At 41.2% G+C, this 143669-nt stretch overlaps 8 protein-coding genes and 4 non-coding genes across 14 annotated transcripts in view; 4 read left to right on the top strand and 8 right to left on the bottom strand.

The window, feature by feature from the left end:
• Positions 1 to 19301, bottom strand: part of b4galt6 (UDP-Gal:betaGlcNAc beta 1,4- galactosyltransferase, polypeptide 6) — a 21472-nt gene extending 2171 nt beyond the window's left edge. The window contains exons 1-9 of the mRNA XM_030049033.1: positions 18448 to 19301; positions 14799 to 14915; positions 11825 to 11938; positions 10461 to 10585; positions 10079 to 10195; positions 9003 to 9190; positions 6084 to 6206; positions 4987 to 5088; positions 1 to 2943 (exon numbers count right to left, since the gene is read on the bottom strand). The exon at positions 1 to 2943 is cut by the window's left edge and continues 2171 nt beyond it. Coding sequence (XP_029904893.1) covers positions 2796 to 2943; positions 4987 to 5088; positions 6084 to 6206; positions 9003 to 9190; positions 10079 to 10195; positions 10461 to 10585; positions 11825 to 11938; positions 14799 to 14915; positions 18448 to 18562 — 1149 coding nt within the window. The 5' untranslated portion in view covers positions 18563 to 19301 and the 3' untranslated portion in view covers positions 1 to 2795. The remainder of the gene's footprint in view (positions 2944 to 4986; positions 5089 to 6083; positions 6207 to 9002; positions 9191 to 10078; positions 10196 to 10460; positions 10586 to 11824; positions 11939 to 14798; positions 14916 to 18447) is intronic.
• Positions 19302 to 24996: 5695 nt separating this feature from the next.
• Positions 24997 to 59115, bottom strand: wwtr1 (WW domain containing transcription regulator 1). 3 transcript variants are annotated; one of them, XM_030050081.1, is made up of 9 exons: positions 58347 to 58383; positions 57439 to 58261; positions 41142 to 41320; positions 38038 to 38139; positions 32381 to 32578; positions 30934 to 31028; positions 30609 to 30736; positions 29394 to 29509; positions 24997 to 29250 (listed from the first exon to the last, which is right to left on the bottom strand). In XM_030050081.1, the coding sequence occupies exons 2-9, from the start codon at positions 57840 to 57842 to the stop codon at positions 29063 to 29065; spliced, it is 1410 nt and encodes a 469-aa protein (XP_029905941.1). In that variant the 5' UTR covers positions 57843 to 58261; positions 58347 to 58383; the 3' UTR covers positions 24997 to 29062. The 3 variants fall into 3 exon arrangements, with proteins under 3 accessions (XP_029905941.1, XP_029905942.1, XP_029905943.1); XM_030050082.1 differs by having other exon boundaries at positions 29394 to 29506; positions 57439 to 59115; XM_030050083.1 differs by lacking the exon at positions 38038 to 38139 and having other exon boundaries at positions 57439 to 59105.
• Positions 59116 to 63534: 4419 nt separating this feature from the next.
• Positions 63535 to 67720, bottom strand: commd2 (COMM domain containing 2). Its single transcript, XM_030050381.1, has 6 exons — positions 67581 to 67720; positions 67340 to 67417; positions 66704 to 66786; positions 66458 to 66532; positions 65911 to 66009; positions 63535 to 65413 (listed from the first exon to the last, which is right to left on the bottom strand). The coding sequence occupies exons 1-6, from the start codon at positions 67645 to 67647 to the stop codon at positions 65204 to 65206; spliced, it is 612 nt and encodes a 203-aa protein (XP_029906241.1). The 5' UTR covers positions 67648 to 67720; the 3' UTR covers positions 63535 to 65203.
• Positions 67721 to 69189: 1469 nt separating this feature from the next.
• lmnb2 (lamin B2) lies at positions 69190 to 85577 on the bottom strand. The gene is made up of 13 exons (XM_030049192.1): positions 84934 to 85577; positions 80965 to 81101; positions 77080 to 77236; positions 76106 to 76231; positions 75721 to 75819; positions 75226 to 75297; positions 75013 to 75138; positions 74649 to 74869; positions 73370 to 73604; positions 73129 to 73236; positions 72785 to 72904; positions 72429 to 72509; positions 69190 to 72326 (listed from the first exon to the last, which is right to left on the bottom strand). Exons 1-13 carry the CDS (start codon positions 85144 to 85146, stop codon positions 72288 to 72290), a joined length of 1734 nt encoding a protein of 577 aa, XP_029905052.1. The 5' UTR covers positions 85147 to 85577; the 3' UTR covers positions 69190 to 72287.
• A 1019-nt stretch (positions 85578 to 86596) lies between these two features.
• Positions 86597 to 90146, top strand: rpl36 (ribosomal protein L36). The gene is made up of 4 exons (XM_030049193.1): positions 86597 to 86745; positions 87994 to 88088; positions 89451 to 89585; positions 90019 to 90146. The coding sequence occupies exons 2-4, from the start codon at positions 87996 to 87998 to the stop codon at positions 90106 to 90108; spliced, it is 318 nt and encodes a 105-aa protein (XP_029905053.1). The 5' UTR covers positions 86597 to 86745; positions 87994 to 87995; the 3' UTR covers positions 90109 to 90146.
• Positions 90147 to 91858: 1712 nt separating this feature from the next.
• On the bottom strand, positions 91859 to 108408 carry lonp1 (lon peptidase 1, mitochondrial). The gene is made up of 22 exons (XM_030050204.1): positions 107823 to 108408; positions 105266 to 105354; positions 104418 to 104537; positions 103165 to 103330; positions 102423 to 102536; positions 102262 to 102323; positions 101149 to 101278; positions 100447 to 100530; positions 100287 to 100355; positions 99470 to 99621; positions 98268 to 98406; positions 97706 to 97884; positions 97324 to 97411; positions 96781 to 96903; positions 96503 to 96619; positions 96158 to 96298; positions 95692 to 95857; positions 94842 to 94931; positions 94379 to 94506; positions 93566 to 93730; positions 92447 to 92643; positions 91859 to 92297 (listed from the first exon to the last, which is right to left on the bottom strand). The coding sequence occupies exons 1-21, from the start codon at positions 108384 to 108386 to the stop codon at positions 92488 to 92490; spliced, it is 3042 nt and encodes a 1013-aa protein (XP_029906064.1). The 5' UTR covers positions 108387 to 108408; the 3' UTR covers positions 91859 to 92297; positions 92447 to 92487.
• Positions 108409 to 108773: 365 nt separating this feature from the next.
• trnal-cag (transfer RNA leucine (anticodon CAG)) lies at positions 108774 to 108856 on the bottom strand. Its single transcript has one exon. It is a non-coding gene; the product is annotated as a tRNA-Leu (tRNA).
• Positions 108857 to 109614: 758 nt separating this feature from the next.
• trnag-gcc (transfer RNA glycine (anticodon GCC)) lies at positions 109615 to 109685 on the top strand. Its single transcript has one exon. It is a non-coding gene; the product is annotated as a tRNA-Gly (tRNA).
• A 5349-nt stretch (positions 109686 to 115034) lies between these two features.
• Positions 115035 to 115117, bottom strand: trnal-cag (transfer RNA leucine (anticodon CAG)). Its single transcript has one exon. It is a non-coding gene; the product is annotated as a tRNA-Leu (tRNA).
• Positions 115118 to 116034: 917 nt separating this feature from the next.
• On the top strand, positions 116035 to 116105 carry trnag-gcc (transfer RNA glycine (anticodon GCC)). The gene has a single exon. It is a non-coding gene; the product is annotated as a tRNA-Gly (tRNA).
• A 10066-nt stretch (positions 116106 to 126171) lies between these two features.
• On the bottom strand, positions 126172 to 130944 carry vmac (vimentin type intermediate filament associated coiled-coil protein). The gene is made up of 3 exons (XM_030050148.1): positions 130648 to 130944; positions 129537 to 129763; positions 126172 to 128088 (listed from the first exon to the last, which is right to left on the bottom strand). The coding sequence occupies exons 2-3, from the start codon at positions 129725 to 129727 to the stop codon at positions 127647 to 127649; spliced, it is 633 nt and encodes a 210-aa protein (XP_029906008.1). The 5' UTR covers positions 129728 to 129763; positions 130648 to 130944; the 3' UTR covers positions 126172 to 127646.
• A 689-nt stretch (positions 130945 to 131633) lies between these two features.
• Positions 131634 to 135082, top strand: ndufa11 (NADH:ubiquinone oxidoreductase subunit A11). The gene is made up of 4 exons (XM_030050149.1): positions 131634 to 131774; positions 132978 to 133070; positions 133940 to 134062; positions 134895 to 135082. The coding sequence occupies exons 1-4, from the start codon at positions 131696 to 131698 to the stop codon at positions 135005 to 135007; spliced, it is 408 nt and encodes a 135-aa protein (XP_029906009.1). The 5' UTR covers positions 131634 to 131695; the 3' UTR covers positions 135008 to 135082.
• Positions 135083 to 143669: the final 8587 nt, after the last annotated feature.

The following is a 143669-nucleotide window of genomic DNA, read 5'->3' as shown; positions in this document are numbered from 1 at the left end:
CACGGAGCTAGAAGGGACACGATAATAAAACACACGAGGCTGGAAAGACCCTGACTGAAAGAAGTGGACTTTGGCACAGTTCACCTCCAACAGGATTTCTGACAAATTCATAATTTCAATTTAATCTGATTGGTCAGATCCAAATGCTCAGACGCGGGGTGTTTTTTTTTTTTTGTTTTGTTTTGTTTTGTTTTGTTTTTTGGGGTAGCAGGGTGGAGCTTTGTGGCCGAACCAAAGCCAGACTTTAGCCACATCTGCTTTCGAGGAAAGAACTCTGTAAACATGTACAGGCCGCTCTGAAGCTCAGCGCTGCAAAGGCTTTGGGGAGAAAGAGGACAGGTGAGGCCTGGATTGATCCATTGTGGCTTTAAGGACTGCCTCTCCAAGAAGCCCTTGAAGTGCTCGCTCGGAGGAACCTTGGCTGTTTTGAGTGATACGCTCTGTTTGAGACAAGTAGTACATGTAGAAAATCAAGCTTAACTTAACCAATTTTTGACCCTATACCCTGCTTTCCCTTTGACCATGACGCTCATCGATTCTGACCCAAATCTCCTTCTCTGACCCCAAAGTCTGTCTGAACAACACCGACTCTGTAATGAGACATGAAAGAAAAAAATCTTAATTCATGCCTGTCTCATACAGCTTTGATTCCTCTTTTGCCAGTGATTTTAGCACTTCCTTATCTAGTCTTTGCCAACTGCTTGTGTACATGTGCCACTAAGTAAACCAAAGCAAAGTGCCAAGTGCCAAAGTGGATTTGGGAGTGCCAAGCAAGACCTAGGTAGCTCTGCGGTGAAGCCGTGGTCTAGATTTTTGGTCAGAATCAATCAGTGTGATGGAAAATGATGGGAAAACAAGAGTCCAGGTCAAAGATGGTTGGCGTTATGCTTTAACATCACTATTGGACATACAATCAAAGAAACTTTCAGAACACAAAATTCATGGTAAAATCCATAACCTATGTACAGGAGAAATGTACGGCAAACAACAGGTAAAAAAAAATGAACTGCCAACAGCTGTCTTGCTAGCTCGGTAGTGCTCAAAGCTTTAACAAATTAAAGTTTTCATGGCCCAAATTTCAGACTGTGCCATTCAAGAACAGCGCGACCGCCGGCGACTGTTCTCTCATTCTGGCCCCTCTTAACTGCTTCGCAAGCTTATTAAAGTTGGAAACACCACAGTCCAGACACACACACAGCATCCAGCCAAAATCCCCATGCTTCAGCGCATGGTACAGTACAATGAAGAGCTTTGTCACATGGTCCAGCACCAAACACACGACCGACACACACCATCTGAGACAAAAAGAGGAGGAAAAAAAAGAAAGAAAGAAAGAAAGGAAAAAAAAACAAACAAAACAAAACAAAAAAAACGGTTACGCCCACATACGCACACACATCTGAGACCATTAACCTGCACTAAAAGCGCGCTGTCTGGACACACTCCTGCTGTAATGGCCGACTCCCCTCCCAGTACGCACTAACGGAAGAGAGACATTGTGAAGCAGCTCGGCATTCAGCAGTCACGCCTCCCTACGTCTACTGAGGAGCAGCTTACTCTTTTCACACAGTGCACCTCAAAGAGAAAATACACAACAAAAGGCAAACTTAAAAATATACACATCTTGAAATGATAAAATAATTTATGTTTGAAAAAAAAAAAATCTGGTAAACAAAATAAATTAAGGCATGCAAATGATAATGTCAAATCTTGAGATTTGGATATTTCTGTGTTTTTTTTTTTTTTGTTGGTTTTTTTTTCATAAGCCAAACATCCTATACGCATATTTGTTAGAACATCTTCCTCTTAGGAAGAAACCACTCACACTTGTTAAATCCTCTGAAAGAAGGTAGCTGCCAAAATAAAATTCAAACCCACTGGAATATCACTGTAATACGCTCGAGCATTAAAAGGCCAATATTTACATATTTGTGTTCTGTGCTCGAGCTTTCAAGAGGCCAATATTTACATACATGTTCATGCGGATTCAGCAGCAGTGCAGAGAAACAAACAGCAAACGCTTGAGTGACACAGACAGGAGTGCTTCTTAAAACATCCAGAATCGGAGAAAATAAATACCATGTATCAAAACAACAAAAAAAAAAAAAAAAAAAAGAAAGAAAGAAGAAAGAAAAAAAAATTGAAATGTACATCACAAACATTTAAGTCACCTTCGCTTCAATCCCTCTTTTGAAAGGAATAGTCTGACCTAACAAAATATGTATAAAAAATAAAAAGTGAGACAAAAGCTTGTCTGTTGGCCTCTAAGGTGACGATGAAAAAACGTGAGAAGTGAAGCAGTGCTGAGCCGAGCTGAGCCGAGCCGAGCCGAGCCGGGCCGGGCCGAGGGAGTCGTGGTTGTGCCACATTAAGGCTTTGCAGTAAACATCAGAGCTGAGATGCTGCCGCTCCCTCTAACCTAACCCAAAGTGATGTGAAGTTTAGTAGCTAAAGCCAGCACAGACATATAGACATGCAGCAACTCACTCATCACACACAGACACAATCTCCACACACACACACACACACACACACGCACACACTCACACACACGCGCGCGCACACAGAAATGAATTGTTCGATGTAAGAGACTTGCCACTGCCTCTTCGTTTTTTCCTCATTTTTTCTCGGTTTGGATATTTTTCCTCAGTAAGGTTTCTTGGCAGCATTACATGGTGTGCCTCCCCCGCTGGCCCGACCCCCCCTCTCCTTCGCGGGGATAGCTGAGGGGGGGATGCTAGGAGGCCAGGACAGGGGGGAGCCGGGGTGTCGGGGCGGGAGTCGGGGGGGACAGTTCAGTAGTCTGCAATGGGGGCAAGCTCAGGGTGCAGGTCCACCGTGATGTTCTTGTAGAGGCTGCTGAGGGAGATCTGGGGGCTGTAGTGGAGGTTGTTGAGGCCGTCCAGGTGTTGCCGCTCTTTGGAATACCTCAACAGCTTGTACCTACAGGAAGGCACAGTCAGTACGTCTCAATTAGAGTGTGGATACCCAACCCAGGTGTGCCGGGACCCGACGGGTCGGGCTGGGTTTGGACAAATATCTAGAAATTCCGCTCAGGCCGGGTTCGGTCATGTCGGTGTTATTTTAGTGAAAAATGATGGACCTACTGTCTGGGCTACTTCCTGTATAGTACAGGAGTTCATGTGAGGACGCTGAAGGCAGCACACAGGCTATTTCAGGCAGTAAATGCAGCGATGGAGGACAAGCAAAATCTCAGACACAATAAAAAGAAGGCCTGTCGAGTTTGGGTCGGCTTTGGTTACTATGCTCTCAGGCTCGGGTCGGGTTCAGACAAAAACATCCGATCCTCATTCTAGTCTTAGTCCAGGTTTGCACTTCAGTCCGATTACTCTGGCTTCAGGGAGGATTCACTTCTATCAAAGAGGGGAAATGGATTGTCTTATACTTCGAGAAACAGTTGTCCCTCGCTATAACGCGGTTCACCTTTTGCGGCCTCGCAGTTTCACGGATTTTTTTTGTGTAATTTTGCATGCTTTTTTTTTTTTTTTTCAGCGCATTGTGTTCTGCGTCCTGATTGGCTAAGGGACTGTAGACCATTGTCAATCAATCTCCTCCGTGCCGTGTCTCCTGTACAGCACAGAATGCGTTCATTCTATAATACTGGACTTATTTTTCTACGAAGGTTTGAACTTTGAGAGTGTTTAAACAAGAAGAAGTGTTTAAACAAGAGAGAAAAGGGAGAAAATGTTAATGCCTGTCTGAGAAAATGCATAAAGTGTGTAGTGAGGGGTTTTACAGCCTTAAAACATCTATAATAACTGTAAAAAAATAAAGCTGACTACTTCGCGGATTTCGCCTATTGCGGGTTATTTTTAGAACGTAACTCCCGCGATAAACGAGGGACCACTGTATAGAGAAAAAAACACAATTTTGAGCGGCGTAATAAATCTAAAAATAGTTAAGCCATTTTGGGAACCAATGGTATTGATAGTGAAACAGAAAAATCTTTTGTGGTGCCTCTGTTAAAATAATTTTTCAGCTTTACGTCGCCGCTCAATATTGTACTGTTTTCCAGTCTGAATCTACGTCATTTCTTTTGGAGCAGCATACTCCCAGTGAAGCTTTCATTCTCAACACAGGGAAGGATTTCATGGTCCAAACTTGGCGGATGTATCACACCTGGGTTTCTACAGCCCAAGGTAAATTTGATTTAAAACCTTTTAAAACTTGTTTTAATGCCACTCAGAATAAAATTTAAGACCAAATGAGTCTTTGAACTGAAGACAGTTTTGGTTATTGCAGAGCAAGAGCTAGAGCAGGAAATACCTGCTGGCGGGTTGACTTGGCAGTTTTGTGTGTCACACTCTGCATGTGGGATTCCACTGCCTTTATTCCCATAGTGCCTTGTTTGTATAAAATACACTGTGCCGCGTACACATTGCCTAGTACTGGTTTCGGCCATGCTGCAAAATCTTCATTGAATTGCCAGTTTTTTATTGAATCTGCACTTCCCCATGTGATCCAGGGTGCAGTGACAGCGAGCTGGCGCCAGTGGATCCACTGCTCTGAGCATCCCAGTGGCAAACAAAATACCAGTGTTGTGGCTTCTGCTATTCTGATCTGCATTTAAATTGCAATGCCAGGAAAAAAAAAAAAAATCTAAAATTCTACTTCCCTTGCCCTGGCATTTTTAAGACTCTTGAGAGACTGATTTAGGACATTTTAATACCGACTAAGGCCTTATTTTTAGATGAATAAATTCTTTAAACTTTGAAGACTTTTTAAGGATCCACAGAAACGCAGTTACACTCACAGGAGCAGCAAATGCTACTTTGTGGGTAAGAATCCAGACTATCACTTTAAATACTGTGCAAATATGAAGTGTGGATATATGACACTATACACTTTACGAACAGGATTTTATTCTAAATTTGAATTCTGTCCCACCAATTCACAACAGGTGTTCCATTTCTTTTTTACTTTGATGTGCATATCAGACAAAGAAAAAAAAAAAAAAACTCTTACCTCCCGAGGAACTGCACCTCTCCTCTGTGGTGGTGAGGAATTGACTTGTACTTTCCGATCTCGCCCTCGGGGCGTGTGACGTTCAGACCAGCGAAGTGAACCCTAAAGAAAAGCATGCCGCATTACTATACAACATAAGGGTTGGACTGAAATGGGCTCTTGAAGGCTGACACCAATATTCTTTAACAGAAGCTGTCAATATTTCTAACTTAACATTTCATTCACTTGTCATCTCAGCCACATAAATCTACATTTATCTATCTCTCTATTATTTATATCTTGATTCAAATATACATAAACATAAATTGTACACAGTAAGACAAAATTTAGTTGCACCAGGGCCATAGGTTCCTAGTGCAATAGAGAAATACAAAGACACACATATTTATCCATGGAAAAATCATGACATACTGATTCAGCCATCTGAATTTGTTTTAGGGTTAGCAGTTGTTTCATATATAATGACACACCCATCCAATCCAATTCTGGGATACGTTACCGCCTAGGGCTGTGTATCAACTGTAATTTTTTTCCCTTATTTTTCTTGGCACCAAAGCCTTTAATGCAGTATCTCCTTGTACTGCGTATTTTATATTCTATTTGTGTGCTTATGCTCTAATCCCGTTGCTGAATCCTATTACTTCTAACTTTGCCCACAGGGATCATTAAAGTTTCACATAATCTAATTTAAAAAGGGATGTGCTCTGCCCTCCCTCTGGCCCTGGTCTTGTAATCCAGTGTGTGCAAGTTGGTAACTGTGTGAACACACCAGACATGATTCCTGACAGAATTAAAATCCCCCCTGGAAGTCAAAGTTGACTCAAAACACGCTATATAATTTCAGACAGGATTTTTACCAATGCACTCTTTGAAAGTGACAATGTATGTATTGGAGAGGATGTAATTCCAGGGGTCCTGAGGCAGACAAACAAGCAAACCTGAAGGACTTTAATGAAGACTGCTTGTGAGGTGCAGCTCACAGGTGTGAATCTTGTCAGTATGAAGCAGGGAGTTGCTGAGAAAAACACCCAGCATGTTCTCACCCTACATGGGGTAATATAAATGTTACAAAAATACATAAATCACCGTTGACTAACCTGTTCCACAAGTCGTCATCCTCTCCTCCCCAGCCCCAGAATGCATTGGGAAAGCCGTTAATCTTGCGGAATTGCTCGACAGTGAGTCCACTGACACCGCCAAAGAACTCGCTGTAGGGAAGACTGGAAACGAGAAACAAGAAAAAACTGGTTTCAAAGTGGATTCATGAAACCCAGAAACCCCGACACACACACACACACACACACACACACACACACACACACACACACACACACACACACACACACACACACACACACACACACACACACACACACACACACACACACACACACACACACACACACACACACACACACAAAACAGGGAACAAGAGCAGCAGCAACAAGCGCTAAGTTCTGTACACAGACCCCAGTAGCTTTACACTTGTGCTGGGCATTACAGGCAAAATCAGTACTATAGTAAGAGATTTTTTTCAATACATATATGATATGGCATATGCATGCAAAATCATATTAAATAATGAAACTGATGTTGATCACACTGTACATCTTGGTAATGCAGACAAAAGAATGAATGAATGAATTCTTAACATAATCTTCCACAAAATGTTTCATACTTTGTGTCACCTAAGAGTAGCACCACTGCAGTGAATTTGCATGTTTAGCCTAATATCTACAAAATCTCTAAACTTCATGTTTCTGCTGGTCTTTTCCCAAAGCAAGCAGTCGTATTTCAGTTTTCCTCCCTTTTCTCCAGCTGTTGGTTTACATTCATTCCACTACGATATGAAAATGGACTTTCAGAGACTTCAAACTTTCTTCACAGCAGTATTCCATCACCGTAATAAAGTCGTCCACATTCGTTTTCCTAAAAGCAGCAGCACTGCTGAGTTCTGATGACTTGAAATTTGGAAAATACAAGAAAATAGTCCCTTTACACAGCCAATCATCAGTTCTGTGGCTTACAAATGTTGACGACTTTGTTAGCCACAGAAGCAGAACATTATAATGTTGGTGTTTCAACCAAAAATTGAAATTTGACAGTGGAGGGATTTTGGTTATATGTTATGAATCTTTAGAACCCCCACATGATTTGCAAAATGTTTGCAAGAGATGTAAAATTTAGGGAAATTCTAAGTAAATGGACAAAACATTCAAAAATCACTGGAATGGAAATTTGTGGAAGACTCATTTACCAGCAGAGCAGTGACACTAAACATTTACTGAAGCTCTGCCAGGCCTATTTATGGCTTTCTGTCCACAGACACCAGACCTCGACCCTGCCCAACATCTTGGGGACATTTGAAAAGATAAGGCACACTGTAACATCAGAAGATACTCTCTGAAAGTGCCAAACTAAGGTAGACTCTCAAATTATGCAAAACAAACCTTGTAGAATCAATGCCAGACAGATTGCAAGCTATGATTGGGGTAAACTGTGGGCGTATCGAATACTGAGATCGATTTTTACTTCCGGTAAATAACTCTTTTTTTTTTTTTTTTTCCTTACATGAGTGAAAGCCAAACAAGAGTTTTTTAGTAGAGGCTCAGACTGAATTAAAACTCAGATTCCTCAGCAGTCCTCATAAAAACATTATTCTGATGGTTGTACTACATGTACACACACACACACACACACACACACACACCTACATGTACATATAAGTAGGTGTAAGAGAAACCCAAATGTATTTATTGATACTTTTCAGTTTCCCAGTGTCCCAACACCCTGTCTTCTAAAAGCTGATATTTTCACTTAAGTGCTATTTGGCCAAATTACCTGCTGATGTGGCAGAGGTCTTCCTCACAAGGAATGGCCCTCCATACAAGAGCCATACTGTGTCGCAATTTGTTTCCATAGAGGTTTATCAAGTTTTTGAGTCTTCGCCTCTTCTTAAAATGAAAACATGACATTTGTTTCTAACGGTTCTGCCACACTACCAATCCAGGGGTATTGTGGTTAAGCAGAAAACGAGAAGTGTAAGCCCTCCAGTTCCATCCCAACTCTTCACCACAGCTCAGCGGTCACCACAAGCCAAATTCAGTTTGAACAACAAGAAGTGAGCCATGTCACTTCTCTATAGCTGGACTCGGTTCTGTTCTGTTCATTACCAATACTCTATTATTGTAAAAACTTACACAACTTTTTTTTTTTTTTAAATCTACCATGACTCTTTTGGAACACATGATGGGAAAAGGTTCTTCTGGGTTTAGTTTATATAGACTGCTCACAGTGATATGCTGCACACAGAGGTTATTTATCATGGCAGAACAACACATTATCCGATGCTCTATGACAAGATCAAGTGGAGGGTAGGATTCTGAGACCTCCAATGTATTTTGTTCGTCACCTTAGCGTAAGTTAACTCTGACCAAGCCCACATCTGGGAAGGAAGACCTGTTCTGACCTGGTTTGTGTTCTGTGTAGAGGAAAGCTGGACAACAGCAGGAGTAAATTTGTTGGTGCCATGAAATTTATTGCCATACAGGGGGACAGGTGGATAAAGAACACCTGTGTAAACTGAGTGTGATTAATATCCCGCCCTGCCATGGCATTTTCAGGCAGGTCAGCTGTGTAAGCTTCACAAAATAGCCCATGAGTCAATTTCCAATGCAGCATAGTAACTCATGTAAGCTGGGAGTTCCTGATACAGGCTATTACAATTTCTTACATTACTTTCTTATTCATTTATATTCTATTTGTTGAGTCTGAGTAGGACATGATTCGTGTGACAGTGGCTGCAGTCACTAAACATGTAGTTTGATCTGTGTGTGTGTGTGCGCACGTTTATGTAGAACTAATATTATATGAGCTGTTAGTATTCATTATTGCTGGACCTTTGCTGTGCTTTGGCCTCGAAAAGATTAAAAACACTGCATAATCACAAAAGCTAGAGCCTCAACTCCTCAATGAACTGGTTTTCCTTAAACACTGGCAGCAGGTGACACACTCACATGTACATGTATTTGTCCAGCTTGGCGGCAAAGTGGCGCGGCATCTGGCCACAGCCGTAGTAGTTGCGGTCGTTCTCGGGGATGTGGTCAACATCGTGAAAGATCAAGCAGTCCCAGTCCAAGTCCTTCATGGCCTCCAGGAAACCCACGTTAAACAGCATGGCCCTGTTGAAGGGCTGGCTACCAGTCTGGACACACACACACACACACACACACACACACACACACACACACGGAGAAAACGCAGTACATGAGCCTGTTGCTGCATGCTACAAATTGACTTGATGCTGCAGACAATGACAGCAGATTAGAGGTGCGCAATATCATATAGATTATGTTAATTCCAGTTTTAAAATTTCCCAAATCATGACATTATCAATATTGTGACACGCTTACATACCAAAGGACGCTTTTAATGCTGCAAAACAGCAGCAACAAGCACTGCTGAAAGCTGCCAACACTTCAGACACTTCTTGGTACTGTTTGTTTCCCTCCCTGCAGGACAGTAGGGCTGGGAGTCGCTGTGCAGCCAAACTGGGCTTTGATAGAGCTTTTTAATTTGGACTGGACTAACACTGCTTTTGACCAGTGGCTGTTTGGGTCAGCTCTGCCTTCAACATGCCCACTTAGCAAACTAGGTCCAAAACAACAACAGCACAAGATACTGAAGTTTCCAAGAAGTAAAATAAGTAAGAAGCTCATATTTATACTTACAACAATATGCTGTGATCACAATATGAGAGGGATATAACAGTAAAAGCTTGCAACAGAACAATCACCACCTAAATTAGTAACATCTGTGTGAGTATGAGGAATACAAATAGTTATACAAATACGTTTTTGTTTAGATATAGTTCTATTATTTACCTCTACCTGCTTGGTCATGAAATCCATATTACTAATTACTGGGTGTTCCCCAGATCCAACTGGCTGTCATACTCATATTTGTGAACAGCGGTGCTCAAGTACATAGTATCCACTTTATTCAGAGTCCGCCATGTTGTGTCGTTGTGTAGTGCGTCCATACTAAACCATCAACACCACCAGCACCGGTGGAGTGATTGCTGATGCTGTACCTGTTCAATGACGTAGAAGGCGAACTGCAGTCGCTGGCTCTGCAGCATGGGGATGAGGTGTTGGAAGAGGATAGGTAGGTGCTCATGGCGGTTTCTAAACGGGATCAGGATCGCCACCTACACCAGGAGCACAAAGCTACAGTAAGAAGCCATCCATCCCGTCACTCATGAGACTGAAAAGAGATCACTTGTTGGATAATCAGTTCACATTTGCACTACAAGAACGGGTCTATTTTTCCACAAGAAGACAACAAAAAGAAAATAGAAATCAATGTCCAACGTTTAAATTAACAAGGAACTAAATAGCTGATTGCTCAACGCACTATTGATTCCAAAACAGTGTGTAAAACCCGTCAATCAAAGCAGAGTGACAAAGACACACCTTCCAGCGAGGTTTGCAGTCCTTTGGTTTCCAATGGCCCCCAAACTGAATGTCAAAAAACTTTGAGAACTTCAGTTCTATCTCCTCCATGGGGATCTCTGTCATGTTAACTTCCATAGGGCCCTCTGTGGAGAGATGTCAGAGAGGGGACACCAAGCTGTCAGCCTCCCTGCACAGCTAGGACTGGGCATCACAACACAACACCTATGAGCATCACAATTTATTGAGCGATTTAAAAAATGACAATTTGAGAGAAAAAAAAAAAAAAAACAATTTAAAATAACGAATATTTAGCAGTGAGCCACCAATATCTTTAAGATTAGTCTAAGAGAAGTCAACATTCCTCCAAGACGAGTCATTAGCTGGCTGCCGTCTACCCTTATCTCTATCCAGCAGTTTATTTCTTCAAAACCTTATTTCCTTGTCTTACAATGCAATTTCTGTAATTTAATCAATATAAAAGCAAACAGTACACCATGCCCTGCTGCCAGAACCTCAGGTACACTACATCTATCAAAAAGGCCTACACTTACTAGAGATTTTGAGAATCCATTTTCCAGTGTAGTCCTATTAAAGAATCCAGACTAATTTCATATTGGTGGCGTCAGCAGCAATACAGTGTGTCGGTGAGTGACTCTTAGGTTCTCTTTTACAGCCTTTATGCATTTATATTTCAATCTGAGAATTCAGCTTGGATTAAAATGACATGGGCAATGCCTGGAACTTTTCTGGTTTACATTAATACAAAGTGGACAAGAATCTGAATTACCTTGAAAAAAGGTATTTATGATTAAATGATCATATACACTATTCCTGCACCTACATGTAGCCTGATTTTACTGATGATTATTCAGTCATACCAGCGACAAAACAGCACAGTTCTTTGGGTTTTTCAATACAGTTGTTTTGAGAATTAAGACGATGAAGTCTCTTAAAAAATTAAATAAATCAAAACTGAAGGATTAGTATCTATCTAATCTACTTGAGTGGATTAGTAGAGTGATGTGACTAGAGCCTGAACAATATTGGATTTTTGGGGATTTTTTTTGTGCAATAATCCCTCAAATGTGTAGAAATATACATATGTATGTATGTATGTATCATATAGATGATACATATTTATATATGTATAATCTACGTATAAATTAAGCTTTAATTCAGAAAAAGGATCAAATATTAATTTCTAAATTACCCAAGGCATCTTTCTCTGCATCATTTGCTGTTCAGATCAGCGGATATCAGCCACAACAGACGCCAGTACTGTTATACACAGATATATCTGTGATGGGCCCATATGGAGCGCTTTATCAGTCGGGCACTAGATGTGACCGACAGTCTCTGGGATCTGCACAGAGTCTACTCACTCATAGAAGGTAATCGCTCTGGGCAGGGGAGATTCAGGGCGTAGGTGAAGTTCTCAGGGAGGTAAGTGGTTGGCTGGACCAGGTATTCACTCGAGTTACTGCCGTCAGGGTAGTCTGGAACAAAACAGAGGAATAATCAACATCAGGCATCTGTCAAAATTATTTTTTTTGGGCTGTGAGCTGCAAGTTTGACAGATCCATTGGAGTGCACCCCTTGTATCTGTAGTCTCAGGACCAAAGCTGATCCAGCTCTCAGGTGAAATCAGTAAAATCAGCAAATGAAGCTGATTGAACCACTTGAATCATTTAGCTGACTCCCCACATGCTTACTCCCCCTTCTACAGAGAGAAGTCAAGTCAATCTCAGAAGGCAGAACTACAGTGAAGCCAACTGAGCAGTGGAACTGGATCAAGCTTGGGGGCAGTGTGGCTCAGGAGGTGAAGTGTTCGCCTGCTAATCGAAGGGTTCCCAGCTCGATCCCCAGCTCCTCCAGAGGGCATGTCAAAGTGTCCTTGGGCAAAACATTGAACTAACTGCTCCTGATGGGCAGCTTGGCACCTTGCATGGCAGCCTCTGCCATCAGTGTGTGAATGTGAGGCAAACACTGTAAAGTGCTTTGGGGCAGTCTGGAGACTAGAAAAGCACCACAGAAATGCAGTCCATTTGCCTGGTTGCAGGCAAGCTACTCTTCCCGCTGCAGAGACTGTGTTCATTAGGATCTTTTCCTGTTTTGACAGGTTTTTACCCATGGCAAGACACAATGAACAGAATGACAGAATGCAGAAAGCAACACAAAATGTAGGTGACCTGCCAGGAAAACACTGCAGAGTCACTTTAAAGTAAAAAAGAAGTTTCTGTTCTGTTTCTACTTCTGTTTCTATTCTAACTTTTAGCATCATTTTCATTTACTGTTACACAGGACAGTCATTTAGAAGCACTTTTTCCTGTAATGACTTTATAGTTGACCAATACTGGGCAGCATGCACAAAGGAATAAACTGAGCAGTGCTTAGCTTGGAACTTTCATCAACTGAACACTTAGTGAAAAACTCAGTGATTGTACCAGTTCTGGCCACAGGAACACTCACCTGGCGAGCAACAACAGGCCTACGTGTATTTGCTTGAATAGTGCCTTCCAATAAACACACTACTTCACTGTTGTCAATATGCCTAATCAGCATATAAAACACCAGATGGTTTTGCTACTGAATAGACTGGCAGAGGGATTTGTAAACCCTGCCCACAAATTACCAATCCCTGCCCACGGATTTGTAAACAGCATCCTTGGATTTCGAGGGCAAATCCATGGGCATGGATTCGTAATCCGAGGGCACGGTTTATAAACCTGTGTACATGGATTTGTAATTTGTGGGCATGGATTCATAATCTGGCAGCACTGATTATGAATCTGACAGCCCAGTGTGTAAACTGTGCACACTGATTTTTAATTCAGTACAGATTTCCTTCATTTTTACTCAAATGATCCCTGAAGGGCTCTGTAAATGCCAGTATGATAGCTAGCCAAACCACAGCCCTGCCAAGACAAGAGTTAAAACGCTACTTGAGTAATGTACTGCCTAAATCAACCTCCATTTGGTTCTCTGTTGAACACTGCTCACTAAAGGAGCACTTTCTGTTCTGAGTTTCATTCCAAAACAAAAACCAAGAATTTCTTGTCCTTCAACTCCAGAACAACAGCGTTCTTAACCCATTCACATCGCCATGATAGAAAACACATTACAGAGTGTACCTGTGCAACCCCAGCTTTCATCTTGGCCATTGTGTAAACACAGTCAAAGTCAAGTACACCGCCATGTTGACTCAAGATCAGGTTTCAACATTCTGACACAAGATCAAGTGTCACTTGGTTCAAAGCTGATCTTGAGTCAGCCGGGCTAAGCTACCTCTAGCTGCTAATGACACTTTTTTATCTGAGATTTTTAGAGCAAATTGAACTTTGGTGGAGTGTTGCAGGGTTGTATAGTTGCCTAGACATGAGCCCACATGGTAGTGAAATAGTCCATTCATTGATCTGCACTCCCCTGTGCTACGAATCCACAATACTCTATTTCCCTCTCTCTCCATTCACTTCCATGGTGTGGCAAAACCAGTCCCAAAATAGGGCTGGGCGATATAGCCAAAAGTGTTATCACAATAATTATCACATCAGTCTATATCAACAGTTATCTCAATTTACACAACAGTTAGTTCCGGAGGAGCTTTTTTCATTAGACAAGAGGCATTCCACGAGTGCTGATATACAGTATAGCAGCACTCGGACATTTTACTACTATGTGTCACTCTGCTTTACTGGTGTTAAGTAAACTGCATTAATGGCCGTGATCTAGATTGGAGGGGCTTACAGGCCACTTTCTGAGCAACAACAGTTCCATGAGTAGATACTGTGGTGGAAACCTCCAAGATAGGTAAACAGTTTCAGGAGGAAGTGTTTACCTGTCTTTACCTGCTGTTTACCCTCAATTCAGTTGCTTGGATTCCAATGGAACTATTTATGTTGATAGAATTGAGAAACTGATTAAATAAATAACTCATTTTCTGTCATTGCTTATTACCTACTGAATAAAAGAAGTATCACACTCCAAGTTGTGCTGTTATTGTCTTCAGCCGAATCACAGTCATGCTGATATACAGTATGACAGCATTCTCTCTCATGTGATATTGCTTAAACAGATTAAGTATTATTATTTTGTCACTTTTAAAGGCTATTGTTTTTTGTTTTTTTTTCCGAATATCATTTCAGGAAACTAGAATCTTCTGAGTAATTAATCTCTCAATAATCTCTTAGAGATTACCAAACAGCACAGCCTGCACTTCCTATGCAGAGTTTGTTTCCTCACTTATAACTGAGCATGCAACTGTAAATGTCTTTATTCCTGACACATAATAGGCTAGGTAGAAATGAATGAGAGCCAATGGAGCAGACAAGCAGAGTAGTAACTGTGTGTGTCACTCACCTGTGCCATTAAGAGTACTGTTCTTATTGGTGTAGAGTCGGATCATCTGGCCAATGGTCCTCACATTGTCCCTCAACATGATGCCCTGAGCCTGAACCATGAAGAAGTATGTGTTGGCTGAAAGAGAGAAAGAAAGAAAGAAAGGCAGAAAGACAGAGAGAGTTGTCTGGTTGAGTCCTTGCAGCATATGTAAACATCCTTCCCATCTTCAGTCCCAAACAAAGCAACCTTTGCACTACTGAGGACAATATATTCTCATTTTCCCTTTTAATCTTTATTGTATTAGTGCATCAAAGATCAACAATTATTTAACCAGCGATAAATTAACCTGCAAAGAGAAAAGCTTTGGCTAGAATAAAGGGCTTACAGGGGAAGCACACCTTTTGGCATCGAAATCAACATGTTTAATGCATGTCATGTCACTTCCTGATGGCCCGTTTTACAGCATATAGGGAAAATCACACCCATAATACAAAATACAGGTACAAACATGAAGCAATGAAACAGCGCTAGAGGGCTTTTACTGTGAAGCAACTGCAGGCATGTGACACAAATGGAAGCGTCATGTGGGCTCTCTCACTGCTAGTGCTGAACAATGTGTTAAAAAGATCATATAGTGATGAATTTTACAGATACTGCGATTGCTATATGATTCACAATTTTAGTAGGAATGATTATTTTTGTATATATTATTACTTTTAACTGCAAAAACTGACAAAATAATGATGTGATTTTTACTGAGCTCTGCACCAAACAAGCGTCCTCTTTCATTTGGAGAATATGATTTGTAGGCACCACAACACTTCAATTATAATGAATTTCTGTCACACTTTTCATCTTTATCAAAAAATTGCAGCTCCTGCTATTTGGATATGCACTTGGCAATATCGCAGTTTCGATAAGAATTCAATTAATTGTTCAGCCCTGCTCGGTGCTCAACAAAAGTTGGTCTAAAACACAATTTGTGACTTTTTCTTATGGCTTTTTGCTGAAGGACCAGATTGCAATTAGAGGAAGGGGCTTTGATTGCAGCTCCAACAATGGACAGCAAATGAGTAAAGCTATGCCAAGGGGGTGCAGTCCCATTAACTACGGATTGTACCTTTAAGGCATCACAACACAGCAGAAAGAGCCTCTTATCAGGCAGAGTGTCACTGTTCCCAGCAACCCTGGCCAGGAAACATTTACCATTACTACAGCCACAAAACCAGGATGTATATTTTAGACACACACACACACACACACACACACACACACACACACACACACACACACGGCACGTGTGGAGGGCTTTGATTCACCTCAGAAGCATTCACTCCTTTAACTTTGGATCATTTGGCCGGGTAAGAGCAATGTCATTTGAACTCAGGAGGCACCAAATAGCTGCAGCGAGCCCTCTAAAAATGACTGTGGAGCGGTTCCACATTCTTAGATCAAGTTTTAGGAGTGTAATCTGACTCGTTTTGATTCCCAGCATGACAGGTTACTGTAACTGTGTCCAGTAAATGAGTCAGCCTACTGTGCGAGTTCATGTGACGTGTGCTGTCAGGCCCTGGTTTACCTCCAACTGAAGAGTGTGAGCCTGAATCAATCAAATACAAAAATGCAATAAAGTAAATTTTCCACTGTGGGTCAGACCAAAGGAAAGCAGAACAATGCAGTACTTTCATTTTCCTCAGCCTGGCACTTGATTTGCAGCATCGTACATCTCGCTGCTGTCAGCTGTTTGATCGTTCTCTCAATGGGAGACAAACACAACGCCAGGACGGGTGGCAGATGGATGCCTGAAAACAGCTGACATATTTCCCTGTCTTTCCGTCCCTTGCCCAGTGAGCTACACCAAATTAAATTTGTCAGTGCGTGTGATGTAGTAAAAGGGAGAGTGCTTGGGGCTGATAAGAGTCTTATCATAGAGCAGCCAGGCGGTCTTGAATGCTTAGGCTGGGGAGGGAGGAGGCTGAGTGCAGAGGCAGGTCAAACCAGGCTGGACACCAAAGATTACAGTAAAACAAAACCATGCAATGGGTTTGACTGGGCTAAATAATGTTTGCTTCAATCCTTGCAAGCAAAGATGGATTGAGTCCACGTTCAGGGTCAAAGCATTTGAACAACCTGGCGAGTGGCGTTTCAAACTTACATATGCAACCTCTAAATCTGCCGCCACGCACTGCAAACACACAAATATGAACCTGTGCACTCCAACACACACTGCAAGGCTGCTGATTACTGTCCATGTCTGCCTGTGTCAGACAGGGACCGCACAATCCTGCTTCCAATCTTGTCCAGCATACACATACAATTTTTTTCCACTGAAAAATCAAAGCAACAAACAAATAACATGTAAACCGAATTTATAAAAAGCATGATTATGGTTTCTTCTCAGTCGACTCAATCTCCGACCGCCTGACCTCTATACATCCATAATCCACTGTCATGCTGCTCGACCACAGGCCAAAATCGAGCCTGGACCGGATTCCCCTGGAAAAGCCTGCACCATCAGCATAAAGCCCAGTGCTTACCACCACATAACCACTTCCTACCAAACACAGCTGGCAATAACCATAGGAATTGTCAACTAAAACTTCAATAAATCCTCTTCTTGCCAGTCAGTCAAAGCAATACAGAAAACAACGAGCACACTGAAGGAGGGAAAAGTCACTTTTAGCAAAACTGATCTGTATCCAGTCGGGGGTCAGCACCTCAGTAATGGCTTACTGTCATCACAAAGCATTATTCTTATGTGAAGGCAAAGGTACCAGAGGACATTTAAATGATAGTGATAGCTGGAGTGGGGGTTAGACAGATGTTGATCTGCCTTTACATTGGATTGTTTCTCTCTTTTTTAATCAAAAGCGGGATCTGGGTCAGTAATGATCACTATTATCCCGGTTTACATGTGAAGTTTTATTGTCCAGTGATGGTCTTAACGCTTTTTCAGAGGCTTTTCCCCCCTGACAAGCACACCACTATGACTGAAATACTCAACACTGGGAATTATTCATCTGGACAACTTTAAAGATACTGGAAAAACAGTGCAAAATAGATGCGATTGCAGCACACATGCAAATATTGGTGCTGGCCTTCAAAAACTCTCATCAAACAAAACGTGGATGGAGCCATGGAGCAGAGCACATCTTATCCAAAGTTTGAATCTTAACACAGTTTCATGCCATAACAGCTTGTTCTATTTACAGCCAGGTTGTGCTGCTGCTGTCTTGATCTGACTCGCATGCCTATGGCCTTGGGAAATGCATTTAGCAGAAATGCCAGTGCCCATTCATTCAGGTTTGATGGGTCAACGCTGCACGGCAGGTTAGTAACATCACTCTAATTCGCAGATTATTCACAAACGGTGACAACGAATCTAGCGGCGGGGTACTATTTCCATATTAAGTCAATCAATATGTAAGCTTTACGGTACAGACCAGCTAATATACCCCAGGCTAGCTGGTCAACATGGCCTGGAGAGGACCGGTTAGCAGGCTAGGAGGAGCTGGTTAGCCTATTAGCTCCCTAACTGGTCAGGCGTCTGGGTTTGGCAGCGGCAGTAGCATCTTTTCCTGCTAGAGATAATCCAGCCATAATCACGTTAACCTACACCCTTGAAAGGCGTGTGTGTCAAGTGCTTATCGTAAACCCATTAACTAACCTATTCCCGGAGCCACATAAATGAAGTAGAGACAAGTGGTGGACATGGAGAAGAAAAAAATGAAGGCCAAAAACGAGCGGTTGGACATTCGCAGCAGCCGCCTCCAGTTCACCATTTTGGCTCAGGCCCGCTTCTCTCTCGCCGATGTGAATCCCATAAAAAATACCGATTAGATTTGAAAAGTCCTTAACTGGATACACGAACACATGAATGATATTGTCATTGAGGAGAGTCAAATGCGCCGACGGAGCCCGGGGATGCAGCGCGGAGATGCTAAAGCTAGCGTGATTAGCTGCTCTGCTTTCCCTGTCAAGAAATTTCCAGATAGAAAAAAGCAGGCCTGTGATATCAGGCACTGACGAGCCTCACGGAGCACCGTCGGTCGTACATAGTGAACCCGCTGCAATCCTGGCAAACAGCTCGGTAGTGAAACTATTCAGGGATATTCATGGTACTCTTCCATGGTTAGGTGCGCTGTGGCTAGCGAGGCTTTTTATCGCCAGCAGTGAAGCTTGGTCATGGAGGGGGCAGGACCGCTCTGCCTGCTCCCACACAAGTGTCCTCTTGGCCCGGGCGATGTTTCCAACACGCTCGGCTCTCTACTTGATCAAACCGCGCTCACAGGAATCCAGCAACACCGCCGGGGGTCTCCGCACTGCTTCCGGGCGCCTGTGGCACAAAATAGACATTTGTGCGGGGTGATATGTGGGGGGAAATCCAATAAAACGAAGATCAGGTTTGGCTCCTTCTCATTTTTGCTGGCACTGCAGACACCGTTTCCGGTGGGTGTAACCCTCCCCCTTGTCATGTGTCACCATGGAAACCACTGTGGGGTTGCAGCAGGGGGGTATTTTCACGCGGCGCTGTTTCTCACCCGGTTGCCTGCTCATGTAGACTGGGCTAATGACCGGGCCAACTAGGGCCGGGCGGTGAATCGTTGTCATATCGTTATCTACATATAAACATGCGCGATATTAATGTCTCAAAAGGCAACGGAGTGCACGATATCAAATTTAGGGCCAATGTTTGTTACGACGGCATATTAGGGCTATTGTAGAAGGGAAAATAATTACAGAACTGTTGCAGGGGGGTAATATTTGAGGGAAAAAAAAAAAAAAAAAAACACTCCTAGGTTGAAGTAATACATTTATGAGAAAAAAAAAAAACTTGAAATTTGCTAAATCTTCACTGAAATATTTACTTTACATGTTGTATGCAATATCAACTCATATTTATCTGAGTTTGTAGCATGGAAGTTTTTGGATTCAAAAATGTTTTCCCAAAGTTTGAATGCTTTACATAAGGAGACTGGGGTAAGAGCCGTATCCCTACTCACCCCACACCCTCCTCCCCACCTCCATCCCACCCCTCCCTCACCTTCTCCCTCCCTAAATAACAGTCACTTCTTCACATTCATGTGTATTTTTATGTATTAAACACAGTTCAACAGGTACAATAAACAGCTGTTTTAATATGCCTTAAAGTGCGCTTGGGAAGAGAACATTAACAGCTGTGTTTTTGGAAAGAAAACACTAGAACACTAGCTTCTTGGTGTCCTTGCTGACAGTAAGGTCAGTTATGAACATATGAATGTAACACATTTGGTGGCCATGGACACTATTGGCCACCACAAAACTGAGATGCATTGGATCTTCATAATATTCCACCTGTCGAGGTTGCAGGGGAATACAAATTGCTCAGACCTCCTTGCTGTACCACCAACACTGTGAGGTTTGGGGAGTTTTAGAGATTTAATATTTAACCCTCGTAAATGCTTAAGGGGTCAAAACGGCCCGAGCTGGTGGCTCAACTTACCCCTGGCCAAATGGCTCAACTTACCCCAGAGCTACCATTTTGACTTTTTTAGTCCCCACAGCTAAAATGGTGCACTTTTATGCTAGGTTTATGACCTCATGTTGTAGCTCATAGATACCACAATTGATGTATAAAACAAATTTAAAATGATCTATTTTGGTTTTAACACAATTCTCATGAAACTTATGATAGACTAAATTCACTTTCAAGAGTAAAAAATGTTTTTTTGGAAATAAATGTCTAACAGCTTTACCCATGTGGTTCTTACCTTCACAGACTCCATGAAATGATGCCTTCCTCCTAAATATTTGGTCACATGATCAATATTTTTTACCGTTTCCTAGCAACAGGGGGTGGCTCAACTTACCGTTTGGCTCAACTTACCCCAGTCTCCCCTAGCTTCTGCCGTCCACAACAAGTTATCAAATGAAGGACGATTGAGCCATGGTGAAACAGTGTGATCACAGTGTGTCTTTTAAAATCAGTAATAATAATAATAATAATAATAATAATAATAATAATAATATTGTGACTATGGGCTAAAATCTCCAGGATTTACTTTTTACTAAATCCCATGTCAAAGTAGAATTTGATGAGGGCATCAGCTGCAGGCCTCATGATGGCAGCGTCTGCAGTCTGAGGCTGATCCAATGTCGCAAAGTCAAGCCATGTGCTTCCTTGACCCCCCAAAAACACTTTAGAATCTCAGATTTTTCAAGTTTTTTTCTTATAAATTAGTGATTTTTTTTTTCTTGTACAGAATATTATATGTAATATAATATTAGAATACCCCCCCCCCCCCCCCCCCCCCGGCTCTGCAATTCTTTTTCTGCCTACAATGGCCCAGTACACTGTCATAGATTGTTCTGTTCTGATCAAAAACTATTTTGTGAGTAAACTGCATTTTACATCCAGTTGGTATTATTATGCTGCTTTCTGAAGAATGCTCCGTTTTTACTGTTTTTACACTCAAAATATTGTTGAAGTATTGTGCCAAAGCAGAAGCAGCTGTTTGATTTTATTTTATTTATTTTATTTTTTTTTTATTTATTTTAATGTAGCCTGAGACAGTGATTGGTCTGTTCTGATCAATAAAATACTTTGTGTAGTAACTGCATTTTCTACATCTGTTTGGTTTTATTATGCTGTTTTTGTTTGTTTGTTTGTTTGTTTTTGTTTTTTTTGAACAATGCTTCATTTTCACTGTTGCAACACTTGAAACCCAATTGTTGCAACCCATAATCATATTATATATCATATTCCTATCAAGATATTTGGCATAAATATCATGGTATGAAATTTTGTCTATATCGTGCAGCCCTAGAGCGAACTTTATGGGATCCACTGGTAACTATATCCAATATCTGTCAGGAAGACTGGCATTATAATTGTATTTTCGGGAGATACTCCTGTCCCATGCATATACTTATGCTTAGGCTGTTGCTAAAATAAGCCAAATCTCTACTAATATACAATGCTGGAAATAGGCATATTTTAATGCTGGGACCCTCCTATGAGATCAAAGGGATTATCACTCATAGAAAACAATTTTATCTGCCTGCAAAATGAGTGATACCAGTGGTGTACCTACTAGATGAATCAGTGGGCCTATACTTTTAGGGCTGTAAGTTTAAGTGAATCTTCATTATCTTGGAGGGCCTATTTGTTTTGCAGTCACTAAATAACAGTCAACAAAAAAAGCCAGGGATGATGACAGAGATTACATAGACTTGTTCATAAAACCAATTACCACAGGTACAAAAAAAATTCTGAACATATTAATCCAACAGCTAGGAAGTTCATATCGATGACCAGGTAGGAGACAGCAAAACTCACCAAATAGAAGGTGGCTAGCATCAGAGAGGACTGACTTGGCCTTCTGACTGGCCCTGCATACTTTACCAATTCTCCTCAACCTGTTCTTATTTTCTTATTGTGCAGGTTGAGGTGCTCATGCCAGTAAATCCGACAGCTTTAGGAGGAGTTATGAAATCGCCCTATCACTTTTTAATGTCAAGGAAAGATTGGGAAGAATAGGGCCTCCAAAATGTCAGTGTAATAAAGAAAAACACGGGCAGGGCTTCCTAGGTTGCAGAAAAATCAATTCAGTAGAAGCAAATGGGCAACAGCATACTCTCAAAGGGCATTCAGGGAGTCTTCTTTACGCATGAAAAAATACACAAAAACACAAAGCTGGGTCTGTTCTGGCTTTTAAAAAAAATGTGTAAAGATACCATGTCAGTTAAAAGTCAGATCAAGTTATTAATGCTCTGATCCACCTCTTCAACCATTGCAGACACAGCCAGGGCTGTGCCTGCAATGTCTAGTAGTCAGCACTAGGAGGCTTCAGTGGGTCTAGGACTGAGCAGCACAGAGCAGGGAGGCAACTCTGAGGCCATCGTCTTTGGTGAGGTTTTTGGTGAGGTCTTTGGTGAGATCTGTACTCTCCTCCACCCCCAGAGTGGCAGGTTGATGGAGAGTTTCAAGTTTGCCACTCGGTTTGCCATTGTGACTGACCCTTGGCAGCTGGACTGGGGCCTCATCTTGGCCCAGTCCTCTGGGTGTACTGAACAGCAGTGCTGGACTCCACCCAATGCACGCCAGCTGCCCTTATGTTTGGACACAAACTTACTACTACTCTGGTAGACTCAGTGTTGGGGTGCTGCCCAAGTCTTGATGTGGTTTACAGGGTGCAGCTGGTGAAGCAAAGTAGAGTGGTGGGAATTCACCAAGACTGGCTGGCATCCTGGAAGCCTCTGGTCTAGTTTGAGGCAGAATTCCCCGAAACATCTCCCCCCCGTCCCACACACTCAACCAGCTCGTGGAGACAGCAGAGCCACATCCACCAGCACTCAGGCCCAGACAGTACTCAGCACAAAGCCCTGGAGGCTGGGGCAGTGTAATGTCCCAGAATGAGCTTGTCTCATATCCCAGCATGATAAGGGTGGACTTGAGGTTGAAAACCAGCTTGTCACACTATTCAGTAGAGAAGTGGTGCTGGTCTCCATGGATTGAGGTGAGAGAGGAAATAATGAGTCAGAATTAGAAACTATGGAACTGCTAAATGTTAGAGGGAAGCAGGGACCAAACGCACAAATGGACAAAATTTTTCATGATTCAAATATTTACCAAACTATCACCAAACCTCTGAGAGCCAGGACTGACAAAGAGACAGGTGTAGGCTGGCTTGAGTTGCAAACTTATTATTGGGGTGATATAATTTCATTTAGACAAATTGCATTTGCTTTTATAGCATTAACATAACCCATCCTCAACCATCTCTAACCTTAAGCTTAACATAATCCTTTGAGTAGTGCTACTAATCTAAACTAATTTAGTGGAGCTTGTTGGGGGTGGTACACCTCCTTGGACTGACCGCCAGAGACAGAACAGGCCTTAGAAATGAGAGGTAACTGTGAGCACTGACTTTTGCCCAAACATGGAATTCTGGATTGAACAAATTTTCACTGTGTAAAACACGTGAGGTTTTCACATTATCATCCCTGCCACAGTTTGATTTAAGCTGCCGTGTAAAATGTGGAAATTTTCTCTGCATGTCTTTCCCAAATGAGACTGAATCCACTAAATCCTGCTGCTGCTCTCCAATCAAATTAATTATTTTGTTAACAAATAAAGTCCCTGACTCGTGTCACAATCTTCCGACCTGACTATAACACAGCATTTTTTCTCTGATGTTCTGCCACAGTCTCCCATTACACAGTGAACACAAGTCCAGTCCAAAAGATTGTGATTTAATGGTAATTTCACATAGCGTCGGTAAGTTATATAGAAGTTGAGTTAAAGTTATAACAAGGTTAGGACTGCCTGCCTAAAATGCAGAGCATGTCCCGTATCATCACACCTACTTGGGTCACAAACGAGCAGGTGGCCTGTTTACACATGTGCTTATTGGAGCTACAGACAGCACTGACCACACAAACAAAAAAGCGGGAGTGGTTTTTGGGGACCTGCTGTACATTCAGGCAGCTGTTTGGCATGTTGGTTTTATTCTTTATCACCACAAGGGGGCGATAAAGAGAAGTGGGTCAAAGGCTGAGGACTACTGATGACGACTGTGCTTTACATACTTTGTTGAAATAGTTTTAAAATAGGCAGATATCAAAAATCAAATGGCATTCCATGATAAAATGACATTTTTTTTAATCATCCATTTATTTCATTTTAAAGAGCGCCCTGGACAGATGGACTTATATGCCAAGTATGATTTTGTGGTGTTGTGCTGTGATGCAATTGTAAATGCACTGTTTTGTAATTGCCTTAATAAAGAAAAAAATACAAATAGCTGTAAATTCATTCCATTTTCAAGAGAATCAAGTCACATTTTGCTGTCATGTTTTTTGTATGCCTATTTTTTGGCTGAGCTTTGAATGCAACCACAAGGGGGCAGCATGATTTTCCCAGCAGGTTACTACTGACAAGAGCACTCTGAAAAGTGATCTCCTGAAATGCCAGGTTTCAATCATAAACCTGAACTGAGAGTCCCTGGCAACAGCGCTCTATATGCATTTTTTCCAAGATGAAATGTGTACCATTAAGAATGTGAGCATAACTAAATGTGCTGGAATACTGCTAGATAATTCTGCCTGTCTCCTTTCCTTAGCTGTCTCACTCCCTGCTGTCATTCAGAGAGCAGAAGACAACAAACAGGACAAACAGGAAAAAGGACAAACAAGTGGACTGACTGGTAAAGAGACTGAACAGTACGATCATATCTGTGGTTTCATAACCGGTTTATTCATTTTTTTTTTATAACAAGGTTACAGAATCTTAATTCCATCTTTCTGTTCAAAGATTTCACAAATCATGACATGACCTGTAATAGAGTTATAAAGAGCAAGCTGGCTTAACACAAAGCAGTAGTACAGGAAGGCAGGGGTGCTTAAATTGTGGGTCATGGCCCAAAGATGATTGCCCAAGATGACTCAGTTTCTCTTTCACTCGCACTGCGTCTCACCTTAGGACCCAGAATCATCAAATATATTGGCACTTTTGTCATGTAGGGACCCAAAGTGAGAACATGTAGCTGCTCACTCTGGTACCAAGAGTGATTATAACATCCATAACTGATTATCATGTGAGAACCCCCCCCCCCAAAAAATAAAAATAAAAATAAAAAATAAAATAAGATAAAATAAGATAAAAAAAAAAAAAGTCACATGTTGTTTTGGGGAAATGTGGGCAGTAGACAGTAGAATGGCACTGTGTCAGCTTGGGACACCTGGATATGTCTGGAACATTGATTCTGCCTATCAATTGGCTTGAGTTGCTGAACTGCAAGACCACCAAAAGCCATTGTGATCAATTAAGAATGCACTGTTCCTCATTATTTCTCATTTCTTAGTTTGCCACAGCAACACTAGACACTCTACACTCACTACCACAAATCTACCTACCAATCCCTGCACCCATCGTCAGAGCTCCTTACTGTATGATTCCAAATGGATCAATGACAACACATATAAACCACACTCCTTCTGGCTCATCTCCCCTCTTCCTCTCTAACTAACCTGCCTGACACGAGTCAAGCCAACTCTTATCGCTCCTCATCTTCCATATCATGAAGTTTAAATCAAATCCAGTTACTGAAATACCTTTAAGTGAACTGAACACTGATGGTTAAAAAACACCTTTCACTTAAACATCATTCTACTACTAATCTGACTTATTGATTACAAATTGACAAATGACAAACTGTCTACCCACACCTCTCACATATGGGGAATGCATAATTATAACAATAACATGCAATAAATACCCACAAGACAAACTATATTCAGACTGCTAGCAACCACCATGCTACTGTCCATTAGTGTCTACAAGTGTCTCACATGCTTGCTTTGTGAAAATGTATGCTGTTTTTTGCTACATACAGTAGTGCCTCTGAGAATCCTGACTGGGTGAGTGGAATTTAGGTCGTTCACTTGTTGTCGAGGCCAAAACTCACTTTGTGATTAATCATCCTCCTGAATAACGACTGGTCACATCTTCAATTGGTAGTGCTCAGAAATGTACATCTTCAAATTTCCATTAAAAACTATCTGTAAAAGGTACTAACAGAAGGAAAATCTATGTCATGATAAATACTACAAATACAGCCTCTAGTAATGCAAATCCTACAGTGGTATATGCAATCTGTCTAGACTTATAGATTACAGTATAGGGAACTGGCCTTGTGGTCTCCAAAGTTTTCATATCATCAAGACTTTCTCTGCACCTTTGAAAGTGGGATGGGATGGTGGCATAGAGATACTGTTGAGTTTAAAACAGTGGCAAAAACAAAAGAAATATGCCTCACTGACAATAAATGGGGCAAGTTCTCTGTCCTTTTGATGCATAAGATGCATGTTACTGAAAACCACTGGTATAAAAACGCTGTTTCACTCAAAGACCACAGAAACAGTTGTTGTCCCACTGAAAACTCCAAATGGCAAAGACGAAAGTTACTGCTATGTTGCATTTGGAAACCTAGAGGGCCACAGAAAACTGTAACAAATCATCTGGCATAATTAAATTCATGAATCTTACAATTACATAATAATACAGAATACTGTAGCAATACGTATAAAAGAGTATAAAACACTTAAGTATAGTTTCAACAACAATAACATGGCTTGTTCACACGGTTACTGCACCCTAGTCAAAAAAGTGTTTATAATCAATAATAAAACAAGGTCAACAGTTTAAAGCTTCAGCAGATATATAGATCGTCTCAACAAAAGGAAACAGGAAATACATATTTGGTACAAAAACCTCGAAGAAATGCTTTGATCTGACTACTTAAAATATGTTTAGCTTTAAAGTAGGCCTGCTAAGGCCCACTAAGGATCTGCTGCAACAGCTGGAAAGCCCACAAAGCTAGCTCGCTACTAAACCCAGAGCCAAGTCTCTGAAGCCTGACCTCTAATGGTGAAAGCAGGATGCCTTGTCTTTGGTGGCAGGCGACGTCATCACCCAGTGCCCAAAGCATCCAGGTTTTTGTCCTCAAGATTTCACTTATGGTATTTTCTCCTTACCTAAGGACTGTGCTTAAGGGTGTTGCAAAAACCATCTTTAGTGATTTCCTGAGGAAAGGTAAAATACTTTGCATCTTTTGACAGTTCAACAGTCACAAAACACTGGTAAACACTGTCCAGACTTCCCTGCGGATAACTGTGGTGATAATTGTGAAAAAACAGCTGCAAAAATGTCACAATCTTTCTGTGTTTGGCAAGGCTACAAGGATTTAAATGTATATATATACACATATAAATATAGTGGTAGATTTAAAAAAATTCCTTTCCATTAAAAGTGAAAGGGGAGACCCCGTCACTGTGAGGAGGTGATTTGTCTACTTGAAGGACAACAAAACACTCATTCCGTGGGTTAGAGCTGATTTCACTTAGTCCATGTTTTCCAGACAGTTGTCATCCCAACAGCAGCATCTCACGCAATATATGGAAGGTAGAGCCCATAATTTAATTTCGACTCCAGCAGCTCCCGAAGTTGGCTAACCTTACACATGGGATCTGCACATTTTGATACACTTCCTTAGAGGAAAAAAAAACTTCTCTGCCATGGTTTAGCCTTTGTTTTGGCCAAAATAGCGCTTGAAGCTACCTTAATTATTTTTCCTTATTTCTATCGCTAAGGACATTTATGCAACAGATAATGAACTTTAAGGAATTCTTTAGTGCTCTGATGTGCACTTAAGGATAACACCTTATTTAACTAAGGATGTTTCCTTGGTACATTACTTTAGTTAAATTTGTGCAAAATACTTTTCCCTGGGAAATCTTAAGCAAACTGCCAAGGAAAGTATTTCACTTAATGCAAGTGGGCATTGGCTTCCTACCTTTCACCATTTTAGAGGTCAGGCTTCACACAGCTTTGGGTTTGGGGTTTAGATACTCTTTAAAACAAAGTAGGGCACTTCCCCTTTGGCTGAGTGATAAATGTATGCAAACACTATTTGTTCACTTTGAATAAGGAAATGCAAGAGGTTTTCCTCAGTTACACAATAAAATCCACTACTTTGTTTGGTTAATTACTAGAGGGGATACTGACAGTAAGGAGGCCATTTTAAAACAGTTTAATGCTTTCAGCTGGATCTTAGAATTATAATGGGTATTCCCCCTGTGGCTAAGGCAGCATAACAACAAACCAGCTCACCATGAAGGTCCCAACATATGCATAACCATGAAACCAGTGGTGTCTGGCTTTTGATTCATAACGGACAGAGTTTTGTTAGGTTATACTATGAACTCTCATTTGCTGGTCTTTCTCAAAAACTAAGAAGCATTAGCATGTAAATATGTAACAATGTTCTCCTTAACATCACTGTCACCATAACAACACACTCAAGAAATCAGCTGGCACAGAATCACCAGCAACAGCCATGGGGCTGAACTGTGGTACTATGGCTGCCACCGAAAATTCAATCGTTTAACTCTGTCTATCCAGTGTCATCCTAGTTATCATCGCAGTCCAGACTTCACCTGAGTCCACACCCTTCAGACATCCTCAGCAGAGCAAACTAACACGAGTGATGAGAGCAGAGAGGCAGCACAGCCAGTATGAGTCCTCCTTCCTCTGTGCTGCAGGTGTTGATGTGTGTATTCTTAGTTACAGCCTCCTGTGTATGCATGTGGATAGAATAATGCTAATATATCTGTGTAGAAACTACTGATGTGCTTATTTCTGACTTTATCTACTGTTTGTGTGTGTGTGTGTGTGTGAGTGTGTGTGTGTGTGTGTGTGTGTGTGTGTCAGAGAGAGAGAGAGAGAGTGAGTGTGTGTGCGTCTATAGCCAGGTGAGGAAAGGTTCGTTCTTGTTGAGAACAGACTCCACATCATTGAGGATGGGGATGAGGTCAGATCCCTCCAGAGTTCCCAGGTCAACATTGGTTCCTGGCAGTGAATCCAGGAAGTCAGGGAAGCGACTTGGCTGTCCAGTGGGCATGCTCAGACTGCCCTGCGCCTGGGAGTCACCTGATGAGACAGCAGAGGAGTGAAATACTCATTCTCTACCATTGGGAAAGAAAAAAAGAACAACAAAAAAACAAAAACAAACACACAAACAAAACAGAACAGTATAATTCACTGTGTGTCCGCTCAGATATTTTTGTGTATACCTGTATCCATTTCTTCCATGTTATTCAGGAAGTCCTCGGGTGTGGTGGGGATGCTGTAACAGCCTAAACCCAATCCACTGTCAGTGCTCTGTTCTCTGGAGTGGTGGAAATGACTGCTGTGGGTGAAAGAGAAAACAACAAAGAAAATAACCATTACTTATATAGAATTTTATAGAATATAATAGAATTTTGAATCATAGCTCAAACCCAATGGGTCCCAACAGACCCCGACAACTCCAGGTTGTTTTGGGCTTGAATCTCACTATTTTCAATGCAACTTCTCATATGCACTAGATCGGAACTCAAGCTGTGTCCACATGTGTGTGTTTCCAGACTTGACACTCCAATACGACCTGCCTGATCGGATAATAATCAGGTATTTTTCCACATGCATATATTCCACTATATATATTGATAAATTGTCTGGATTTGCCCACATGCTGTCCACACCCCACTGAGATCCGAACTCAGTGTGAACCAGGCCACCTCGGCATGTGGTCTGGCTGATTGAGCAAGATCCAATCTGGGAGCGTACAGGCTTGGCATGGTTTTTAGCATGACTGGATGACAAAAGTTGCATTGACAAGACAAGTGTAACCACAGCCATAGAATCTGTTTGTTAAGAAACCAGCATACTCAACCCAGGGTCAGGCTGGAGTCTGGAGGTTTGACTTTGTTCCTTTTGGACTCATGAGTAAACTGGTCCACACGAGATATAAAGTGCTGTTTCGTCATATTATATAGTCATCCATTTGACTTGCTTTTCATATGTCCTAGATAGTTACTTGATTTAGCAAAAACATCCATATTGTCATTGGGTTGGAAAAAAAAACATGTTATCCCAGCTGTTTGCAACAGTGTTTGGCTGAAGTAGTGATACTTTTGGTCAGTAGAAACCTAACATTAACCAGATCACTGAAGTTAGCTGGCAAGGTTCTACAAACAGATTTAGGTTGTCTGACATGCCCGTTTTGAGGCACACTGTTATAAACTGTTGTGATACAAAACAAAAACAACTATTATAAACCTATAAAGAGCTAAAGCTCTGCATTATCATTAGAACAGGCTACTACCTCACAACTGGACATGACTGCACAAAAAAACTAAACAATAGAGAGGGCAGATGAGTAGTCTTGCTCATAATAATAAAAAATAAATTTAAAAAATCTGATTAAAGGCGATTCTGTGACTTCCCAATATAGGATTTTTAGTCACCTGTTAAGGAAGGGGTCTGAACCAGCGCTGGCCATGTTGCTGTTGTTTTTCTGATTGGCCCCAGCAGGAGGCAGTGATGATGCTAAGCTGTCTGCTTCCATAGGTAGCTGTCCACATAGTGCCACTTCCTGAAAACAGGGGGAGAGAGACACACATAGAAAATATGCCAACCTGCATTCTTGTGTCTCTATCTTTATCATATCTCAAAATCTAAGTGGATTGCCATGAATTTTGTGTTCAAATAACACACTTTTTTTTTTTTTTTTTTTTACATCAGTGTATGTGTGTGTGTGTGTGTGTGTGTGTGTGTGAAAGAGACAGTCACCTGTCTCATGAGTTCCTCCTGTCGTCTTTGGATCCTCTCTCTCTCCAACTGGATCCTTTGGAGTCTCATCTTTTGCTGCTGGGTAACACCAACACCTGACAACAGAAACAAAACAGAGTGAGGGACACCTGAGCCTATTGGCTAAAACTCACTGCACCCCTTCACACTTGTTCTTAGAGCTGCCTATGTTAATGCCAACTTGGAAACCCAAACCATGAGAGGTCAATTAGCTTCACTCTTAGGCCCCATTCAAACTGGTTTTTACATCCATCTCAGGTAATCCGATCACAAGTGGACAGCACAGGTGTGAATGGGGTTCACTGCATCAACACTCTGTGAAGCATTCACTCAAACCACCTTTGGAGGTGGTAAGGGACACATGGGGCAGATAGTATTTGTAGTGTGAACACTAATGTATCCCAGTGTGTGCCTGACAACATCAGAAGACCACTTAGTGCCTTTGTGGACGGACGGAGTGCTTGATGGAGCAGACGGAGCAATGAAATTCAAATCTGAGTGAAGTGTTGCGCACAACTGCTTACTGAATGGGTCAGAGATAGGATGCAGAATAGGATGGATAGGGAATATTCAGAAGATAGCGATAACATGGAATATACTGTTGAAGTGAGGAGGATGGAGAGATGGGAAAAAGTTGGAGTAAGGTTTAACTTCAAACACAAACACAAAAGGCACAGACAACAGCTGATGGTCCACATGCAGCACATTCTGCACCAGCATGGGAGGAAACAATTCTCCATACCAGGAGGAGTTAGTGTATTGGCTAATGAACTCACATTGTCGTGAAGAGCTAATGAAATCACAAATAAAACTGTAGATGACGTATACATGGGCTGCCCATTAAAGTAAGTTAAGAATTCACGTGTACCAGAAAAACTTGTATTTGTAAGAGGTAAGAAGTTCATCTGCGTTCAACACTGATGCTTTTGCACTTCCCCGTTGCAAAAACACAAAACTGAGGTTGAACATAGTTGATCTTTTTACAAGATAAGACTGCTGTAAATGTAATGAAAAAAAAAAATATATATATCGATAATTTTGTCCAATATTGTCCAGATTAGACACCTGCTTGTTTAAGAAACCAGGATTAATGTTAGTCCATACAAAAAGCACTACAACTTGTAGTTTCTGTTATTAAGCCAGTGTTTTGCAGTTTGAGTAGCAAAAGCTGCACTGCTACATGTCTTCTGCATGAAAGCAATTTCAGACATCCTCTCCCATTCAGAGCTGCCCATTTACCCAAGATGAGCATGCTTCAGTGACAAGTACTGGCTGATATTGCTTACTAGCAAACTTTAATTTGGGAAAATAAAGTAAAAACAACAACAACAACAACAACAACAACAACAACAACAAACAACCACTGAAGCTCTTCAACACACAGTGCCACAGCGTGTGCACACAAAAGGCTTTGATTCAATTGACTTACCTTGAACACTGGTAACCCCACCAACTCCACTAGCCCCAGCCCCCAGGGGCCCTCCCACAACCATCATGCCACCAGCGGAGCTGTGCTGCTGGGCCAGGGTGCTGGGTGAGCCCATGGTCTGAACTGGCACCTGCTGGGCCTGTATCTGCTGCTGCTGGTGATGGTGTTGCTGTGGATGCTGTCGGTGCTGTTGCATCACTAGAATGAGAAGGGGAAAGAGGAATAGAGAAAAGACAAAATCTTTCACATGAAAAAGTCTTTTGGACACAGGATGTTGATAATAGCAAAGTACTTAAACAGCAATCAATCACTTGATCAATGCCTCACAGATTCAAAGTGCTTTTCTGCTGTTTGCTCCCTGTCTAATAACTGTTGGGCAAATTTTGGCTATGTCCTCTTGAACAGTTACACTAGAATTTATAAAAATATTCTTGGAAATTATTAGAGGCTTTGCAGTTGTGTCAAAAATCTCCCATCAACAACAGCGGTCATGGAGGTCCAACTGTGAAATTGTTACCCAGTACAAGCAATAAACTAGGCTAGCTAACTGGCTACATTATATAATAGAAAGTCCAGAGTCCAGCTAGCAGTCTTGTTCAACGGATAATAGCATACAGTGTCTAACAAAGGATCTGTGAGGCCTCGAAGTCCATCAGTTTTGAACTGAAAAATGCAAGTCACTTGTTTTTTTCTCGTCTTTAACAGTTATTTTTATAACCAGAACAATGAGGTATGTGCTCACTTGCCCATATACTGTATGCATTGTTTATTTGGTGTGAGATTTATCCACACTAGCTAGTATCTTTGCTCTGAAGGCCAGCATCCGGAAATGGGCGAGCCATGTAAGATCAAAAGGCTGCTCTATATGTGAAATAGTTGTGGTTTTACTGAGGAATGCGTAAAGAACAACAGGGGAATTTCCTGTTTTAGTATACAGTACTGCTGGTATTGTGTAAACCTATAACTACACTGTTTTGCCTGTTCTGCTAGTGGATGTGAATTTACTGATGAAATAATCAAAAACAACAGAGGACCTTTCTGATCCAGTATACAGTGTCTTTGTGTTATGCTGCCCCATCTCTTTTTTACATGTTCTGACACCACATTATAAATATTTTTAAAAAATACAAAAGTTAAAAAAAATAAAAATAAAAAGATACCTATATACATCTACACACACCACACACACCACACACACCACACACACACACACACACCTGAAAAGAAAATTACACAGAGGAAGTGTGGAGTGTCAGAAGAGAAGACAGCAAACCGAATCAGAGCTGAGAAAAAAGGTGAGAGGTCAAGTAGAAAGAGAGACAGACCCAGCAAATGCCTGTATTGGCTGAACATCCGACTGAGCCCCAGCCAAAGAAAAACGGTGAGCTAAATCTGACTTGGAACCTGAAGACTTAGCTGGCCAAAGCTGCTACACTCAAAACAAGGAATGTTGTGGAAGGTTAGACTATCTAAACTTAGTTCACCCATCAACCAATGTAAACCTTTCTGACATTAGTGTAACACTAAGTGGTGTCAGACTGAGGTAAGTTCTGTTAAAACAGTGTTTTAGGAAAATAAAAGAGGTACTGAGAGAAAGTTGTCGAAAAATCTTAAGAAACTTAAAACAAACAAATACTGTTCTGAAAAAGAACGAACAATTATTTGAGTTAGGGGGGCTTCATGCTGTCGCAGTGTTAACTCATCCTGCACCAAAATATCTCATTTGCGAGGCTTTTCTCTTTGAGAATTTGTGTGGAGACCAGTTTTAATCTGCTCCAATTTAATGTGGTCATGCCAATTTACTCAGCATCACTGAAACCTGCTACAGCTGTGTGTGTGTGTGTGTGTGTGTGTGTGTGTGTGTGTGTGTGCGTGTGTGTGTGTGTGCATGTGTGCTTCTATCGTGTGTGTCTGTTTGCTCACTGGGTTGTTAAAAATCAGTTCCAGGCATATTGCACAACAGTGTTGTGTTTTTTCTACACAGTTCTCTCATTCACTTTCATTCTCTCCCTCAATCTTTTTTGCCCACCTCTCCAAAGTCTATTTTTCCATTTTATTTCTAGACCAGCACCAGTCTATTCCTGGTATAGATTGTTTTTTTTTTTCCTGGTTCAAGATGGGTCTTCACTGCACTGTCTTTCACTAATTTATGTATTTGTTCCATAAACCTAACCATTTTAAAAATGTTTCAGTGTGAGATGTTTGGGGTATTTCTGGTAGAGTAGATGGTCTATAGTAAAGAAGGCCAGGAGGGAGCAAAGGGGGTGACAAGCGGCAATGGTGCAAGGCTGAATTCAAACCCACATCATTGTAGGGTACGCACTTTAGCCAACTGAGCCAACAGAAATGAATTGCTGTATCATCTGAACATCTGACTGAGCTCTTTCCAAAGAAAAACAGCAAGCTAAATCTGGCTTTGAGCCTGTAGACTGTTCTCTGCTAGGACAACAACACTCCTGCTTGGAAGTATGTCACGGAAAATGGACTGGACTTACACTCATATCCTTCCTGTTCCCTGAGTTTTGAGCACAGAGTTGTTAGCAAGTTCCACATACAAAAGAAAGAGGAAATGCTCCTAGAAAAACTGTATCTGATCAACTTTCCATGGATGGACAAGTCAGACACAGAATGCTTGGCAAACTACACCCCCATAAGGTGTCACCAAAGCAATGAACAGCGAGTAGGCCTAATTTCAGTGTACAAGAGACCCTTATCTTGAAATTAAGCTTTCATGCACACCAAAATTGTACTTCTCATGTATTTTTTTGTTTTCACATTATCATGAATACACTGCAGGGAGAGAGACAAAACCAACATTCTTTAAGTGTCATTTTTGCCAGGCCATACACTGTATGATAAAAATCCCAAACCACGGAACTTCAAATGCAATATCAAGACAAGAAAAATGTGTTGGCCTGCCTGTCCAGAGGGTATGACAAAAGTTTTATTGCAGTTAAATGCCATAGCAGGTCTTTCCAGGAGACTCTAATTACATGTAGCAATTCCCACATTTGATTAAATTAAATCCATTTAACAAGTAATGTCCAGCCAGCCACCCAGGGTCCTTTGTGTGTAGAGTTTGCATGTTCTCCCCATATCTGTGTGGGTTTCCGCCGGGTGCTCTGGTTTCCTCCCACAGTCCAAAGACATGCAGGTTAGGTGAATTGGAAATGCTAAACTGCCCCTGTGTGTGAATGTCACTGTTTGTCTGTCTGCCCTGTGATGGACTGGCGACCTGTCCTGGGTGTTTCCCCTGCCTTCCGCCCAATGAGTGCTGGGACAGGCTCCAGCAACCCCCGCGACCCTTGTGAGGATAAGCGGTTTGGAAAATGAATGAAAAATGAACAAGTAATGTGGGAAAGCATTTGAGGTACATAAGCTGCTCCTGCGCAGGAACTGAAGAATCTCAGAGGTTGAACTATGAGATATATTAGTAACTAAAGATGTGGTTTACCCAGAAAAGGGTTTGGTGCAGCTCTCACAAAGCTTTGTGCTGCTGTGACCATACTATTGCAGCTCCCAGAGGAAATATCCTGATTCACCTGAGCCATTGGAAAGAGCACAGAAGGGATAACTAGTGAATTTTCAAAAGCATACATTCTTGCAAAATACCAGGGGCGGCGTGGCTCAGGAGCACTGCTCCTGATGGACAGCTAGGCGCCTTGCATGGCAGCCTCTGCCATCAGTGTATGAACACTGTAAAGTGCTTTGAGTGGTCAGTAGACTAGAAAAGCACTACTGAAAAGCAGTCCATTTTGTATTAGTGTTTCCTAAAGTGTCCAATGCCAATCAGCAAACTGACATCTGACACTCAAGAATATGGTTAAGTGACTGAACGGGAGCGACCACTATCAATTAGCTTTACAACACAACTTCCAATGAAGCACGACAAGTTTGACCCCTATCCCATCATCTCCTCTGTATGTTACTGCTGCATGGCTCCGCAGGAAGGAGAAATTTGAAGGCATCACTCAGTTGGGAGTGAGCTGTGAAGTATCCCAATATGCAGACAACATTCTTGTATAGGTTTCTAGTTTCCTCACTCCACATGGTTTTAGATATTCTAGAACATATCCAAAATGATTTAGCATTTTAGTGTATGTGTTGAACTGCACAGACTGACTGTAATCTTCAACAGTACACACCTCAGTTCATCAGCCAAAATTCTCTGTAGCTTCTTTTTTCCTTTCATGTGGTTTAAGAGGTTCACATGTCCGAGAGTCTTGAGTGCTTGAAGCATTTACCAATGTGAATGTGAATCTTCCCAAAATCAATTCTAAACTCTGCCCTTTTCCTCGGATGGTAGAAATTTGTGCAAGTGCCTACATTTTTGTGTGTTCATTAACAACTCCAATAAATTAGACCACTACAAAATGTACGTATCTAATGGTTATTTTTTAATTCACCGCTTTCAATATGGGTCACCTTTGTGTAAGATTAATTATCTCACTTTGCTAATCACTCTGCTAAATTGCAGACATCTGAAACTGACTATTCTAGCTCTTGACACTGATCAGAGGAGCCTTAATTCAAATATGTGAGAGTCCATAAACCCAGACTTTGCTCTTAATCTGACAAATGCATGGGAGCCTTATTTACCACTGGACTTAAACAATGAGCACTGGGATCATATTCTTTCACTGGTCCATTCTTATATTTCTACAAGTTCACTTGACCAGTGCTAAACTTGCAAAAACATATCCTGAAATGAGTGATGTCTACAACAGGTGTTAAGTAATTGCCTGCCAATCTCATTCATGTGTTATGGTACTGCCCAATATATATGGGTATACAAATATTGATGTCATAAATCTAATCCTCTCAAAATAATTTTAGCACAAATACTGACTACAGTCACTTAATCAGTCCTATTTAAGTCCTATCTAGAGTTCATCTTATGATATGGCAGCTGCTATGTAAAGGTGTTTTGGCCCTTATGAGTTGAGCGGGTTCATTCTTTCTGCAAACCTCCTAGAGACAAGCAGGTTTAATATGATACATAATAAAATGTTTTAAACTTGAGGAAATTAGATTCTTTCTTAGGGGCTCCCCAAAAATGTTTGATAAGAGTTGGAATCCCCTCTTAAACCCTATAAACAATGAGACTATTTTACCTGAAAACCACAGAAACTTAAAGTAGTCTAAATTGAAATTGAATAAATTGAATAAACCTTTCTGTTCAGAAACGTGGGGAGAAAAAATCCTAAATCCAGACCGGCTAAGATGGCAGGGACTCTCAAATCCGTTGCTTCAATAAGCAGAGAAAAACCTATTTCAAATGATTACTTAGTGAAGGATGTGAACATTTGCACAACTAAGGTGTTGTAGTTTTTCATTTTAATATATTTTCAGAGATGAGTACTTTGTTAATTTGCTTTTACGGCTTCCTATATCCAAATGCAAATGCACTGTATATGCATTGTATATTTCACCGTAACTCTGCATCTGAAATGCAGGACATTCTGCACAAAATAAAGCTTGAAGCGAGACTGGTTGCCATGACACAGCTGAGTTGAATATGATAAGTCTGACTGATATCATCACTAAGTGAATGGTGAGTTCTGTCAGATAAGAATATGTGTAGGCTTAGGCTGAATGCTTTGCAATGGAAACAAAGGTTTTATTCAACTCATAATGCTCTGGGATTGGTTACTTACAGAGTTTTGGGTGGAGCCAGGAGGTGGAGTGTGTTTTGTGGTCAATGTAGTAGGTCTCTCCCTGAGGGCTGACTGCCTGTTCCCAACCAGCTGGTAAATCCCCTGGACAGGCAGTAAGATGACCAATCAACCCAAAATTCATAACTAAAGGACCTCCATTTTACTAAGAGCCGCGAGCGCTGTTAGTTGGGAAAAAGTCAAGTTGGACAACCACTGCCAGTTATGCTAACAAGGACTGATACTAGATAGATAGTTTACACGATTAAGATAGGACTATGAAGTCCTTTTATCATGTGTTATTGTTATTGTTGTAAGCAATGTTAGAAATTCCTGGGTAATGTAAGCAAAATTTGAGTTAACTGCACATTTAACAACAGGACAATGACTGGGAAGAAATATGCTTGAAGAGTAAAGAGTAACTAAACTCCAAACCCAGCTCTCTGTGAAGCCTGACCTCTAATGGTGAAAAGTAGGGTGCTTGGTCTTTGATGGCAGGTGATGTCACCACCTGTTACACTTAATGGATGATGACATCACCTGCCACCAAACATCAAGCACCCTACTTTTCACCCTGAGAGGTCAGGCTTAAGAGAGATTTGGTTGGTTAGTGGTTTAGTTATTCTTTAAGCTACTATAAATTAAAAATGGCTCCATGTGGAAATAATGTGCCTAGAAAGTGAAGGTTCGGTAGCTTAGAACTCCCTGGGTGTGTTGGGTCTTGAACTTTGTCCTGTACATGGTGTGGGCCTCACAAATCAAAAATTTAGAAATTTTGGGAAGACATTAAAATAGATTTAAAAAACAATCTAGATGTAAATCAGTTTTCAATGCAATTAAAAAACAGCAGGTTTGAGATAGCGGACTGGCTATATTAGTCAACACTGGGGTGTGCTTCAGTCAGGCTAATAAAAGCTAGGTGTGGGTGTGGATCACTCTAGACCTGACCCAGCATCACCAATAAATATTCACATAGTCCCTTGTGGAGTTTAAAATGCAATATCCACAGTATTGTATGAATACTAAATAAAACTGGTTAAAAGAGAAATGAATGGGTACTGTTATGAATTAGGTGACGATTAAAGGTATTGTAGCGGAGTCTAGATCTGAGTCAGTGTGTAGGGCGGTCAAACTGGTGGTGAAATTAGCTGCACAGTTGCAGCCATTCTTTTCCTCCAACATCCAAGCTTGGCTTGTACATAGGTATTTCCAAGTTGCACATGGGATACTCATATCAGAGCTGTTTAAAAAAAAGATGTCCCTTCCCATAAGTTAAGATGTTCAAGTTTTGAACTCTGGGATGATTTCACTGCAAGATGATGGTGGCTGGCACCCTATAGTAAGTCTCAAAACTTAGACACAAGGATGAGGGTTACAGTGGTGAAGCAAAAAGGCCACAAATGCGCAATCTCACACACACACACACACACACACACACACACACACACACACACACACACACACACACAAAATAAAACTGCCTGAGAGCAGAACAGAGGAGAGACTTTTTTGGATTCCCTGGCTAGTGCGGGGAGAAATCCTCTTGGCAAGGTTTAGGTTTTGGGAACAGTTAAGATTAGTGTAGGATTACAACTTTGGTTTAGGGTTAAAATTGGAATTAAGATTAGTTTTCAAAGACTATCTTAATGGAGTGAGGACACTGGCTATAGCATAGAGCTACACATGCCGTTTGCTAACATATTACAGCAACTGTATGGTGCTTGCAGACAAGTATACAGTGGAAATCATCATGTCACCACAGATACATATACTATATATTCAGTTATCAATCTGAGTGTGTAGATATGCAAGTGTTGTCAGGTATGGAACAACATTACTAATGTGAAAGTTGACTGGTGGGGGGGGTATAGGGGGTTCGGCAATCATACTCAGGCATGGTACAAAACAACTGTAACTAATGCGAACACCCCCTCAAAGACATACAAGATTAGATGTCAAATATGTAAATATTTGGACCAATAAGTAGGCCTGTCCAAAGACTGGCCAAACACAAATCACAACACTGGCTTAAAAATAATCTTAAACAAACAATAAATGTCTGATGTGTGTGAGTCTGTGAACAAAGCAACAAAGGCAGATTATATGGTTAGTCCTATTTAGTTATTTAGTTAGTTTTTACAAGGAAAACATTAAAAAGTAAATTTCATAACTTCCCACACATTATCGCTGCATGGTGGTGAACTACAGATAAGACAGGAGTGCATCCAATGACTAGCAAAGTGAAAATGTCAACCAACCAGGTAATGTAAGCAGGTGACAGAAGGACAGAAGATTCAATAGCACTGTGCATTTCATTCAGGTGTCCTCACATCATTTTCCACACAGTGCTAGCTTATCTATGTGTGTGTGTATCTGAGATAGTAAATGGAGTGTCTGTGGCTGATTTATCCAGTTTGTTTTATAACAGCTCTTTTTTGAAAAGACTGTACTGGCACTGTCAAGCAGGACAGGTGCAAACCCAAGAGTATGGTGCGTTTAATCATACACCCCCATATACACAGATATCATGACAGCATATTAATTGTAACCATTACAGCTTTCAGCCTTAACACAGATGAGGCTTGGGAGGTTGTTGCTTCAACTGTTGGAGCATGTGTATGTAGTTTATTTTCACTCTGGGACAGCTGCTGGACAACATGGTGAAACAAACCAGTTGAGACTCATGTATAAGTATAAAGAATCAAAGTTGACATTATCCTTTTGTGTCATTTTATATGTCACAGATTAGCAACATCTGCGGTGTGGTCCAAATCTCCATGGAAAATATGAAAGGGCTTCTTTAAAAATGTTAAAAAAATAAGATCTTTGTAAATTTTTGCTTACAAATACTTATAATTCAGGAAAGACCACCACAATATGCAACTTCTTACTTTTCTTATAAATGCTTGTGTTAACAAAGCTCAATCGCCTAACTGTTGTACATGAAGATTTTTATACCACGGTGCTGAATTATAGTTGTTATTGATCATATTACAACAAAGTGACAGAGATCTATGACTGGCTGACTTCTGTGTGTGTGTGTGTGTGTGTGTGTGTGTGTGTGTGTGTGTGTGTATGTGTCTGTGTGCGTGTCAAAGTGTACTCACCCAGGTTGGGCTGAGACGGGGCCATGCTGCACTGTGACTGGTTGTGTGACGGTGTGTGTGTGAGTGCTTGAGGGAGTGTGGTGGCATTATTCTGGGCATTGTGAAGCAGGGACATCCGTGTCATGTTGGGCGCCATGGACTTCCTGGGGTCGACCCATGTTGTTATCTTCTCTATATGACTGGATAGAGGGAGGGAGAGAGATTGGTTGTTATTTCAATACAGATTGCATTTCCATAACTCAAATCACCCAGAGGAGAAAACAGATAGAAATGTGCAGTAGAACACAAAAGCCATCCTTAATAATGCATTTCAAGCATTTATTTTCCATCTTACACCTACATAAACATGAACAAAATAAATAAATAAATACAAGCTTGACATTGGTTTGAAAGATTACTGTTCAAAAAGTAGAGTGAAATGGCTGCATAATACTATAGCACACTGGTTGTCAATATGGACCTTGAGGGGCTTCGAAGGGCTACTCAGAAAAATGAGTAATTATTTAATTTCACTATAATTTAAATTAACTAGAAACTGTTATGATTTTTTTTTTTTTTTTAAAAAGATGATTTTCAATATTGCTAATACATATTTTCAGTCCACTGTTTTAATCTCACCACAAGGAAAAGAGAAAGGACCACATTTGAATTCATTTGTCTCTGTTCAAGTATGGCATTTAAACAATATTTTTTCAAATCAGTTTTCCTCAGGCAACATCAGTTCAAATGGGGGGTCACCAGCTTAATGACAGTCAACTTAGGTGTGTGGAAGAAGAATGAATTTGAAAACCACTGCTGTAGCACATGCTGCCTGACCTGTTGTATACTTATTTCAGGGACAGCAGCTATCTCACTACAAAAACTGTTAAAAACTTACAGCCAACACACTTCTCTATTTTAACTACATACTGATTAATGTGTGATACCAGCAATGAGCCCCAAGAACAAGTCAGCATATGAGCATTTTCTGTGCTACAAATCAGCAATAAATGATCACACCAATGATAAACACAATCTTCAAATGTAATGACCACAACAGTTAATAAAATAAAAACAAAAAAGAAAAACTTAACCCTAACTCTAACTCCACAAAATCAACCTCATCAAAATGTTACGTTAGGATGTTTCTAGTCACCCCTTGATGTTGTGATTTAATCATGTGACCTGGATATTTACTGATAGCTGTGAGAATATAAGCCCAAGGGTGGGCTATACAATTACAGGTCAAGACACACTGCCATACAATACAAACCATTATTATCTCTCCAACACACACACACACACACACACACACACACACACACACACACACACACACACACACACACACACACACACACACACACCACACACACACACACACACACACACACACACACTCCTGATCATTTTGTAACTCGGGTTTACAGAAACAAAGATGATTTGTCTCACTCATCTCCTGGCCTTATCAGTCCACCTCTATGATTCAGGACTCAAGACCAATAGATCAACCTGAGCTTCAGCTGAATAGCACTTAGAAGTGTAGACTATGGCACTCACAACAATCAGATCCAGTTACAGAGGGAATTTCCAATATCGCCCATCTCCCTCCCCCTCTGTCTCTCTGGCAGCCTTCTGACTCTATTGGAGAGATTGTTGTGATCTATTTGAGTGCTCTAACACCTGCGTGGACTTCACAGCAGTACGCTGCAAATTATCAACAGCTGTCCAACTCCTTTTCTGCTTCACACATCGTCCAGGTGCTGGGATTCCACTACACTACTGTTTTTGGTCCTTGTATAAAATCAAAGATTTAGTGAAGTGCACATATAAGGCTATGTTTGGTGCTAGTCTGACAGTGGCATGGTGATGGCTAGTATGAACCAGAGGCAGTGAGAAATACACTGAGAAGGAAAATGTATTACAGTGTATAAATGTAGAATATGTTGTATCTGCTTGACTGACTGCCATAATCAGATGAAGAACGTACAGTGAGCCAAAATTGCAGTAGGAAGTTAGCCAATGCTGGCCTTGTTAGCTCATAATTAATTATAAATGTATTAACATTAACATTTAATTAATTAACATTTAATTAAAAAGAACACTACTGACAATCTAGGTAACCAAGAAGCCAAGACAGTTATCATTTGAACAGAGGGATAAAGGTATTCTTTGAGCACTTCAAAGTCAATACAACCACATAGCTGTGATGCCAAAATGTATAACTTTATGATAATCAAAACAAGAAGGATACTGCAGAGCAGGCACCGGGCCTAAATTATCATGGGAATCCTGGTGATTACTAATGAATGGGACACGGGGCTACACAAGGGCTGCTGGCCATGTCCATCATAGGTGAACAGCCTTCGAGCAGAGCAGAAGAACCTTAAAATGACCTGATCAAACACTCATCATGGACGCCAGCTCAACACAAACCACCACAGCTGCTGCAAGGCATTATGGGTGACTCCTCTAGTTACCAGCTACAACAACTGCAAGTGTGTGTGTGTGTGTCACAGGGCTATAGTTAGATATCCTGGCAACAGCTGCTGTGGCTTGTATTTCACACACACACACACACACACACACACACACACACACACACACACACACACACACACACACACACACACACACACACACACACACACACACACACAGGATAGAGAGGGGTGGGAGAGAAGCCTACCATCCCTACTTATCGCATTGGTAGTGCCCCCTAGTGGGAGCATTACCAATGCGATAAGTTTCTATCTCGTAATAAGTTGCATGGGTTTTTTATTCAATTTAGTAGCCATGCTCGAGGGATTTGTCCAAATTTTGGTCATGACTGATTGAAGTGGGAGTGGTTTATTACAAAATGACCAAATGTGTATAAATAGTACATTTACAACTTAAAGGAAAACGTTAAAAATCAGCCATATGGGGTCGCCCCAGTCGCTCACCTGGTAAGAGAGCGTACCAAATGTACAAGGCTGAGTACTGACCGCAGCACCCTGGGTTCAAATCTGAGCTCAGGCCAATTTCTGCATGTCATCCCCTCTCACACCCCTGTCTTTCCTGTTTCTCGCCACTGTGACTATCAAATAAAACAGAAATGCCAAAAAAAAAAAAAAAATCTTAAAAAAAAAAAAAAAAAAACATATGCTCTAGACAGCAGAAATGTTCATAAGGATTTACACACTACTCTTGCACTATCATCAAATCATAACATTAAACTTCACCTCATAACTGAGTAAGACAGTTATGTGAAAGGTTTATATTTGCCTTAGAAAGTGTTCAACCTCTGTTTTGTCATTTAATGTATACTAGCTTTGAAGGAAATGTGTAACTTGCCTTTATTTCCTTACAACTTGAGTTGTGAATAACACTATGGAAATATGGAAATCGAGAACAGCTACTGGTAAGCAGGGCAAAAAAGCTCTGTCTCTGTCTTACACACTATTAAGGCCAAGCTGGTCTGCACAACCTTCAAATATTACCAACCCTCCTGAGAATGTGCAGTGTGGTCCAGGAATGTGAGTGGCATAGCTCTGTAGTCAAGGTAATCTGGAAAACGGCGATAGGGCTCTTACGCAGTTATCTGGCGGCAGTGAGGTGGTTTTGCTGAAAATGTGACATTAATTTCTGAATTGAGGTGTGAAACTGCTGATATCAACATACATTTTCTGAGCCCTGTGATATTTACGTTGACTTTCAAATACCAAGATTTAATGTATGGTCAGATATTGTTGCATTCCTATTGCCACTGTTTACAGTAAGTAGGGATGGAAACTAGTATCAGCAAAACAAGGCATCTGATTCTAAAATGTACCACTTCTACTATTTTATGACATGAAAAAACGGAGACGACGACGCATTAACCACATCTTTACGAGGCAAAAATTAATTTCTTATCAAGTATTATTTGGAGTGGTGGTGTACGTAATGCTCAGTGTTTTGAGATGGTAAAAAAAATGTTGAGTGAAAACTCAAAAGTCAGGGTGGGCTCAGACCATCTAGGCACACGTACAACACAGCTCTGTGACTGGAGCCGTGTCTTATCACTCACTTTTACACATTCACATCTACAAAGGTTTTAACTTGAGGAATGCATTGTTCCTTTGCTGACACACACACACACACACACACACACACCACATTCCTCTCTGTGTGACCAAGACAAAGCAGTCAGTCAAACTGTCAAATGGCCAATAGGAGGACAGATCAAATGGCCAATAGGACTACAGAATAGATCATGCATCACACATGACAGGCTAGGGAACCACGACACACACACACGCCAATAGAGGACAATACACCCACATAACTGCTGCTCACATAAACATTCCACAGCCATGAATAGAGCGACAGAAGGAAAGGAAAGGATAGGAAAGGTATTTTGGAGGAGAAAATGTGACTTCTCATAGCACTATTTGCAAAAACTACACTGTGCTGGTATGTTTTAATGAGCCTGCTACCAAGAGGAGACACAATATTACCACTGCCAGTTTTCCTTTTCCTGAAATTTAAGATAATCCAGCCTTCCTTGGTCTATTTTTTGTCTGTGAAAATGTGACACTGATGATACAGCATTCAGTTCAGTTTCCTTGGAGTTCATAGCAGGGCAACATTTAAATACGAAAAAGATGAGATTTACACTTTCATAATGAAACAAACAAACATCCTGGTGACTCAGCAGGATTGGAACACATCATCCTATGTTCGAATCTGGCCTGGGACTGGGAGAGAGCAGGACTATATGTCAGCTCTTGCTCTTTCCCCGTCTTTCCTGTCTCTCTCCACTGTTTACTGTCAAATGAAGAGAAATATGTCCCCTCCCCCAAAAACGGAGCCTAAACAGAACGAGAGCTACATTTCCAGAGAGAGAGACACACTAGACAAGACAATATATCAGACAGAGGAGACACTCAAACACACAAACCAGACTAGACATCTACACTTCCAGAAAGACACAAACTACACTAAGAGCTTCAGCCACAAAGAAGATGATTACACTGTGAGGCTTCATTGCATCACATTACAATGTCACTGTAAAACACATGGTACTGTTGTGTGGTGTGTTATTGTGATCAACACAATAACATGGAATTGCATATTTACTTGGGTTGATCTAGTCACAAAAGCATTTTATATGAAGTTTACTTCTCTAAATGAAATTGCTTAAAAACTTATTCAGAGTGAGGGAAGTGGAGTTGGATCACAGTCGGATTTCAGTCTCAGTTAGTCTTGGATGACCTCACAGGCACTGACAGGATAATCTAACAATCGGGACCATCGGGGTGATCCAGTGGATCATACTGATGGTCAACATAATCACCAGGTGACTTAGCCTAAGAGACTGTAGCATTTTTGTTAGGGGGCTACAATTGGTGATTTAATTTTATGACATTGTTTGGCAAGACACTAGGCTTATAGACCTTTTTCACAGCAGCCATTTTGACATGAAAGAGTCTTTCCAATGACCCGGCATGCACAGTACCAGAGAGCCTGACCGTCTAAGACCTGAATGGAACAGAACCTGAATTGATGTTATTAGTAACACCTGTGTTTGCCTGCTATTTCCAGTCAAAATGGCTGCTGTGAAAAAAGTCTATCAAACACAGTAGTCAAATGCTGTACCCTGCCTTCTCAAAGCATTTACCACATAGCTATCAAGGTTATCCTAGCTACCAAGGTTATGAATAGCTAGAACTAAATTATGCATAAATCATTGGCTCAACCTGGTAACTCTCGCTTGAGAAAAACTTCACAGGGACTCGAGAGGACGACATCAAACCTGGTTTCCACAGAACTGATTCCTCACTCCTCCTGACACTCAGCATGCCACCGAAGCAAGGCTCACTCATTATAATGTGCATGTTCATCATTATTTGTTTGTGCAGTGCAATATTTGTTACTTTGTATTATTTTTGTGAGGTGGCGCTTTGTATTCTTTTCTTGTTTGTGTAACAGGAAAAAATGTGTAATTTTTATTACACAATACTTTTACTGACCTTTTTGATTCTCGCCCCACAGAAACATCCCATCTTAAAAAAGGCTAAAAATAACACTTAAACTAATAAAACCAAACTATAACTACGCATTTTTTGAATTAAATTAAATTAAATAAATTAAACTGAGATTGAAAACAAAAAGTCACAACAAAAACAAAAACTGATGTAAAAGTATAATAACCATGGTGGTCTGTGTCCCTACTTTGAAAACTACTGGTAGTGGATCAAGCCTATTTTTATGGATATCTACCCCGCCATGTTGAAGTTTGAAGAAAACACTGCATTCAATTTTTTTTTTCTATGTTTCTATTTCCAAGTGCATACAGACACATAGAAAAAGTCTCTGGGAAGTGGTCTACCATTATTGTCCCAGAGCCCTGAACCCTTCATTTCCAAACAGGAAACTGTGTGTGCAATTTCCTGTCCTGCTTGCTCTTTGTGTGCGTACATGCATGCGTATGTGTGTATGTCTGTGTGTTTTCAAGCTATGGAAAATACCAGGATTCAGTTCCAAACAGACAACTTTGTAATGTCAATTTTAACCTTGATTCTACTAGTCAACTCCAGATGGACTGCTTTAAATGTAGGGCACTTTGCTTTGTGTGCTGAAATAATCTGGCAGTATCATGCTCTTCACTTTATGCCAATCAACCTTATTTAATAGAGACAGAAACAGAGAATGTGTGACATTTGGCTCCTATAGTTTATCTAAACTTGACACACACACACACACACACACACACACACACACAACACACAACACATTTATTCAAGGATCAGACAATGTTACGATTGTGTGTCAGTATATGTTTATAGATGGCATGGCATAAGCCTGACTCTACTCACAGGTTACAGCTCCCCTCCAGTAAAAAAAAAAAAAAAAAAAAAAAAAAAAAAAACACACACACACACACACACACACACACACACACACACACACGAGCCATGCTGCCAGGGATTCAGTTAGATCCTTCAGTCAAACTGTCGGTCTGTGGGGTCCCCCAAAAATGATGATAATGATGATAATGATTTCTTTTCTGCCAGGGAGGTTTAACTAGATATTTTGGTACTGGGCCAGTGAGATATTTTGCCAAATTTTACCTTGCATTGATCTTTCAAGGTGCCCACCCCTATCTGAACAGGAACATGCAACTTATTAATCATCCCAGAGTGGGTGGAAATGGAAACTAAAAACTTCTCCCCATCCGGTAAAAACGGAAATCCAAGGAAGCAGGAGGGCTTCATCAAGGCTACACCTTATTAAATGTCATACTGTGGCATGGGAACATAGCACATCACCTCTATAATCATACCATTACTTCATCAAATTCAACAGCGGAGCGATGTAATACTATGTGTACAAATTGTGTGAATGTACAGGTTTCAGTGTTGTGTTTGTCAATTTATGAATCTTTACTTGTCACTTCTTTCAAATGTGATATTTGTACTTTCCATAGCATGCCACTACTGCTGATTTCATCTTCTCTTACCTTCAGTAAGAACAGATTCTACTCTGACAGGCAGCCGAAACCACTGCATCACTTTTGCAAAATGTGCAAGACAACCTCTAGTAATACTAATGCTGTCAAGATAGGGCTTTGAAATCCCAGTTTAGATTGAGATCTCAGCTCTCTGACGCCCTTGTTTATCAGCTGTCAATCTACGTGTGTATGTACGAGATGTCCTGCAGACCTCCTTTCATTTCCTTTAAACACACAAAATACATGTTAGCCTACACTTACACAGCACTGCCATGTAGACATAACATACTGACATGTTCATATATATATGTGTGGGTTGGGTATGGTCCAATTTTTGCAGCATTCCACTAGATGTTCAAATAGAAAAAAAAAAAAAAAAATCAATAAACAGTAAACAAAGTAGAATAAACAGAGGACATTCCAGTATAGACACAAGTCAAAATCATGTAAAATTGTTTATATTTAATAGCTATATGCAATAGCTATTACCAGCCTGCCTTACATAAAATTGAGAAGTAACACTGGGGAATAGGTGAAGCATTTACAGTCGTAGTTTCACTCGCTCCAATAATGCATATATAAACATCAAGATTCAGCCAGCTCTTCCTCCCCCAATGACAGGTGCATCATGTATATTGGAGCATCCAGTCATAAAACTTCACTATGCATCCCAAATTGCAAAAGCAATTTGGGATGCATAGTGCTTCTCACCAAAATTGCCAGGTTTCATCCTCTATCAAACATGATTGGTGTCACCAAATTTCATTGTGATCCACCAAATACATTTTGAGATATGCCGCTCTGGACCTAACCACTGACTAGCTGGAAAGGCGGTCCCAGCTGGGTAAAAGCAGGGGGAGATGCTATAGTGAAATAGTAGATAAATAGTGGTTAAATCATCATATTCCCATGATACTTTTAATTTTAGCACCAATTAATGTAATGTACTTCATGTGTTCTCTCTCCAAATCAATTGGCTTGTCTCTGCCAGTGTTGTCATCCCATTAGAAATTCACATGGCATGTCCCCTCACCCCTAGAAGAAAACAAACTTTTCCATGTGCTCCTCAGACCACTGCTTCTCAAGAATGTCACCCATCAGAGAGTAAATACTGCTTCAAACACCTATAAATCATGTGTGGACCCATTTTGAGTTTTATTATAGACTGTAGGTATGAATGTGTTGTATGTGTGTTTAGGTAGCACCAACCGAGGTGGTTAGATTGCTTTGCGTCACCTCTTGTCAGCTGCTAAAAGTTGTCCATGAACACACGGCAAAATAAAAACAAAGATACTTGTTTGCATTCACTGAATAATTACTTGGCCAGTTCATCATATGCATCATCATATGCAACTTCTTGACTTTCATTTTTTTTTATTCATTAATTCATTTCCTCATTTTTAGTTGGCTAGTTGGTTTTTGTTCAACTTCTTTAGAGTTAAAAAGAAAAAATTTAATTTATAAGTTAAACTACATTTGAACTGGTTACTTATGAAATCCAACATAAATTTACACACACACACACACTATATATATATATATATATATATATATATATATATATATATATATATATATATATATATATACACACACACATACACACACTGAGCACGTGGCCTCTCTCTCACATATTGTGGTAGGTAATATCACCTGTTTTAGGGGTTTTTATTTTGAAGAGTCAAGTCTCGTCTTTTGGGCTTGTCTCCATAGAGCTGGTTGCTTGTTTCTCTCGCGAGATCTGGCAACACTGACAGGCACCAATGCTACTAATAGAAGCAACAGGCTGCAGCTCTGTATGTGTGTGTGTGTGTCTGTGTGTTTCTGTGTGTGTGTATGTGTTGGGGGGGGTGCTTGAATGAGGCAAGGCATGCTATTATAGTTTTAGCTGACGGCTGAAAACAAAGAGACAACACCCAGACACACACACACACACACACATACACACACACACGTACACACACACCTCCCATCCCTATTGTTGTTGAGCCTAGATCAGGTTACACCAGAGGGCCGAAGGCAGTGCTCAGCAGATGCTGCAGCAAGCATCAGCCACTAGTTCACACTATCAACCTCCTACTGAAAGAGAGCACTTGCTAAATATTTTACTCAGTGTTAAACTAAGCATGTCAGAAACACTGTGTTTATTCTGTGGAAATAATCACAAACATGTTTTTAAATGTATAAAAATATAAATGGAAAAAAGAGAAATACAACTTTTAGCACCAATCTGTTTTCTAATTATTTAATCTGCTGATCCATGCTACACATGTGGGCTCCACAAGCTGAAAATGGTCAAAGTATGAACCTAGTGCTGCTCACTGTGGCAGAGAATCTTTGGAGACTGAGATGAGTGCTGAAATAGCCTAATTCATCACTTAATTGCTTATTTAACTGAAAACATAGAAGAAAATTACTAGATTAAAATATATCAAAGGTAATATATTAATCAATTTATCAAGTAAAAATGCAAAACATTTGCATATCATAACTTCACTAAGATGCTGAGATTTGCATATTTTTCTCCTTTCATTATAAAATTCATACTTTGGTGGTGTTTTTTGACTGCTGGTGAGACAAAGGAAGAAATCTGAAGTCATCACTTTGGAGTCATGACCTCTAATGAACCAAACTTCTGAATCCCATTAAAGCAGTGTGCATGCTTGAGGATATGTTGCTCAGCAACATTTGAACGAGTAGGTCCCAACTTCAAACAGTTGGGCCAACAGTTGGCGAGATGCTGAAGTCTCATAGGTCTTGGACTACACCCCGCAAGATGGAAAGCCGAGTGGGTCTTCAGTGTAGATGTTTGCATGTAAGTGACCAAATAAGACAACAGTTACACATCAAGTGGCTGGAAATTTCCTCAAGCAATCAGAACTACAAAGACAGTTGGACGTGAGACAGTTTCCATAATTACAAGTTTCAATCATGTCCATTGTATTTGTCCTGTAGTAATCACAGTGATGTCATACCCTGCTACAACCTAATTGGCCAGTGTGACAGATAGGCTCATTGTATCCTCCTACACTACAAGAGTAAAGATAAAAATTTCCAACATATTGGAAAATGATCTGGACGTCCCAGACTGCATTGGGAGTTCAGGATGTGATTGACGGACCTTTCACTAGGGATGGTCCGATCCAATCCACTGGATCGGTATCGGGTCCGATCCAGGCCAAAATGACTGGATCGGGTATCGGATTTTTTTTTTTATTAGAACCCGTCCAATCCGATCCATAAGCCCAAGCTATCTCATATATCCTCAACTTCACTTTGCGCGACATGCCGTAACACAGACGAGCTGTCGCCATGGTTGCCATGTGCCTGTGTTTTCGTCACGTGAGCAGAAGCCTGCAGAGCTGTAGTCATGTCAAAGCACAACGTCTGCAATATGAGTGTCTCAAGGGGTGGTGGCAAAACCGGACGTTTTAACACAACAGACTTAATAAAGCATCCGAAGAAGCATCATGGAAAGAAGTACAGAGACTTTTTACAGGCGAGTGCAAAGTTTGAGCGTTACCGTTCCACATCCACACTAAATGAAATAAATTAATAGGCCAGCAGTAATTCAAGCAGTTTTCCCCTGTAATATTATTGATTGCAACGGACTACATTTAAACCTACGCATTGACCCGAGCAGCAATGTTCTCAATCGCCCTCTCCCTCTGCTTTGCCACTGCAGCGGTGTTGCACTTTCTTTAAAAAAAAAAAAACATGTTCAAACTCGCTGTATGAATGCATTAAGATTTCCAATTCAATTGGGGTGTAAAATGCAGCCCGACGCTTCCCCGTTGCCATGGTGACTCATCTTATAGCTGTTGTGCACGCACTTAACTCCAGCTGAAACTACTCCGAGTTGATAAAACTAACTCAAATGCAATATTTGCACCAAGTTGCACTTTTATTTAGTGTTACACATGACTTCAGTTGTTGTCGCATATTTTCCTTCTTTCTTTAGAGGACCAGAATAGTTGTTGTACAGTGAATGTAGTGTTTTTAGATGTCAGTATCAAGCAAATTACATCCACGTATTATTAACAACTTTTAGAGTGACAAAAAGAATCGGATCGGTATCGGCCGATCCTCAAGGCTGCAGTATCGGTATCGGTATCGGATGTAAAAAAGTGGTATCGAGCCATCCCTACTTTTCACACCATGTGAGCAACAGCGGGCAATTTTTACTCAAATCTTAACAATTTTTCTGGGACTGTCTGGGACAACTAAATGTACTATGATATCATTTGGTGTAAGCCTGGCCTAAGCTGGCTGCTAGGTAGATATTCTGTTAAAATGCAAGACCCATACAGGTTCAGGTTCTTTGTCTATATGGCAGGACTGGCAGGACAATATATCAGTGATATAATTTCACTTTGCTTCTTGCCAACATTAGATCCCGCTAATGGTAACTGCTCTTGTGAGTGTATGGCTATTGGTTTGTGAGGTTTGTGAGGGTTCTGAAGACTTGATCTGCGGATGATCTAAATATTTACCATTGGTTTCACATCCAGTAATCATGCGCATATTTGTGGGTTTCTCTTTTCTCTTTCTCTTTTATAGGTCTACTGATTTACAGGTCTACTGATTTATTTACATGTGTTTGTGATTACTGACTGATTCCTTCCATATGCATCCTTTCATTCAATAGACACACAGAAAAAAACACACAGAAAGTAACACATACAAATCAATTTTCACCACAACTTTGCAACTAATTCGAATGATACCTTTTCATCCAGTTCTGCACACGTATGTATGAACATGTCCTATTATTTTAGGGTCCAAATATGGCACACTACGAGCATTTAGCTGGCATTTAGACATATTAAACATAAAAAAATTCAGCTCAACAGCCCAATCAATCTCAGTGTAAGAACCTCCACCAGACTGTCACAGTCAACTCAGAGTCAAAATCCAAACTGAACAGTGAAATATAGTAAAACCTTGATTATCCAACCCCACATTGTACAGGAATGACCAGTCAACCACAACAGCATTTTCTTTTCTTTTTTTCCTCCCTCCCACTACAAGCTGGTCGCTACTCTGATCTAAATCTGTTGTTGTTGAAGTTACAGTGTTGCTCTTCAGTAAATCTGTCGATTATTCATTGGTTAGTTAAGTGTGTGCGTGCTGCCACTGGGATATTGTCACAAAGTGCTTGCAAACTGCTGGTTTACTGACAGGTATGTAGGGCCTAAGGTTTGCACTTGGGCTGGGCAATATGGCCAAAAATATTACCACAATAAAATGAGATATTTCAGTCAATATCAGTAATTACTTCAATATACATCATTTAATAATTATGTCACACTTTAAGACTATGTTTTGCTTCTGAAAAACCCAGAATGCTAATTATTAGCATTATGCTAATCTCTTTTAGCCACTAAAACAACACCATGTGCAGTTCCTGTGTGTGGTGCATGCTTTCTCTATTCTCGCCACATTGTCTATGTTATAAATTGGTCAATATTTTACTGAACATTTTTATATTTATACTGAGGAAAAATATATTGTGATATTTATTGTTACTGTTTTATTGCCCCACCCTAGTTTGTGCCGGTTTAAAGGCTATTTCTTCTCCAGTAAATGGTCAGTTGTTCCTGCGTGCATGGTGTGTGAGTTGCAGCGTAATAACTCATTTCTTTGATGCTGCTTTTGTCCCAAAGTGTTTGTGGACAATGGTAATTTTACTGCCAGGCCTACATATGTGTTAAGTGGTTGAAAGGCTATTTGTACCACAAAAGTGCTTGGAAGCATATCAACATGTGTCATCAAATAAAATTTTTCACCAAAAGGTTTGGTGGGTTTTAGTGCATGTTTCAGGAATCTGAAATTTCAGCTGTCAAGCCTTCATTCCTGAGGGGTTTGGATAAGTGAGGTTCTACTGCAATGAGAAAACTGGAAGTCTCACCAAACTAGCCAGCCCTCTTTTAATTAGCCAGGAGCTGCAGCTGAATGGTAATACTATAATAGTAATGGTAAGGGAAACACTGAAATAGTAACACTGAAAGTATACTTTCACCACAAAATGATTTTGTAATGAAACTATTTTGACCGAGCTGGGATTCTTAACACTGACTTTCCAAAAAAATTATTTGTCCTGATGTGTTTCCATGCCTGATCACTCACTCACTCACTCACTCACTCACTCGCACACTCACTCACTCACACACTCACACACACACACCACTTTAAAAACACCTTCACCTGTTCTTCAACAACAACAACAACAACAAAAAAAAAAAAACTAATTTAGTTTTTATTATGATTTTTGTTCCAATCTTTTTGGGGGGGGCAGGGGGCTTGAAATAATTAATCTACCATGACTCACATTAACTCCTACTACTCACCACTGAGTGGCCAAATAATGGCACACATATTTTACATTACTAACAGGAATTAGAATTATAAGTATACCATGTTTTTTTTTTTTTTTTTTAATTTCTGAATATTTAATAAACCTACTTTAATATTCTCTGTGGCTCACACTAACATTTGATGGGTATAAAAGTCACGCATGTTTTACTTTGATTTGTTACACATATTTTCTTTAGGGTCTGTTTTCTAACAGAGGCACAAATTCTGCAGAATGGTGCATTCATTGGGTATGAATAAATAAAAAAAATAGTAGTAGTTGGTAGTTAGTCAAATAAACAAGCATAACTTTTATTTGAAGATTTTTTTTTGGCATTTCTGCTTTATTTGACAGTCACAGTGCAGATAGACAGGAAGGGCAGGGGAGAGAAGGGGGATGACATGCAGCAGAGGACCTGAGGTCGAATTCGAACCCCAGTCACTGCGGTCGGGACTAAGCCCTGGCAAATGGTACGCACTCTTAACCGGTGAGCCACTGGAGCGCCCCAAACAAGCAGAACTTTTTACAGCAAAAAACTCCCTACAACCTTATGTGGTCATCTTTTGTCTTGTTGGATTTTTCTCACCAAAACACACTTCTATGCAGTCTTGTTTGGCCAGTTGAGTTTGTCTTGGGAGTCAGGGCCTCCCACCAGCATGTGAACACACCAGAGGACCTTACACTTTTCAATTCATCAACAGAATTATAGTGCAATGACAAAGCAACTTTGACAAAATTAACCTGGGCAAGATGTTCACTATGATGTAATACTTATCCTGTAATTTTGTAAAAAGTCCAATAATACATTGAAATGAATGGAAAATATTGCATTCCCAGAAGTTAGGAGGAAAAAAAACAGTAAAAAAAACAGTATGGAAATGGTCAGTAGTAATGAGAAGTACACATGCAATGTAGTAAATGAGCTAAAACATGCAAAAGCACCAATATGACCCTTTAAAGCTAAATTTGTATTGTCATCATCCTGGGTTACAATTAGGGATTTGATATGACATCACATACCAGAATTGTTTCCAATCTGGACAAATACTGATTCATCATATTGGCTACAAGTTGTCCAATCAACTTTCCATCCTTTATTTTCCTTTTATGTTTTTTTATTGCTGGAAACTGGAGACCAGCTGTCAAACAACTAAATGTACTTGAAAGGGTGCTGCAGAAGAGTTATTTATTAGATAATAATTTAAAAAAAATATTTTAAACAGCCACTTGAAGAAAACATTCAAAGGAACAGAACAAGTTATCTGTGCCCAAACAACAAATAGAGAGGATGTGAAGCTCTTTAATTACTTAACAAATTAGAGTTTTTCAGTTAATAACAAAAATATCAGATGAGCACATGGAATCGGCAGATACTCAATATTTACTAACTCGGATCAGTATCGAGTAGGGCTGGGTGACATATCAATACATAACTAGATATCATCTGGGATTTGGATATCATAATTTGTCCTGATTTTAAAAAGCTGAATTACAGTAAAGGGATTCAGTTTTCTGCACTTAGAGCTCTAGACGTTCCATTGCCTGTCTCCAGGCTGTCATGATGTTATGACTGTATGACTGTTATGACTGTTTGTCAAAAAACTCATTGTGTAAATTTTGCATGAGGTTCAATGTCCCATAGTTTTGTTTCACAGGCTTTCCCACGCTGACAAGGACAAAGTTCCCAACTTTGAATTTTTTGTGGGGAGAAAAAATGTAAAGCTGAACAGCTCTGATTGATTCAAAATACTGGTGTGTGACTGGATATTTATTGCACTTCTACGTAAAGATTTTACACTACTTGTTGTGCAATGCTTATCATGTTGCATTTGTCCACCTATAAATATTTTGAGACCACCCTCCATCCCACTGGGTAACTCTGAACAGCAACTGTTCACTATCAATCTGCCTCAGTATCACTTAGTGATGATGGCAAAACTACAACAAGTAAAATCAATGCTCTCTCACACACAGACACAGCAGCCAACACAGGCTGTACTGTCTGCATCTTTATATTTGTGTCTATCTGTCTGTAATGGGGCTTGTTTTCTCACTTATTGGGGTTAAAGAGCCACCCTGATTAAACAGCTGTGATTAAACTGAGTACACAAATGTGATTAAACCACTGTGGCAGTGGCTCTCAAAGAGGGGCCTGGAGACCACCATGGGTCCTTGAGAGAGAGGCTCCAAAGGTCACAGAGGAGGTTCTAGGGTTCACTGGGGACTTTCCAGGAGTCCCCAAGCAAAATGAGCAACAGATTCACAATAATGTGGCCTAAATGACTAGAAATAACACCAGCTAGAGAAAGTAGAAGAATGAGCAGTTTGATGTTCACTGCTTTTATCTTAGCAAGCAGTACTAACAGCTTTACAGTATGTTCCTGTATGAGCCCCTGTGTCTAAATATGCAGTGGGGGTCTACACAACAACACAGTGCCCCCCTCCCCTCATCCCACCGCGTACACACACATACACACTCTCCTTACTTGAGAAAGTACTTCTGCCCGTTGCTAGTGTAGGCCATTTCCCAACCGGGTGGCAGAGGCAGCTCCTCGGCCACATCGAAGGACTGGTGCCGCTGGTGCTGATGGTTCTGCGGGCCCGGGCTGGGGCTGCTCACCGTGCCCAGCTGCAGGGAGGCCGGGGAGGAGTGGGAGCGGGTGTGGGAGACCTGGAGCCGGGGAGGATGGGAGGTGGAGTCGGTGCTGCTCTGACGGGAATGAGAGCCTGAGTCTGGTTCTTTGAAGAAAGACTCAGGCAGCAGTTTCTTCCTCCAAGAGGAAGGTTTTGGGTTCATGACCGAATTAAATAGCGCCTCCAGGTCCGTGTCAGAGTCTTGGGCAACAAGCACCACTTGTTGCCCCGGCATAGGCTGCTGATTTGAGTTCATCTTGTTTTGTGGGGTTTGATTTGTTCTGGAATAATGTCAAAAAGTTTCGTTAGGAAGTTTCAGGAAAAGTTGGCCGGATTTAGTTTCCAGCCGACGGGCGGGCATACAGTTTGCGGCCTCCTTACTGTCAGTACTGCCCTCCCAAATCACTCCGACGCTCCTGTTACCAAAAAAACAACTTTTGTTTTCACTCCTACCGTCCGCTTCAGCTTAAATACCTTCACACAAGTTGAACAAAACTGTAAAAACAGTCCACCACACGACAAAAAATATTAGCGACGTTTTCCCTGAGTCAAACAAACGAGTATACCTTACTTTTCCCCTGGCCTTGCTGACCGTCGGCTCAGTGCAGATTTAGTAAACTGGAAAGTTAGCTGGGACGGGACAGCCGGGCGGCGCTTCATACATATTCAACAGCGCTGGGAAGGGGAGGGAGCAACAAGTAACCTTTAGTTTGTGAAACTACTTGCATTAAAAGTTACACATTATGACACAACTACTCACAAGCGAAGTTGTACCGCAGTGTTAGAGAAATACACAGCAAGCGCACGGTGAAGATGGTTGGAAACGAAAAGGTCTGTTTGTTTAGGTGGTAAATCTCAGCTGTGGCACTCGGCCCGTTTGATAATAACTCCGCTGAACAACAAAATAGAGCCACAAAACACGGAGCTACTCACTGACTGTTGAGCTGCTGACGCCTGTTATCTAAACTTTACAGCACAATAATTCTCGGACACGTTTTCTCCGACGAAACAATTAAATAACATGTTGTATAACATGTTATTTTGGACTCCATGGGGTACGGGCCTACAACACCAGCACCGCATTCATTCAGAGGACATCGAGCTCAAATATGACAGTTCACTGCCTCGGCGAAAGTACGCACACACAGAGCACGACTTTAATGTTTTTTAAATAAATCATTAGGATGGTTAATTCGACACAATTCACCAAGCAGCACTTTATTTCAACGAAACAGAAACTTTTAATCAGTTCACAACAATGGCAACCGCTCCCGACGATGTTTTGGTGTAAGGATTTCAGGCGAATTTAGGGGGAATTTTAACACAGAACGGCACTTTGTGTACGCCGAAGAAAAGTTTTTAAGTCACGTTTTTCCGGCTGTGTACGTTTATCCACAAGCAATGTAGTTTTAAATTGCTGTTTTTTTGTTTTTTGTTTTTTTTTTTTGTATTTTTTTTTAAATGGGCGCTGGCATAATGTGCCTACAGTGGGTGTAAATAATCCAAAGAAACCCGAGAGTTGTGCCTGTCTCACCCTCCATTGTTCGGGACAGTGAAGGCATTTCCACAGCCTACTAATTAGTGGGCTAGCTCTTACGTAACAAAATACTCCATCAGTTTTTTTTTTTTTTTTGTTTGTTTGTTTTGTTTTTTTATTCCCCAGCTGTGTGAGTGTTTTTACTATAAGGGTTGTCTGTACGATTTTACAGTGTGTTCATTTGCTTGGAGAATGTTAATCTATCACATGTAGTCACACATTTTTCTATTTCTTATTTCTTTTCTATTTCTTATCATGTCACTTATGCTTATAATATATTCCTCGTAAGAATTTGAGCAGCTACAACTGACCCAATTTCCCCTCAGGGATCAACAAAGTATTTAGCCTATACTTCTATGACACAGGACTATGTTTAAAGTGGCCTTTAATTATACATTTCCATGCCATATCTAATAAAAGAGAGAGCAAGTTCATTGGAACTGTTTATTAATGTGAGCCAACCCATAAAACAGCCTGATGCAAGAGCTGCAATTTCCCAGAACAGGGAAAAGGTGTGTCCTCTCCAAACCCATGTCCAAACAATAAAAACAATGCTCTTTGCTGATTAAAAACAAAAAAGTGGAGCTGTCCTCTGTCTTCAAATACCCTTTCTGGTGTCTAAATGTCTTACTGTACTATTTGTATTTACAGAAGTTAAGGCAAGAACCACAGGTGAACCATCTTGTAGGAGCTTGAATTGTATTTGAAGAGACCTCATCATTTTTTTTTTTTTTTTAATTTACCAAATGCTTTGATCCACACCAAACTGGCACCATAAAAACTCAAATGAAAAACCACTTAATGAGCTCCAGCTTGTTTGGGCTTGTTTCATCAACCTCCCAGCAGAACTGAGATCAGGAGTATGGTGGTTGGAGTATCCAAATGATTCTTACTTTTTTGGTTTGATTTGTGCTGATTTGGCAGGGTACATTAACACTATTTTGTTTCTCTAGATGTACAGCAGTAAATTTTAATGGGTCGTATCATCCACCATTTCATCTTCCTACAATCCAAACTGGGCATTTGTTTGTGCTAAATTCATGTGCTTTTTCTGTGTGTTCATGCAGCCAAATTCCATATAAACGAGCAGAAAGGTAATCTGTGTCCAGAATCAGGGTAAGTTGTGTGATGGTAGTAGCTTATCCTTGGATGTAGAGAATGCTGACATTTTGGTAACAGAAAAAAGCCTCCCACACATTATTATCCTCACTTGCAGGATAATATATCAAACACCATGCCATGGGACCTTCATCAGTGTATCGAAGACTGAGAGAGGAAGCATCCACTCAACTATCCCTGCGTTCCAATACCCATACTACCATACTATTTAGTAGGGAAAAAAAGAATTAGTATGTCCCAATACATACTAAACTACATACTTTGTAAGGGCAGCTGCAGTACATACTAAAAGTAAAAAGTATGCGATTTGGAACGCAAGGATGGTCTCAACCCCCAGTTGAGCTGGGATACACCCAAGTGGTGTTTTTAGGTGTAGGCCAGAGAGGCAGTTTGTCTAGAGCATCACCTGCTGGAGAGGGAGCCAGAGAGGAAGGAGAACAAGGAGGGAAAACCTTTATTAAAGGTTTATCTTTCAAGATCAAACTGCATAAAGTTAATGTCAAAATAGTATGTAGGTGGGTAATAGTTACTTGGACACCAAGATAGTCGGAAACAGCCAAAGCATCACAAATGAATTAGTATAGAACACAGAAGCATGACACGCCTAAATCATAATCATCAAGGCAAAGGAAATTGTATATGCAATGGGTTGTAGATGACATTTATGTTTTTGTTTTTTTTGTTCATTTGTTTGTTTGTTTGTTTTGTCTTTTTTCCAGAACCAATGTATCAATGTAGCAGAGCTGTAAACTAAGTGTTAGTATAATAATGAATTATGTAATAGCCCGCCCATGAGGATCAGAAACCATACTGTATCAGCCAGTGTTCACAGCAGTAGCAGCAGTAGTTGTCCTGCCATCAGCTGAACACACTGCTCTGTCCTGTCAGTGTGTGTCCATCTGTCTGTGGCAACAACTGACTCCACCAAAAGCTCAGCTGACATACAGACACTTGACACCCAATCTAGGACGTCGCCTGCACACACACACACACACACACACACACACACACACACACACGCACATGCACACGCACACACCTGTCTCCCCTCCATGCCTCCTCATCCTCTTTCTCTCTCAGTGAAGAAAAATACATTCAAAATAAAAATATTGAAGGCAGCATTATAGATTAAATTCCGTTATTAGCCTATACATTCAGCATTAGTATTATATTAAAATGAAAATCATTATATGTGCTGTAGCAACAGTGGTGCTTTGGTGTGGGTTAAAGTGGACCTTTATGAGTTTTATGATGATGTCTTTCTTTGTGGATAGATGATGAATATGGTGATTTTTCAGACTGACTTGATACCACCTAGTGGGTGCTCTGCTCCATCATCTTATGATCAAAATAGACTTTTTAAACAAAGCAGCTGTCCCGCCAGGTGTGTATGTAACTGTTGTGTATGTCATCTTGCATAAAGCAATGTTATTATACACTGCTTAAGCACATTTTGAGCAAAGCCACCGTATTTTCATTCAGTTCAGTTCCATTCAGTTTTATTTGTCTAGCATCAAATGTTAAGTTTTGTCAAGGTGCTTTTACAGAGACCCAACAGCTTTTGGCTCATCCCATCAACCAAAATCTCCCCCTTGAACAAGCGCTTGGTGACAGTGGCAAGGCAAAAAACATTTTAACGAGCATAAAACCTCAGAATTCAGAATTCAGCTCTGGGTGGGCAGCAGATTCAGCCTAAAATACTGTACATTCTTCATTTTCACTTTGGAATCCCACTTTGTATCAGCACTACAAATTCCTACTCAGGCAGACGTTTGCTGATGTTGTACTGCAGTAGATGCAGAAGTACTGCAATGAAACTCTACTGAGGTAAGGGTAAAAAGTGCCTCATTTCAAATGTCCTGGCAGTAAAAGTTCCAGGACACTCAGTTATTTTTTCAGAACAGTAACTGTGTTAGCTGTGATCTTTTCCATGCAGTTAGAAAAGGAGGAGAGAACACCCTACATTCAGTTAAAGGGGCATTACACTAAACTTCCACGGGTTGATTGAAGTGAGGATAATAATACTAATACTAATAATAGAATAATTATGATGGTTAATTCTACATGGTTTTCATCGTCAGGCCTGCAATTATTCCCCTTTTTTTCCACACTTTTCCCATATTTTTGCCAGTTGACTCTAAATGTCAACCATCTACACTTTTTCATTGTGCAGTTTTTATTGGAAATTTTATTGGAAAGCAGAACCAACACAGCAGGTTCCTTTTCTCATCTTTGCTGGCTGAGCTTTTATTGTGAAAGGTTACACAATCTTCGTCAGTGATCATTGATCATTTTGTTCTCTGTAATGGATATGATTTAAAATGTAGTGAAGAACAATACTGAGGCAAAAATGTAGTAAAAGTAAGTAAAATACACAGAAGTACACAAAAAGCTACTCAGTCACAATACTATGAGTAAATGTGATTAGTTACTTCCTCTGATATTACCCAAAAAGTTTGCTGCACATTTTCATTAACAGTAGGTTTATTGCCACTGAAGTTGAAGTTTGTTTTAATTCTGGCTGGTTTGACGGTGGTCCAGTGAGCTGAGGACAAAATGTCTCATGTGAAAGCAGCACACAGCCTTCTGCTTTAAGTCAGTAGTTGCTCTTGTCTTCCCTTGGCTGCTAATCCACAATACTGACTTTCTATTTCCATTCACTTCCATGGATTAGCAGCCCGGGGGAGCACGGAGCTGAGGATATTTCACCACCATGTGGACTCACAACGCCCATACAACCCAACACCCTGACAAAGTTCAACCACTAGGTTACTGATTCAAAATGTGTACGTGTGACATGACTAATACGTTTACCTCAATAGTTTTTTTTTTTTTTTTTTTTTTGTTACCATTGTGTTTTCCTGAGGGCGCTGGTGACTGGTGCAGCCTGCACAATACAGTTTTTCCTGTCTCACAAGAGGTGACCTTAAAGGGCAGCAGCTGGCAGCAGGAAACCGCGTAAGGAAACACCTGTATTACTCACACACAGCCGTGTCTGTTTTTAGGTGTAGTGCAGTAACTATGATGTGAGGAAGTCACAGTTTGTTTGCTCCCTTGTATAGCTACTTTGCAGTGGACTGTCGTGTGGTTCAGCTCATCGTATTGGGGGCAAAAAATTGTCTTACTCAAAAAAAAATGTGAGGTGAGAAAAAACTTCTAAAGAAATTGTTCCATGTGTTTATTACATTTATAACTACTGACTTGCAGATTTTACAGGCTAGAGAAATTACAACACTTCATAATTTATCTTCTAGTATAAGGAGGATTATTGTGGATATATTACAGATTTGCAGGGAACCTGAAAAGAGCAAGGAGATTATGAGATTATGAGCATGACGTTTTTAATGTATTTTTATTCAGTTCGTTTTTTTTTTTTTTTTTTTTTTAACAAACACTTTGTCAAAATAAGTGCTTTTTCATATATTTAACAGTGCCTTGGAATCCCCTCTCCAAAGGAAATTCCAAAAAGTTGATCTGAATGTTAATCCCCATTCAGTGCAACCTCTTCATGTTATTTCTTCATGAAAATGGCACATTTACTGCAGGAGCTTTTCAATTTCTTTAGCCTGGGATGATATGCTGGGCGATATGGACAGAACAACATCACAATATTTTTGCCCAAACACTACAGTATCGATATTATGACAATACAGTATTGTAGGGATGACTGTTTTTTGACAAGACATTTTAACCACAAGAGATTTCTGAGAAATAGTCATTAGTAATGTGAATATGATGACCAAGCAGCCAGACAAAAATATCAGCTGGAGCAGTCTGATAATTTCAGAAAACTGCCCTCCTTCACTGTAATGCAGCCGTTAAAACCAGTAAAAGACAACATTTATGCCATATCACGATATTACAATATCCAAAACCACAGATGACATCTAGCCTTGGTATCAATATAATTGTTATATTGCCCCGCCTGAGAACCAGGATGAGAGACATTTACCCGGTTTGCGTGCTCACATAACAAGAGCATCTCTTTTACAGTTTTCCTTGATTTAACTCATCTCTCCACACTAAGATCTAGGCATGTTCTTAAAACAGGAAACATTTTAACCCTAACCCAAACATCAAGCATTTCAACTTAATCAAACTCTACATTTTATGATACATATTAGACTTTGTTAAAAAAAAAAAAAAAAATACATACAAAACTCTCCAAACTGAGAAACATTACAGATGACAGTATTTTAGTAGACTGGCTTTCTGTAAGGAAAACATTTCAGCGAAAAAGGAATGGTTGGTGTGTTTGAGGTTTCTGCTGTTTTTTGCAATGGAATTGGTCTCCTACAAAATAAGAGTCTTGACATAACTGTTCTACAGGCATGAATCTCAGTTGGAGAAGTAGGTCAAATTGACTGTGAAATACTGTAACACACCTGAGCAACTCCCGAGGAGCTGTCAGTGATATTAAGACATGTTGTCATGGAGGCGCTGAAATGGTAAATTAGTATTAAAGGCAGTAAAATTCGGCTCATGTTTCAGTTGGTCCTGTGCTCACAGAAATGGAATTTAACTCCATTTCTACGCCTGTGTGTGCAGATACAATGAAGACTGCAGTACAGCAACATGCTGTGTGGTGTTCAGTGCTCCTGCAGCATTACTACAGCACATCATCTGGCTGATCAACGTGACAAACTCCAGCTCACACTCATTATCACCATGTAAGTAAAGCTGTGTTCAGTTCATATATTAAAATAGAGATGCTATAATGCTGTGGAGTCAGAGCCCTCCTGTCTCTTCACACCGCTGGACAGAAACTACCAGAATGTTCCACAGCTCTGTCCTGTACAAACTCTATACATTTTATAGGAGGTGCATTATTTTTGGGAGAATCCAATTTGCCAGCGTTCTGATGAAGCCAACCCTGCCTGACGTACCCAAAGATCAGGCCGAATGAAAAGATTCAGCATGGCACAAGAGGATGTGGAGGCATGATTTGGGCGAGGGGGAGGCTATTTGATGTTGCGCAGGATGCGGCGAGCGTGGTTGGTTTTCATGGCGGCGAGGGACGCCTCCAACGTGGAGATGAGGTGCAGGAGGGTGGCGGGGTCGGTCTGGACGACCCGGGCGCTGTGCTCGCCGTGCACGCCGTCGCCTTTCGCCAGGAGCAACCGCATCGTCACCATGGGAACCACCTGCTGCCGTAGGGATCGACTCGCCAGCTGACAGAGAGGACATGACGGAAAAAACCAACAGGTGGAGGTAATATAGAGACAGAAACAAAAAAAAAGGAAAGAGCAGGAATACAAGATAATACCAGAGCACTAACAAGCTAAAATTCCTTGACTTGAGATGGTTCACTGGCCTATAAAAGCATAACATGAGGTTTTTGTTTCCTTGACTGCAATGTTAAACAAACCTCACATTCACAGGTCTCATTACAGGTTATTATTATTATTATTATTGTTGTTACATTGTTTTCTTCTGGTATTTGGTATCATATTGTTTATTTATTGTTTTACTCTGTTATTCTGGTTTATTCTGTGGGGAAAGTGAACATGATTTTTTTTAAATAAAAAAATCATCATCGGAAAAGTTTTAAGAAGAGACTTAAAAGAAGCAAGAGACCTTGTGTGTCTAAGCTCAGAAGGCAAAGAGTTCCTTAGTGTAAAAATATTCACTCTACTCATTAAAATATATCTGCAATGGCAACACACACCTGCACATCCAGCCTCCATTCCAGGTTGCGGTAGGCGGGCATCTGGGCGGGCAGCAGGCTCAGGATGCTGCGGATCTGACTGCGGTGCTGCATGTAGAGCTGCAGCAACAACAACAACAACAACAACCCTGATGCACTCAGCTGGATAATATAAGCTTCACATAATATCAGCAGCTGGTTTAATCCTTTTAAAGTACCATGTCGCAATTCCTAAAAAGTCAGAAATTACTTAATGCCCTGTTACTGGAAAGACTGATTGAAGACCCAATAAAAAGACCCAATGAAAAGAGCTGTTATCCATTCTTGTATTCACATTCCATGAAGACAATTTATCACAGGACTTGGTGAAGCAGTATCACTATATAAGCAGTATATCTATATATATACATATATATATCTATATATATCTATATATATATATAGATATATATAGATATATAGATATATATAGATATATATAGATATAGATATAATGTTCTAATGTCTAATCAAAATCTAATGTGTTCAAATGGAAACAGGACAGGAAAAAATAAAGATTAAAAGTCACCTGTAGGAGAACATCATTGAGCTCTTCGTTGAAACCCAAAACCAACACTGAGTCCCGGAAGTCCACTTCTGAGATCTGTCACATAACAACACACACACACACACACATACTGACACTGAGGACAGATGACAGACTAAATATTTGATATTATTACTTGTTTTGACCGAATATGCACATCCCAGGATTTAAAAACAGAGAGAGAGAGAGAGAGAGAGAAAGAGAGAGAGAGAGAGAGAGTTTGCTGACCATCAGTTTGGAGCTCTCTGTCATCAGGAACATGAGGCCTTCAACTCCGTGCTGCACCGTCTCCACGGGAAACCCCAGCTTCCCTGCACACAGTGTTGCATTATGGTCTCACACCGCAGCAGAGAGTGACTCAATTCTGATTTTGTTGCCCAGATCTGATCTTTAAGCTGAGCGACAACACATATCACTTGCACGTCACTGCATCATCACAGAGAGTAAACCAGCGGTGTGGGCATTCATGTCTTGAGATGTTTGCAGTGGTGACAGATCTCAAGATTAGATCTCACCTCGGCATTTTCATTGGTAGGGTGACCACCAAAATAAATGCCTAGTAAGTGGGATTTACAAGGTATTAGCCCAGGGTAGTTTAGTGGAAATTAACCTCCTCTCTGTTGAAAAACTAAAATAGATAAACAACGGGAAAAACTTCAGAATGCAATTTGAATGTGCTAAATTGGCAGACACGTATATTGAACTGACCTACTGCTGTTATCCAAAAAACTACAACATTAAATAGACCTGTGTAGTATTCAGCTGGCTGTAAGTGTCTGGCATACTATTTGGCACTGTGTGTGTGTGTGTGTGTGTGTGTGTGTGTGTGTGTGTGTGTGTGTGTGTGTGTGTGTGTGATCTCACTGGCAGCGCCCTCATAGACCTTGGGGCTGGGTCCTCTCCGCAGGAACTCCAGCGCTATCCGACCAAACTCTGCCACCACTGCGGACAAAACAACACAACAACAAGTTCAGCAGGACAATATAATGAGTGGAGCTGTGCAGGAGCAGGGGAGCAGGAGCAGGACTGGATCAGGCTGCAGGTGCTGGCGGTCAGCTCGGCCAGCGGTCAGGAACACGGCCTGGCCGCCTCTCGGTGACTTTACCTGCAGCATCGACCTGGGGCAGGAAGGCCAGGTGTTCTTTATGTTCTTCAGACAGAACCAGCAACATCTCGGACGACAGGAAACAACAACCATCCACACACTGCAACAAGTCATATGATCATCACGTCCTGACGTCCGGGGGAAACGTGACATCGTGCAGATTGGTTCCACAAGCCGGTTGGAGTTGTTGCAGCGCCCTCTGGTGGCAGGATGACGTCACTGCCTCTAAAGAAAAGCTCAGCTAATGCTCAATGTAAACTAAAAACTACAGATAAAAAGGTAACTTAGTGGAAATTCATGGGGGGCAGATTTGTTTCATAATAATAATTTAAAAAAAAAATGACGCCAAGGATAATATACACACAGTTTTTAGTTCCAAAGGAACTAGTGTAATTATTAGCTATAAATCTATAACCTATTACACTTTGAAAGTAATCTTTCCAACACTATATCTATATCCTCACACACAGGTGGCGAATTACGAATGAAATGGGAAAACATTAAGTGGCTTAATAAGGTGCTGTGTCACAGGAAACAGATCCTATAAATTGTATTTTGATTTGTATTCAGCTACATGAGGACCTTGTTCTAAAATGTGGAAAACTAATTGGTTTCACAATTTGTAGTCAGCATTATTATGCAGCAAAGTACAAGCTACATAAAGCTAAATTCTTCATTCATAAGTCACGTACTCCTGATTTTATGAATTGAGTATATCCTCTCCATCATACAAGATTTTTTTTTTTTTTTTTTTTTTTTGAAAAGGACAGCAATAACCCTTAACAGCACTCTATCCCATTTATTAGATGTAATGCTCTCTATGGATTGAAATGAGGACACTTTTTAATATGGAAAACATTTATTATGTATACAAAAAATAGTTCAATAGTAGGTAATAATCATTATGAATGAACAAACTGACATTTGGCATGCTCCCCCCCTCCCATTAACAATAACAGGTCTCTACCACAGTGATTAAAACTTGGGTGTTTCGGTTCAGTGTTCATTCAGATTTGTAAAGAAATGGCTCAAACAGAACTATGTCCATAACTAGTGACAGACTTCACAGCTAATGGTGAGACCCAAGTCAGTTGTTAATCAAACCATACACTGATAGCCTGAGGGCCCAAACCACTGGGTGTGGCTACCAGTCACCCATCCAAGTTTAATTTGACAAATGACTATTCCATGTGGTCCTTTTTCAGTCACTTGGCTGGCTATCCAAGCTGGAACACCTAAAGACAGGCTGAGTCTCACCATGTCAGCTCTACACTGGCCCAATACAGTAAGAGGCTTTAATTCGCCATGAGGCTCAGTTTCAGAAAATAGCTTAATAATGACAGCCAGGTTGTCTAACCCTGACTGCTATTACAATAATTTAGTCTACATGTCCTCAGTTTGATGTAGCCTTGCTTCTATCAGAGGTTTAAAATATAGTTTCAGCCCAGGAGCCTCATGTCACACTGGGACCCAGGCCAGCTCTGATTTGTCAAATTTAACAAGACATCCGTTAACACCCAAACTTAATCACCCTAGAGACCCAAAACACAATAAATCAATAAAACAAAATGATTTCATGTAAACAAACTGATTACATAGACAAAACCCCTATCAAAAACAATAATATTTAGTAATGCAAAGCACTGCATTCAAACACACAATAGAAAAATTCAGTTTCCCAGGATGATATCATGTAGTTAGAAAAACTGAGGCAATCAGTATGTCAATTTACTTCAATATTTCAGGTTGACAGAGCAACTGCCATCCAATCACAATGCTCTTGTTTTCTTTTTTTGTCCAATCGCAGTGGTCGTAGTGAGGACTGAGCCCTAAACAAAGCCTACATTCACCAATTAGAAACCAGAGCCACGGACATTTTGGCCACTCCTGGTTCCAGGGGCAGCCATGTTGGCTCCACAGTGCTGCCTCTGGGAGGTTGCTAGACAGCTGAGAGGTATCACTTAAACAGCAATGGTTCAGATGGAAACAAGCTGAATTCAGCTAACAATCCTTGCCATACTGCCCAATCACAATCTCAGCAGAAAAAAACCCTGATTATTGTGATTTGAACAGCATTTTACATATCTGAGAAACATCATTTTCATATAACCATGAGCAAGTTATCTTTATGGCCATATCTATCCAATAGACCAGTTTTTTAAGACATATACTCATGATCTTATAATCATGACAGTATCATAACTTCCAGTAGGGTGGTTAGAGCAGAGAGGCTTGTTCATTTCTTATGAGGCTTTGTGTACCTCATTACCACAGGTCAAATCAGTCACTGATGACAAAATGCCATGATACACAGGCAACATTTAACACTAGTCAGTTTTGTTAAAATGTTTGTCCTACAGTGTTTAGTGTTGAGCAGGTTTCGACTTTTGGACATTGAGTTTCCGGCTACTGGGAAAAAGTAGTCAGTTAGTGGGGTGAGACAGTTCGTCAACCTGAGAGATGGACTGGCTGGCCTGTGGTGCCGTCTGGTAGAGTTAGTTTCTCTTAAACTAGAGTCTGAGGCGTTCTGAGGGTTAAGTGTATTACATTATCACTGTCTGGTACCACAGGCTCTGTGGTAATGGAGCACATGGCTTACAGCTGCTGTACTCCTCCAATAAGGCTATCAGTACAGATATATTAGACACTTAAATTCCAATCTATTCTACAAATTGGCAGCAGATAGGCAAAACGTGAGCAACTCTGCATAAGAACTTGCTGATGCTCCACATCAGTGCTGAGGCCTTTATTATGCTAGTCCACCGCAGAACACTGTTACCCATGTACCATTTCCTTACTGGCTTGGCTGCTCTTTGGTCTTGCTTTGCAATATTCTCAATGCACTAATCGCTTCTATCCATTTTAGGACCGTTGAATTTTTTTAAAAAAAGTTTACTTCCAGGGATTAAAAAGGTAAGCATACCTATTAAGCCCAAGCTCATTTTTTTTAAAGTGAAATAAAAAACCCTAACTTTTTCTTGGGTGTGCAGTCATGCATATAACATGTGTGACTACGATGACACACTACTTGAAAATGAATCACTGTTCCTTCCAGACAGGAGGGGTTATTAAACAACCAATGTGCTTCCACCAAAACAATAACACAGCTATTTAACAATAAGTTACAAACCTGTGAGGATTTTTTTTGTTTCCAAACTGTTAAATTAAGTGTGCATAGTTTAATACTCATGGTATGTGGAAATAGTTGCATTCATTTCACATGGGTTTAAAGGATCTAGCATAAAAAAAAGTATTCTACCCATGTTGGATATAAAAGTATTTTTCAATTTGACCTCTACTTTCTTTAGTCTTGTAGTCAATAGTCTTTATACCTCCACTGAATGTAAGCTAAAATAATAAGAGCAACATTTAGTGGGCTTAATTGTTAAGCTTACCCTAACACATTTAAGACAGAGATGCACTGTTAGTATTTTCAATAACATGACCAAACCTACTGCTCCTGGCCCACCCTTCTGGACCTGATGCTGCCAGGCATCCTACATTTACTGAGTCAGTTTGATATCAACCACAGGTACTCCAGGCAGCACAGCACAGCGTCACCTCTGTGCAACAACTCCAGCATAGGTGACAACCATCCCTGTGCTCAAAGATCTGCTCTGCTGCCTGGAGGAGTTGTTGCACATCTTAAGTTCTGTGTCTCCTGACTGGGAACGGCTGGTGCTGCTATGGAAACGACGGCGACAATATCAAACTTACTCAGCCACTACAGGCACTAGCAATAGTTAACTGTCAGTTATAGAATCTACAACACACAACTGGAAAAAAAAATATCACAACCCTCTAAGTCCCGCCCCTCAAAACCTCTCCGGCCAATTGCACAGGTCCATCTTTGATTCCATCCCTCCTGTCGCAGAATTTTTTTTTTTTTTTTTTTTTTTAAATTGAAATCAGATGAACAATGGTGCTTTCTTGATCTTGTTGGAAAGACGAGGGAGGAGAGGTCAGAGGGAGGAGAGAGGGAGGAAATGAGGATGACAGAGGGAGATGAGGAGGAGAGGTTTGGAATTGTGTTCATGATTGTGACAACAGGCCAGATATCAAAATACCCCTTGGTAGGTCACACAAAACTGACTAGAAATGGAAATAAAAATCTCCTAAATCCACTTAACGGCATGTCACCATCTATTCAGTGTCAATATGGACAGTCAAAACAGTGTTGCTATTAATTCATCCTGACATCATTATGGACCGAAAAAAAGGTTAGCATCATGGAGAGGGGTCTATTACATGAAATCTAAATTACTACATGCTACATGTGTAGAAACACTACACATGTTTAATCGTGCCATTCAGCGTCATATGGAAAACATCTAGAATGTGACAGTGACATGAAACTGAACAATACTGTTATTGTGACTGGGGATATTCAGCTGCAACACTATTAAAAGTCTGTAGCCGGGCGCCATAATCTTTGGCGTCATCCATAAATGTTTGCCTGTTTGTTTGTTGTTTTTTTTAACTGTACTATCTACAAGTGAAATTATTCATATTAAAAGCAGGTCCAGAGTTGAGAAGAGCAGTAGAAACAGAGTCCATTAGAAACGTGCCCAAAAATCCTCATATCCTGAATTATGAAAAAACCAGCAAAATGACGAGGCAACGACAGGACAAATAGAAAAATATTTGAGTGGCTCTAGGAAAAAAAATAATAATAGGGGAAGTCACAACCACCAGAGGTTTGGGGCTTCACATGATGGTACACTCCCTGGATGCAATCTTCTTGCCCTGCAGAGATACACAGAAATGTTTACATGTCCAAAACCATCTTTTCATCTGGCATCTTTACACAGAAAACAATGATTCTGACCAAAATTAAAGCGCACTCACTCTTTCTCCCACTTCCTCCTCTTCCTCCTCTCCGTTTTCCATCTCCACCTGAGTCTTAGTGACGCTCCTTCTGGCCACCTCCTTTATGACAGACCAATCGCAGCAGATGGTTAGGCACAGTTAAACACCCTCACGTAGGATGAGAAATGAGTAACAGAGACAAAATTAACTAATTTGTTAACTATGCTGCAGATGGCTAAACACAAGTTGGACCCAAACATCTGAAGAGGCTCACTGTTGACCAAATGCTTTGGCAGCCTTCTAAATGTATGGGAGACTCTCATGATTCACCGGCAAAAATCCTTTCTATCCATTCTAATTCTACAGTACTACATCTGAATATTATTTATCATTACCTCTCCATCGGCATTGATCAGAGCGGTGATGATGTCATTTCCTGTCCCCCAAGAAGCCTGGCTCTTCCACAGCAGATCAGATGGTGGACTGTGGGCCATGCCTGCATCCGCAGACCACACCTGCACACACATGGCAGTTTTATTTGACCAATTTTCAAACAGTTTTACAATCTATTTTTTCAAATATATTGCATTTTTCGTTTAATATGGTATTGAACATTTGATTACAAATTTGCACTTTCATTTCATGGTGGCTTTGATTAAAATTAGACTAAATGAACTTTCCAACCTGATGCAAACACACAATCAGACAGTTTAACTATGTCATATTTTTCATTTCTTACTGTGACTGAGTGTCCAGCTTTGAGGACAAACTTTGGAGAGAACTTGTAGACGATCTCCTCTCCTTGGTCTACCTGTCTCTTCAACCTCCAGCTGCCCATAGGCTGATCCTGCACATACAAAAGAGATCAACACACACATTAACTTCCCTATGCCCAAAACTATAACAAATATTGCTACGATATATTTATGTTCAGTGACTTTTTTGTGGTAGATCAGTGAAATGACACTATTCCTACATACCTGCTCAGTATCATTGGCCAGTGTCACGGCATTTCCATCCATATCAGTGGGTGATATGGTCACTGCTCCACTCGCTGTGGCCTCCTCTGACACCAGGAGCTGCCCCTCTCCTGCCACCTCAGACACTTCTTCACCCTCCACCTCCACTCTCTTCCGCTTAGATGAGCGGGAGGAGGAAGAGCCTGTTACCCTGGAAACAGTCACCCGGGAGGAGGGGCTGGGGGACAGCTTCAATCTAGAAGAAGCACATGTGTACCAGGAAGTTGTCAAATAAACCAAAGTAGTTATGTTAAAAAAGTTTGCTTGCAGGTAATTTAAAATTTGTCCAAGCTGGTTTCTGTGTTGATGTTTTCACCAGGTTTCCCACAATGATGCAGACATCTAATTAGAGGACTTTTCAGTGCCTTTTGGGAGATTACTAGGTCAAATAAAAAAACTGAAATTGTTCTGAGAAAGAAATGATGGGTGAAAATTAAACATCATTGACTCAAGTTAGGTCACTGTCAAATAATGAATTCAAAACAGAACTCTGCTGCTATTTCAGTGCAAATCCATTAAATGGATTTCTACGATAACTTCAGGAGGAAGGCCTAGAGCGCTTATGTATACTGATGTTTTTGGGTGCCATATTCTGAAATACAAATACTCAAGGCCATCATTCGCCCATTTTCAAAAATGGATTTTGATGATTCTCAAATCTACAAACTTTCAAGATCCGCAGGAACCCTGTGATCAAAATTTAGAATTAGCAGTGCACTGAGTAGGTCTAACAGTCACACTAGCTGAGGTGATGAGCTTTACTCCTCTTTTCAAATGATGAACTCAACACTGTTTCACAAATTGTATGTACCGATTAAAGTGGTCTTCAATTTTTCTTCATTTTTATCAACATTTCAATTAGCAATTCATCAGCTGATTGTTGAAAGTCACTTACTCTTAACATTAAACTAATGAGGCCAGCACTTGCTAACTTTTTACTGCAATATTAGCCAATTATCATATTGCCATGTGATTATCACCAAGTAAGTAAAATAAATACAACATACAGCTTATTACTATTAGGTTTTCTCCTCAGCATATAAATGTCAAGTCCACTAGTGGACAGAGCTGAATGAGTCCAAATTACTATCAGACTGCACCTCTCTGTCTAGATAAAGAGACAGACATCTCTATCTGTCCATCGATCTTTAAGTAAAACAAAACAAAAAACTGCAGACAGAAGCAGAATTTGTAGCGGTTTCCTGGATGCATTTATCTCCAAAAACTGTGTATGCTATACCTGTGCTCCTCTCCTTCCAGGAGCTTCCTGTATGCATTGATCTCCATATCCAGAGCTAGCTTGACATCCAGCAGCTCCTGGTATTCATTGAGCTGAGCATTCATCCGGTCTCTCAGCTCGGTCATCTCTTGCTCTTTTCCTTCGATGGCTCGGCGGTGCTTGTCGCGCTCTGCAGACAAGATGTCCTCGAGCTCTCTGACACGATCCTCTGAGGCTGATGCCTACACACACACACACACACACACACACACACACACACACACACACACACACACACACACACCTCAATATAATGTGCAGCAGGTCACCACTGCTGTTTGTATTTTTCCCATATCAATGGTTAATATATAACATAATGTAGTACCTGTTTCTGCAGGGCGTTCAATTGATATCCAAGGCTTTCTATTCTCATACGAGCTTCCTGCAGCTCCTCCCTGGCTGTGCTCACTGCCTTGTCGTTCATCTCGGAGGACACCTTGGCATTATCCAACTAGAGGCGAGAACAGACAAACAGCTGAGTGACACTGACAGAAGGACAGTCAGAGATAGGGAAATGGAAAGACAACGTGTCTTTTACCTTGGCCTGGAAGGTTTGTTCAAGTTCTTCCTTGTACAGAGAGACTTGTTCATCGTGCTGCCTCCTCAGGTCCTGATGACATTAGCAGGCCTGATTAGATTAGTCATGACTAACAAAACTGATGAGCATAACAATGTGGACTTGATTACATCAAATAAAACCAAAGGAATCTTCAACTTTTGATTTCCAAACATTAGTTTTGTTGAATTTTTTTTTAGACAGAGAATTAATTTGACACTAAACAAATATGACTGAAAAACAAATGTATATAGTATAATAAATCAATACATTTTTCTATGACTGAACATCAGAACATGATGTTACTTAACTTCTGACATGCTACTGTATGGGAAAATATAGATGATGTGGCCTTTTTAAGACCCCTTTACGTAGTTTTTCACTCTGTAGTTAAAAACCTACATCAAATGGGTCTGAAAAAAGAATAAAAGCCTACATAGCAAGAGCATAAATGAAATGTTGTGTTGTCTAACATACCTGTAAAGCCTGTGCCAGTTTGAACTCATAATCCTGTCTGACTCCAGTGTCCACCTCCACTATCCTCTGCTCTTGTCTGCGCCGAGACTCACGCACCTCCTAGCCATACGGGAGAGAGGGAGGAGATTGTGAGGCACACACATGAATGGAAGTGGCATGTGACATGTGTGTGGTGATGCAGCGTTTTTCCTGTGTGAAGAATTTATTGGCAGCCAGAAGCTGAGGAAACTGAGATGAGCAGTAATTGAGCACGAAGCCCACCATCTTTACAATGTGATATGGACTGGGCATAATACTTTGACAGGGTGATATAATTCCATATATAATGCATTTAAATCAGCTAGACGAGTTGTTTTATTGCCACCCTGTTGCCCTCACACCTTACCTCTTCAAACATGCTCTTCCTGAACTCCAGCTCCTCAGTCAGTGATTGGCAGCGGTTCTCCAAGTCAACGCGCATCAAAGTCTCCGTCTCCAGCTGGCGCTTAGCAACAGCATGGCTGTCCTCTGCCTATACACCAGATAAAATTACCAACAATGTTAACACATCATGTACTCAACATTACTGCCTCTGACTCTATAATGAGGTCATGTTATAGAAAGCAGGCAGTGAGCTACTTTCAAAGGTACTCTATATAAGATTTTCACTTTATCCAAGATGGAGAGATTTGAAGGGAAGGGAGAGAGAGTAGGCACAGAGTCTGGGTCAACAAGGGATTTTCTTGTTTTGTAAAATATTTGCCAACTATTGATGTTTCTGGTTCAATATCAGGAAATTTAATACATGTAAAATACAATTATACTAAAGATATTACAACATTCACATTTTTAATTGTTCAACTTAAAAAAGGTGCTCCTCAAAAATTTCAATTCAATGCTACCAATTATTTCAGAGCTATGTGTGGAATAATAATGGCTTTGCACTCAGAATTGTGAGAAATAAGTCATCAAACAGTGTCATCTACATGCAAAAACCCTCTTCCCGTTAAAGCGTGTCCAGCCTCTAAACTAGGAGCAGATTGAGTTTGGGGCCTTTCAACAGTCCTGCCAACTTCTTATAAAGGAAATGCCCGTTTTGAACACTCACTTTCTGTGTCCCAGGGCAGTTCAGTTGATGTTCATGAACTTGCACCACTCTTTACAGGCCTATGTATCCCCATGCCCATTTTAAAAATAGCAGTTTTCCCTCAATAAGGCTGCAACACACACATTCATTTCCATATCATGTGCTGATGTGACAATTTGTTTAATTTGACATGCTTGATCAAAGTGACTAGACAATGGCAAACATTCATAGATCAGTTACATATGAACATCTCTAGTGAATGGATTTTTTCCAGCCAGCGCTACAATACCAACCTTAGCCAGCAGGCTCTTGATGTCGGCCAGTTCAGCAGACAGAGCAGCATTCTGGCTCAGGGCAGTGGAGAGAGAGGCTTCACTCTGGTTCAGCTGGCCCTCCAAAGCAGTGGCCCTGGACACAGCCGCTGCAAGATCACTGTCCTTCTTCTTAAGACTGGAAGACAAACAGAGTTACAGAATGTCACCCAACATCAGAACTATGTGCCAGATTTTGGAAAGCAAAAGTATTTCCAAAGTAGAGCATTGTGAGCTGCAAACTCTGAAGCCTGGTGCCAAGTCTGGTGGCACAATATAGATCACATTTCTCTTTTCTGTTCATTTAGTATGATTTCTCCACTGAAATGCTTCACTTAAAAACAGTTGAAAACTGCACAAGATATTTTACTGATCACTGTCTTGATTTTAAATGTTTTTTTTTTTATTATTATTATTATTGTTATTATTATTATTATTTAAATAGTCTAATTTAACGTCAGATGTGTGGTTTTCCAAGTACGCATGCATATGCCTAGAGTCTGAGAATGAAAAATGTAAGAATACAACTGTAATTAATGTTCTAGTTTCTTAAACTTTCCCTCAGAAGCAAAAAGAAAAAAGTAAGAATTAAAAGCCACTTACACTGTAAAATGCGCAATAATATGGATATTTGATATTCATTACATTTTTATTTAAAAAAAAAATTTTAAACGGCAAATTTGGGAAAAAAATAAAACAGAATCTGGACAAATTTAAACCGATTGCATAAGGCCCTGGGCATAGTAAAAACAAAAACTGTAACAAGCGCAAGCCGTCTGGAGTCACCACGTGGGCATATAGCCTCTTGCCAATTGGATGAAAAGCAACAGGTGAAGGAGAGACATACAAGCGACCACACACTAGCAGCTGACCCTCGGAGAACAAGCTGCTGTTGATATTGCTATTAGTGCACATCGCCTTGTCGGCATTCTAAAGGCCTGTTTTTGGTCACTAGCGAAGGGGGCCACCACAAATCAGTATTTGTTGACGCTTATTTCTGGGAAAACACAGTCTGAGTCAGGGCTGAGCAGTGCCCCATCTCTCTGTTAGGACTGGACAATTCATAATTTACAGAGTTCCAAGGCAAAAAGTTACAAATCCTTTATCAAATGGACTACAAGTTAAAGTGTGATAACCTGGACACCGCTGCTTCAGGGTTGTGTCATGCAAACGATAATGTAATATTTTAAAACTATCATTCAGCAGTGTACTTCTCTCCATGCTCCTTTCCTACCCAGCAGCCACTCTGAACATATCCCTTCCTCCCAGGTCTATCCAAGTTAATAGGCTTACAGAACAGATGAGCTAGACCAGGCTTATGGACTCCTCTCAGGCTTAACTAGCTATCCAATAATTAGCTAACTTAACAGTGTAAAACTGCCCAACATTCAGACACAAGGTGAGCATGAGTGCAGTTTTACACACACACCTCAACAATTTGACTGAACTCACACTGTGAAGATAATTGACAAGGACTAATACTTAATCAATACATCATGACTATTACTGTTGCATTCTGTGTTCCAGTTAGGTGGTTCACTTGTGTAATTTACACTTGAAACCCAAGTCATGTGCAATGTGTATTGTATTTTACTGCTTAAGACCCTGCTTTAAACTAGATGTAGTAATTTGCTTGTATTCCATAAAAACACACATGAACAAGAATGGCACCCATAAAAACTCAGATCTCAAACAGAAAATCCAAGGAAAAGATACAGATTAATTACTCAGGCAAACAGCTTAAGAGGGTAAGCCAACAGTCTGAGCCGCAAGTAAAGAAGACATCACCATCACCTTTCAAAGAAAAGTAGTCCAAGGTGAGGAGGTGAGGATGCTAAAAAAATGAAATGTGGTTCTTTGATTTTTGCAGAATTTCACTTTACAGTAACAAATCTTTAGGGTTTTCTTCTGTTTGACACTATCAGGGAGAGCCAGTGGAGTTTTCTGAAACTCTTCATCGGGCTAAGTGAGGAGAGGTGCCTGCAAAAGATTCTGGTGGCTGGGTGCAGATCAATTCAATAGTAAGTACAAATTTATGGCACTATGATGCAGTAATGTTTCCAAATTTAGGTTACTGTAACTCAGGTATATGTCCTCTCTTCAGCCCATATCTATTCTCTACTGTAAAAAAACCCTCATCTTCGTGAAAAGAGTTAGTTGCTCTAAATAAACAGCCTGGCTTGGCTTAGCAAATACCAGCCAGTTTTCTTGTTTTGTTTAAAAACAAACCTAGGAGAGTTTAATTAGGCTCAATTCACTTTCCTAAGTCTGTCTTGCTATGAAAAACTTGCTGCAAACTAGGGCTGCACAGCTATGGCAAAAATTATATTTTTAATTATTTGGTCAATATTTAGATAACATGATAAATTTAAAAAACATAAATTAGTTGTGCCATTAGCGTGCAGGCACAACCATGTAGCACACTTTGTGCAGTATGTTTTCCTGTTCCACCTGAGGTTCTTTGAAACTGAAGTGGTTCCAAACCACTGCAGTGGTTTCACCTGTTCTCATTTCTCTTGCTGCCATCACTGAGTTTTCACAGCTGGTAGAAAAGTAAATGAAGTAAGGTTATAGTGTATTTGGCTAACCTGGTGCCTGCTATAAAGTTTCACTTGGGCTGAAGTGAAATGGCCAGAGCACTGTGGGGGAGGGGCACAGTACACTCCACTGCCAGGGAGGTAAAAAGGAAGCGCTTGATTTAACATGTGGAGTCCAATAAAACCAGGGCAACATTGCTAAATGGAATGTGGCACAAATCGTTTTGTGATGACTCCTGATTGTAGGAAGCAAAAATCATAATTGAAAATAACTCTCCAACCACTGTCACGCTGTTAGCATTGGGAGGTGGAGAAGGGAGTGGTTTGGCAAATAAAGTATAAATTCCTGTGCAGCAGCAAACTTCTTAGCCTTATTAGATTTAATTTCCTGGCAAAATAACAAGCAGGTGCACAGTCGATGCCACACCTAAAAAACTCAAAATCAAAGCCTTACTAAGGCGTAAGCACTACAAACATCAGTTTTAATATTTTGTGTCCTAGTTTGTCAATGATTGCCCTCAGCTGTACCGCTTTAGCCCAAAACTTCAAACACATCTTAAGGCTGTGAGGTGTTTGGATGACCTGAAACGAGTTAGACATTTAAGAAACTATGACAGTTTGTTTGTACAGGAGCATATCAGTATTTTAGTTCTTGTCATGGATTCACATAATTAGGGGGTGGGCTAAAGGGGCTAAATGGTCAGTCTTGAGCCCCTTCAGACACCAGTATAATCCGCACTGACTGTCAGTCCCGAGTGCTCCCCCCATCCATGACTAGCCTACATTCCAAGAGGACTTAACAGGCGTTTGAATTGTTAAGTGTGACCTAAGGTTTACTTCACCAAACCAAAACCTAAATGTACCAACTGCTAAAAATAGTTAAGGTGACAAGCAAACTGGTCCTGATATTATCTAACAGGCATTCCGGGAACCCACCTCATCCATTCACTTTTGTTTTGTTACAAGCAGTGCACAATTACTTTGTTTTGGCTCCATAGCCTAAATGGCTTGGAGGTAAAGATAAAGCAGTCTCTCAAAAGGTATAGTCAAAGACCTCAAGCAAAATACCACAGATTCCAGTTTGCCTGGTCCCCAGACTCTCCTCAGGCCATGCTACATTCTCAACAGCAACAACAGCATAATTGTGTGGAAATATTCAACCTGGTCCATTCTATTCTCTTTTAATCACTTTTTGAATTCAACTGATGAAAATTCTTTTGGCTCTGACTCTGTTATTTAATTTTCAAAACAACAGTCATGAAAAACAAGTGGGGGAGAAGGTTGAAAATAAACAGAATTATCTAATTATCTATTAATTCAAGTGTGGTACCTGCGTGTAGCTTCGTCCAGTTCAGCCTGAGCCTTGCCCAAGTCTATCTGCAGGCGGGCTCTCTCCTTAGCCGTCTCATCCAGAACCCGTCGAGCATCAGCTAGCTCTGCCTCGTACAGAGCCTTCAGACCAGTGACCTACAAACATGGAATGACAGATTCCTTACATGATTAAGATACAAACGTCAAGAGGAAGAAGACAGGAGGAAAAGCACAAATAGTTCACTCAATTCAAAAGTTTATCTGCAGACTGCCCTTGTCACAAACAGAACCTGCCATTTTGCCCCCATTCCCACAGGCCAGGACACACTGAATGGATGTCAAAAGAACTAGCATCACCTGTATCAACAGTTGCAGTTATCACTGTGGGTGTAATCTTGCTTAATTTAATATATGATTAATTGTGGAACCCTTGCATTTAGGTTACACCATTGCATGATGGTCCTCCATGGGTGAGGCAAGGCTGTTTTGTTTAAGGTAACAGACATTGTGACCGCTTTTTCCTAACACATTAGTTGCAGAACACGACTGTAAGTTGGATGAACATGACCACAAGATCTACCGTCTACTCTGACCCAAACAATACCCCTGCAGCGTCCATTCCGTTATGGAAAAGTTGATCCAGTTTCTCCCATTAGGAGCCAGAGGCAAAATGGCAATAGCTTGCTGTGTTATCAACTACCATAACTGTAGTCACAATCGACATGGGCAACTGATCACCACTGGTGTGATTTGCTAGCTTTCCAGGCTGAAAGTGCTAGAAAGTCAGATTGCTGAGAGGCATTGCTAGATTTTTGAAACACATTTACAGTGTTATTCAAACATTGGTAACACATTTGGCCACAGTAAATGATGTGCAATTAAGTCTTCTGAATCACTTCATTTGTATGACATAACATTTGACATTCAGTTCATATCTTATCTTCTCCTTAAGTGTGTCACAGAGCCACAGGTCAGGCATTCATGTTCAAGTTCAAATAATAAAAAAAAAAGCAACAAATAAGCTGAGTTTGACTGTGTCTCTGAGCCACTTGCAGCAGGTGGACAGTCCCACACACCCAACGTAGTGCTAGTGAATCAGTTTTCAGTGTCACATTGGAGATTAAGAATTCTTAAACTGCTCAACAGTGTATGTGCTCACGCAACAAAAAAGGCACAAAAAGATGTCAGAAACGTGCACATTGAAGATCACCTATCCACTATTTGCACTTGTATAAATCCAGCCCTTTCATTTCTTTATCCTCCAAGTACCTCAGCATTTTTTTTTCCTTTCACCGTTGCTTTTTTGTTTGCTCGTAATTGCTGTGAGCTCCATTAATACAACCGAAACAGCATGTCCTAACTAACAGCGACCACTATCCACAATGCAATGAGCAATCACATGGCTGCCAATTCGCTGCATCGACTCTGGTTCCTGGTCACACGTGACCTTGACATTAGTAATTTCCTAAAGATTTCCAAGCTGCATGTGTGAAAAGGCACTCTGTCTGAGTCAGGCTGTTTTGATTTGTAACGGCTAATTCAGAGTTCAAATCCAGGTGATCCCTTTCCTTGCTTGTAGTGTCTAGGAGGTTTCAAGCCTTTAATAGTGCTGCACTGGTGGTTCCACATCACATATTTTGGTGAAACAACAACAACTGATGGCATTTGCTTTACTTCTTTTGTATTACTTTTCCTCAAATTAAAATGAAACCAAATGAACAATAAAATTTACATGGTAAAAATATTTTACATCTCTGTACACTAACTGTATTCAGGACAAGTTAATCATTTTTAATGCTTTAAATTTACATTCCGGACTTGAAGGGCCCACAGATACCCTGTGGCATTGCTGTTTGATGATGCTGTATCTAGCCATATGGTTGTCTTTACAGTAAGGATTACACTGATCCCTCTCGTCAGGCTTAATGTCAGGTGAAGATTCTTAGCAAATAATGGCTTTTTAACCTAGCCTTAGGTGGCTATTCTGTCAGCCTGGCTGTGCTTAAGAGACATGAGCTCTCTGGTTGCAAAATAAATCAATATTATATTGACATTCTGATATGCAGCTAGATATTATAATATGGTGTGTTTTAAGTGTTGTTTATTCCTGATTTTAAAGGCTGCCTTACAGTTTCGGGAAGTGATTTCTAAACTTATTGGACTGTTGTTTCAAAAATCTATTGTGTATAAATATCTTATGAGAACACACACTGATCCATACAGTACTGTGCACAATAACAGTACCAATAGTAAAGTGTTTGGCCAATACTTTGAGATATCTGGTTTCCGTTCATATCACCCTTAACATTAAATAAAGTAAAATAACATAAGAGGAACAGTCCAAAATGAAGATAGCTAAAACACATACACCTATTTTTTAGTGCTAGTTTATAACAGTTTATATACACCATAATGATGTACCAGTCTAATTTTAACAGTACAGGATAACTGTGAGTTAAATATGAGTGTTTAATATATTTTTCCTTTGCCCTTCAATCAAACCTATCACCAAATAAGTGATGCACACTATAGCTTGAGTGAGAGACAGTTAAAGTAACGGATTATATAGCAGCATGGCTACAGACTGAGGCTTTGGCTCGCTGCCAGTGAGCGACTTGATCATTCCTGACTTCATATGCAACAAGACTGGAATGCAGTGGCTATATGCTGGTGGGCTGACAGGAGACGTCAGGACTCGGCAACACCTCAACACTCCTTTTTAAGTAAAGTGTTACCAGGTGAGTCCAGCAGCTCATTTCACTGGGGGAATGGCAACAACAAATACCACACCTACAGCAGAAGCTGTATGATCTCCCCAGCAGCACTGCTCATGGAGCTGCAGCTCAGACAAGACACTTGGTCAAGAAAAGACAACAAAAACCCAACGACACAGCAATAAATCAAACATCAACACACAACAAAGGAGTCAGTTCAACATATGGCTTGAGGGGATGAGCTCAGTCAACAACAGCCACATCAACAGTAGTAACAACCAGCAGCAAGGGCAAATTCAGCAACAGCAACACTCAGCATTGTTCCTATCTGAGCTTTGGTGTACACGAATGAGGGGACACACTGTTGCCTCGCTCTGACTTTACTACTTTGAAATGAGCAAGCGGGAGTTTCCGTGTCTCCCTTGCCCCGGAATCCCATTCAGTGTGTTAGTGCCGCCTGGATTAGCAGCACATGTGATACAACCTGACATTAGACCTTTACTGAATACCTACCAGCAACCCTTCATTTACACATACATGAAATGCGCCAAACAGCACTTAACTGAGAAAATACCCTTTAGCTCGTGTCAGACTATTATCCACACTCCTACTCCACCGAGAGGCAACGTGGAGAAGGGCGGAAAGGAACAATGTGGGAATGTTCAAGAGAAAAAAAAATCATTGAGATTAGGTGTGGCTGTTAATGAATCATTTGCTTCGATAAAAGTCAGTATTTCAACCGGCTGGCTGAGTGTGCCTGCCGTTCAGGACACCAACGATGCATCGATGTTCATATTTTTCAAATGGAGTTTGGCGCGGAGTTGCCAACGTGCTGGTTTACGGTGAACGTCTCGCGCTGTAATGTCTGCCCGTGGGCGCGGACTGACCTCCCGCTCAATCCGCCGGCTCCCGTTAGCGACGACAAAGAGCCCGGCGCTAACTCTGCTTTAAAAACAGAGAGGAGTCTAACCGCTAATGTGGCTGCAACTTACAGCCTGATTACTAGCAGGCGTGTGTATCTGTCGCCTGGCAGCCAACTCTCCCGGTAGGACGAGCGGCTGTGAGGCGAGCAACCGCCGTGTGAGCTGACCTTAATTGATTAAAATCGCTTTATAGCCACTCACATCCTTTAGCGTCTTTGCTAAAACTGTTTGTTGTTTATGCTGGGCGTGCACTAAAGTTACAGCGTAAGTGATTTGCTGCTGGAAGTTAACCGCAGGTGAAGCTCCGAGACACTTAAAACAAAATCTCTCCTTTTTTGTGGCTGGACTCACCTCTCTCGTAGTCACCTCCTCTTTCTCCGACACCTTCACCATCAGCCGGTCGTTCTCTAGCTCCAGAGCCCGGACCCGGTCGATGTAGACAGCCAGCCTATCGTTCAGGTGCTGCAGCTCCTGCTTCTCCTGCAAGCGGGAGATGCGGGTCGGGGAGAGCGGAGTGGAGGCCGCCGACCGGCCCGCTTCACGGCTTGGGGTAGCAGTCGCCATAACGGTTCTTCTTCCAATGCTAATTTTTACTCCTCAACCCTGCAAAACCTTTCGCAAGTAAAGCAAATCTCCGCTCACCGGTGTTTTCCGTGAATTTGAAGACGGGAACACACTTTCTATTCTCGGCGAACGGCGTGGTAGCAATGAATGAGTAGCCGTGTGGTCATGCAATCTTTTAGCAGGCGGCAGGCAGAAACCACACTGGGCTGCTTCCAAGATGGCCGACACCGCTGCCAGCACCGCGCCAAAAGGAGACAACGCTTCCTGGCTCGCAGTGCATGGTGGGAGAAAGAAAGAGAGAAGAAAGAAAGAAAGAAAGAAAGAAAGAGAGAAAAAGAGAGAAAGAGAGACAAACCAAAGACAAACCAGAGAGCACAGGATCATAAATCACCCCGAGTCTCCCCTGCCATGCCTCAAAGTGTGTCCGCATGTCTGCATGAACACAGCGATGATCCGAGTTGCAGATCAGGGAAAAAAAGATTCAAATCAAATCAAATTCAAATCACTGAAATGAACAACTAAAAAAAGGAAAAGGGTCACATACAAAATAATAATAAAGAAAAAAAATGTATTTGTGTAATATGAAATGGGCTACCTATCAGAATCACCCCCCCCCCCCCCCCCCCCCCCCCCCCCCCAAAAAACAAACAAATAAATAGATGAATAAAACTAAAATTAAACCGCACACACACACACACACACACACACACACACACACACACACACACACACACACACACACACACACACACACACAGAGTAACTTCTGAGGTGCTGCTTGGAGCCTCAGCACCTGTCCTCTCTCACTGACCAGTATAACGCTGTAAGATCATGACCTGCCATGCCAAAAATACTTATTTAAAAATAATTTTACCTCCGTGCTGAGGTACACACTGGGCGACACAGGCCTCCACATCTGATAACACACGACTAATCATCAATTGGAAAAAAAAAAAATGTTTTTGTTGTTATCTTTGTACAACAAATCTACAACTAATCTCCCATTTTTTCTGTTAATGCTGTTCAAATTACTATCCAGAATCTATAGGGCCAATCCATATTTCACACATTTTCTAACTGGAGTAAATTTGAAATGTCTAAGCATATTTTACAGTTTTTGCCAATTTGTGATGTCTGAGTTTTACATTTTTAATAGAAGTTAAATATGTTTTGAATCCAGAATATTTGAAAAATTTAAAATGAGGGTCATTTTTAAGGCAAAATCATTTTATGGATAAAATATTTAGGCAAAATAATAATCAGTGATCATATAAGGTTCATCTGCCCATATGTTCAACAGTTCCCCCCTCACAATCACAAAAACTGTTGTATACAGCTGGGAAGACTTCACAAATATTAGCTTTGACGACATCGTAGCTGTGTACAATCTTAAAATGAGAGCCGTGTCTGGCTGCCACATGCTGCTTTATCAAAATGATCAAAACCTGGGCTCTGCTGGAGTGTCACAGGGCGCAGTGCCACTCCTAGCCGCCAGGGGCGCTGCACACACCACAGTCCAGTTTCATGGCTGCAACCTCTCATTACCCAGCGACTCTCAGCAAACATTCCTTCCGGCTTTACCGCCATTAAAGACAGCAGGTAAGAATTTAACGTTGACTTGTAGCGACCAAAATCTACCAAAAATCTCAGCCATCGGACAGTTTACACGAAGTCAGCAAAGACGGCCATAATCCTTAGACTGTATCAAGCGTCTGTAGTGAAAATTGCCAGGATACAAAGAGGGATACAGATGTAAATTTGACACCGAAGCTGCAGTACTTTGACTATGGCCGTCAGCCCCGGTTCGCTTCTTTGGACCTTTCTGCTGATTAAAACCTGTAACCCTCACTAACCCAGACTTTTTACCATCATATTGTACAGAAGAGGCAGGCGGTGTAATTAACCAAACACGAAGCGAGTTAAAATATAATAATTAGACTGTGTTAGCTCCAGTTAGCCTGTAGCATAGCGTCTGTCCGCCTCGTTCCTGCCCGGGCGCTGAGAAACAGGCTCTTTCAGATTAAAATCCTCATGTCAGTGTTCATGTTAGCAGTGTGGCCACTTATCCGCCTGCCACATGGTGGGAAGAAGAGCTGGGAAACAGCTTTTCGTTGTAGTTTGTGTAAAATTGGAGTTGCTGCCTGTTCCTTGGCAAAAGGCGCAGGTTTTGACAGGCTGCGATCCGCCTGTGCTCCAGTGTTTGCAGGACGGCCGGGAAGCTGATGGCTGCTGCACATGGATAGGAATAATCATACTGTAAACATGGTGCTGCAGTGGTGCATGTAAATGCGTCTGCAGGGCTTTTTTGTTAACTAATTTGAAGATGAGCTGATGTGTGCGCACTTGAAATCTAAGTTTACTGTATCATCTAGATGTATAAAGTGTATTTACAGCTAGAATCTCCATTCAGTTTCAAAGGTCTTTATAATAGTAGTGCTTATAATAGTAAAACAGTCTGACACCCCCTGACCTCACAGTGGCCAAGAAAATAAATACTTAAAAAAACAACAACACAGATCTTGGAAAAACTAGAGGGAGGAGATCCCTTCATGGCCAGGCAGGTGTGCAACAGGTGCTGACCCAGTGGGCAAATTACCAAAGCAACAGTCCTACTATACAAGAGGACATTAAACTGCCTTACTTGAACTACTAGGTGCATAAACTATATTATACAGAAAACATTAAAACTACCATTACCCATATCTGTTTGTGTGTAAGCAGAGTGACTATCAATTTCAGTGGTGTACAGAACCCACCGGTCAAGCACATGTGGAGTGTAGTGGCTTGATGGAGGGTAAAAACAAATTGTCAGTGGGTCTTTTAACCAGTGTTCCTGTTCTCCTCCAGGTATGGCTATCCGCTACCCCATGGCCGTTGGCCTTAGCAAAGGCCACCCGGTTACCAAGAACGTCACGGCACCCAAACACAGCCGCCGACGAGGGGTGAGTATCGCTGCTGACCGTTCACCTTGGGATGAACAAGAGTCTGCAGGTTTTCATTCCATCCAAACACAGCCGCTGATTTCAAAGAGGTCCTGTCTGCTAGGTCTGCTGTTCAGGGGAATCACCTGTTACTGTCCTAGGCTGACATGAAAACCTGCATCCTCTCACATAGCCCCCCATAACAAACTGTAGACTCACAGGTGTCTGCCACGAGATCAGTCACTAGGTGGTCTGTGCTCATCTGATTCGGGACTGTTTCCATTAATTGAAAGGCAAGTTGATCCCGGTCACTGATCCACGGCAAGCACACCTGCTGCTCAACTGGCTGGACTGTGTGACTGTCTGCTGCTTTTACTGTAGATGATTCTATTATTAAGGGAGTACTTGACCCACAGTGCATGGTTTTGTATTAAGCACTCACCATGCACCTCCTTGAATCCCTGACAAAGAGCTTTGCTTACACATCTTTATGGTAAACTTAATTCCAATAGCCAGCGCTGATTCAGTGGTGAAGAAAGTGGGCCTTGCTTTTACAACAGAAAAACATCACAAGTTCCAACCTGTCATGCCATATAGTCCAAGCATAAACATTGAATGGGAATAAAACAGACACTCCCTTATTAAAATCAACATAGCAGGAAGCTCAGAGTGTCAGCCATTTTTATTTGACCCACTGCAAAGAACTGATGGTTGCAGCGGAGCAGCTTCGTTGTAAACCGACTTGAGGCAAGTTAGGGACTCACTGAGGTGAAGTTTTGCAACGGAGTTGTACTGAAGCATGGAGATGGGTCTTTTTTGCACTATTTCTGTTGCCTTGTGGAGGACAAACGTCATGGACAGACTTTACAGCCCCACTGATGTATGTTGACACCAAAACTATAAAAAACAATCATTATTTTCTTTCAAATCACCACTTCAGATAGTTCACTGTCTGTTCTACTCCCATTCAATTTCTATGAATTAAAGTCTCCAGTATCCATTTGTATCCTCATTACTTCCCAAACACACAATTTCTCACTTCCAGAGAATCCTCTCAGGCTTGGCCATGTAGTCTGCATAGGAAGTAATTTGCATACAGTTGGATACTGCAGATACGTGTGAGCTTTTTAAACAGAAGTTTTGATATTTTGCTGTTGTAAAAGTGGATCAGTGGATCAGAGGCAGCCAGTGTTTTGAAGTACCTTGCTGGGTTTCTCAATAGCAGTTTGGTGAAACACTAACTGAAGGACTTCTTACTATAATTCTTACTAATGCAGCTAGATGGTGAATTTCAATACACTTGAGTGTTGCAGGCAGCCAACAGCATTTATATTGGCTGTTTTTAAAAACATGTCTAATGCTCGACCTGTTGTCCCCCTGCAGCGTCTGACCAAGCACAGCAAGTTTATTCGGGATACAATCCGTGAAGTTTGTGGATTTGCTCCTTACGAGAGGCGCGCCATGGAGCTGCTCAAGGTGTCCAAGGACAAGAGAGCCCTCAAGTTCATCAAGAAGAGGGTGTGTATTCTGTTTCCATCCTCTTGTAGAAAGTGGAGCATAATTGGTGATTGGAGATTGTGATACCTTTTTTAAAATTGTTAAAAATCCCAGGGTGTATGGTAATCTCAGGATACTGGCCAGCTCATATTGTGCCAGACCAATATTGCAGAGTACTGATTCAAGTACCTCCATACCATCGATCATTGGTTCTTCCAGGCACCCAACAAAATAAGGAATTGTTTAATTTCACTACAACTTAATTCACTGAAAGTGAGCCCAATTAGGACGTGTATGTGCCCCTAACAGTTCAGTACTAGATTGATCACTTAAATCCTCCCATGTGGGTCCCTGGGATGCTGATAAAGTGTCTGAAATGTGCACAATATATGTTGCCTTGTTGATTAGTCACAATTGCTGTGTTGAACTGTAACACTGGAATCTTTGTTAACAGATTGGCACTCACATCCGGGCCAAGAGAAAGAGAGAGGAGCTGAGCAACGTGCTGGCCGCTATGAGGAAGGCCGCCGCCAAGAAGGATTGAACTGTCATTCAATAAACATATTTGTTAGACAACACAAATCCAGACTGCCTGTTCAGTTCATGTCTTCTGCTTTACTGGTGTCTCTTAACAGCTGTTTCATTCACCTTCAGCTAGATCAGTGGTTTTCCAAACTTTGGGTCCCAGCATGGGGGCAGGTGAATAATGAAAGACTGCATCAATAATGGGGGATAGACAATTCTAAAACCATGCAGTGTGGTCATATCATACATTTTTGAAAAGTTTCAGTCTTTCTGAAGCCAAATTTTTGTCACAAAAGCCAATATTGCCTATACTTTAGCCCAGTTGTGTTTTTTTAACATATGGAAAAAGACTATAGAAAGTAGCACTTTTTTTTTTTTTTTTTGCAAATTAAGATTGAAGGATCACCCTACTTCAGCCTAATGATGGATATAACTGCATTGAAAGCATAAACTTTTTGACAGCCCCTAAGCTAGATGACATTTATTGGTTTTTACGACACCTGAACTGAGACGGTTGTAGTGGAGGATAGAAACTGCATAAACTCAGTTCTCTAAATTTATTTGTGGAATAGTTGACACCATTTAAACATGACTATAAAACTAATGAAAAATTGATAGTATTTCTGGTTCTCAACCTTGAAGGCACATCAACTCCTCACTGACTGTCATAGGACCTGTTGCAGTAATTGGAGTGAAAACCTGGAGACTAGTGAGCATCAGAGTTGAGCCACATGACTTCTCAAAAATACAGTGGCCTCTTATGTCCCATTTCATGAATTTTCAAACGTGACATGGCTTTGCATAAGAACATTCTTCATTTTAGTAAATTATATTAAACTGAATACGATAGACTATTCTAAAAGTCCTAGTATAGCCTACATTCTCTTCACCCAGTATGTACAACATGCTAAGTGTGTGTGTGAGAGAGTGAATGAAAGTGGATTTGGTGTAAATCCAGTAAGTTGGATTCACTCTCTTATTGAGTTATCTTTTGAAAATTTAGCTGTTGGTGTAAAAAAAAACAAAAAAACAGTACACTCACCTTATGTGAGACTTGTGTTTGTGATTTGCTCTTATTTTAGTTGAAACTATGTTTTTGAGAGCGTGAATGAACCTGAGTGTCAAAATACAGATGTACGTTGAGCTGTAGACCATAATGTGTTACCAAACTTCTGTGTTCCTTCATGGTACATGAATTTGTCTTGACAGGGAAACATGAAATTTTCTAGCAGATCAGTGCCTCAAAGTCTCAAACTATGATTTGGGCATCAAAGTTGATTCTGCCCAGGTCAGATCAAACCGTTGTTGTGTCTAAGAAACAAAACCAGAGAAATCTGTTCACAGATTGTAGGTTGAGGAGAACAGATAACAGTAGCCACAGGAGTCGTTTTCATCACTTAATTGAATACAACATTGGATCATTATCACATAATTAATAATAATATAAAATAATATCAGCAATATACTCTCCGTGGCCACTTTACCAGGTCCACCTGCACAGTCTAATGCAGTTCAGGTCAACAGCTCTGCCATAAATTCTACCTTTTAAGAAAGTTTACAATCTTCAGTATTTGTTGTTGACATTGAGGAGAATGTGATAATTTAACTCTATGTTTATTACTGAGGTTGTATTTTGCAGAGCTCTTGTGCTGGACTGCATTATATTGAGAAGTGTTTCTAATTTTTTGTCCTCTCTATTTATATACATGAGGGAGCCAGAGAAGTGGAAACAGCTGTCAATAAACTGCAGTCCAGTCCAACAGCAGCACTAACTATGAGCTCAATGCCAAACACAGAAGTGAATGAACACCTCTATTACTGTGACAAAAAGAAAACCTAAGCACTATAGGCATCAGAAAAGAAAACTTTATGGCACAACAGCTGGACTGGATTGTATCAGATTGTGCGGGTGGACCAAATGAAGTGGCCACTGGGTCTGTCCAGAGTCCTATAAAATGTGGGCTGCGGACACGGCTGCCTAGCAGCAAAGTTACAACCACCAACTGCTTCATCACTGACAACATCATGTCTTGTGGTTTGGAGGCTGGTGTTGTGTTGGTCAGTGTTCACCACCACCACCATCATCATCATCATCACTGTCGTGGGTCCATCTTCCACATATGAAGCTGCATCATTACGATTCAGAGATACTGTCTATGTCACATAATGTGTCCTCCAACAGCTCGGGGTGAGGTGGTGGTGAACGGCCTGCAGGGTAACACAGATTCTGTGAGTCAGGGAGTCTAAAGCAACTGCTTTACTTCAAACTACAAAATAATGACAAGTCTGTGTTGGTAAGCAGATGCAGGAATAAACAATGCAGGCTGAAAAATGAATTTGGCATGTGTGAAGTGCACCTTGGCCTGTTTGGGCCGTTCAGCCCTGCGGTCACGACAGGCTAGAGCTGTTTCTCTGGGAAGACGATGGGGTACAACTGGCTGTAGTGATCCACAAAGTGCACCTCCAGGCCCTGGGTGATGTAGTCCGGCAGGTCAGAGAAGTCCTTCCTGTTCTCAGCTGGGAGGATGATGCAGGTCACACCGGCGCGACTGGCCTGGCACACACACACACACACACACACACACACACGGTATCATAGGACACTCGAGACCTATTGACCTATTTCTATTGTCATGATATCTGACTTTAGTTCTGACATGCATGACTATGTATGATGCTGCTATTTTCTGACTGAAATCGATGGCAGCAGATATAAGATAAGATAAGATAAGATAAGATATTCCTTTATTAGTCCCACGGTGGGGAAATTTCACGCATCACAGCAGCAAAGTGGATAGCAAGATACGAAGCACAATTTACACAATAAACAGTATATACAGATAACACTACCAAAGAGCAATATAAACACTGTAAACAAGGAATGAGCAATATAAACACTGTAAGCAAGCAATATATACTGGGCTGATATTCTTCATCTTAAATGGGAGCAGTTTCACGCCAAAACTCCAAAGGCTTCCGAGTGTTTCTCCCAGCATTTTAATCAGGGTGTCTACAGGTACAAGCTATTAACAAGACAGACAGATTTTTGCAAAAAAATAATAATTTTCTTATACAAATGAGCACTGTAGGTAAGAATAAAGGTAAATGCTCTATATTCAGTCTTGTACTGAGGTCAGACTGAGGTAGGAATATGGTTGGTTATTGACTAAATAATCCGAACAGACTGATCCTAGCAGACTAAGAACTGATGGATAAATTCACTTAGATAAAATGTTTATGTGGAAATTAAACCTTCATCAATACAAACATAAGGCTATTTTACTGAATTTAAGACAGTTTAGGACTTAAGACCCGCAGACACCCTGTTACTGTCAGGGGGGAAATGGCTGGCATAAAAACAGGATTTAAACCATGGGGCAAGAAATAATCAAACTGCATCATGTTAACTGATCCTATGGGAGGTGGATGACACTGACCGGTCAGAGCCTGCACTGGTCAAAGGGTCTTCTACTTACAGCTATAGTCTTCTCTTTGATTCCTCCCACCGGCAGTATCTTGCCAGTTAATGACACCTCTCCGGTCATAGCTACATTCTGACGCACCGGCTGGTTGGTCGCCAGGGACAACAGCGCTGTGACGATGGTGCAGCCAGCGCTCGGTCCATCCTTTGGAGTCGCCCCCTGGAAACAGCAGCAGCAATGAGCATTTACAGTAGATTACAGTAGCATTTACAGTTCACTGCAAAGCCCAAATTCACTCTCAGCCAGGCAGTGATATGTTTATATTTTAAGTTCAAGGAGATCCCACTGAAAAAGACAAAGTGTGTTAAACAATGGTGATGCTTGTCTGTCTGCACACATGTTGCTCATGTTCATATGGTCAATGTGCTTGTTGTGTTAATGTGCTGCTATGTTCTATGTACCTTTTCTTCCTTTTTTTTTTTTTTTTTTTTTTAATATTTAACCTTGTTTTTAACTAATTAACTAATCTACATGCTTTAGTGCTTTCTAATTTGGCTCTAGCTCTTGCCTATTTAACATCATGGCCCAGGGACTACAGTTGAAAATTAGCTTTGGTTAACACTGACACATTTACAGCTGTTGCAGATGTTAATCAATGTGTACTGTCCCTGCTCAAATAAAGTCTAAAATAAATAAAAATAAAAATTCAATAATGACCAAGACAATTAGGATTATGATTTTTGCCACAACCGAGCAGCCCTAGCTGTAGGTCCTGTTTATTTGCTCCCACTGTTTACAGTTTTGTGGGTGGTATGCGATAAGTTGAATGTAATTTGTTTAAATGCAGTGTTGTATCACCATGGTTACCTCAGGGACATGCAGGTGCAGGTGGGAGTTGACCAGGAAGTTGTTTTCTGGTTCTTGCTTCATAAGGAATGCTTTGGCAAATGTCAATGCGATTTTTGCACTTTCCTTCATAACGTCACCCAGCTGACCTGCACGAGTGTAACAACAACTGGTTAGCATTCACTACTCATTATTTTCAATGATGATGGCATTAAAAATCGCATGAACTGAAAAGGTGTCTTTCACCTTGTGAGTTTAACTTCCAAGTCATATTATACACCCAAGTTATCAATACATGCCAAATAAATGATAAGATTTTTACTTTCATGTACACATACGTATCAAAATCTCACTACATTAACCACTGACAACAGAATGTGTCTCTGACGGCTAACACATGTGCACCATATGCGGTTAAAGAGAAACCCACTTGTGTATAGAGTTTGAGTAAATTAAAAACTCACTAGGCGGCATTCTGACTGACCTGTGACCTCCAGTGACCCCTCTCCTTCTTTATCCACCGCCTTTCCACGAGGACGACGCAACGACGTCTCAATGAACAGAGTTGAACCTCCTGGGCACGGGAAGAGATTCAGGTAGTTAAACACACACTCGTCACTGTGTGTGTGTGTATGTGTGTATGTGTGTGTGCACATTCTGGTAATTCACATCTAGTGGAAACTTAAGAGAGTTTTCAAGCTAAAGACAGGGTGTCTAGAGGTGTCAGAGAGTTACATTTAATGCTTTGTCTTACTAAGTCAAATCTGAATTACATTTAAAACCAATTTTTGGACAAATTGTTTTCTTATTCAAAGCATTGTGGGTTTATAAAGGCAAGTACTATAGATTTGGTCCATAAGTTTTAAGTAGGAATATTATTGGTTCTTGTCTAGATGACTCTATGAACTGTTACTGTACACGTTTTCTTCAGGTTAGATTCAGGTTATTTTCCCCACAGAACTTGAGAACGTTGGATGAATGCAATAAGACAAAATGCTTGCTGAAATTAAGACCTCATACAATGAAGTTGAAGAATAATTAATGACTTTTAAGGCCTAATATCTATAAAATTGAATCTCGGACATTTCAAGACTTGCAGACACCCCGAAAGAAGGCTGCATATAATTTCTGCAAGGGACTAGTTTAGAAATGCAACTTCTTCAGACTCAGAATCAGGACTTAGCTTTAATCAGCGATCACACTGCAACTATGAAAGCATGAGTGGCAAAGCGTAAGACTGTGTTACACTGAGGCTCAGTGTTAGGGAATGATTATATTTAATGGAAGATCTTCATAAAGAAAGTAAGACACATGTGTTTGTGTGTGTTTCTCACCCAGAGCGGTCCATGCCAGCCCCATCACCACTCCCGGCGGCGTGACATCATACATTCGGTCGACGGTGAACAGCGGTTTACCGACATAGTCCTGCAGGTTGTCTGGAGTAACCGTCACCGCTGTTTCTTGACTGCTGACAATACGGAACGCTACTTTACGGAAAACCTGCGACAGACAGGCATTAGGCTGAAGACACACCATGCCACTGACTTCCTTGAAAACTGAAGAGTATGGGACTTGTGTCCATTAAGCAACTTAAAGTTTGACATTTCAAATAACACTTTAATTATTCCTACTGATCCTATACAGGTCACAGATACCCTTTAACCAAGTTAGTCTGTATTCTGAAGGCATTAAAAATAAGCAGTCAGAATTTTCTGGTACTTGAAACCAAAAAGTCACTCTGAGCAGCTTCATACATCCCAGTCTTGGTTAAGCTAAGTCAAAACAGGGTTTATATGGTACCTTTTCCACTTGTTTCTGCAGGTTCCTGACCCCTGACTCCCTGCAGTACTGTTTGATGAGCAGGCCGAGGGCTTCAGGGGAGATGCTGGACTGGTCTTCAGTCAGACCACACAGAGAACGAAGCTGAGGGACGAGGTAGCGCTATGGAGGGAAGGACAGGGAGCTGGCATGAGGCACTTTCCTGCAGCGTTCAGTTATCAGCAAAGTGTAAACTACTTGCAGGATTCAAATGTTATGGATTTACAGCCTACCAAAGAACATCAAACTCCAGAGCACATACACAATTAAGCTTTTGATCATGTATCAACATATCAGTTAAAATGTTGCAGGAAAACCTGGTGATACCTCAGCGATAGCCATTTTCTCCTGGGCGACATATCCAGACACATTGATCATCTCCATGCGGTCCCTGAGCGGCTCTGGGATGGTGTCGATCACATTGGCCGTGCAAATAAACAGTACCTTGATTGGCGCAGACAGAGATGGGGGTGCTAAGTCAGGAAAGGCTATAGTTTTTCTCTGAGACTCTACCAGTCCTGTCTCTGAAGACCGAACAACACAGATAGAGTTTAATCAGCTTTCACCTTGTTGAGACGTGGTATACACACACACACACAGCGTACCTTGGACAGGTCGACGGGTACATCAAGGTAGTGGTCGAGAAAGTTGGCGTTCTGTTCAGGGTCCAGCAGCTCGAGCAGCGCTGAAGACGGGTCGCCCTGGTAACCACGGCCCATCTTATCCACCTGGTAATGGCAGGTTACAGGCAAAACACGGTCACATATATCGTAATCATCATCGCGTAGCATTTTATCACTGATTACTGATATGTCAGGCGCTATATGGAATTTTTAAGCCGAAATGAAAAAAGACATTTTGTATGTGGATTGCGGACCGATTCAGAAGGCTGCTTTCTTAAACTAACAACTTTAGTAAAGACTTGTCAACATGATTAGACATTGTTCACCAATTCTAGAAATGAACACTGACAAAATAAAGAATAAATAAATAACTAAATAAACCACATTTTTAACCACAAAAATCACTGTTATGTTGTTGTAGACAGGATAAAACTCCCAGGGTCCTGATGTAAAAATGAAAACCGTTTGGTCCCAGAGGGGAACATCAGCAGACAGCATTACAGGAGCGACACGACCTAAACCAACCTCATCTATGAGCACCAGCGGGTTCTCTGTCTTGGTTTTCTTGAGGCACTGGATAATCTTCCCTGGCATTGCTCCAACATAGGTTCTCCTAGAAACACACAAACATGCACACACACTTATTTGAACCCTCTGATCAGAAGAAAAATCAACACCTCTGTCTCTTTCGAGTGTAACGCCTAATTTCCGCACAACATAACCTCAAAATTAAAAGTAGCACATGCACAGTACTGTTGCTGCATTTGGATTCATCTCTGCTGTTTTAGAGGATGTGCAGACACATGATGCCAGCTCTGTATATCTATATGACAGGGATAATGTGTGAAGTGTGATGTCATGACGTCTCTAAGTATTAATGTCATTAGAGTAGAGTAGATTTTCAGACCTGTGGCCTTTGATCTCAGCCACGTCGGTCATGCCTCCCACGCTGAACCTGAAGTACTGCCTGTTGAGGGCTCTGGCTATGGAGCGGGCGATGGACGTCTTCCCCACGCCCGGAGGACCGTAGAAACACAAGATCTTCCCCTGGGTGGAGCCTCGGAGCTGACTGACCGCTATGAACTCCTACACACAGACAGACAGGCAGGCAGTCAAGTCAGTCAGTGCAAACCACATAAAACATGAGGAAACAATATAAAGTACAGGAAACAGAGTGAGAGGCAGACAGACAGAGAGATACTCAGGTGTGGAGAAACAGCTGAGAGGCATTGAGGGAGAGACATGATAAGGAAATAAAAGAAAAACAAACATTAAATCTGCATGAGAAGTGAAAGGCATTATTGGAAAAGGAAGTATTCAGAAAAAAAAGGAAAATGCCATTATCTTTGCTTAGCTGTGTCCAGCCGTTTCATCAACAATGTCATCTTGTTTTAAAAAAAAAACATTAAAAAATGATGTGAGTGTGTGTGTGTGTGTGTGTGTGTGTGTGTGTGTGTGTATGCTCTGACCAAGATACGTTTCTTGACGTCTTCCATCCCATAATGGTCTTCTTCCAGCACCTCTTTGGCTCGGTCTAACGCCAAGTTCTCTTCACTGTTGGTGCCCCAGGGCATGCTGGTCAGCCAGTCCAGGTAGTTACGGGTTACACTGAAACACAAAACCCATGATAACCAATTAATGGTGTATGTTTGCATATAGTGTGAAACATCAGGTAACCTTATTTGACAAATATCTCCACTTGACTAAAATTTGTATTAACTTTTTGGATAAGTGATGGAACAAGAGTTGTTTGGACCTGCTGGATCTGGGTTAGCCCTGATGTTTTTTATGTACTTGGTGACAAGACAAGACAAATTCCCCAGTGAGCCTCATAAAAATCTTTTCTATTCTGTTTTAGACTCCAACAGAGAAACTTAAGGTAGGATAAATCAGGACATTCTTCCAGTAGAACACAATCTTGCTTGAATTCTGCCATCTCGCCACAAAAACAAACTCTATACACATTTTTACAGCCAGAAACCTGAGCTATCACCTGCCCCTTCCTTCCACGAAGCAATTAGGAGATCCTTCGATGTTAATGTTGTTTTTGACTTTATGTGAAACTTTGGCTCCTGTGTGACCTTTTTTCTAGGCGTTTGTCACTTAATACAACTGTAAAATTCACATAGACCTGGCTGGAAATGCATGAGCATTGGTCGTTTTGGATGGGAAGATTTTAGATAACAGTATCGGCCTCAAAAACCATGTTGGTGCATCTCCACACTACAAATTCTGTGTGGACTTATGCATTCCTTACAACCTCCAAAAGCTGTTTTAGTGATTGGATCATGGTGCACCTACAAGGTGCAGTGAACCCAGTTCACATTTGTGCTTCCCACTGTCCACTTGTGTTTAGATCACCTGAGATGCACATCAAAGCCAAACATGAGCAGGGTCTAACTCACCCAGACAGCGTAAGAACCAGTGCAGTAGAGCAGTGGTTCTCAAGCCAGAGCTCAAATTTTGGTTCTACTTTCTCTCAACTCACAGACCTGATCCAAGTAAAGGCTTAATTCTTATTGGTCAAAACAGATCTAGATGTCCTGAACTGGGCACACATCTAAGTGTGTGACTCATAGTTGGATCAAGTGTGAAACAACAGAGCTGGAAACAAAAACTTGCAGGTCAGGGTAGAGGAGCAGAGTGCAGAAGAAGACAAAAGTAGACCAACTTGAACTCTGAAGAATGGTTGTCCAGCAGCCCCAGTTTGTTGAGTTCTTCATTGATGACGTCCATGATGTGTGGAGGGACAGTTCTGTCTTTCAGCCTCTCTCTAAATTTCTCCTCAATGGCCTCTTTGTCCTCCTTCTCCAGACCCAGCTCCTGAAACACCACGGCAGAACAACAGCTGTTCAGCTCAAGAGAGGAAAGGTCTGTTCCCCCTCCATCCCACCACCTCTCACAAGCTACTGACTGGATTCTGATGAAACTCGAGGCAACCATGTGGCTCACCACTATTCTCATTAGGTATTGGTGCCAATATCAGGTTAAAATTGAGTATCAGTATCAGAGATGTTATCCAAGACTAATGTCCAGTACCAAAAGCTCTGAGTTCCACCTCAGCACTAAAAGCATTTTTGTCTTACAGAGGCCTGTATGTCTAAAACAATGGAGAACAATGATTGGTCATTATCTTTCACAACTCAAGTTCAACTAAACTGAAAAATGGGGCACATATCCAGCTGTCCTTGCACTGTTTTGCTTATTTATCAATTAGTCCAGAGTAAGACTGCATCATTTGTGAAATCCCCCCACATGGAGCACCACAAATGCCAAAAAGAAAACGATACAGATGTTTCTATGAGCAGCATTCCACATTTGTAGAAATCATTAGTGACTGGCCCAGAGAGTGCAACATGTCATGGGAATTTTAGCCTTTTTCAAAGTTAGAAAGTAAACCAACACAATCCATCACCGCTGGGCCCATAAAGAATAGTTTCAGCATCTTGCTCTGTTAAAGACGGAGACGTTGCAGAAAGCACTTCAACCTTTTTAATGATCTTGAGTTGCTCCTGTAACAGGTACTTTCTGTGGGTCTGCTTGATCTTCTCTTCAACCTGGGAGGAGAGTGCAGAGAGATGGTTAGGCTGACCAGCGGAGCGGTGGCTGGTTAACAGTGATGTATTCAGACAGAGCGGGTGGTCTGACCTCTCGGCCCAGTCGCTGCTGCAGTTTGCTCAGCTCGTATTCCTTCTTCAGGAGAGACAGAGCCTTGTACAGACGTTTCGGGATCTGCGGAGACAAACATCAGCTGGTTTCAGAGGGATTTGCACTTTTGCTTCCTTCTTTCCGGAGAATCTGAGGCTGCATATGAATGTGTGTATTGGTGAGTGTGAAAGCGGTGAAAAAAGCATGCGTGCTTGATCAAGTTTCCCAAGAAAAACATGGGGAACAACACAATTACAACATCCACGATTCACTGCACTTAAGGCACACAGCTCCGTGTTGATCAGTGGTGCTGTATGTGCTGATGTGAACTGAACTAGGGGTGTGAGAAAACACTGATACACTTGATTATCACAATATTATGTTGTGTGATACTGTACTGATTTTTAGGCTTTAGTGGGTTCAATTTGAGAGTAAAGAGTAAAGATGCTGAAATCATATGAAACGAAACATATGAAATGATGTTATGTTATTTTTAGGAAGGGGCCTAAATATTGCCCGGAAATTACGCAAAATTTTAGAGAGGGAAAGACTGGCATATCCATTTTCAAAGGGGTCCTTTGACCTTTGACCTCAAGATATCTGAGTGAAAATGGGTTCTATGGCCGACTCAAATAAACACAACCGACCACCTGCTGAAGCACTCTGCTTAACTTGTATGAATCTGAGCTAAGTGCTGCTCACATTCGTCTCCTCCAGGACGTCCTGCAGCTCGTGGGACTCTGCGCCTGTAAGAGCTGCTCCCATGTCGCTGAGGTAGATGGGATTATCCACCACCCGCTGGCCAGCCTGCATCATCTGGAGCACCGACTCCCTGACGCACACAAACAGAACGAGACACACACACACACACACACACCGCATGTGGATGAACACAAACTAGGCTTCCAACCATACTCGTTTCCAAGCTGATACAGATACTCTCACACTGAACTTACTGAAAGTTGAAATTTTGGGCAGATATTATATATTATTCTAATAATATATAATTTGAATGTATATATAATGTATATTAAAGTATGTATAAATGGTAACACTTTCTAATGACCATTAATTTATTTATTTATAATTTATTTAAAGTTATTTATAAGACATTAGTTAATAATGAAAAAATCATGAAAAAAAAACATTAATACACACGTGTAGATAACTGGTTAAATACTATGTAAACACATTAAAAATGTGGTGTGTTGTCATGACTTAATAACAATCATTAGTAGTAATTTTTTATAATTATTGTATTGTTATTGTTTATTGCTTATTTTCACATTCATATTTCATTTTATTTTACCGTTATCTTTTTACTGTTTTACTCCCTGCACTACTGTATTTTAATTCTATTGTACTTTTACTCTATTTTTTATCGTTGCTTATGCGGACTGCATTTTTTTCTATTTGCGTTTATTTTGTACTGTGTCTGTCTATGCTTATTTTATGTAAATTTTATTGCTGTGAAGCACTTTGGGCTGCAATTTTTGCATGAAAGGTGCTATATAAATAAAGTTTATTATTATTATTGTTAAACAAAGTCACAAATGCTGGTATGCCATTTGTGAATGAGAGGCACTTGACGTGGCTAATGCCGCACCATAACCACCATGATACCTCAAATATAATCAACTGTGCTAACGAGGTCACTAATTACACAAAGAGGTGTAACTTTGGGAATATTTCTATATCAACATGTCTTCACGTCTCATGAGTTGTACTAACAAACCGTCAGCATTTACGGGATATAATAGTTGAATGTGATGAATATGACATATGACATGTGGGTATGAACTATGCCAGACTGACCTGTAGAGAGGGTTGAGCGCGATGATGTCCCTGATGGTCTTCACGATCTCTGCTGTGAGCGCCTGCAGAGCACACACACCGCACGGTCAGAGTCAGACAGGGTCAACTGCACCTGAAGGTGTCACACTGTGTGTCCCACTGAGAGTGAGCTCTATGCGTACCTTAACCTCCTCTGTGACGGTAAACTGCTCATGCTGAATGTTTTCCACCTCCACCATCAGGATGTTTGAGGAGGGCAGAGGCTGAATCTCAGGGCTGAGGTCTGCATCTGCAATCTAAGCAACAACAGAGCAAAAAATAAATAAATAAATAAAATCTCAGCCTCAATCACTATCAATACGCACATTGAAATATTTGACCAAACCTTTAGTATGTTAAAGTTTCAGACTTCTGAATTTGCAAGAGTAAGACCCACTCAAACAGCCCACTGATTTTTGTTATCAACCAATTCGTGTTCTCAACCCAAAAGGGAACGCTCACACCAAGCATATTTGGAGCAGTTCATTCATGCTCTGCACTCTTTTTGCTCATTTTATTTGGCCAACTGAGGACAACATTATTCTAACTTGTGTGTCACCAAATAACGCAGAGATGACACAAAATGCAGGTTGTGGTCTACAGTAGGGTTCATTTGTAAGAATGTGATCCCAGCTACCTAAAGAAAACCAGCCTTGACGTATGGTGTGCATGGTATAATACGTGCTGTGCCACAGGCGCAGCTGGGAAGTTGACATGTGACGGCCAACAGTCTGGACTGATGCTCATATTCATATTTCTGATTTCTGTCCTCTTTTCTGTTTGAAGGTGTTAATAAGTCAAATGATCAGTTGTAGTAACTGGCTTAGCAGAAGGCTGCCAACCTTTGACCCGAATCATGTGAATGTGAGAACTACGTGCCCAGACCTTGTCCTCCAGCTGCTCTGCCGGCGTCCCGGGCTGGTCCTTGCGGGTGCGTTTGGCTTTGCGCCTTGGTGGAGGTTTGGGTTGCGACTCTGCCTCAGACTCTGACCACGCTGATGATGTTGCCGACTCCTCAGGCTCCACCTCCAGCTGCTGTGTGATCCGGATCCTGACAAACAACAATATACAATGGATAAGAGATGTCTACGAGCACTTCCACATGAAAGCCAATAAAATCCATCTTTTATCCACTTCAGTGTGGACACACAACGATCACCAGTAAAATCAGGGTGGCAGCAAAAAGCTACTCATTTTATTACTTGCTTGATGGGAGAGAGATTTGTGGTCAGTTTAGCCTAGAAAGATAATCAAATTTAGGCGGACTAGAACTCTATGTGTTCTAATTCAAGCCAAATCTTTTTGCACCACCAGAAGTGTCACCCAATCAAATGTACAGAATTATGACAGTCATGAAGCAGTCAAAAGATAAAGTTGTCTCCAATGGCAAATTACACTGCATACAATACAGTGCCACAAAACCTTTGTTTTAAAGTTTGATTTGCTTTCATGATATCCAAATGAAAGTGAACACCTACATTCACTGTTTCAGTGTCTTATAACTAACAGGTATGTGAACTTTGCTATTTCCTGTACAACAAACCAACAACCAATGTGATTGAACACCTCCAGAAATTATTCAATTCCTAGACTTTTCTTCCATATGCTGTGGTATTAGAGCCTGCATTAAAAATGAATAAAATTGGTAACTTGTAATAATAACCTGTGTCAACATGGATTCGCATTTCCAGCCCTTACAAACCCTTTTCCAGTGACAGCACAAATGAAACTCTAGTTCATCCTAATTCCTTTGAAGATGCCTGGTTCTTCCCCTGATGTTCATAGCACGCTCTGTCACTAAAAAATTAATAATAAAAAAAAATAGACAGAATCTTCTTAGAGGCTGTCCAAACAAAGCAGGAAAGAGGGACTCTAATCAGGGAGGAGACCAATGACCATTCTTAAAAAAAAAAAAAAAAAAAAACTACAGCGCTGCCACTGGGTTCATTTTTTTTTTTCCACAAAACCTCAAAAGGCTTCTTCTTCTTGTGAACTCCTGGTCCTGCTGCCTTGAGATTGGTGCAGTCAGTGGACATGCCAGGTAGCAGCAGCAGGAGTATCACTAACAGCAGCAGTGGTAGGCAGGAGCAGCGACAGTGGTAGCAGCAGAGGCAACAGGAGTCGCTGTGTTTTCTAACCTTCGATGTCCCATGACAATCATCCTCAGCTTGTCTCCCAGGTCCTGCATCTCATGGATCTGCACAAAGGTGCCTGTGGTGTAGACGGCATCGAGAGCCTCCACCACATCTGATTCATTACTGCAGAGAAACAGACAAGAGTCGCTGGTAAACACCAACACACAGGCCTTTGGAGTAAAAGTATTGACACATTTTTCAAGATAAACTCATCTGGTCCCAGTTCTGGCCCGATCGCAAAACAGCACAGAGTTGTAAAATGATGGATAAACAGTTGCAAAAATACTAAGACATCTGAATGGGTCTGGACTGCTCAGAAAATCAATGCATGATGAAATTACCATCTTTTTGGGGGTATTTCTGTTTTATTCGATATTGACTGTAGAGAGACAGGATGGGCACAGGACATCAATGGAGACAGAACTTTGCCTCTTTTCCACCAAAAGTTCTGGGGCCAGTTTGTGGGTCTTGCTTTTGGAACAGCTAACTGCTAATTTTCTTGTATTCTATATCATTTTATTTATTGTGGGTTTTTTTGTTATTTGGGGGGGTCTTTTGTCCCCCCCCCCCCCCCCCCCTTTTTTTAAGTTTTGGGGCAATTATCTTGTCATTTTAAATGTACATTTTTGCTTATTTCTGCTAATTATTTCTAATTTGCTCATCACCCTTTTCTCATGTTTTAAAAAGAAATCCAGAGAACTTGCACAGGTTTCAAAGAGCTAAATCCTTGTGAAAAGCAATCCCAAGGATCCTGGTGGAATGACCCGGGATCATTCGACCACTCAGGCCGATTCAAACACAGGCTGCTGATTTGGATGAGAGGTAGTGTTTCTGTGACTTAGCAGACTTACTTGTCGTCTCTCTTGAGGAAGACTCCAGCGTAGGGCTGAGCCAGACGAACCTTCCTCCTCAGCAGCTCCATCAGCTCCTTGTTTTTCACCTGACAGGGAGACAGACACACACGTCTTATGTAATGATTCCTCGTGGTATTTTACTGGAGCACCTGTGAGGGAACCTGGCTTGGATGATGAGACCAAGAAAGTCAAATGGTTTTTCTTAATCTTTTTTCTTTTTTTTTTTAAATTCACATATTTATTCATCCTCTTTAACTATAAATTATGAATGAAGGTTATTTAAAATCTATTTATTTTTATTTATGATTATTTCTCTTTTTTTGTCATGGCATACAAAGGCATCATGTAAGGTTGTTACCACTATTATCACTTGTAAAAATTAAATAAAAGTTAAAAAAAAAAAAAAAAAAAAAAAGAACTTTTTAAACTTGTACTCATCTACTCCACTTGGTATCTACCTTTGGGTTTCTGTGTAGTATAGTTCATAACAGTGCTTCACAATATACCGTAGAAATATCAAGATTGCAATATGAAAGTGTGCGATATATCAAAAATTGCTGTCAATGTATTCAATATTTTGTTGATGCTGTGGAAACAACAGGCACATGTGTGTGTCTGTTGTTAGACGGGTGACAGCAGGTGCGTTTGTTTTAAGGCCAGAGTGAACCTTTGCTGCTCACCTGTCCCTCTCATTGGCTGGCTGGCCTGTTATGTCGCGGTGCACCACTTCACTAAAGAAGCCTACCCTTTGTGAGACACGTCACATGACCTGTGTGCGTACCTCACATGACATTATTTTTTCTTTTATTCTATAGACCAGCAGAATGGTACTTTTTTACCACTGCAGACAGACAGATAAAGCGTTTTCCCAGAGGTTTATGAACATGAAATCACTATTGCAATATGGCTAGGAAAAAAAATGACAATGATATTTTGTCAATATCATGCACCTCTCGTTCACATGATAAAAGAAAACAAACTGGAACAAACAGGAAGCTTTCTTGTGGCACAAAGGGAGAAACAGTCTCATTATTGTTCATCAATATAATAAACTAGTGTTGGACTGATATATCAAGCCAATATGTCAGCATATCAGTATTAGGCGATATCAGCTTTAAAAAGCAATATCGCTGTCTATCTGATTACTGCTGATATCTAGCTCATAGTGATTTTTTTTTTTTTCCGACCTTTTTATCCCCCGGGAACGTGTCATTAATGCAACTGTCAAATTAGCAACAGAACAAAACCAGCATGGTGTGTTCTTTAAAAAACACCTGATTATCTAAAAGGGATGTCAAACCCAGTTCAAATATGGATTTTCTTATTTTGCATAATTCTTGAGTGCTATCTTCCTCAGCCACCGAAATGTGAGTGTTCCTAACAGTCAATAACTGTAATAAAATGAAGTTTTGCGAGCTGTATCTGGGTGGGCTTTAGTTCCCCCGTCATGTTGTCTCAACCCTGATAAGACAAACCACTTGTGTAGCAAAGTGAAAATATCCCACTTACTGGAACTGAAAGAGCCAGATTCGATTAGATTGAGACTGATAAAATCATAACAATATCATTCCATCCTTATGAGCCATTTCTTTATAAACGTCCTGGTGGGACTGATGGATATGTCAGGTTCCTCTTTTCTACTGGTGCTGCTTTGTTCTTTGCAGGTTTGTTGGCACAAAGACCTGTTGTGTTCTGGCTGCACCGTCCCTGTGTCTGTGCTGGCTGGGCCCGCTGCGCTGTGCTGCCTTTTCACATCTGAATTCCTGTGTTAGGTCGGAGGGAACCTGACGATCCCCTTCGGACTGGAAAGTGCTCTGTGCAACTGGTCAACAACCTCCTAACATCTTCATTACGAGTGACCTTACATAGCGTAAGGTCACCCCCCCCCCCTCCCCTGCGGGGGGACACTGAAGGACGGGACATAAATCTTCAGAGATGTGCAAAAGATTTTAGAACTCTGTAACTAATGATTATTGTCAGTGTCAGTGAAATCTAGTCTTTTCACTAACTTAACTTACTAAACTTAAAACTCACTGAAAGTCACTGAAATTTACAGTTGAAACAAAGAAAAAGTGAAACCATGCAATGAAAACTGACACTGCTGATGCAACAGTTTATTTAATGAGGAAATCTACCGTGACAAACAAACCTAGGAAACAAAAACAAGCCTGTGATATCACAATATCACTTTGAAAGTGATATTGAACATTACTGAAATTGATACCCAAACATCAGCTTATTTAAACCTATTATAGGCCTAATTATAGCCTTTTTTGTTCAATCTGAGTATTCTACTATTAACTAAAATTAAGTTACATCAAAAACCTCCCTCAGGTGCACAGCCTTTATCGTTGATTTTCTCTCCGTTGTATCACATTCAGCATAGGAACACTCAGGCTAAAAGGTCAATCCCTGTTGCGGGGGCATTGCATCATTTCCCTGTGCCCTTGAGCGGCTGGATGTCACAACGAAAACACAGCGGCTCTCCTCATCAACCAACGCTGACCCTGACCGCTGAAAATACAAGTAAGGAGAATGTGGGCTCCCCTCTCACCTCTATGATCTTGATGAAGCGAGGAAACACCGGGTTCCTGCTGACGGCGATCAGCGGCACATATGGAAACACCTCCGGGACCATCATGGGCGTGAGCGCCGTCATCTGCGGTCCGTTGTACGGCGCTCCCCCGTCACCCGGCGCCTCATCTCCGCCAGCACCCGCGCTCTCCCCGCCGTCCTCCCCGGAGAACCCCGCTCCGCTAGCCCGGTTCCCGAAAGCCCTGTCCGGGATGATCTGCGGGTGGTAGACCGGCGTCAGGAGCTCCCTTTCCCCGCAGAACACAGCCCCAACCCTGGCCCATCGGCGAGCTCTCCCCGCCGTCCTGAGCGCTCCTGTCATTGCCGTGCCGGAGGGGATGTTACAGAAGCGTCCGCTGCATGCTTTCCTCACGGCCGCGGCGCTGCTGCAGGGCCGTGCGGGCAGCGCCCGGGTCACCGCCGACGGGTCGGAGAGGAAGGAGCGGGAACATCTAAAGCCACTGGTGCAGTTCAGCGTCCGGACGAGAGCCGTGTTTCTGTGCATCTGTTTAGCAGCACCGAGCATCTTCATGCAGGTGGCCATGTTGATCTGGAGGGTTCTACACTATTCCATGTGACCAACCCACTTCCGGCAATTACTGATGACGTTGAACCAACGCACGCGCGCGCGCTCACACTCACACACGCACACACACACACACTTAAAAAAAGACTCCCTCCTGTATTTGACTAAATTCAGATCATATATTTTTCATTACCAAACAACCTGTAAAGTGTGGATTCACTGGTGTTGCACAGTACGATGCATCATAGGTTGGTAGTCCACTTTTTTCCCCCGAGCGCTGATGACCACTTTTTGACACATTTTCCAATATCCTTATAGCCCACACATTGCGTCTTATAATGCACACCAGCGCAAGTTAATTTCAGAGCCACTGACTGGTTCCAGCTGCTGTACAAAACGCAGACTTGTCAGAAGTGGGATTCGAACCCACGCCTCCAGGGGAGACTGCGACCTGAACGCAGCGCCTTAGACCGCTCGGCCATCCTGACTTCTTTCAGCAATGAACACCACGTCCCATTGCCAAATACACTTGCGACCCTGTGGTTTTCTACACTGTCTTCTTTTTTTTCTTTACGCACTACCTTTTCAAGGGTTCACCCGCTTGCCCTGCATGACCCTTTTTTTTCTAATTTTGTAAGACGTTTGGAGCCTATTCCAATTTCCAAATGCACACACAGCAAATCTTTGTCAATCTGCAGTTGTTAAAAGCACAACGTGCTTGAAACCCTATTGTTTTCAACATTTTCTTTTTCTTCATCTTCCTCTTCTTTCTTTGTACTCTTCATACATACACAGCAAATTTTCTGACTATATGCAATTGGTAAAAGTGCCCGTCAAACAAAGGTCACAGGCTGCTGTTCCGATTTCCACGACACTTAAACTGAGTCGTCTGATTTTGACGACACTCACCTTGAGGCTTCACTAAGCCACTGAGGCGTTATTAGAGGACCTGCAAAGTGCAAAATGAACAGGACGCCATGTGCCCACAAACATGATAACTGCATGGCTGGACGATGTAACAACCTGTACCACTGCCACCAAACTTGGTGCACTAGCTTGTCTTGCCACTGGAAGGACCCACGCAACATGTGGCTCTACTCAGCCCAGCTGGGAGCGCTTCACTGCGGTCAAATTCCTCGGTACCTGGAGTGCTTTTCTCCATTCACACACTGTATCTACTGTCACAACAGACATGCGTTTGTGCCTACACTTTTGAGTCCGAGGGCTAGAGACTGTCTTTCATCAAGCATTGGTGGTTCAGTGGTAGAATTCTCGCCTGCCACGCGGGAGGCCCGGGTTCGATTCCCGGCCAATGCATCATCTTTTTCAACCTCCATGCTAAACTGGGAGGGCGCAAACGACTACAGAGGCTACACAACACTTTCAACACAATGTCCTCATCACTCAGCAGATTTCACGTACTCCTATGCAAAACTGAGAGCCCACTGCACCGTCTTCTCCCCGTGTGAGCTCTGACACAGCTGGAGTAAGTGCAAGTGTGTGGCCCTCTGCACACTGCACACTTTCATTGCCTCTGCACAGAATGAATGTCAAAACACTCACACAGACCTGGGCTGCAACAGCACACTAACATCTAGGCCCAAATGCTTTAAGAAAAGTCACAGTACACCCTCAAAACCAGGGGAAAGGATACAAAAGAGGAGGTCCCGAGGAGGTCCCGAAAAGCACTGTGGTCTCCATTATTCGGAAATGGAAGAAGTTTGGAACCACCAGGACCCTCCGTAGGTCTGACCACTCGACCAAACTGAGTAATGGGGAAGAGGGGCCTTGGTCAGAGAGGTGAAGAACCCTGTGGTCACTAAGGCAGAGCTCCAGTGTTCCCTTGTGGAGATACGACAACCATCCAGTAGGACAACCATTGCTAACGCACTGCACCAATAAATACATATATAGATAGATAGATAGATATACATATAGATAGCCAGTGTCATTAGGAACGTGAAGAAGAACAAGGAGCCCTGGAAGGGATGGTGTGGCCCCAAAGAGCCCTGATCTTAACATCATCAAGTCTGTGTTACATGATGAGAGAGAGAGGGATTTGAGCCAGCCTGCATCCACAGACGGTCTGTGGTCAGTTCTCCAAGATGTTTGGAACAACCTCCCTGCTGATTTCCTTCAAAAGCGGTGTGCAACAGTACCCAGAAGAATTGATGCTGTTTTAAAGGCAAAGGGTGGACACACCAAATATTGATTTGATTTAGCTCTTCTTGTTCATTCACTTTGCATTTTGTTAACTGATAAAAATAAAAAATTTTTTCCACACCAGCCTGAAACTTTTGCACAGTACTGAGCTAAGCTACCAGTTAGTCTCCATTAAATGAAGCTTCACGACACTGAAGCTCCCCACCAGAGAAATGGAGCAAGCTAAGCTACAAAACAATGACAAAATGTAGCTCAACTACATCAAAGCGATTTTTTTTTTTTTTTTTTAACATTGAACCAACTTCATTCCAAGTCATTGCTATCTTAGTGGTCAATAAAACTATAAGTCAAACAGATAAAAATGTTCAGTTCAATAGTTTATGAAACTGTGCTCTCTCTGCTTTCACTGCTACAAACCATGGCAACAAAAACAAACAACATATAACGCAAAATACAAAAAACTGTACCAAGGGGTCTCAGAGGGTTAACTGGAAACATCACTTGTGTCTGTGTGTGACTGATGTTGCCCTAATGTGTTCTATGTGAGTGTCTCAGGTGGATTTCTTTGTGTCAAAGGACATTTTGTTGAGAGAGGAAAGAGGAAATGACGTCATGTGGTGCAGGTCATGTGATTTAGAAAAAACACACCTCCTTGAAAGGTGTTTTTTCAGTCGGTAACTTAGTTGAAAGTGATTTCTCGGACACAGATAAAATGTGTTATTTTCCATATAATATTTGATATTATATGGAAGCAAATTTTTACTTGTGACACAAGTGAACAAGAAAAAATTTGCTTGTTCCATTGGCAAAATTTGTTTCTTGTTTCAAGCTAATTTTCACTTGTTTCAAGTAAATTTTCACTTGAAACAAGTGAAAATTGTCTAAAGACAAGTAATTTCTGAGGTGATCATGTCTTATTTTAAGTGTAATGAGATATTTTGACTAGAAAAAAAGACATTTTTACTTGAAATAAGACAAATAATCTTGGTAAGATTTTGACTTTTTGCAGTGTGATCCTTGTCCTTGTGTCCAGAGTGCCAGCATTTTTTGAGCCAGTGTCTGGCCAAGAGCCCTGAGTGCCGTCCCACCCTGGAGAAGCTGAGGCTCCACCCCTGGCTGCGTTGATGCAGCCCTGCACTCCTGCACAGAGACAAGTGTCCAGCAGACACACGTAAAGCAACACCTCCACACTTCCTTTAAAGCCATATGGAAGCTCAGGAAAACATTTGCCTGATTATGTTCTTGAGCTCAACACAAATCTCTCTCCTGCCACTCAGGTTCACCAGGAGCTGCTGGCCTTCCTTTATGTGCAAAACATGTGATTTTGGAAGCTGATTGGCTGTGGAAATGAATGAAGAGAAACAATTCCAGTGTTGTGAATTAGCAGTCCAGGGGGCTCAGAGCAACTAATGAAGATATGTGAGCACCATGTGGACTCACATCACACCCAGGTAACTTTACAAGCCCACACTGGATGCAACTTTTCTTCAAGTGTCAGAACCTGGTTCGGTTTACCTGGTAGGGGAGACTGGGGTAAGTTGAGCCAAAGGGTAAGTTGAGCCACCCCCTGTTGCTAGGAAACGGTAAAAAATATTGATCATGTGACCAAATATTTAGGAGGAAGGCATCATTTCATTGAGTCTGTGAAGGTAAGAACCACATGGGTAAAGCGGTTAGACATTTATTTCCAAAAAAACATTTTTTACTCTTGAAAGTGAATTTAGTCTATTATAAGTTTCATGAGAATTGTGTTAAAACCAAAATAGATCATTTTAAATTTGTTTTATACATCAATTGTGGTATCTATGAGCTACAACATGAGGTCATAAACCTAGCGTAAAAGTGCACCATTTTAGCTGTGGGGACTAAAAAAGTCAAAATGGCAGCTCTGGGGTAAGTTGAGCCATTTGGCCAGGGGTAAGTTGAGCCACCGGCTCGGGCCGTTTTGACCCCTTAAGCCTTTACCAGGGTTAAATATTAAATCTCTAAAACTCCCCAAACCTCACAGAGTTGGTTGTACAGCAAAGAAGTCCGAGCAATTTGTATTCCCCTGCAACCGCGACAGATGGAATATTGAATGAAAGCCAGGGGCGGAGCTATGTGGTGGCCAATGGTGGCCGTGGCCACCAAATGTATTACATTCATATGTTCATAACTGACCTTACTGTCAGCAAGGACACCAAGAAACTAGTGTTCTGGTGTTTTCTTTCCAGCTGTTAATGTTCTCTTCCCAGGCGCACTTTAAGGCATGTTAAAACAGCTGTTTATTGTACCTGTTGGATTATGTTTAATAAATAAAAATACACATGAATGTGAAGAAGTGACTATTATTTAGGGAGGGAGAAGGTGAGGGAGGGGTCGGATGGAGGTGGGGAGGAGGATGGGGGGGGGAGTAGGGATACGGCTCAACTTACCCCGCTCCTATGCTCAACTTACCCCATACACGGGGTAAGTTGTGCCACGAGACCACTTTTTTTGGACATGCTATATTATGGAAACAGTTATGTTTACACTCATTCTGTTTGTTTGAAGAGATGCACAACATCCTGAAATATATGCAGATATATTAGTTAGCAACAAAACTATGATTGCCTTGATGTAGTGATCCTAAATATGAAAAATGGCTCATCTTACCCCAGTCTCCCCTAACCATCTTTCCTTCAGTCTGTCTGTCTGCTCTAAAAGCTCTATGGCAACAGGGTCACCAGACGTCTGTGACGCTGTGAGGAATATTAAATAGCAGACTGAAGATGTGTGTGTGCCTTCTCTCCACAGCTGGGTGTCTCTGCTCAGTAAAAGCTATGAGCTGGAGCGGGCCATCGTCCAGCTGGACAACAAAGTGGGCCAGCTCAGACAGCAGCAGGGGACGAGAACAAGGAGAAGGTCTGACAGGACTTGTAGAGCAGCACGAGCTCTTCACCTTCACAGCACTGACTGGACCTGACAGCCTGATGGTCCCATGACAAGGCCACATCTGATTTCAAAAGACTGACTGACTTAAATCTGCTTGGCCCACACAGATGTTTAATTAAAAAAAATCATCTTTATCAGATTCTATGTTTAAAAAAAAAAAAAATCCTCCTGTATTTGATTAAATTCAGATCATATATTTTTCATTACAAAACAACCTGTAAAGTGTGGATTCACTGGTGTTGCACAGTATGATGCATCAAATGGCGCTTTTCCACTAGTTCCTACTCGGCTCGACTCGCCTCGACACGGTTTAGGTGGTTTTCCATTACAGTTGAGTACCAGCTCACCGTGGGTGGAGTCGTCATAACAAGGCGGCGCACCGTCCAGCTCCCTCTGGATTGTTTGGGCCTCCACCAAGCACAGGAAAGTCTCCACCTCTTCATTTGACCACGGTACCAGTTTGCTTGCCATTTTCCGACTTTGCCAACTTCAGCGGTGATCAATGTGCATGGTCGATTTTGCCGTGTTTTTTTTTTTTTTTTTAAATGCCGGGTTTGGTTTTCGTGCAGGCGTTGCTCTCATGTGTTGTCACTCCCTGTCCAATCAGTGGCCTGCACGGCATTCACGTCACATTTCGGCTCGACTCAACTCGCTTGGCACCCCGGCCGAGTAGGTCCTAAAATAGTACCTGCTACCAGGTACTACCACCTAATGGAAAAGCCTACAAACTGAGTAGAGTCGAGCGAGTACGTACTAGTGGAAAAGCGTCAATATCTGTTGGCGATTGGTTGTCCAGGGGTGTATTCAACAGAGTTACGATACGTAACGTTGTGTGACGTTGTCTAATTGAATGATCTGTTTGGTCGTAACATTTTGTAACAGAGAGCAACATGCCTCACAGGTAGTTTTCCTCTGTTTTGTGGGCGTTTCACAGGTGTTATCCAATCAGCATCAGCTTGTATTTAAGCCTCCGTGATTTAAAACAATAGTGCTCCATTATGGCTTTCAGTGTAGCCTATGTTTAAAATTTTACCCCTCATTTGAGGAGGTAAAAGCACATGTATGTGGTAAGTATGATGATAGATGAGACATAGTTTATTGTTTTTCTTCAATAATATGGCAACTTTTATTCAACTTAAAACTTATAACACATTTGTGTAGGCCTATGGTACAATTCTTTGAAACAATGTTTAACAATAACTGTTTTTTCATAGTGGACATTGATTGTATTACAGTTGGCCTACCCCTATAATTAATGATCCATTGAAGGTAATGTCTGCTCAGACAGTTCTTCGGTTACAGTCGCGAGGAGAATGGCCCTCTCGGCTTCCATACGTGCAACGCTAATGCAACAGGTTGTTCAGAGCTTTATCGTTTCTGTTAGCTTGACGTTACATACCGGTACGTGTGCGCTGAATACACCCCAGTTTTTTGTTTCTCCCCCTGAGCGCTGATGATGACCACTTCTTGACACATTTTCCAATATCCTTACAGCCCACTGATTGCGTCTTATAATTCACACCAGCACAAGCTAATTTCAGGGCCACTGACAACACTTGACTAGTTCCAGCTCCTGTACAAAACGCAGACTGTCAGAAGTGGGATTCGAACCCACGCCTCCAGGGGAGACTGCGACCTGAACGCAGCGCCTTAGACCGCTCGGCCATCCTGACTTCTTTAAGCAATACACACCACGTCCCATTGGGAAATGCGCTCGGTCAAAGCACAAAGCATTTGGGACCCTGTGGTTTTTCTACACTGTCTTCTTCTTCGTCGTCGTCTTCTTCTTTCTTTGTTTTCTTTACGCACTACTTTTTCAAGGGTTCACTCGCTTGCCCTGCATGACCCTTTTTTTTTCTAATTTTGCAGGACGTTTGGAGCCCATTCCAGTTTCCAAATGCACACACAGCAAATCTTTGGCTATCTGCAGTTGTTAAAAGCACAACTTGCTTGAAACCCTGTTGTTTTCAACATTTTCTTTTTCTTCATCATCCTCTTCTTTCTTTGTACTCTTCATACTTTGCTTTTTTCAGGGTTGTGCCGCTTCCAATGCGTGACTTTTTTTTTTTCCAAAACTTTGCAGGCTGATAGAAGCCTATTCCAGTTTCTGAATGCACACAGCAAATTTCTGACTATATGCAACTGGTAAAAGTGCCCGTCAAACAAAGGTCACAGGCTGCTGTTCCGATTTCCACGACACTGAACCTGAGTCGTCTGATTTTGACGACACTCACCTTGAGGCTTCACTAAGCCACTGAGGCGTTATTAGAGGACCTGCAAAGTGCAAAATGAACAGGACGCCATGTGCCCACAAACATGATAACTGCATGGCTGGACGATGTAACAACCTGTACCACTGCCACCAAACTTGGTGCACTAGCTTGTCTTGCCACTGGAAGGACCCATGCAGCATGTGGTGCTACTCAGCCCAGCTGGGAGCGCTTCACTGCGGTCAAATTCCTCGGTACTTGGAGTGCTTCACTGCTGCTTGCAGCTCCATTCACACACTGTATCTACTGTGTCACAGCAGAGACATGCGTTTGTGCCTGAAAGTTTGACCCTGAGGCCTACATGAACTTTTTTTCATCAAGCATTGGTGGTTCAGTGGTAGAATTCTCGCCTGCCACGCGGGAGGCCCGGGTTCGATTCCCGGCCAATGCATCAACCTTTTCAACCTCCATGCTAAACTGGGAGGGCGCAAACAACTACAGAGGCTACACAACACTTTCAACACAATGTCCTCATCATTCAGCAGATTTCACGTACTCCTATGCAAAACTGAGAGCCCACTGCACCGTCTTCTCCCCGTGTGACACAGCTGGAGTAACTTCACGTATTGAATAAGGTGCAGAAGTTTTACAGAACTCATTTTTGCAAGTCATCCCAAATGGTGCACGTGTGTGGCCCTCTGCACACTGCACACTTTCATTGCCTCTGCACAGAATGAATGTCAAAACACTCACACAGACCTGGGCTGCAACAGCACACTAACATCTAGGCCCAAGCGCTTTAAGAAAAGTCACAGTAGACCCTCAAAACCAGTCATATACAGTTCCATCAGAAAGTATTCACACCCCTTCACAGTTTCCACATGTTGTTAGGTTACAGACTTATTCTAAAACTGATTTGCGTATAGTTTTCTTTTTCTTATTTCTTATTTCTTATTTATTTATTTAGAAGTCAGGACAATGCACATTAATGAACATGTACCAATGTACATGTAAATATGCCAGATTGTAGCCCAAGGGCTAATTTCCATCTGCAGTCCTCTAGGCAGGTTGATGTTACATTACAAGAAAATGTAAAAACATAGAGCAATACATTTCAAGAAAGAATTAAAACAGCGTAGACACATACGTTACAGTACATTACAAATATGTGTTAAAACATAGAGCAGTACAGTTTTAAAAATCTACACAAAATAGCCCATAATGACAAAGTGAAAACATGTTTTTAGACATTTTTGTACATTTATTAGAAATGTAAACATATAAACATAATAGGTACATAAGTATTCACACCCTTTGCTATGATGCTCAAAATTGAGCTCAGGTGCATCCAGTTTCCACTGATCATCCTTGAGATGCTTCTACAACTTGATTGAAGTCCTCCTGTGGTAAATTCAGCTGAACATGATTTGGAATGGCACACACCTGTCTATATAAGGTCTGACAGCTGACAATGCACATCAGAGCAGAAACCAAGCAATGAAGTCAAAGGAATTGGATGTAGCCCTCCGAGACTGGATTGTGTCAAGGCACAAATCTGGGAAAGGATACAAAAGAGGAGGTCCCGAAAAGCACTGTGGTCTCCATTATTCGGAAATGGAAGAAGTTTGGAACCACCAGGACCCTCCGTAGGTCTGACCACTCGACCAAACTGAGTAATGGGGAAGAAGGGCCTTGGTCAGAGAGGTGAAGAACCCTGTGGTCACTAAGGCAGAGCTCCAGTGTTCCCTTGTGGAGATACGATAACCATCCAGTAGGACAACCATTGCTAACGCACTGCACCAATAAATACATAGATAGATAGATAGATAGATAGATAGATAGATAGATAGATAGATAGATAGATAGATAGATATACATATAGATAGCCAGTGTCATTAGGAACGTGAAGAAGAACAAGGAGCCCTGGAAGGGATGGTGTGGCCCCAAAGAGCCCTGATCTTAACATCATCAAGTCTGTGTGGCATTACATGATGAGAGAGAGAGGGATTTGAGCCAGCCTGCATCCACAGACGATCTGTGGTTAGTTCTCCAAGATGTTTGGAACAACCTCCCTGCTGATTTCCTTCAAAAACGGTGTGCAACAGTACCCAGAAGAATTGATGCTGTTTTAAAGGCAAAGGGTGGACACACCAAATATTGATTTGATTTAGCTCTTCTCTTCTGTTCATTCACTTTGCATTTTGTTAACTGATAAAAATAAACATTTTTTTCCACACCAGCCTGAAACTTTTGCACAGTACTGAGCTAAGCTACCAGTTAGTCTCCATTAAATGAAGCTTCACGACACTGAAGCTCCCCCCCAGAGAAATGGAGCAAGCTAAGCTACAATACAATGACAAAATGTAGCTCAACTACATCAAAGCGATTTTTTTTTTTTTTTTTTAACATTGAACCAACTTCATTCCAAGTCATTGCTATCTTAGTGGTCAATAAAACTGTCAGGTAAACAGATAAAAATGTTCAGTTCAATAGTTTATGAAACTGTGCTCTCTCTGCTTTTACTGCTACAAACCATGGCAACAAAAACAAACAACATATAATGCAAAATACAAAAAATGTACCAAGGGGTCTCAAGGTGTTGTGTGTAGAATTTTGAGAAAAAAAAATGAATTTAATCCATTTTGGAATAAGGCTGTAACATAACAAAATGTGGAAAAATTGAAGCGCTGTGAATACTTTCTGGATGCACTGTATGTATATATGTATGTATGTATATCTATATAAGTATATCTATATCTATCTATCTATCTGTAACTATATATATGTATATATCTATATATCTATGTGTGTGTGTGTGTATGTGTGTGTGTGTGTGTGTGTGTGTGTGTGTGTGTGTGTGTGTATAGAAAAGCAAAAAACAACAAGAAAAACAATATTATTTAATAATTTCTATCCATTTATTTTATATTTGTGAGAATTTAACATTTTTTCTTAACATTTTATCCAAAAAATATATAAATTATGAATGTACTGAAAGCATAAATTTAATTGTCATAGTATTGAAATATCAAAACAAACAACTCCTATAAATATTTTTAATATGAAATAAAAATCATTCTCAGCACAGCTTAATCAAAATTCATGTTTGAAATTACATAAAATGTTTTTAAAACACCATATTTTCATGTTGTTTTAAAAAATAATTCATTATTGGATGATGTGAAGGTAATGACGTTTTGTCGTGACATCTTGGAAAAACCTGTAACTATATTAATATACCTGAAATGAATGGCCACAACCATCCACAATAACGAATTCCTGAGAAAATAAAAAGCAATATTGTGATTGGATAAAAATATGTTTCTACAGGCTGTATTTTCTTACAATTTAAGAGTCAGAAGTTCCCACAATTGAAGAATTGCCCATATAGATATATTATTATTATTATTATTATTATTAATAATAATAATAATAATAATAATAATAATATAGATGAGTGCACGGGGAGCCCAGCTGTGAGTCGCAACAGAGCTGACATCAGTCCCGTTGCTATGAGAACCTAGAATGTTAGGTTATGATCTCCAGGGGAAACGCTCACTTGTGTTAACGCACTTGACCCGAGCAGACGCGCCAAGCGCAGCAGAGACTTTTAAAGTTTTCAAACCACAAAACAAAAAAGCATCAGAAGCCGGACCTGGTCAGGACGTGGCATCATGCACGGCCGCCGCTCCCCGCAGGTGAGGAGGCTCCGTCCTCCGCTAAATAGTGCTCTTAGAGCTGCGGCGGCTGCTGCGCGGCCGGAGCTGCACCGCACGAACTTTGAGCTCAAACTGAAATGTTGTCAAAAAACACCCAAAAGTCAGTAAGTGGAGAAAAAAAGTGGTCAGTGGCAGTAAAACGAGTTCCCACTGGACTTACATGGGGCACTGAGGTCCAATAGGCGCGCCATCTGCAGTTTTAGGGGCAGTTTTGCAGGAGCGCGCTGCGCGAGCTGCACCCCTGGCCGCAGCTGGATGACTTGTTATTGTTTGAAAGAATCCACAAGGCGGCCGCGAGCCGCCGCGTGACGTCGTGTGACATCACGGCGTCCTGATTGGATCAGAGATGTTGTTCCTGTAGACTCTAGAGGCTGTCAACACAGGATGTTGAGAAACTGGAGGGGCCTGTTTATGGACCATAGAGTTTAATAGAGGGGCCCCTGGAGCTCAAAGTATTATAGGAGCCAAATAACTGTGGAAAACATCCACTCCTGAGTATCATTTGAAGTCACAGAGGAACAAATCTTTGTGATTTTCTAATACATATACTGCAGCCTGAAAAGGGGGACTTAAAGGTGTTGCACTGCAATAAGAGTTAAATAATAAAAAAAAAATTATACATGTAAAACTGGACGCTGAACCTAAGGTGTAACAGCTTGTGTTGCTGTCCTGTATATGTACTGGGCATTGTGCTTGTGTTTCAAGCAGCGGGAAAACCCTCAACTTAAAATATCAAGCAGCACATTTGGAGCTATTTGGTCAGTTCATCCATATGAACAAGGGTGTAGGTTTGATTTTGACATTGGTGGGGACATAAAATCACTCCAAGGTGGCGCCCCTGAAAGTTGATGCTTTGCATTTATGACCGCAATTTCATGTCATGTAGAGCTGATCAAAAAAACAAGCAAACGATCACATTCAGAAAAAATAGAAACTATTCAGGGATTGACATTAATGTTTATACTGCATATATGAATATCTGTATTTAATAATTCTGTAATGTTGTAAGTTAAAGGCAACTAAAGAAAGACAAGCAGGCAATTTTAACAGATTTCTTGTCTTTAGTGCAACTGTGCATTATACTGTACATCAACAACATTGTACATAAAGATAAATAAAATAAAATAAAATATAATAAACGTTTGACACTAAATACCTAAATACAAACAGATAGGTGTTCTTGGTGCTCTTATTTGAAAAAAAAAAAAAAAAAAAAAAATCTGTGTTGTTGAGGCTCTACAGTTACATAACCTTGACATTTTAAATCCTGGTTAGTAAAAATGGATGGATCATTGTTGACTATTATTGTTATCACTATTATTATCAACTACACATCAGCAATATAATAAATAAAGCGGGCCTATTTTCTTGGAGTAACTTGCACTTTGACTTCTAAAGAAACTTCTTATGTCCACTTTTCTTTTTTTGGGACCCATCCTGGCTGTGCCTCATTACCAAACACACGCGCGCACACACACACACACACACACACACACACACACACACACACACACAAATATGAATGTAAATGCAACCACTGATATTAAAATCCGTCCAGCTGACGTGACTCAGGCAGAACAACATGGAACAGCTTACAGGTGCAGATGCACACGGACTGCAGCTGCTGGCCAACCAGTGAAACAAACTCTGCTGTGCACGTCCTCAGACACTTTTTACAACCACATGGAGTGACAGCAGGGACGGCCAATCACACATTAGCAAGAGCCAATGATGAGCGATATTAGGTTAGAGTCGGGACTTCTATCAGAGGCCGACTGTTAACCCTTTGTGCACCATAAGCACTGACTAGACACTGACGGACAGTGTTTATATTATATCGGTAGGGACTGTACAGTAGTGGCTGGATATTGGTAGGGACGTGTCCCCGGCGTCCCTACCCAATTCTACACCCCCGCATACGAACCCCAGGAATTTAAGACCGTCCATTTATTCCAACATGAGCATGTTCAACATTATTTTGATTCCACTTGGAACAAAACACAGTGAAGTTTGTCTTATCTTTAAAAGTGAATGTGGACATATTTTGTTGCGTTTGAAGCAGGTGTTCACTGGAACACACCCACAGTGTCGCTGGTTTGTGTTTGATTGTTTGAATCCTCATGTCAGCTCAGAGCAGCTCCTGTCTTCTCTTCCAGACTCCTGCTGAGAGCTCCGCACCGCCTCGCCCTGCTCCTCCTTCAGCTTCCACCACCCACACCGCCAGGACCTCCTCTCCACACCTCTTTCCTTCCTCCTCTCCTCTCCCTCCTCTCCCTCCTTCTCCCTCTCCTCCTCTCTCTCCTCTCCCTTCTCTCTCTCCTTTTCTCTCTCCTCTCCCTCCTCTTCTCTCTCCTCTCCCTCCTTCTCCCTCTCCTTCTCCCTCTCCTCCTCTCTCTCCTCTCCCTTCTCTCTCTCCTTTTCTCTCTCCTCTCCCTCCTCTTCTCTCTCCTCTCCCTCCTTCTCCCTCTCCTCCTCTCTCTCCTCTCCCTCCTCTCTCTCCTTTTCTCTCTCCTCTCCCTCCTCTTCTCTCTCCTCTCCCTCCTTCTCCCTCTCCTCCTCTCTCTCCTCTCCCTTCTCTCTCTCCTTTTCTCTCTCCTCTCCCTCCTCTTCTCTCTCCTCTCCCTCCTTCTCCCTCTCCTCCTCTCTCTCCTCTCCCTTCTCTCTCTCCTTTTCTCTCTCCTCTCCCTCCTCTTCTCTCTCCTCTCCCTCCTTCTCCCTCTCCTCCCCTCTCTCCTCTCCCTTCTCTCTCTCCTTTTCTCTCTCCTCTCCCTCCTCTTCTCTCTCCTCTCCCTCCTTCTCCCTCTCCTCCCCTCTCTCCTCTCCCTTCTCTCTCTCCTTTTCTCTCTCCTCTCCCTCCTCTTCTCTCTCCTCTCCCTCCTTCTCCCTCTCCTCCTCTCTCTCCTCTCCCTCCTCTCTCTCCTTTTCTCTCTCCTCTCCCTCCTCTTCTCTCTCCTCTCCCTCCTTCTCCCTCTCCTCCCTCTCCTTCTCCTCCCATCCTTCTCACACCATCTCATACCAGCTCCTCATCTTCATCCCTCTCTAACTTGTTTTCTTCCACAGATGCAGACGGTGAGGACGTCGTTGCAGAGACCAGCACCATCGACAGGTACAACAGGATGAAGGCTCATTAAGGCTGATGCAGCTCATTTGTTACTGGTTGCCATGGGTGACCAGTGAGCTAGCTGTCTACCTGTCAGCACCCATCACTTGTACTGAGTTGATTCACTGTTTTGGGTCCTGCATCCTCTGAGTAGCTTGTTTTAAAGAAATCAAAGGCATACTTGCATAAATCTGCATAACCTTGTGTAATTTTGGAGGGTATCAACATTTTGTGACAGATCCCAGTTGGAGTCGGCCTCTGTGTCGCCCATCTTTCTCCCATCTGTCTTTCTCTTTCTCCCTCTCCTTCTTGTAGACCAGAGGAAGTGGGCAGGAAGCGCTCCAGCAGCTCCAGCAGCTCCAGTGGGAACCGGAAACGCCAAAAGCGCTTCCAGTGGTAGGAAAAGCCTAATCTTAAATCAGCATGGCCCTCAGAGTTAAGATATTCATCCATATGAAGCCCCAGGAATTTGAGGCTTGACTCTCTTAATAACCTGGCCATTTATTTGCAAATGATACCCTCGAATTACGGTCCCTGATCCCTGATCCCTAGACATATCTTCTTGTGTTTGAAGCAGGTGTTCACTGGAACACACCCACAGTGTCGCTGGTTTGTGTTTGATTGTTTGAATCCTCAGAGCAGCTCCTGTCTTCTCTTCCAGACTCCTGCTGAGAGCTCCGCACCGCCTCGCCCTGCTCCTCCTTCAGCTTCCACCACCCACACCGCCAGGAGCTCCTCTTCACACCTCTCTTCCTCCTCCTCTCTTTATTTTTCCTCTCTCTTTTGCTCCCACACCGGGGGGACAAGAGAGAGGAAACAACCATCTCCTCCTCCTCTTTCTCCTCCTCTTCCTCCTCCTCCTCTCTTTACCTTTCTCCTCTCTTTAACTTTCCTCTCTCTTTTGCTCCCACACCGGGGGGACAAGAGAGAAGAAACAACCATCTCTTCCTCCTCTTCCTCTCCCTCAACAACAACAACCATCATCCACCCCCCTCTTTCCTACCATCTCCTCTGCCTCATCCTTCCTCTCCTCTCCTATACCATCACAATCCCAATATTCACACACACACACACACACACACGCACACACACACACCCACCCACCCACCCATCTCCTCATCCACCAACTATTCTCTGTTTCCTCCGCAGATCCACACAGTGACGACTTGTTTTGGTTCCAGCAGTTCCCGAGACGAAGGCCCTTGGACCGCCGATAAGAATAACAAGTAATAACAGACTAATGACCTCCACTGCCTTTTCTAGAGCTACACTGGAGAGCTGAGCAGATGAAATCTGGTGTTGACATGGACACCATGTGTGGTGGGGTCGAGGCTCCTCTGTTGGGTCAATAGCTGCTGGGCTGTTTACAACGAGGAGAGCCACCATCACTGTCAGCAGGCGCTAAAATGGCATATTTTGACGTATTTTAATGTCGTATTGATTTCTCACAGGATGCTGATGAGTTCCTGATGCTCTTCTGGGCTTCATTTGTCCCACTGCCAAGTTGGAGTTCAGACTCCAGTGTGTCCACACCGACTCCAGGTAACTTCACATGAAAACCTCTTTCACTACAAATATTCATGCTGTTTTATCAGAGTAATTAAACACATTAAAACCTCAAGCATATTGCTTATCATTGATTATTACAGAAGTGGTCAGTGATCTGTTCCCTTAAATTCATGAGGTCAAAGTTTCTTCCTGGTAGTTTCTTGCTCGGTGGTGTTGACTGGTTTCTTCCTCAGACATCAGAGCTGCAGGTCACCTGCTGCCAGTGTGTCGTCTGCCAGGCGACTGTGGGCAGGAGTTTCCTCGCTGTGCCCGGGTCAGTCTGCCCACAGCCCCTGTGATGCTGCACATTCTCTCTGTGTCTCCAAGTTCAGGGTTCGCTCATGTAGTTTTCTCCACCTTTCAGCAGAGAGCGGCTGTTTGACATGAAGTGCTTCTGTTAGGACGGGCAGCAGACGAGGAGAGAATGATGCTGTGTCTGATCTCCGTCTTTGATCAGCAGGACGACACACTGACACTGGTAAACCTTCCCACCGTCTGGCACAACTGGAGGGTACGGACGAGGATTAAAGCCACACAAAAATTAAAAATTCTAACTTTACTATTTTGACTTTAATCGCACAAATTGATTTCATTCTCTGAATTCTGACTTTTCAGACTTTGAGAAGAAAGTAAGAATTCTGACTTTTTTTCCACATCCTTTATTTTTGTGGCCCTAATCCTCTACTGTTAAGATCCAGTCGGAGAGCCATTGTTAAAAATCTGAATGGTAATCCAGGATTTTTGTGTTGGCAACAGCCCAACACACAACAAAGGGAAAACAAATCAGTTTTACTAAAATTAGAAATTACGTGGTTATATAATTATTTTCAAGGAAAGCAATACCTTTAGCAAGCAAGATTTGTAGCTCTACAGTGCAGGTTTGTGTTAACAGTTCAGTGTATGGTCAAAAAAAGTAGATTTATTTTGTATATACTGACTTTTTAGAGTTTTAAATGTAAGTTGTTGTTTTGTTATTGTTGTTTTTCTTCTTTGGTTTGGTTTACTTTGGTACACTTGTGTTTATGTTAAGCTGCCTGTTGTATTTTATTTTATTTATTTATTTTTTTTTTTTACTGATTTTTGGGATGATTGTTAATTTTTTTAAAAAAATGATTCTTGGACCTTAATTAGTTTTGCTATACCCACATAATGTGACACATTTTTGGACAAATAAAAACCTATTTTTTGCAGAAACTCCCGTTTACTTGTCTCTTGGCTCAGTCACTAGTTGTGTTTAGTCTGATCTTCAACTTGCAAGACACAGTCCCGTCATGAGACACGCTCAGGTCATGTAGATGTTGTGATGGTGAACCGTTACATCTTTCAAAGTAAAATGCTGCCTTAACCAGCTAAATTCAGGATTGGAGTTGCCTGGAGTGCTGACAGCTTACTGTCTTTATTTGTTTATTTAAAAGAAAAGTTGTTGTTGTTTTTAAATTGTTATTATCAAGACAATATACACAAGACAGAGAACACGGACTGAACTGGGTGAACAGAGGAGTCAAATGTACGTGCAAATGTACGCGCCGATCACATGATGAACCCAACAGGAAATGCTTTCCAACTCTCACCAGGTCACTCTGAGGCAGGTAGTAGGTGACTACTCAACAGAAAAAAGGGCAGGTGAACTTTAAAAAGTGTAGTTTCAGTCTTACACATAGAGACATCTTACAGAGCTAAACCAAGATATTGTGCTAGGCTTTCCTCAGTTTGAGTGGAAGCTCACAGACGACTGAAAGAAGTGAGATTCAGTGTAAAAGGCTGAAGAATATTATGGTGTTTTCAACAGCTGAAATGATCACTGCTATGTGGACCTGCTCATGGAAAAGAGAAATGTCAAATTCCAAATGAAAACATTTCAGATGTGATTGACTTGACTGCTGCTGCTCACCAGTTTACAGTACAATATTCAGCAACACCAGCAGTCATATTGCAGCCTGCGGTCTTTTAAGGTTTATTTTTTCTGTGGTAACTTCTTATAGCTGTTGGGATATGACACTGATCTGAGACCAGGTTGTGCTCTGTGCGAGTTGCTCAGCTGAATACATCACATTTTCATGGTGAAGTGCACCCATTCTTGATTTAATTCCTGATCTCCTGTACATGGCTGTCAGGAGGGAATCACGAATAAAACTCACACATAGATGGCATACTGTAAGCAACAAAAATATATTTTCTAACACACTGAAAGCAAACATGGAATCCCTGTTGAAATTTCATGGTACAGGCAAGTTTTTTTTATGCTAGCATCCTCAAATACAAGACAGAATAAATGCACAAAAAAAAAAAAAAAACATAAGTCAGTACCCAGAAATCCTGTAAGATGACATCAGTAAGCTGCCACAGCATGAGACTTGGGATTTAAACTGAATTTCTCACTCTCTGCTGTTTAAGACACACCTCTGGAAGTTTGACCTGTCACTTCCTTTGTGGAAAAGGTTTTGCACTGGTGTCCATATCAACACCACAGTTTAATCTGAGTAATCAGGGGGAATCCACACTGTCCCGACTCTAGCTCCGCTCTGTGGTTTAGGCTGATAAGATGGTTGCTTTGTAATATAAAACAATCTTGGTTAGTTATCATTAATAGCAAGTAAAAGGCTAAACAAAGTTACAAAAAACAGACAAAGCCATGTAAACACAATCTCTAAGGCAACATATGTAACATGAAACATAGTGGATAAAAACAAAGTATTTGATTTATCTCGTTGGATAAATTAAGAATACCCCAGTTGCAAAAGTACTTGCTCTAACCGATCAACAAGATATAAAACAAAAACAAGAGGACTAACAGTAACTAACAGTGGAACCACCATGCTAACATGAAGCCCTTTTAGTAACCTGCTAACTCCAAACACCAGAACATTCAGCACATATTTTCAGACAAAGTGACGCTGGGCCACCCTGCTGGTTAAGAGTACAGCAAATATGAGTTTCTGAAGGCCGATGCCTCTGCTTAAACTAACAACTGACACTACATTGTGCTGCTCTTCAAATCTTTAAATATGATAATGCCCAAGCGTTGTATAAAATATTTAGCGTTATCCCTCAGAATTGTACTTCTTGTCATGGTGGCAGCACTGAGACCATCACTGGACTGACCGGCCACACATATTCCATTGTAGGGAAACTCTGGCATACATTAGGCCTTTTCAAAAAGAATTTCCAAAAAGACAATATTGAACAATGAATGAATAAAACGTGCAAAGAAAATCATATTTCACTGTGTAGATATGGTCCAGGGGGGATCAGAGGTGGACGGCATGAATGGACCATGTCTCAGGGTAATGAACATAAGACCATCTGATCATTGCATTGCATTGATTTTGCCCCATTTGTCAATCTGTATGTCCACAGAGGCCAGGATCGACTTTCTCTCCACCAGACTCTGACCATGTATCGTCCTTTAAGGAACTCTTAATAAAGCCTATTGTGTTTTTTCAGCACTGATTTCATGGTGGATGGTTAAAGCTTCCTGACACAAGGAGTTCCTCTGGTGCTGGGAGTCTTGACACTCAAGGGCAGTTTCTCTCCATCTTCCCCTTCCAAACCATTCACCAAACTCTGCTCATCATGCTGTACCATCTAGGACCAGAGTGAGCGCCATCTACTGTGTGCTGCCAGTCTACACAGTCGTTCCGAAGCCCATGTCGTCCATGTCCTGACTGTCCACGTCATCCTCACTCAGAGAGAAGTCTTTATGGTTGCAGATCACTCTGTTAGGGCTGCAGTAGTCAGAGGTCGGTGCTGCTCTGCTGGGACTGCAGCTAGATTCTACGCCCGGTAGGGAAGAATTAGTCATGCTGGGTTCCCCCATCCCACCTCCTGCGTTCAGTCCAGCTCCCAGTCCCGCCCCCTCCAATCCACCGAGAGGACCCAGCCTCTCAGCCTCGGCCATCAGAGCCAGCATGCTATCCAGAGTGGCTCTGCTCTTGCATATGCTGTCCAGCAGGTGGCAGCGGTGCTGCAGTTGAGCTACCAAAGAGTCTCTCTCCTTCAAGGACTGCTGGTAATGTTTAATGGTCTCTTCACATCGGCATAGTTTCTCATTGAGAAAAGATATTTCTCTGTGAAGAGAGAGAAAAAGAAAAAGAATAATTATCTGTAACATAAGGATGATGAAGTCTATTTCTAATCACTTTCTGAAACTGTTTGCAGTAAGGATGGTCTCCTTGGCATAGATCTACACTAAATAGAAAGAGGAGAGCAGGAGAGAAAAGTTGTGTGAACTCTCCACAGTGACAGTGTTTGTCAACAGCTGGGATGCAATCCGTTTATTTTTTGCAGATATGACATGAAAAATAACCTAAATATCACAAAACAGGTTTTAAGCTTCATTTAAGTGGGAAATATTTTTTACTAATAAAAGAAATTCTGCAACAAATAGCAATGGAAATACAATTACTGGATAAATAATGACATAGGCTTGATGTGACTGGCTGGACAAACGGTTCATATTCATTTCACTATAGTTCGAAATGTTTTCTGTAAGTACCACAACGTCCAGGAACATCATAAATGTTGTGTCTAGCGTGTATAAATATCTGTTGTTGCTGTATTAGTTGGTACATTAGCATATCATACATGCTGTATCAAGTATGTATAATTCCTGTTATGGTTGAATGAGCATCAAATATGAGGGAAATTACCTGAAACTAAAAACAACTTACCCCACACTAATCAAATACTAATCACTTCTTGATAGAATCACACCATGTCTGTGATGAATGTTCTGAAATTTAGGGGGCTGAATTCTACGCCTAGTCAAGCTGATGGAAATGCACCCAAATCATATTTCATTTTCTGTGATGTTTCAAAAGATTTGATTAAGTTTGATTACTTCCCTTGACATTTGAATGGAAACACTGCGAATAACTCTCCCTCTAGAGGGGGAAGAGAATAAATGCTGACAAGAAAATGATTTTCTATCATATAATTTATACTGTCTGCCTGTTTGATCAACGAGCCAGGATGTCTTAGGCTGGGATAAATAGTCTCCTCATCACATATCTTCATTTATCCTTCTTCTCTAGATCGCCAGTGCTGCAGCTCATCATCCAGTATTACTGTAAATGGCCTGTATACTTATGATGCAGTCAAACATGTCCAAAATAGACGGCATGTCACGGCAGTAAAGACACTTAAAGGTTATAGAAGTAAGATTAACCTAGAAAAACTGGAAACAGTGGCTATGGCTGCACTGAACTGTCAACAAAGACAGCTGAGGGAATCTGAACATTTAGAGGAGTTTGACTGTAATAAAGGTGCAGATGTCCTCTAAAAACCTCAGCAAGCCATTCATTTTCAACAGTTTACGTGCAAAGACAGACAGACGCCTTTCCACAATACAACCACTTAGATGTCATATGTGGAAAATGATGTTATGTGAAGAACTCCACTAGTTTGGCCAGTAAGTCTGGATACACTGTGGAGACGGAGGCCAAGTGGAACCTCGCTTTTTCCACAAGCACATCCTTTGTTATGCCACGACTTTGACGAGCTCATGTCACCTCACCTTTCCTTGGTCTCGTTTATCTCCTGGGTGGCAGCTCTCATCTGGTCATCCTTGCGGATCAGACTCTCGGCTTGCTCTCTCACGGTGTTCTCTGCAGCCTGCAGTCTCTCCTCCAGCTCCAGCACCCGCAGGTGCAGCGCCGCTAGGTGGGCGTTGGCCTCCCTGATTTGGACAGGGGATGGGGAGGACATGTCTGACGGCAGGCCTCTTGCCAAGCACGGGTCAGACTGTTAGGAACACAATTACATTAGGTTAACACTGGGATTTTATTAATGGCATATTGTCATTTAATCAAAAAGGGATCTGGTCTGATATGAAACTCATGATGCAGATATGTTTTTTTTCTTTATTTGTTTATTTATTTCCTTATATAGCCAGGTCAGTCCTGATGAGATACAAGATCTCTTCCTCCAGAGTGTTCAAATAGCACGTTGTCAAGACACTACACAGTTACAATAGCAGACTACAGAAAATATAGCTCTCAACACTAGGAGAGAAATATATATCTTTAGGAAAATTAAACACAAGTAGCAAAACAAGTCAAGTGGATCAATACAAAGAATACAAGTAAAAAGGAAGAAATAAAAAAATTCATACCCTATAAGAGTGATACCAAAAACATACCAACATAGGCTACCTATAGAACATCTTTGAGGTTTGCATGGACTATTTGTGTAATGAAATACATCTGCAAAATATCTATAGAGCAGAATATGTATAGTATAACTTGTGACAGTCTCTGATGGTTGTACTCAAAATTACACATTATGAGTATGCATTTTTTGTCATTGATCAATAGTGCACACATGTAGGGGAGGACTGTAGCCTGTATAGAGAGGGTGTGTGTTACAGACTGACAGCTTCACTCCAGTAATATGAGCCCTAGCATGTCAGAGGGTAAGACATACTAGATATCCATCCACAGTGGCTGATTGTTGGCTCTCCTTTGCTGCTAATGTTGCCTTGGACAGTCTTCCTGGCTAGTTCCTGGCTAATAAGCCTGACAGTTTCTGGTAGCTGTACGAAGTAAACTTTGCTAAGCTACTGTTCACCAGGTGTCGTTACTACAGACAGCAGCATCTTCAACAACATGACAACAAGACAGACTTACTGCTGAAATGCTCCGCCGCAGCTGGCTGCCTATCCGGCTAATGTTAGCATGGCTGCATCACCACGGAGGTGAAATGAGTGTCCTGGCCGTTCCGCCTCCTCCTCCCTCCGGGCTCCCTGTTGGTCTCGGAGGCAGCCGGACTCCTCTGCAGCGAGACTTGACTCCACACCAAAGTTTGTCACGCCGCTGCTTTCATGTTAGCCAGGCGGAGGAAACTGAGGCAACAAGCTGGCAACCTGTGGACGTGACCCGGAAACCGTCCGCCCGGCCACCCGCCACGACGCTTTCCCCCCCTAGCATGGCGAAGGTATGGACTAACTGACTTACATCCCTTCAGCCTTTCCCTAATGTCAACCATATCCAACTTCCACCTAACCCTAACCTCAACTCTTTACTTACTTCACCAAGAGTGTCAAAAACTGACTTCACAATCCGCAACACAAATAAACATAAACATAAACAGATTCATCAAATATTCATGAGTGTAATTTATTTTAGCCTGGTTTAGTTATAGTTTACATAATTTCAAATGTATGTAAAAGTGTAATTATAGGCGCAAAGACGCATTTGTTAGTGTAGTTTACTAACACTTTAATACAGGATTTCTGTCTGTATCGCTTTCAAGTTGTTGATAGTAGCCTACTGCAATTAGTACGAATGTGAATGATACATTTTAAAAGCTGCAGAGATATCAGTTAGTTAGTTAATTAATTATTTAATCAATTAAATATTGAGCTTTATGTGTATTTGAACAGATGACAAAATGATGACAAAATACATACATACAACAATATGATAAAAAGATTAATCACCAAACATCAGCTTGGTAATACAATAAAAACAATATAAAAATACATGACAAAAATTAGAAAACAAACAAACAAAAAAAAAACAACAACAAAAAAAAAAAAAACACTTGTGTGGCAAAAAGAAGTGATTTGTCTACTCCTGACGTTTTTGTGTCTATGTCCATTTTATAAATAAAGGTTTCCAAGTGCTCTGATGTCTCGCGAGACTTCCGCTCAGTGCCCTTGATACAAATTCCAAAATGGGTTACTGGGACCTGGAGGAGGGCACGGACTGCGTCCAGAAAACATGGATTACCACCAAACTGGGGACGGCTCTGGGTGAGTGTCCGTACAAAAAACAAAGCCTGAGGTTGGTGCTGTCTGACGTTGCGGGGCTCAGCGCTGGGCGGCGGAAAATAACTGCATGGCCTTAAGTTTTAGCCTGGGCCAGCTAACAGGCTAGGCCCTGCTAGCGCCAGGAATCACTGGTGTTGCTGTTCAATGTTGTACCGTCGCAAAACAATAATATAATAACCCGACAGGACCAATTTAGCCCGCAGCTCTCCTCTGTAGACGTGCTTCTTGGTGTTTTCACTCTGACAAAGTGACAAGGTGGGCTAATAGTGCACCCAGACACAGTCACTCAGAATCTGAATCACAACCAGAAACACTTTATTAATGTGGGACAGTCGCAGGTGCTCAGACATTTCATACAGTATTTGTGAATATTTACTATAACCCAGGCTGGACTCATCAAACCTGGGCTGTTTGTTTTCAGTCCTATTTACAGAAGTTGATGAATACAAGCCACTCATTGATGGCAAGTGTGTCCACAGGCTTGTATGATAGCATGTTATATTATATTATATTATATTATCAGAAATGGTAGCTCTATGTGGCAACAAAGAGCACCTAAATTCATAATATTAACTGACTTGGCACTGAATAAAGTGAAGGAGCTTCAGTGATACAGAAACTTGAGGAATACTCATGCTTTCATGAGGAATATGCGGTTCACAGTATTCAACAGTACACAGTTATACACATTTATTATTACTTAACCATACATATATAGAGTTGGGGCAGGATGATATGAACTACATCAAACGGCACAGTATCTTTGACGAAATACCTCGACATCATGATGATGTTGTCGGAGTGACTACAGGTGATTTCATACGATGTTTGCACCCAAGAGATTTTTTGCTTAAATAATCATCAGTAATGTGAATATGACGACCAAGCAGGTAGAGACAAATAATAATAATAAAAAAAGCCAGAACAGTCTAATAAGTTGAGAAAATTGCATTTCTTTACTGCAATGCCGCCTTTAGAAGCAGGAAAAGACACTTCTACCATATGACATTACAATATCGAAAATCCTAGACAATATCTTGTTTCATATCATAATATCAAAAAGGTATCAATATATTGCGTTACAGTTTGCTTGTGTTACAGTTTGTCGCAGGGTGGATGAGTGCACCCAGTGAGATTGTGATGTTTCCAGTAATCTTTGTTTGTTTGTTTGTTTGTGTGTTTCAGGCTTGGTTGGTTCAGCCTATCACATAGTAGCATACCAGCCTGATTCTGCAGTGGCGGCGCTGCAGAGGGCCGGCAACGCAACCGCCACCATGGGTAAATATTAGAGTCAGCCAGGGTGGGGTTTTCAGATGATTTTCTGATTTGGAAAGCTTCTGTATTCCTTCAGCTAACATCAGAATTTTCAGTTCATGGAGTTATCATAATCTGTTAACAGAGATAATACCAGGATTTAAATGGGAATGAAACTGGTTAAAATTCTGACAGGTAAGGTCCAATGTCAGTGGACTGGAGTTGGTCTAAGCATGTTAAAAAAACAAAAAAGTCACCAGGAGTTGTGTCAGGGTGAAACACTAAATAACCAATTTGTGTTTTCTTATGTTTTCCCAACATTCATGTTTCAATACAGTTGTAAGGCATTTATATTTTGCTAGTTATAGCATTACTTCGGCCTGTCACAATGATTACATAATCGCCTGATTGTGATTATGATATTTGAGCTGACCACGATCATTTTACATAGTCGTTCCAAACAAACAGTTTGCACTATTCTAAATATATACCAATACTCAATATACATAAAAAATGGATCTAACTGAAGCAAAGTAAAGAGAGCCTGAATTATGTACATTTCATATTCTTATGTTACAACACTCTGAGCATTAAATTTGATCTCCATTAATATCAGGTTCTTAGCAACCACAGATTTTTTCTTTTCACTGCAAAACATTTTACTTTTAGATTTTATATTTTGTTTACCTACATGTACCTATTCCAAACATACTTGTGCATGTTCAACAGAAATGAGAGATAGGTATTTAGAGCAGCCAGCCCCTTGACTGTGTTAATTCCTGTTGGCAACGCTGTGTTGTGATTGTCTGGGAAGAAAACATGATGGAATGGAATCTGGTAATGCTGATTTGGAGTGTGTGTGTGTGTGTGTGTGTGTGTGTGTGTTGTGTTAGCGGCCCTGGGAGCCATCTTTGGCATGACGACGTGTCTCAGCGCTCAGGCGCGTGAAGCTCCCAACGACCCGCTGAACTACTTCATCGGGGGCTGTGCATCTGGAGCTTTCCTCGGAGCCAGGAGTAAGTATTAACTCTGGCAGAAAGAGCCCAGAAGGCACTCGCTGCCACAACTGCAGGTGTGACATGCAGGCGCTGGGTCCAGATTGCCTGCAGTTGCTAGTTACAGCCACTTGATGTCACTAAAATGTCATAAGCAAATGAAAACTTGAAATGCACAAAGCACTTATGATAACTTTGCACATAAAGTTACACATGAAGTTACACCTAATAAATACAAAAAAATCCTGACAAAACTGCAGTTGAAATTTGAAAAACACCACAATTCTTTTTTTTAAAACTCAGTTCTCATATTAGCCCGCAAAAAAATGAAATTAGAATGTGCTCTTTACATTTTCAGGGATATTGAAGTGGGTGTGTATGAAAGTTAAATCCTGTCTTCATAAATAATTTGATAATTGTGTATTAAACCATTTTGCTAGCAATAGCGACATCAATTAATTTTTTTTTTTTTTTCATTTTTATTTCTGCGGGATATTTCAGAAATTAAAATTGTACAGTTGCAGAATTTGGCAGAACCACCATGGAATCTTGTTTTTTTTTTTTTTTTTTTTTTTTTTTTAAACACACTTTAACATACACTTACAAATTTTTTACATGAGCAGAAACATGGTGCACAATATTGACCTTTTTTCAGATTACCTGAAAACTGTAGTATAGTGCAAGTATCGTAGTACTAGGATTAACAGAAAACAGAACTCAAGAAATGTATATGGATAAACAGGACCTCATGTTGTTCTACACTCTGTGTGTGTGTGTTTGTGTGTGTGTGTGTGTGTGTGTGTGTGTGTGTGTGTGTGTGTGTGTGTGTGTGTGTGTGTCTCTGCGTCTCCAGCCCACAGTATTACGACCGGTACCTCAGCTTGTCTTGGTCTGGGAACGCTGGCCTTCTTAACAAAGGCTGGAAAAACGGAGGGTTGGAAATTAACCGGACCGCCCAAACTCTGAGAAGAAGGAGCATGTGTGTTTGGATGTATATTGTAAATTTAAAATATCGCTGGAATAAAATATTTGTGAAAATGACAAAATAATCCCTCCGTCTCTTTCCTTGGTTTCACCTCAGTTTGTTGAAAACATTTCCAGTTTAAATCCAGGAATAGTGTGTTTAGACAGACGTACTCCAGGAAGGGAAAGTCAGGAAATATCACAGATGTGTTACAGGGAAACTGAAGAAAAAATAAATGATATATTGAATGTCATGAAGGTCCCATGATGTGACTCTAACATTGCATTACCTGGGTCATTCTGCCTCAGCTGCTATAGAGGCATTATAATGGAGTGGATTACACTACATATTTGTGGAGTAAATTTAATATCCTACAGTGAGTGATAGACCAGCTAACACAGTTTTACAGTGTTGACCACTGCACAATAAACGCAACCCAGATGTAATAGTGCTCATTAACATTATCTGGAAAAGAAAGTCACCTGTGCATCCCAGCCCTTAGTTCTGTGTGAATATGCTTTTACTGGCACTTTTTTGCTCCTAAATATGAAAGGGCACAAGCAGTATAATCCTATAATAGTACAACAAACATGGAAGAGACTGGTATTCTTAAGTTAAGCAGGTCTCATACAGCGGAATAGGTCAAAGGTACGACATCCTTACAGATGGAAGTTGTGTGTTGGCATGTTGAGTGCCTGTTTCTAATGTGCTCTGGTACGTTCCCACTTTCACTTCCATCTCCACAGAGCTATGATGATAGGCTGAGTTTACTAGAGGTACACATAAAATACTAAAAATATTTTAATGTATAAACTGTATTTCTGGATTGCTGATATATACTGACTGGCCACTTCATTAAGTCCACCTGCACAAACTAATACACATACAATCTAACTGTTGTGCCATAAAGTTTACTTTTCTGAAGCAGTAATAGAGGTGTTCATTCAATTCTGTGTTTGGCATTGAGCTCATAGTTAGTGGTGCTGTTGTGCTGGACTGCATTTTATTGAGAGCTATTTCTAATATTCTGTCCCCCTCATGTATATAAACAAGGAGGGAAAAAAAAAAAAAAGAAAAAAAAAAGAAATATCTCTAAATATAATGTAGTCCAGTACAAGACCTGTGCAAACTACAACCTCCATAAAATAATTAAATCGAAACATTCTCTACAATGTCAACAAAATATGATTATTATAAACTTTGTTAAAAGGTAGAATTTATGGCAGAGCTGTTGCACCGAACTGCGTTAGACTGGACAGGTGGACCTGATAAAGTGACCTCTCTTGTGTTGCATGAATATGATATGATACTGTTTTTAGGCAGCAGTTGCCGTAATGTCACATTGGTTAGACAAAAGGTTTTAATTGCTGTCATATATCACACATTACTAAGAGAATGGATGAAACATGCTTCTCCTGAGCCAGTGTAAATAACCTTCACTATGAGCTGATGAACTACTTTAACAGCCCAGCAGTTGGTGTACTGTGGATATGATGTGGTAACTGGCTGGTCCCTCCTCCTCAGTATGGGGAGACATAAAATATTGGTCAGTTTAAATTCCTCCTCCAGCCATTTATTAAGCCCCTAAAATCATCTGTTCATCATTATTACATATTATGTTTTTTTTTTTTTCATGAAAAACATCTCTTAGTGCCTTAGAACACCTTAAATGTAACTCTAAACCTTCCCCTCTTTAAAAATGTGCAGATCTGTGAATATGCAAATAGTTCCTACCCCGCCTGCTCACACATGGCTCGAAACCAGAGCTCTGTTCACTGGATGAGAAAGACCCGTCCCGCAACAGGCACGAACGTTACGGTATTTGAGACCATGACCATAACCATGACCACAAAAGAAACACAATCAATCAGTCAATCAATCAATCAATCAATCAATCAATCAATCAATCAATCAGTCAATCAATCAATAAATAAAAACAAAAAACAAAAAAAAAAAACCCTCAGCAGATGTCTTGGTGACACTAATATTGTTCATGTGATGCAGCTGTTTCCAGGTGGTCTAGTTTATCTTTTGAAAGTAAAACACTTGTGTGACAGAGTATGGTGATGGTTTTATTTAGAAGTGACAAACACCACCAATTAATCAAAATAATTAATTTCAGTGAAAAGTTACAATTAGGTACCTAAATACAAAGAACAGTAGCAGGGGGTAGGCCTACCACTAATTAACAGAGCACTACAATGCAAAGGCATACATAATTACCAAGGATTCACATGCTTGCATTTCCTCAGTCACAGTTAATAATCATGCACACTAGCCACTTACACATGACTTACTCGTCAGGTTGTAACATCAAGGCAAACAAAGGGACCAAACAACATTCTTCAAAAAAATACATATCTGCCGCCTTCACTGATTAATTATCTTGCCACCTTCACACGAGTCCATAAACACGGAACTGCAGCAACTGAAACAAATACCTCAGTTATTCATAACCCTTACTTTCTGCATTGGTGAAGTGGATCTTTGACATTCATGAAAACTTGTCATTAAGTTTCAGCATTTTACAGTTTATGTACATGAGAGTTCATATTACTCGACTGTTTTCTTTGTGTCATGAGACTGCATTTATGTTTTCTTACATATTGTTTACCCTTTTGATAGAAACACTCATTTTTTTTCTTGTCATTTTTCCCTCACTGTATTAATGCCAAATAGTGAAAAATGAAACCAGTCTTCTGCCGGGGCAAATCCTGTACCAGATGGGCATTAATAAGGAACCCTCGACTGTTGTTTGTTGGAGAAGAAAGCACCTTTAGGGCTTGAGATTGCAACACATTCTAGTCACAGCCTTGCACAAAATACAATGACTTAATGATACACTTAAAAGAACTCCCTTGTCAGTATGTTGATACAGTAACTGCACCAGTCTACAAGTGCATATAGGCATGCTTTTATTTTGAATGTTGTATATGTCTTTTGTAATGTGCACCAGCCTCTTCCTGCTCAACTCCTGTCCATTTGTCATTTTCATCAGAGGGTGATGACGTGAATCATGACTTCTTTTTCATGAGGCGTTTGAGACACGGGTGGTGGCATGGTGTCATAACTTTTAGGACCATTGTCAAGAGTCAGATAATCTTTCTGCAGCCAGTGTTCCTTGGAGAAACAGCACTTGTACTGACAATCCTGGTTAAATGAAGTGAATTAATTAAGAGGCAGAATGATGGCCCCGAATGACGCACTCACTTCCCTGCCCTCAATGAACAGGAGATTTGTTGGAATGGAGATTTACAGAATGAGTGACAAAGAGCTGAGACAGCATGTGCTTTACTGGCCAAATCCTTCTGCAGCTCACCACATATTAGCATCAGCTTAATCAGTTGATTATCACTGGACTTTTAGTCTATTGAGTACAATGGTTTCCACAGTTCAGCTTTATTTCATTCAGCTTGAGGAAGCATGTAGGTCTGACTGACTGCCAGGGTTCAGTATTCTAACTTTGGGATTTATTAAACTTTCAGTTTTTAGTGACAGGACAAAATCATTATGGCCATAATCATCATCATCATCAGCAGCAGCAGCAGCAGCAGCAGCAGCAGCAGCAGCAGCAGCAGCAGCAGCAGCATTAGTTGAGTGTTGCATGTATATCATTGATGCAAAAAAAAAAAGAAAAAAAAAAGCATACAACGATGTATGTTGTAGACGGCTCAATATACTTACAGTGTGAGGAATCAGCTGATAGATTGACTGAGCCTGCTTTTTAGTCTGCAGTGATAAATTACATTACTTATGGATCGTAGTTTCGGGAACGCTGATGCTGAGCTGCAGTGAGTAGAAAAAGCGGAGGGCAAGTTTCACCACAACGTGCTGAGCTGTCTGTTCTCCATCAGACTGGCAGACAGTGCTGGGAGGGAATTAGTTCACTCTTAGGTTAGACCTTCTTCTGAAAGTCTCCTTCCACCACAGCCACCTGTCAATCAAATAATCGTATGTTAATCAACATAATCGTTTGTATGGTTGGAAAAACTGTCATTCAACATCTTTACAAGATTCCCATGGACAATTGTCCTTGTTGGGTGAAAATGCTTATCATCAGGATGGTCTTCATCATGGTCATCATCCCGGGCCATTTTTACCGCAGTACTTCCTGTTCTATTGAAGTAAAATATCAGCAAAATAACAATACTTCTACTGGAGTGGCAATTTGTTGTATTCTTTCCATCTTTCCACCACTGGCAGCTACCTGCTCTTGCCTCACTGGTATGAGGCTTCACTGGTCCAGTTTAAAGATGCTGTCACATCTGAATTCAGTCCACATGTTTTATTTGCACATCGCACTGAATCAGTATGGGACATCATGTGTGGATAGAGGAGAGGGGAACATTTCTTCACCAAACTGTTGAGCTAAACATAAAAGGGTTCTGTTGAGTAGGCAAGCTAACTTTACTAGCATGCTGTCAGCTAAAAAATGCTGCATGGAAATTAAATGAAGAACTACATGTTCATCTTTGAAAACTTCATGATTTATTCCATATTATTATTATTATTATTATTATTATTAATATACTATTATTCTTAAATGTCCACACGGTTGTTGATGTGTTCCTATCCATCGTCATAGATTTTTTTCTCCTGTCTTTTTTGCATTGTTTTAAAAGCCTCCTGTGAACAGATGTTGTGAATTAGCACACTTGAACAAGGCATGTGGAGCATTAAGTGCTGCAGTTCCAATGTCACTGTGATGTCCATGTCAAATAAACTTAACAAGTTCAGTACATATACCATCATGTCTGTTACCAACAAACTGCTTACTAGGTTACCTGTGTTTTCTGCTTTAATTTGTATTCCGGGATCATTGTTCGTACACACGGGTGTGGGATGCCATCAGAATCAAACACTCCAAAAAGATTTATTTCTATTTGCTGTAGGTGCAAATTTGATCACATACATATGCAGATGATGTGAAATTATTCTGTTGCTGGATGGGATTGATTTTATCTGCTGGCTGCACGGGGGATCCAGCTGGTGTATCGGGAACACAATGAAACTCCAAACAGGCTTGGTACTAATGTGACTATACAATGTGGGCCTGCTTGTATTGCTTGACAGTCTGTAGCTAATATCACTGTGCTGGAATCAACGGTGAAATGCAGTGTGGCAGGTTGGAATGGGATGATATCCTCTTGATTTGCTTTGATAAGCAACATGGGGTTCAAGAATCGATAGCTCATTGCAGAAAGAGCCATACTGGCTGTTGGCAGCCTTGTAGGAGGCTGCTGATTGACAGACCAGCTCGACTTTGCTGTGTGTGGCAATCCCAACCTCGACTAGAGAGGCACCGGAAGATTAATAAAAAAATATATAAAAAGGATATTTGCTTTGTTTCTATGATTCTTTTGCTAACATGGATAGCATTGTCACTCGAGTCTGAGTGACTGCTATATTTGTTCATACATGAAAGTTTAGGATGCAACCAGTATCTACAGGGTGACCCAAAAAAACGGGAATCTTTGAAGTGCGTTTTGGCAGACATGAGCAAGTGGCAGCACAATTTTTAAAAAATGAATATTCCATCATTGTTTCTTAAATGGCATGTTTTAAGGTTTCAGTTACTATGAATAAAATATTTTTCTTCCATCACTCTTGGTTTTATTGCATTGTTAAAAAGTTCCCGTTTTTTTGTGTCATCCTGTATAAACAACTTCAAAAAGTCCAAAAAGGCAGATATGAGTTGGATATCAGAAATATCTCATTTCAGTGTAGTGGAAATGTAGCATTAAACCCAAATGGCAACAGATATGGGCTGAAACTAGACTCCATTTAAATTAAAATTACTGCACAAACAAGCTTTTTTTACCCAGACAAAAAGTCTGAGGGAAACTCTCAATACTTGGGATTTTGGCGGCATGAAAATGTTCAAATTTAAATATACTGAATATTGGCACAGAGAACAGGCTATCAGCAGGTTTCATCAGAAAAACATTTTCAGTGTTTTTTTGTCCATCAAAAATCCGTTCATGGTTGAACGCTATTCTAAGCTGACACACACACACCCCTTCTATGTAAGGGTGTGTGTGTATGTGTGTGGTTTGCCTATTATATAGAAATTCGGTGGAAAGATAGCGGCTTCTAGCTAGAATTGTGTGTGTGTGTGTGTGTGTGTGTGTGTGTGTGTATGTGTGTGTGTGTGTGTTTGTGTGTGTGTGTGTGTGTGTGTGTGTGTGTGTGCGTGGTTCAGGCTAAACAGCTCATCAGTGTAAATAATTGAGTGTCTGCTGACAGAGAGAAATCTAATGCCATCTAAAACTCTTTCTCTCTCTCTCTCTCTCTCTCTCTCTCTCTCTCTCTCTCTCTGTCTCTATTGCTCTCTCTCTCACTGTCTCTGTCTGTCTGTCTGTCTCTGCTGCACTCACTCTCTCTCTCTCTCTCTACTAGCATTTCAAACAGAAAATATTGAGGATTTTACTACTTACTCCATAAGTCTGTCTTTAGCAAAGGCCTGAAGCTGTTTTTGTCCCAACCTCTGAACATCTTTCACAATTTTAACAGCAATTAAACTAGCCACACAACGTGTTATAAGGGATGATAGTTGCTTTTGTTGGAGAATGGGTTACCAATATTGTTTGTAGCATCTACCATGGATTGAAACATGCTTTTTAAATCTCAACTGCTTTGCAAGTTTTTGCTCATGCTGTTGTTGGAAACCGCTCTATGTTTAATTGGTATGTTGTATGTGCTGCTTTTGTATGTTTTCATGTGCTGCCTCTGCATGTTTCACTGTTCTCTCTCATCTTTATTGATTCATCTTGTCTCTTAGCTGTTTTAACCCTCCCTTTTTAATCAATGTGCTGTAATATATTGTTGTTGTTTTTTAGGGTGGCTATTGTCATCTGGCTGGGGACTACATGTTGGCTAAAGCTGCCCTTTTTACTGTCATTGATGCAGTTAATTAATTAGGATTGTCCACGACATAATAAACTAATAAACTAAACTAAACTAAGCTGATTTCACTGTCTCTCAGAGTTCCTGAATGAGCCAGTTCACTTCAGGACCACCGACCATTCACCACTGCAGGGCTTGAGGACTGACCATTAGGCCAATGATTCCATATCTTTTTATCATTTTTTTCATGCGCCTGATTGAATAAACTTTCTCCTCTTTGCAAGTGTAGATTGCAGTTCTTCCCTGTCTCTTATGTGGTTTTGAACCCATCTGGCATATTTTTCCTTGTTATACCCAAAGAATCTGAGCACTAGTTGGCCTAGAGGAGTTTTTCTCCCTTTTTTGAGTACTGGACCCCCTATTTTGACCAGTCCTGAGGACCTGATGGTCTCACTACAATGAAATGGCTAATATGGGGGCTAACATCATCACACATTAATAAAACTGGGCTCATTGAATCCACAAGAGCCTCAATTTTCCAGTCAAACCCAATTTATGCAATTCTAACACTGTTTAGGCCAGAGTGTGCACAATATACCATAGTACAACAATCCAAAAGAACACTTTTATACTGCATAATTTGTGGCCCAAACTGCATGGGATTAGCATAAGGTAGGCATGTCTGCAAAGGGGAGAGCCGTGGCTGCCCAGAGAACCCATTCTCACTCAGATTTCTTGAGGTGAGAGGTCAAGGGACCCCTTTGAAAACAGCCATGCCAGTTTTTCATTCACCAAAGCGTAGCCTTTCTTTGGAGCAATATTTAGCCCCCTTGCTGACAACCTGCTTGGTACTAATGGATTCCTTAGGTCATCTATCACATGATACCATATGGATCTGATATCACAACTGATATCATATGTATCTTCAGTCTAGCTTTAAAATCCGAGCTGACTACAGCCTCTTAAAGATGGTATGTAGGCTGAGGTCACCAGAGACCTTGGCGAAGTGTAAGAGTTTAAAATATACATGTCATTATTTCATGGACCCCATGCAATTACACTGTGTGTCTGCAGACCCAATGGCCTAGAAACTAAACATACAGTTGAAAATTCTGTATAACTTTGCAAGTGGTAGAAAGATCCTCTGGAGCTCCAATGCCAGTGACCAAGATTTAAACTGAGGATGACTGTGAGACTGTATGCATAATGCATATACACTGCATAATATCCATCATGCTGAGAACTTTGAAATGCTTGCTATTGGAGTACATGTAGAGCTGCAGAAGTTATTTTGCTTTCCCCGGTATTGTTACGGCAGCCTGGATATTTGCATCTGTTCAGCCACTTCCTTCCAGCCCTATGCCCACTGCTCTCATTCCTACCATCCCTACATATAACCCTCCAAGAAGAACTACAAACCTGTCCTTTGCATATCTCAGGTTTCTCAGGTCATGCCCAAGTCTTGGAGTCAGACTAGGGTTCAAAGTCTCCACTCCACTCTGAGGTCCACTTTGGCACTAGCTTCATTGGCATCATATGCGGGAGGCAACGACAGGCATTTACGACATTCAGACAATAGATTTGTGTTGTCCTTTGTTAGAGGAAATTTGGAGCTGATGATCGCAGGAGAAGACACGAGGGAGCTACTTTTTCCTCTCTTTTCTCTCTGTTTTGGATGGTAAAACCCTCTGACCAAAGACCCCCTTTAAAAAGTTGAGCAACTCTCTCATTTGTTTTTGCAAGAGCGCAGTGTTGAACATGAATATAGTAATCATAAATGTGAGTTGATCTGATCTTAGGCCAGTGCATTTTAACATG

The sequence above is a fragment of the Myripristis murdjan genome, chromosome 4 (genome assembly GCF_902150065.1).
Source record: "Myripristis murdjan chromosome 4, fMyrMur1.1, whole genome shotgun sequence".
Lineage (NCBI taxonomy): Eukaryota > Metazoa > Chordata > Actinopteri > Holocentriformes > Holocentridae > Myripristis > Myripristis murdjan.
The sequence above is the reverse complement of the archived record's forward strand: the minus strand, read 5'-3'. Positions and strand labels throughout refer to the sequence as shown.

What these genes read in the sequence shown, in the direction of transcription:
- vmac (XM_030050148.1), bottom strand. Translation starts at nt 129,727, where the DNA reads ATGTCCTCCCCATCCCCTGTCCAAATCAGGGAGGCCAACGCCCACCTA. An exon ending in ATAAACGAGACCAAGGAAAG is followed by an intron (nt 128,089 to 129,536) that starts GTGAGGTGACAT and finishes CTCTCTTCACAG; the next exon opens with AGAAATATCTTTTCTCAATG.
- lonp1 (XM_030050204.1), bottom strand. Translation starts at nt 108,386, where the DNA reads ATGGCCACCTGCATGAAGATGCTCGGTGCTGCTAAACAGATGCACAGA. An exon ending in TTCCTCAAGAGAGACGACAA is followed by an intron (nt 104,538 to 105,265) that starts GTAAGTCTGCTA and finishes GTTTCTCTGCAG; the next exon opens with TAATGAATCAGATGTGGTGG. An exon ending in TACCCGTCGACCTGTCCAAG is followed by an intron (nt 96,620 to 96,780) that starts GTACGCTGTGTG and finishes GCGCCAATCAAG; the next exon opens with GTACTGTTTATTTGCACGGC.
- commd2 (XM_030050381.1), bottom strand. Translation starts at nt 67,647, where the DNA reads ATGTTGCTGGTTCTGTCTGAAGAACATAAAGAACACCTGGCCTTCCTG. An exon ending in GCCCCAGGTCGATGCTGCAG is followed by an intron (nt 67,418 to 67,580) that starts GTAAAGTCACCG and finishes TTTTGTCCGCAG; the next exon opens with TGGTGGCAGAGTTTGGTCGG. An exon ending in GGTCTATGAGGGCGCTGCCA is followed by an intron (nt 66,787 to 67,339) that starts GTGAGATCACAC and finishes CACTGTGTGCAG; the next exon opens with GGAAGCTGGGGTTTCCCGTG.
- wwtr1 (XM_030050081.1), bottom strand. Translation starts at nt 57,842, where the DNA reads ATGAACTCAAATCAGCAGCCTATGCCGGGGCAACAAGTGGTGCTTGTT. An exon ending in GGGCAGAAGTACTTTCTCAA is followed by an intron (nt 41,321 to 57,438) that starts GTAAGGAGAGTG and finishes CCCTCTATCCAG; the next exon opens with TCATATAGAGAAGATAACAA. An exon ending in CATGGAAGAAATGGATACAG is followed by an intron (nt 29,251 to 29,393) that starts GTATACACAAAA and finishes CTGTCTCATCAG; the next exon opens with GTGACTCCCAGGCGCAGGGC.
- lmnb2 (XM_030049192.1), bottom strand. Translation starts at nt 85,146, where the DNA reads ATGGCGACTGCTACCCCAAGCCGTGAAGCGGGCCGGTCGGCGGCCTCC. An exon ending in TGAACGCCCTGCAGAAACAG is followed by an intron (nt 74,870 to 75,012) that starts GTACTACATTAT and finishes GTGTGTGTGTAG; the next exon opens with GCATCAGCCTCAGAGGATCG. An exon ending in TGGCCAATGATACTGAGCAG is followed by an intron (nt 73,237 to 73,369) that starts GTATGTAGGAAT and finishes TTGTATGTGCAG; the next exon opens with GATCAGCCTATGGGCAGCTG.
- rpl36 (XM_030049193.1), top strand. Translation starts at nt 87,996, where the DNA reads ATGGCTATCCGCTACCCCATGGCCGTTGGCCTTAGCAAAGGCCACCCG. An exon ending in AACACAGCCGCCGACGAGGG is followed by an intron (nt 88,089 to 89,450) that starts GTGAGTATCGCT and finishes GTCCCCCTGCAG; the next exon opens with CGTCTGACCAAGCACAGCAA. An exon ending in TCAAGTTCATCAAGAAGAGG is followed by an intron (nt 89,586 to 90,018) that starts GTGTGTATTCTG and finishes CTTTGTTAACAG; the next exon opens with ATTGGCACTCACATCCGGGC.
- ndufa11 (XM_030050149.1), top strand. Translation starts at nt 131,696, where the DNA reads ATGGGTTACTGGGACCTGGAGGAGGGCACGGACTGCGTCCAGAAAACA. An exon ending in CAAACTGGGGACGGCTCTGG is followed by an intron (nt 131,775 to 132,977) that starts GTGAGTGTCCGT and finishes TGTGTGTTTCAG; the next exon opens with GCTTGGTTGGTTCAGCCTAT. An exon ending in AGCTTTCCTCGGAGCCAGGA is followed by an intron (nt 134,063 to 134,894) that starts GTAAGTATTAAC and finishes CTGCGTCTCCAG; the next exon opens with CCCACAGTATTACGACCGGT.